Here is a 144,179-nt window from a genome sequence, read left to right as displayed (position 1 = left end):
TTCCACCTATGGACGTGTATGCTGATTGGCCAAATGCATATGAAACACCGGCTACCTGCCATTTTTAAAAAGCCATGTAAAAAAAAATTATCCACGAACATGGGAAACAGCCATAATGGCATTTGCCTGTTGTCTGCAGTGTTGTGTTCTTTTCTCAGCCTTGATGATAACACTGCAAGTTGATTAAGTAAGATTTTCATGCTCTTTCAATCACGTATATTGTTCATTTACATTAAATCACCATTATCACAAAACCCACCACTACACACAACAAAAACAGTTCCGATCACCGCGTCCTCCATTCACCAGTTGTTGAAGTTTGTAAATTATAAGAATAAAGACGTCACTGTAAGCCGCTTCAATGCGACAATGCATTGACAGACAAAACAGAGCAGGTTACTTCTGGTATGAAACAAGGTCTCAGCTTTCAATTTATTTATTTTTTTGTCATTTTTTAAAGAAATTCAAACAATAAATAGTTTTGTGACTCTTCAATGTGTGTCACAGATAACTGTATTGCCTCAGTTCAAAAGGTATGTGAATAGATCATATTTTCATATTTACTTATTAAAGCATTTACATTTTTGAAGTTTAAGTCCACTGAAGTTAATCTTCTCTCCTGTCTGGTTTGTTTGTCGAACAAGATGGAGGATTCTGCATTATGATTGGTCAGATTGCCTGTCAGTCAAGCTCTCTGCGAAGGGTCAATTGCCGCCATTCCAGAGTCTCATCCAGTCATGGCCACCACTCCCGAGCCTCTTGAAAACATGGCTGCCATGCCAAAACTGTCATGGATTTAAGATGGTCCTTAGTTGTTCCTTAGCTGGTAATGTGCTGGTCCTAAGCTGGTTAGCTCGTGATTTATAGCTCTGGATAACTCTGGATGTCTCAGAACCAGCTCAGGACTAACTTAAACCAGCTCATCATGACCAACTAAGGACCAGCTTAAACCAGTTCAAACCAGCTGCCATGCTTCAAAACATACCTAACCAGCATATGCCTTTTTTTTTCAACACCAGTGTTTCCAGCCATCATGAATGTTGCACCTGAAGCTACAAATGCGAACACCATGGCCTCAGAGCTGTCTAGCCCAGTGGTCCAAGGACCCTGCTGAAAAATCCAACATTGCTGGTCACCAGCATAAGGTATGTTTTGGTTGCTGGTTTGCTGGATCCCAGCATAGGATGCTGGTTTATTGAATCCCAGCATGGGATGCTGGTTTCTGGTTTGACTGATCGCACCATGAGATGCTGGTTTCTGGTTTGCTGGTACCCAGCATGGCATGCTGGTTGCTGGTTTGCTTGTCCCCAGCATGGCATGCTGGTTGCTGGTTTGCTGGATCCCAGCATGGGATGCTGGTTTGCTGGGGCATATTACAGAAAGTTTCTTATCTTAAGACTTAAGATATGATACTTTAAATTAGGATTGTATGCAAATTCGTATTACAGAAACAAATCTTAACTTGATTTGGGATTCCTATCTTATCTTACAAAATCACATCTTATCTCTAGTTAGGAAATCTTAAATTTCATCAAGTTTGACAATCCACTCTCAGGTCTGTTACCAAGCAACCAACACTGCGTAGATGAGGTAAACAAAATAATAGAAGCTACTTCACTTTGAAAATTGCCTTTTGCAAAAAACGTAAGGCATTAGTTATAGTGCATTATAACCGGTAATGCTCTGTGACACTTTTGTTGGTCTCTGTAATGTTGGTTGCAGTTCCGGTGCTAACTGTAATATCATGTTGTGCGGCAGTCTGTTATTACTTATAAGTGTTTTGTCATCAAATGTAACACATCTTCAGGGTCCTCCAAGAGTTCTTTCTACCATTAAACATCTCTGTTCTTCATTTTCAATTATTAATAAATGTAAAGCCATTGTTGGACAGCACACATGCAAGCAGTTTTTCCGTTAGCTTTCAAATAATTTTTAAGTTAGGACAACTGTGGGATTGCCCAAAAGTTAAGACAGTTTTTAGGATTTTTTTGTCAAGTTAGGAGGTTTCTGTAATACTTCCTATCTGTAGAAGATAAGATAACGTACTTGGGAAATACTATTATTTAATAGCTTTTGTCTGCTGGGACTAGCTTGGGATGCTGGTGTGCTGGTGAACCAGAATTTATTGTCTTTTGGGTGCTGGTATGATCCCAGAAAGACCGGCTTTAGTTAATTTTCAAAATAAATTTGAATAAATTATTTACACATGTTGCTGGTTATGTTGTAAAATAACCAGTGTTAAACAAACACTGTTCAGATTTCATATGGTCCTGGGCCCGTATTCACAAAACATTTTATCTTACAACTAAGAATTCTCTTAAATAGCAGTTAACGTTTTTAGCTGAGAGTTTTCTCTTAAAATCTATTCACAAAGTTGCTGAGACAAACTTTTGCTAAGGAAGAGAGAGAAGTCTTAAGCTAAGAATAAGGGCGGGGTTGACCGCGTTACTATGGATGATGTCATCATGCTTATTAACTATGCACACAGTGATTGGCTGAGAGGGCAGGGGTCTCTGTTAGAGATTTATTCACAGATTTTTTGTAGAGTGCGATGTTATGTTGCCATATTCAAATAAAGGTTTAAAAATAAAAATGTTGCCACATTTAAATAAAGATTTTAAAATGCAGGCTAAGTGTGTCTAAATAATTATATATTCAGATAATTGTCAGCCTCTTACATGTGTGCTTCTTGTAAACAATTAGCAGATATGCATATAAACAATTTAATTAACAGAGTAAAATAATCATGGATGACAGTAAGACATGCAAACATAAAAGAAAACCAAACTAGATGCAGAACATGTTACTTCTTCTGAACTGGTTAATAAAAACAAGGATATAATAAAAGGAAAATTTGGAGCTGAGAAAAACTCCAAAACCAAAAGTGATGATTCCTTTTCAAAAGCTCATTATCGTCAAATGTTTCTAAAATGTTTACAAAAATCTAGGAGTCCTAAATTAAAGACAGACACACCCATTATTTTTAAGATTTTCTTCTAAACCGGCAAGTTATGAGCTACTTTTAGCCTTAAGATATTTTGTGAACACCGGTCCTGATCTATAGACTGTAAAAGTAACACTGAAGCAGTGTTGTAGTAAGTGAAATAAAGTAGATTCGCTCTACAAGTGATGACTGCGTGTAAGTGATGACACCTGCAGTTAACAAGCAGAATCACTGGAGTTAAGAAGAACAGCAGGAACAGAAAAATTTAAAGAGGTGAGTAGAAACACAACAACTACTTACAGCCACAAAGCCTTAGATGAAATCAGTATCTCACCAGAGGATGATTAAACAACTGCAAAAACAGAGTTATCATATTCACATATTGCAAACTAGTTTGGCCTTATTTCTTTCATATGGTGCATGCACATGTCTGCTACCATTATGGTGATTAGTGTTACCTTTAGTTGGGCACTTGGCCATTGACTTTGGATGAATTAACTCTGTTTCAGCAATTGTTTCAATAATATTTCATGGTTCTGACTGCCCTGACATACCTTTTACTATGTGCACTTTTTGAAATCAGTGACTATACTAGCACCATACCAGCATAAACCAGCCTGGACCAGCACTATACCAGCATCAAGCTGCCTGGACCAGCACTAACCAATATAAACCAGGACTATACTAGAATTAACCAGCATAAACCAGTACTATACTTGCATAAATTAACCTAAACCAGCACTATACCAGCATAAACCAGCCTGGACCTTTTATGTACCAGCACTAACCAGCATCAACCAGCATGGACCAGCTTGGAATCCATGCTGGTTTATGCTGGATTTTCCAGCAGGGGAGGCTGTCTTATCATGGCTAACGAGGCCATCTCTGAATAACCTGCCTTCCCTGTCACAGTCAAGGAGGCCATCCCTGAACTCTCTGCCTACCATGTCAACTGATTGGCCTTGGTGGTGTCCTGCCTCATCTGCTCCACCTTGGTGGAGCACCACTGCTGAAAGGATCTTCAGCCTCGTCTTCTCTTCTCTTATATCAGTGTTCTGAACTCGTATGTGCTCATACCGGTAATCTTCATTCTGCACTTACAATACCGATAATTCACTGGTAATGTTACAACTTCCCTTACTGGTAAATTCCCAGAACTAATTTACTGGTATTTTTTTAAAGATCCTGTACACACATGATCTCTTAAAGGTAATTTACCAGTAAAGACTGTATATGTGAAAGGGGTTATTGTTTCCCTGTAGATGCTCGTCTTGGTTTCTAGTTTGTTTCAGCTTTGTTCCAGTGTTTTCTGTGTTACCGTGTTTGTTTTTCTTTCATTTTGTTAAACTTTGTACTGCACGTGGATCTGCCTCATCTCCCCATTGTGAATCCAGCATTACACAGAGCAAAATTGTATCTTATTTATTTTTACTGATACTGTAATACTTTAGTCAAGTGGTTATGATTTTACACTTTACACTGTCACTGACACATACCGGTCATTCACTTCTTGGGCATTTTTATTGGGTTGAGAACCCACAAGACCTCTGACACATTTCAAACACTGTTCAAAAGACATGGACTGTAGGGAACCACTTTAGTGATTCTTCTGTTCCGGTACAAATGTTTGTGCATAAAGAGTTAAACCACAACCTTTGTACAGCTATTGTGCAGCTTTCTAGGATTTGAAATAAAACACAGATATACCACAAATAGAATGGATTACTTTTTTATTTTGTGTTTTTTTTGTGTTTGAAGTAATTAAAAGGTATAGATGATATAGAATGGATTACTTTTATGATCATTTTATGTTGACCATTGATTAAATATAATACAGTCAAACTTTAAATTCCAAGGATTCACTATTCCGTGAACCTAAACATTTTTGTAAATATTTGTACGTTTAAAGTTATTCATGCTTAAAATGCATGTTTAAGATGTTGTCAAAATGTTTATGTTTCATTAATGATAGGCCTATATAATTATATAGATAACTATTTTTAATGTGAGTAGGTATTTATATGTAAAGTGTATTCTAGGACCACCGTTTAAATACAAATTCCTACTGTTATTACTGATCATGCTGGAAATTAGAATGAGTAAATAATGGCATTATTTTCCCAATAATTTATATATTGAATTTGATTCATTAGAGATACATTGGCAGTTATCCTAAAACATTAAAAGAGAAATCTTAAGTTGATTTCACGTCAGCAAAAAGTCTGCTTAAATATCAGCATGAGAGTAAAAGTTTAGTTTTGTGTCCAAAGAACCCAAGCCATTTTCAATAACTTTCAAACTTGCCTCCGCAGAGCATGTTGGATCAAATTTTCTACCCACAAGCCCAGGTTTGTCTTTTAACCATTCGTTCCATTTTGATTGTGATGTGTCAATGCATTCCATAAATGTTCAATTACCTAGATCCGGTAAGTACAAGGTAGCCTTGTAAACTCTGAAAGACCATTCCCATTGAGGAGAAACTCAGTGAGTGTGGCCTTACCGCTGAGAATGTGGTCTGGAGATGATTGGGTGTATTAAAAGTGTGCTTATCCCTGCTGAGGCTGTGTGATTGATCTCAGCTGACACGTCCTTTTACCCACTGTCACATTAATAACTTGGTGTCTCTCATGAGAATGACAGACTGCTCAGTCCTGGGAGAACACGCTGCAGGATGCTCAAGGTTAGAGAGCTCACTCATCACAAATCAAGAGCCCAAGTGTCGCTAAACACAGCAGAGCATGCAATTTTCCTTCCTCATTCTACAGAAACACTATGGTGGCTGATCTATTGCACACTGAACTTGCACACTGAGCAATAAGTATTCATATTTTACCCATGTTGTTGGCTAAACTGCACCAAATAACTTTAAATGGTTGTCTTCTGACTCCTGTTGATTGGTTTAGGCTCATGTATAATGCTCCCTAAGTGTGATGTATTCTGCTGACTGGTGACTGGTGCTGTAGGACACCCTAAGAATGCATATGTCCAGGTTTCGTCTTTAAAGTCTGTTTTACACTGCATGCATAAGTATATTTATTCTGCACCCATTTAACAGCTTAAAGCATTCACACCATGTGTGATTCCACAAAGCAATAGCGTAGCACACACAAAACACATTTAAAATTGTGCTGTACACTGATTTATCGGCATTTATGCTGAAACATGAAATAAGGAGTGAACTACTCATCCACTGTTTGGAAAAAATGTCAAGTTTATTGTGGGGAGCCAAAAAATTATAATGCAATACAATACAATAATGATTAAGAGATGAATGACAAATAAACGTTCCTGATATTACTATAAAAGTTATTGTTATGTTTACTTTATAAGAATCGTGAAGATTTCACAGTATACAAGACATATCCACTGCAATCTAAAGGGCGACATTTCTACAATTACATTAAGGCCTTTTATCAGCTAAAAAGTATGAATGATCAATTAGAGGGAAGCCCTTCATCTCAAAACTAAATCTATGCTGGGAATGCCATAAAAATTCCTTAGGACCTTTTGGATGCAGCAGCAGTGCATCAAAGGGGGAAAGTAGCCTATCACAGAACTGGCAATCCCCTCCTCATGGGAAAGTAACAAAAGCCTTTCGAGGAATACTCGGAATTCTGAGTCTCTGAAATACTATATACAGAGAAAGGCGGAAGATATACAGTGTGTAACGCGTTACAAAGTAATGCGTTACAGTAACGTAACTACTTTTTCGGGTAAAAAGTAGTGTAACGCGCTACTACTGAAAATTTGGTAACGAAACGTAGTTCATTTCAATTCGGCGCAACGTTACTTTTCCCATGGTTAGATTTGACAGCGACACTGCCATCTGCGCGCTTGCGCAATAGTCACAAGCTCCACACGGTACATGACAGAGGCTGGTTGCAGTCTGCAAAGCAATCATGGCAAGTGAGAAGCAGTCGATGCTAATTTTTGAGGGATGGAGGTATTCCCACTACTTCAAACTCGCACCGGTGTTGGAGAGGAGGGAAGCTTTATTGGCTGCCTTGACGTTGCCGAAATTTAAAGTTCGGTGGATAGGGGGAGAGAAGCGGCGCGTGCGCTGCTCATCGCGGAGTGTCGAACTCTACCCCATGATGCAGAGCCGGCTGAGAATAAAAATAGAGAAGTTGCCGCACACAGCAGCGCCAATGAGAAGGACTTTTTTTCTTTTGGTGAGGAGGAGGAAGACGCAATGGCCTTTAGTGCAGACTCAGAAGTACTTGAGTACATGAGATCAGGCTCAGAGTTAGAAGTTCTCAACCGTTTCCCCCGAGTGAAAGCTGTGTTCATGAAATACAACACTGCCACGCCTGGGAGGTCTTGTGCTTACCCCCAGAAGAAACAGACTTTCAGATAAACGTTTTGAAAGACTGCTCCTGATGAGGTATAATCACCCATTTTGTGCTGATTTGGAATAGGTTGCCTGCCACCCATGCTATAGACAACTCAAGCCTATGCCTAATATCCTCTTTTCAATCTGCCCATCATACTGTGAAGTAGGGCCAGCATATTCAGTTAACATAGCCTTTTTTATTCTGAGGCTAGTCATGCTTTAAGTTGTGCTTGATTTTATTTTGGCTAAAATGACTTTGCCTCTAAGCTGTATTATGCCATTTTATTTTATTTACACAATCCATCGACATCAAGCCATTTTTAAGTTATTCTTTTTTCTGTTGGATTTAGATGAGGCATGCATATTTTATTTTGAGACAAATGACCCATTTTGAGGTTACCATGTTGGAGCTTATTGATACTATTTTTTTATAATAAAGAGCACAAAAGAAATACCTGTTATGTCCTCCATAGTATGAAGGCCTACACGTTTAGGAACAGATATTGGGTTCTGCCCAAAGTCAAGCAACATAAAAGTAACGTAAAAGTAACGAGTAACATAAAAAGTTACTTTCCAAAGGGGGTAACTAAGTAAAGTAACGGATTACTTTTTTTAAAAGTAACGAGTAACGAGCAAACACTACTTTTTAAAAGTAACTTCCCCAACGCTGAACATATGAAACAAAGTTAAGCTCCAGCAAGCAAGCCTTCCCTTCTAAGTACTTTCATCTGCATGTTCCAGATTGTTAAGGACCTTCTGTACTATACTTTAGGGCTTGAAATTTGTTTGCTTCAATCTAGGACCATTTTGTTGCTCCAGGAGATCAACATCTCACAATGCTTGATGTTCAAGGCTGTTGAAATGGATTTTGGCGCTGTTCCCCATTGCATTGTTAACAGATGGACTGCTTACTCAACTACATTGAACATATGAGACCTTTGCACACCTGAGACCTTTGCATCGTTGGATATTATCAGTATGATTTTCCAATTTACATTACATATATAGCTGATGTCAGTTAATAACAATTAATTGATTGAATTGATACATAAAAAGGTTTTTCACCTTATTAGTTTCATAGAAACAACAGTTTAACTTTCCATAAGATATTGTTACTCTAATCCCAACCTAATCATTTGCATTTTATACACTTTATTCGTTTATTATTTATGGTATTCATTTTTACTCTTGTTTTATCTTTTTTAAATAAAAAGTATTTTATTAACCATGTGTCTTCCTCGTGTTGATAACATAGTAAGAGGCTCTATAAGAGGCTCCTCACATTGCATTAAGACAATATAGACACAGAAAATATACTGTAGGCAGATTTGTACCATTTCCCATTGATTGGAACTCCGTAATTATTGTCCTAATGGTGGAAATTGAAATGTTCAATGCTTTAGCTTTCTTTTTGACTTTCTATTTTGTGCTATTTTCTTGACTTCATATTTTTTGAAGCGCAACAATCTGTTGCTGCACATCAGAACTTTTATCTGTTTTTTTTTCTGTTTTTTTTTGTTCTTTTTGTGATGGATGGTAAAGGGAATTTGGCCCTTGTGTTCCTCATATTTATATTCCTATGAAACAGGAAGTCATGGCTGGATAATTTCATGTTCCTAGTCACCCTAGTGTGCTAAAAGTAAAAAAAAAAAATAATTTATTTTAATTAGGTAAAAAAAATAAAAGTAAAAGAGTAAATATGAATGAGAATCTTTAGACATTTTACTCATAAGAATTTCTAGAACTACAAATAATTGTGGCCAATGTGTATTAGAGAAAAAAAAAAAAAAAATATATATATATATATATATATATATTAGGGCTGTCAAATGATTAATCACGATTAATCACATCCAAAATAAAAGTTTTGTTTACATAATATATGTGTGTATACTGTGTATATTTATTATGTATATATAAATACACACACATGCATGTATATATTATATATAATATAAAATATAAGAATATAAATATATAAATGTATATACATGTAAATATTTTCTAAATATATAATTTATGTGTGTGTATTTATATATACATAATAAATATACCCTGTACACATACATATATTATGTAAACAAAACTTTTATTTTGGATGTGATTAATCGTGATTAATCATTTGACAGCCCTAATATATATATATATATATATATATATATATATATATATATATATATATATATATATATATATATATATATATATTGTTAATGGGAATTTGTTGAAAAGTTAGATTTTTGTGATTTTAAAAAATGTGTTTTTATTTACTTATTGTTTTTTTTTTTTTTTTTTTTCAAAAAAAAATACAGGATAAACAATACATATAAACAATACCATATTTTCTTAGGGTGCCAATATAATTCTGACCATGACACTTTTATTCAACACCGGATTAAAAAAAAAAAAAGTTTTCTCTTGTTCAGTAATTTTTTTTATTGGTTTTTTTTTTTGTCTTCATCTTCTTCTTCTTCTTCACTGCTATCGTTTTCCTTGGATTTGCTTCTCAGTTCCATACAATTTTAAGCTTTTCTGGGTTCATTCCATGTTTAATAAGCAACCTCTGTCATGCTAATTCAGATTAGCACAGTTGGTTTTAAATTAAACTGGTTTATTTTAGTTCAGGAATCCATAGTCCAGGAGTTAGTAATCTGCACTTAATCTGTGTTTCAGCAAACCGTTTTTTATACTATGATTAACTATTCCAGATTAAGCCTACTCTTGTCTTAATTTAAACCCTGTCCAGGAAACTGCCCCAATAGAAGGCACTTAGTGTACATTTAGTGTTAATCTACAGATTTGTAGGATTGACTTAATCATTCCTCAATAAGGGAAATATGGATTCTACATTTATAAATAAACTGCCTCTACTGAAAAGTCAAAAACTATATGCTTACTTATTAGAGTGAGCATGGTGAACCGGCTTTGAGCATTTTTAACTTCTGGTATTTCATTCTGCCTTATCAACGATCAGTTTTTGGAAGACTCACTTCAAAAAGGGATCCCAGTATTTCAACACAAATATAAATGCCTGATCAGAAATAAATGAAACTGCTTTTCCTTTTATCATGCCTGGTTGCCACAAAATTCATATCTCTTATCTTGTAATATTGAGACGACCTGATGACCAGGGAGATGACCTGACTGACAGAACTTCATATTTCTAATACAAGATCTGTCCCCAGCATTAACACAGCTTGTCCAAAACAGATACTTGGTTAAATGTTGAGTGAAGATCAGTATTAAAAGATGTTTTCTCATTGTCTCTGTGGAAAGAGACAATCAGGGAACAGGTTTACCGGGTTTTTGCCATCAAATAATATATTTGTCAGACTTGCATTTGCTGTAAATGAATGTGCCTTTAAAGAAAGTTTACTTATGTGGAACACAAACAACAATTAAAGCAAAGAAAGCAATGTCCCACCTGAATTGTTTCAAGCCTGAATGATACAGTTGCATAAAGCACTGGTAATCTGTGCATGATGTTAAGTCAACCCTGTTGAAAAATTAAATCAGCAAAAAAAAAAAAAAAAAAAATTATGATCTGGTTTAAACTGGTCATGTGCTGGTCCAAAGATTGTCCTAATCATATCTCCTGTTCAGGACCAGCTTAAACTAGCTCATGACCAACTAAGGACCAGCTTTAACCAGCTCAAACCAGCTGCCATGCTTCAAAACATACCTAACCAGCATGCAAAATGTTTTTTTGTTGTTTTTGTTTTTTTCAACAGGGAATGCATCCTGTTGTGCACTGACACTGCTGCAATAATTGATTGCACAAGTTTTATTCATAGAAGTTTAATATTGCCGTATTTAATATAACAATCCAAATTTTATTCAGTCAGAACTTTTCTGTCTCAGTGGCTGGTTCTTGGCAAGAATAAACTGCAAACTGGGCTAGACTTTGTGCCGATAATCAAAAGCCAGAGCAGGACATGCACGATAACTCCTAACAGCATTATGATCAGTGCCAAGATGCGGGTCCACTCTTCTGTATCCTTACACTTCTGCTCAGCTGTTACCTTAAAGGTGTTGCATGACACTTCTATATTATTCTGTTAAATCAGCATGATCAGAACTTAATAGGCTACCTGTTGATCAGGCTGAGAAATGCTACTCACAGTATTCTGACTGAGCCCCACTAACTCAAAGTCAGAGCACTCTATCAACTTTTTTTTATTTTTTTTTTATTTTTTGCCAGATCTTTTTAGGTGGCTTGGCCAGGCTGCCTTTACCTTTTCCATTTTGGTGGGATTGTCTGACGCCATTTTCCACCAATGTAGAAGGGGAATGAAGAAGCAGAAATTTATCAGGAAACAAAGAAATATAAATGGGACATCAGATTAGTGAGCTCTGAAAAAAGGGATAAATATCATTAGTAATCAGAACATTCCAAAAGTAATTTGGTTATCAGGTTTGGGCTAGTTTAATTTTGTTTGCTCACCTGTCAGGCTTTACTGTTGGATCTACTTTCATGCTACTGGGGCAATGCTGACTGATGAGTGGAGGGATTGAATTGACAATAATAAGCATTACTATATTCTAATCCATTAGATACAGTTACTGTCTGTTTCAATACACTGGTGTGCAATAAAGGCAACATTTACAAATTATCCAAAGTGTTGGAAGAAGGAAGCTATCTGTCTAACTGAAGAACAGGGCGTCGTACTGAGGGCAGAATACGTGGGTAGTTTTAAATGGAAACTGACATTTGGCATGGCTGGAGGAGTCCATTGTGGCCCTTTTGCTGAGATAATGGTAACTGTCTTCTTTAGTTAAACTTCCTCATTGCTCAGTGCTAACACAAGGTGTAGGAGTCCAACACATCAGTATTCTGGGGCTACACACAGCTCGGCAGCCCTGTGAATTAACACTCAATCTGTCATCTGCAACCAGTGAAATATCCGGGAAGGCTAATGCAGACGGATGGGAAAGAGACATTAGCTGAGGAAGTGATGTATTAACACAACACTATGTCTCTAAACTACTTTATAGCCATAGCATGTTCTTTTCCTAGGTGAAACAAAATACCACTTTTCAAGAGACATAAATGCATTTAGCAATAACATGCTGCTATGTTGTCGCCAAACCCAGATTTAATTATAATGGGGGCAGTAGGCAGCATAGTTTTAAAACTCTGGGCTGGTAAAGCAAGTTTACAGGTCAGACATGAATGACCTTTTAGTTTAAGAGACATGGTGAGAACATCTCTTTTCTTTAGCTTTTCACCCCAGGTTCCATAAATTCTCCAGTTCTCAGGACCCTCGCTTTCTACTATGCATAGATTTTGCTATTCTAACTATTCTAGTTGCTTTTTCATTTCATTTTACATTGCTACATATGTGAAATACAATGGAAAGTAATGTAATGGAAATGGAAAGTAACCACTGCCCTGAAAATAAGCAAATTGTTTAGACTGGATTAATCAATAGTCTTTAAATTGTTTGCCTGAGTAAGTGGATGACCCTGGTCTCCATTAGACTCTTTTTATGAATTTTTAATGACAGTGTCCCCACAATAAGATATCACACCATTGATTAATTTCACAGACAGAAATGAATGACTGACAGGAGGACGAACAAGATGTGACAGATGGGATTGTTGAAGTTGATGGTGTGCACTGATGACAATGTCTGTTCTCTCAGTTTTATGTCATGTCACATAATTTGTGTAAATAGATAACATGGTATTTTTTTATAGGAGAAAATAGTGGTGGTGTGACTTAGTATTTAAATCACTGTGCTGGAAAAAAAGCAGTTGACTGTTATAATGATTAGTGCTTTTCTTAATTTTGTTGTTTCATTTAAATATCAACATTTGTGAGACATTGTTTTAAGGATATTTGATCTAATTTTCTGTCTGTGAAAAAAAAAAAAAAAAATATATATATATATATATATATATATATATATATATATATATATATATATATATATATATATATATATATATATAAATATATATATAATAACATATTGATCGATGCATCATCATCCTACCATCCTGCATGTAAATATGTTTATAAATTCCGTACAATATATGCTGTACTCTTTTAATTTATCCAGTGAATGGGCCTTATCTTCCCCAAACATCGCGAGACGGTATTTCAGTGGCGTGACGTCAGAAGGCACAGAAACAGTCAACATGTCGCTGGCGAGGTAAGTCGAACTGAATTTATTTTTATGGTTTTATGTTTGTGCTTTTGCATTAAAGGTATATATCAAGAAGTTTACGTGTTTTTATTTCTCCATATATGATGTTTGTTGTTAATTTGCGTTCTTCATTAGCCGAGTTGTATTATTTGACGCTCTGAGGCCTAGCGGTCTTGTGTTCTTTGTATTACACTGATGCTAAGAAGCTAATGCTACGTCAACAGCAAAGCAAGAAAATAACATTTTTGATACATAGATAAATATCAAATACGTGAAAAATATCTTTTTCATCCATATCCATTCTCATAAAATTCTTTATAAAAGGCTATAAATATTTGTTACGTTTCCATTCCTAGAGGAAGTATGTTAGGTAACGTACCTCTTGTACGTAAAGGAGACGTTTGTTTTAACTTAGCCTTTGTCTAATTTCTCTCTGGTTGAAATACGCGGTGTTCACAATGTCTACATCATACGCCCATATACTAATGTGTGTGGATTACATACAATATATAGGGATCACCCGATGATTTAATATTTTCTGTTTCCTCACTTGCTTTTTTTTTTCTCTCCATCTTGTAGTTTTCTCCCTGCACCCACCCAACTGTCCCAGGACCAGCTGGAGGCAGAGGAGAGGTCTCGTCTTCAGAGGTCCCAGTCCACTGCTTTGGTCTCCACCCGCAGAGAACCTCCTCCTTACGGCTTCAGAAAATCATGGGTGCCCCGGTCACTAGAGGTACTGCACAGGAGATATGTATATAAATTAGTGCTGGGCAATGATTAATCACACCCAAAATAAAAGGTTTTGTTTATATAATATGTGTGTATATTTATGTATATATATAGAGAGAGACACACATACAGTATATATTTTGGAATGTTATTTACATGTGTATATTTGTATTTGTATGATTTGTGTTTTTTATATATATATATAAACATAACTCATGTTTCTTAAATATATGCATGCATGTCTGTGTATTTATATATAGGCCTAGATTATAAATATACACCGTACACACACACACATATTATGTACACAAAAACTTTTATTTTGGATGCGATTAATTGCGATTAATCATTGCCCAGCACTGATATAAATATATGTTAGACATACATGCTATGCTAGAAGGTGTGCATTCAAACTGTTGAATGCACAGGTAGCTCCAGTCAATCACATTCTGCATTTGTGTTGTCTTCATCTATGTGTATGAGTTAAAGGGGTCATCGGATGCGACATGCACTTCACAAGTTGCTTGAAGTGAAATGTGTGTTGGCAGTGTGTGTACACAACCACCCTATAAATTATCTGCCGCTGTGAAAAAAGCACCTGGATTTAGCTGGTGGCAGGTGTTATGTTTCCTATTCTGCTGAAATCATACTGTAAATTGCTTTGCTAATCTTACGTCTGATATTGTTTAAGGACTTTGGAGATGGAGGAGCTTTTCCAGAGATCCACGTGGCCCAGTTTCCTCTAGAAATGGGTAGAAAGAAAAGGACCTCTAATGCTCTGGCAGTACAGGTGGATGCAGAGGGCAAGATCAAATATGACGCCATTGCTAGGCAAGGTCAAAACAAAGACAAGGTGCCTCATCTTCTTGTGTTGTTAAATTGTTCATATTTTCAGTGGTTCAAAGCTGAAGATGATGTGATGTCATACTTTTTTTTTGGAACAGGTCATATTCAGTAAATACACAGACATGCTTCCTAAGGAAGTGCTGAATGAAGATGATCCTGAGCTGCAGAAACCTGATGAAGAGGCTGTACAAGAGGTGAGGTCACCAAAGAACAAAAAGTAAATTAAAATAGTTTTTTCTCAATATTGTTGTTTGACTAATGACATAGTAAACAGAAGCAGATCTGTTAGGCTTCATTTACATGGCAGTGTCTGACAAATCCTGGTCTGAAATCACTAACGTTAATGCAGTGGGATTTTCTTGACTGGTGTTAAACAGCATAAACATTATTAGTACTATTGTTGTTGCTTTAAATTGGTTTTAATCAAGCAATAATCCTCGTGAGTTTCTCCTATTTATGAAGTCAAGCCAGCATAATACAACTGTCCTTTTTCCCCCTCTTGCTGTAGCTTACAGAAAAGACCAGATCAGCTCTGGAGAAACAGGTCTCACAGAAAATTGCTGCCGCCATGCCGGTACGTGCTGCAGACAAACTGGCCCCAGCTCAATATATCAGGTATGAGGAGTTCCACTGCAAATGACCTTGCATTTGAAGTATAAAGAAATGTGTTGGGATCAATAAACTGTATTAAACTATATTAAAAGTATGTTGTTGATTACCACAGCAAATTATTTAAACTAGTCCCTTTGATTTAAAAAAAGAAAAGTGGAGCTTAAGCGTGAATTATTCAGTGCAAACAAAGTTGTCTAAATCGTTTTTTATAAGGTAGGAATAGATGCAGTTGTCTTTGCATTGCAAGATGTTGTTGACAAGTTCACAAAATGTTAGTAAGTGTTCATATAATGTATATAATTTTTTTAAATAAATATATAAATTTTTTTTTTTTAGATTAATTTAAATAAAGGACTCGCATTTAACTCCGGTGCAAAACAGAGAGTTATCCGTATGGTGGAAATGCAGAAAGATCCAATGGAACCCCCGCGGTTCAAGTATGTCGCCTTAATCTTAGTTTTAAGAGAGTGAGTGTGATCTGTGTAGGAAACTCAATGTTTGTGTTTTCTAACAGAATCAATAAGAAAATTCCTCGTGGACCTCCATCCCCTCCTGCTCCAGTCATGCACTCTCCAAGCAGAAAGGTAGGAGTTTGATCCCAGTAACTATTGATCCCAGCATCGACAGTAATCAGCTTTGTTTACAGTCAGAATCCACAGAAACCTGTCTGGAGGAAATCTTTCTGAGAACATCTTAACTAACCTCAAGGAGTCCCCCCCCCCCCCTTTTTTTTTTCTTTTTTCTTTTCCTCACAGATGACTGTGAAAGAACAGCAGGAGTGGAAGATTCCACCTTGTATATCCAACTGGAAGAACGCAAAGGTATCACTGAGCCTCCATCAATTATTCATCTTTTTATTGTTGGTTAAAAATATTGACAATGAATACAACTGTGTTGTTTTCTCACATCTCTCATTGTTGCTTCTCAGGGTTATACCATTCCGCTGGACAAGCGTTTGGCTGCTGACGGACGAGGACTTCAAACCGTCCACATCAATGAGAACTTTGCCAAGCTGGCTGAGGCTTTGTACATTGCAGACAGAAAGGTATAACACCTTCCCTTAACACTCTGAATCCCGTGTTGCTAAGTTTGCTGACTTTTAGAAAGTTAAGAAATCTTCAGGACTCTGTCAACATTACAGAACAGTTTCTCAGACCAAAATAATGTCTGCAGCACTATATGGGGATAACTCTTATCTCAGGGTGACATCTGTAAAAGAATAGTCATGGCTTTCTCTAAGATAAATTTGGAGACTAATTAATTTACTGTTCTAGCTTCTTCCTGGTGGAAATGCTCACTTTTCACAATGTAAACAGTTCCCAATGAATGAGAAAATAAATTAAAAAGTTCTTCTTTGGGTTGGCCACTATTTGTTTAACTCTGTTTTGTTTTAACTGATGTGTGTGCAAGACTGATACTGATGTTTTTGGTTGTGTGATGTGTACAGGCCAGAGAGGCTGTGGAGATGAGGGCTCAAGTAGAAAAGAAGATGGCCCAGAAGGAGAAAGAGAAGAAAGAGGAGAAGCTGAGAGAATTGGCTAAAATGGCCAGAGACAGGAGAGCTGGTATCAAAGCCCACGGTGACAAAGGTAGAAAAACATACACCATCACGCAATGTCTACAATGAGGATTGGGAATGCTTTTTAAATTTGAATTAAATCCTTAGGCAACTTGGTATCAAACTGGATTCAGAGTTATTTAAATTTGATTTTAAAGTTTAAGTAGCATAAAATGGAATGCATTTAAAATGAATGTATACTATTTCAGTATGAATCATCCTTTTACATCTTATCTAACACAATGTATGGGATACATTAGATATTAATGTATAACAATCATTGACAGTTATTGCTGCCTGCATTTTATCATTTAAAATTCATAACATTTTAAATTGAATATGTTATTAATAGATTTTCTAATGAAAAAGTAAAAGAATTAGGTTTTTACCCTGGTTTTGACTGACCCTCATGTCCAGTCAAGTCACAAGTGTGCTGTCAGATCTGTTGGCGAGATCACCTTCTGTGTCTTTGATTTCCTCTCAGGTGGTGAGGACACAGAAGTCCGGGAGCGTGACGAGATCCGTCATGATAGGAGGAAAGAAAGGCAGCACGACAGGAACATCTCCAGAGCCGCTCCTGATAAGAGGTGCATGCATTTTTTAAAACTTTTGCCCTGAATCATTCATGTTCTGGTAGAACTGGTGCACAAATTCTACTTTAACCTACATGATTTAGCGTTATTTTCTGTCCTCTGATCTCACACGAGTCCCACAGGTGTTCAATTTTACACCAGGCACCTTTTAGAGAAACAAACTGACGCATCCTCTGTTCAGACCAAGCTCGTCATACTTCTTAAAATGCATTTAATCTGTTGTTGTAATCGTTTTAATTATTCATGCTTTTTCCTCAAAAGATGTTTGTGTGACAATTCCCCAAATTGCCAGTTTGAGACTTGTGTAATGTAGTGTGATAAGTGTGTTAATGTGAGTTTAACTGATGTCGGTGTGATTTTGGTCTGTTCAGGTCGAAACTACAAAGAGATCAGGACAGGGACATCAGTGAGCTTATTGCCCTGGGCCAGCCGAACCCCCGTACCTCCAGTGAGGCTCAGTATGACCAGAGACTCTTCAATCAAAACAAGGTAATCAACCCTTGGGCTTTGCTAATCTTAGATTACTGATTTCAGGTCAGTAAGGAGATCATTAAAATGGGAAGGTACTTTTGCCTTTTTGTTTAGATTAGTTAGGTGTGCAATTAAACACATGAAATAAAACTAAACTTTTAATGTTATTAATGTTGATCTTATAGTGCATGATTTATCTGTGTTTAAGACAAAGACCGAATCTATAAACTTTCATCAAAATTTAAGAACTTTATCTGCCCCTAACTTTTCTGTTGATCAGTCTAAGAACTTATGAGCAGGAAGTTTGTTAATATCGAAGTCATTTCATATCATCATCTAATCAAATATTGAATTCCTGGATATTCACCACAAAATATAACAATTTGGTTTCAATCTAAAGTACTTGCCAATGCATGTCTTATGCCAATTATTGGTCTAAATGGGAATTAAAATCAAATCGTGATCAAACGACGATCAAAATTTTTAGACTGAGAAATTAAGTCAGTGAGTTCGAAATGTTAAAAATTCAAGTCCAGTAATCAGAAATGTCTGTTAGATGCATACTTTATAGCTGTACATTTGCCTTATTTTTTATAGGTATGAAACTCATTCTTCGCTTGTTTTTCAGGGGATGGACAGTGGTTTTGCTGGTGGAGAGGATGAGATGTATAATGTGTATGATCAGCCCTTCAGAGGTGGTAGAGACATGGCACAGAATATTTACAGGCCCACTAAGAGTGCAGATAAGGACATGTATGGAGACGACCTGGACACACTCATGCAGAGCAACAGGTATGGAGACACCTGGACTGAATATTTGCATGCATAAAAAAAAAAATAAAAAAATAAACTTTTTAAAGAAATTAATGAAGATTTGAGTAACATTTTAGGTAAGAAGCAAAGGTGATCATTACTTAAAACTAATAAGTTTTCTTAGAAAGGCCCTATTTGTCATGTTTGTTTATTGTTTTACTGTTACTTCTGGTGTAATGTAACCATGTCCCGTCCTGTTCTAGGTTTGTTCCTGATCGGGAGTTCTCAGGTGCTGACCACGGCCCCCGCAGGGATGGGCCTGTGCAGTTTGAGGAGGATCCTTTCGGTTTGGACAAGTTCTTGGAAGAAGCCAAACAGCACGGAGGCTCCAAAAGGGCATCCACTAGTGGGCGCTCCAAGGACTACGACCATGAGAAGAAACGCAGGAAGGAGTGAGACGCTTCCTTTGTCCACAGCTGCAGGGTCAAATCCTCCCCTCCCCCTACTTTTTTTTTTTTGTAGCTGTGAATTGAATTATGAAACATTAGTAATATGGTATATCATCCTTTTTTTTTATCATCCTTTTAAATCTACATGTTTTCTTTAACTCAAAAGTGTGAACTTAAACCTGTCGTACTGCAAAGCCAACCTAATAAATTTCTTGTAGAGGATTAAATTGAATTTTAAAGATTGTTTATGGTGGGTGTAAGATTTGTCTATAGTAATCTCTTAACAGTGCTCCAACTACTTTGGTGCAAGGTGAATTTAAGTATAAATGGCTCTCTCTATTAGTCTTATAAATCCAGTCCACAGTGGTTTCAGCTGCTGAGTCTGCTCTTTATATCCAAGAGCGAATTAAGACTCTCAGAAAACGTGTTGCTTGAGTTTGTTCAAGGGAGGAAAGATTAGTATTGTTTATTAGTTTTAGAGCCTTATAGAGAATACATTGCTAACAGTTTATGCCAAAAATTAATCTTTTATTTGGTCTCAAGAAATGGGTTGACTAATTCTTTAAATAATTTTCTGTCCCCTAAGATTTTTTAAATATAAAAATAAGAAAGGATATCATACATTTTATATGGAACTTATTTAACTGAAACTGAAAAGAAGAACTGAAAATAGATTTGTTGTGAAAACAGCTTAAAATTTAGAAATTGCTAGTTAATTCAGAACAAATTCAGAAATTGCTAGTGAATTTAATAAGTTATTAAAAATTTGAGATTGATTTTTTAATTAGTAATTTATTAATTGTTATTGGTTTTTATAGGTTATTAAAAATGGTTGGTAATATAAGCGTTTTCACAGTAAGTTGTCACGTACAATGCTGTTTACCATCACACAAGCATTTAAGGAAAACAAAAGAGCAGATGGCTGAGTAGTGGCAATGATGAAGAAATGTAATGCTGTAATAATTAGGTGTCATTATCAGAATGTCTTTTTTCATGAGGTTAGTTGACTCATACTTTTCCGGGTTTTTCTTTGAAACATTAAACATGGCCTTGCAATTTATATAACAATCACTTAAAGGTTCATTAATACCCTAATTGCATAGTTTAAAGATGCTTCCTTTAAACTTTTTCAAATAGTAAAAGTGCCCCAATATATCTGAAACTGCAGAATTTCTCTTCATAACACTGAATGATTTCATTATATGCAGTAATAATTTCATCTGCATTATATAGTGCTATATTTGTTATGCCAGAATGCAAAAAAACTTGCTAAGAGTCATGAGGCCACTCTAACTCAAAGGTTATCTTTCATTTTGCAATGGATTGCACATTGGAAATGTTTAATATAGAAGTTGCTAATATGATTTAGGTTTCCTAATTGAAACATTCTATGCTTGAGTAATTTCAACTCATTTTAAATGCCTGGACTTGTATGATATTTGGTTATGGTTTTTTTTTCCTCCTACATTTGAATTATTTCTTGAAAAATGAGCCCAATTGACTTAATGATTAAATGTCCCCACAGAATTTAAAGGGCCAATAAATAACAGCAACTTCTCTGCTCAAAACTGTACTGGGATTTATGTGTTGCTTAAAGGAATGTCAGTCCCATTTATTACCTTTTGATTACTATTAATATATCACTGGAAATTTAGCAATCACAAGGTCCACTGTTAAAATAAGTTGCTGTTTTGTTGCACATATTTCATTGGCTAATTTTACAAGTACATAGCACTTGGGGATGGCGTAGTGATCAGGCCTGAAATTTGTCATTTCTTAAAAGTAATATCACTTAAACTGCTATGTGTAAAGTATTGCCAATATGAAGTTGTTGTTATTATTATTAATTAATTAATTTACTAATCTTTTTAGAAAGATTTTCCTTTTAGAAATATAGTAATTTGTTTCTGCAATGCATTTTGTGGAGGAAATCTGGAGGAAGTGTTATTATATACTGTAATTGTCTCTTTTATGAAGCTCTTTAGAATCCAGTCATGCTTAATACATCAAGGTAGAATCTATACGTCTTGTTACAGCCAAACACTCATTATCAAAATATCCTTTCTCATTTTGTTTCTCATTTCAATTCAGCATTGTCCAGGTTTTCAGGTGTATTTAATTCTTTACGACAGGCAGAAAATGAGTCCTCTTTCTTCTGTTGTTTGTATTTCCAAATGCATAGAGCAAGAAAAATGAGTTCCTCATTGATGACGGCCTAAGGAAATTGGTTCTTCTGCAAGCTTTTGTATGGTTTGAAGACCAAACAACCAGCACATTGTTTTGTGTCATAATGGAAACTTTGGCAAGGAGACAAAAGCTAAGATTGATAGGTTCTTATCTGCTGTCCATGGAGGAACAACCAGCAATATTCCAGGCTGGTTGTTTCAGTCCATTGAGCAAAAAAGCTTTTTGTTCTTTTAGAGCAGAGACTAAAACAGCATTCAGCTGCACGTCTGGGGCTCCAGAATGCTTCAGAAAAGAAAGTAATGGTTGTGTCAGTCAAACAGAGCCCTCTTTAAAATTAACCAGTAAATAGCCAATTATATGTTTACTAAGAAAACTTTACTTACTGGTTATTGGTGATTCTATGGCCTTTAAACATTCCTTTAAACATAAGACGTCACAGGAGAATTGATTTAATTCCTTTTACTGTTCTGAACAAATGTCATTTCCACTACATATATTAGGTCCCTTGAGATGATTATTTATTATTTTATTTCTGTAAAGCTGCTTTGAAATGATGTCTTTTGTAAAAGGTGCTTTATAAATATAGTTAACTTCATTTCACAATCCTCACTCATTTTGTGAAATTTACAATGCATTGGAAATTATTTTTTAGACTTTTTTAAAAAAATATTACAAAGGCTAAAATGGTTGTGGTGGAAGTGATGCCACATCAAAGGGACTTTGATATAAAGATTGATATAAATAATGTTCACTTGAATGTTTCACTGTTTGTTTGGATTATTAGAATGTAACTTTTCAAATTTTTACAATTTAAAAAATACTATTTGTTACGTCTCAGTCTAGAAGAAGGGTAAAACAAATCTATATATACCTTTAAAATAAAAAAATGCATAAATAATTTTTAAAAAGAGGTTTTAATATGACCTCTTTATAAAGTAAGAAAATCAGTTTTTAACCCATGAGACACAATATGGCAATTTATATGCAATTATATGCAATGTATAAATTTTTGTGAGATCCAATACAAATACCAGCATAAAACCCCCAAGTTTGCATTTATTGATGTCTAGCAATATTTTGACAACTTAAGGATTAAGGACTGTGTAACATTAGTCACAACACTGTCATTTTATTTGGTCTACTTACCTCTCTCTCCCTCATATATATATATTAAAAAAAATAGAGAATTTCATGTCTCAGAAAGAATAACTACACTATCTTTTCTTTTAATATCAGCTGTAAATCAGACCCAGTTCTCTTGGTTTGGGTTGTAAAAACACTTTCAAAAGTAAGATGAAACCATTAATCTTTGCATTGATAAAGAAGGGAATTCAGACTGCAAATGGACCAATATGAGCAAGATCAGTTGGCAGACTTGCTTTTATTGTTGGCTTATTGCATCATTTGTCATGGTGTCTGTGTGTGGGGTGTTCAGCCATGATGAATGTAATGCTGTATGAAATGCTGTATGCTTTCACAGAAATTGATGTTCACTAAACTCTTTAATAGAAAAAAGGCTTGTCAAAATATATAACTCTTCCAAAAAGAAGGGAAAAAAATCACATAAACATCTGGTTAAAATGCCTCAAAAAGATTCATTGCGAGGCCCAGCCCAACGCAAACTTGACAGAGGTGTGCAATAAGAGTGCATTGCAGCGTAGGGGATGCATGTGAGCATCCTTAAGGTCAAGACATTTTCACATTTCATTCTACAACATAAAATACATCAGTAACACCCCTTGTGATTTAAATAAATAAATAAATAAATAAATAAATGAAAAGCTTCTACTTGAAAAACGTGGATTCTAACAAATGGCTAAACTGGACTATAGAGGTTGTCAGGACACTGAATGTCACCACGCCGTACAGTTAAACTCATCTACTCACTAGTCCAGTTTTACAGCCTCATTATCACATTCTTGCAGACTATTCCAAATTAAAGTTTTAGGGACTATATATATAAAGAGCATTTTTCCAGAAGCTACAGTAAATGGTGGTGATGTTACAATCATGCAACCAAGGTTTAGTTTGTTTATAGGCTACATCTGCATTTTTATTTTTGGTAATGGAATTTAGACCTCAAAATTCATAAAGGTTGTGTCAATTTCTGAAGGGTTTCATAATGAACAAAACATCTGAGAATCATAAACTGGTGTTAGTCAAATAGTTTATTTTCTGCAATAATCCAAAAGCCAGTGGAAAAATCCTATCTGTTTTATTGCCGAGGGAACCAGGGTGATGCTAACTTCTGAGTTGGCCTACAAAAATACATCACTGCAGCACTGGCACATACTTTGTACAAGGAGAATCATGTAGATTAAAACAGTAGCGGCTAAGAATTGATCCCTGGGGAACACCCCATATTGGTTTGAGGATTTGTTTACATGAAAATAATAAACATTTTTCTGTCATTCAGATCAAATGAACATGAATGTCTAAGAGCAGACGAGAAGACACTACAGGCCCAAGGAAATGCTATACCGGTCAGAACTATTCAAAGGACAAAAAGCAGGCTCATATAGCTACTTGAAAGTACAACTGTGGCTAAGGGGCAATGTCTGTTTATTTACAATCTTAAAAATAAAGGTGCTTCTAAATGTTCTTCAAGTGATGCCATAGAAGAACCATTTTTTGGTTCCTCAAAGAACCATTCAGTCAAAGGCTCTTTAAAGAACCACATTCTTTTTCTTGCCTTTTTTTGTTTTGAGGACCTTCTTTCGCCACAAAGAACTTTTTGTGAAACAGAAAGGTTCTTCAGATGTTAAAAGTTCTTTATGGAACCATTTAGACAAAAAGGTTCTTCTATGGCATCGTGAAGCACCTTTATTTTTTTAGAGTGTAGACAGGAGTTTCTTGAGGATTGAGATGAAGTAGTAGTTCTGTCAGAGCAAAGCAGAGATATCTGTTAATCACGAGGGATATTGGTACTACACAGATAGACAGTTTTTAAAAAGGGGATGGATGTGTAGTCGGGTTGACTAAGATGATTTAATATCATCTTTAATTAATTTAACAGGATGGGCAGGTAGGAGTGAACACACACAAAAAAAGGGAGCAGATCCAAATTATATAATGAAACAAATTCAATATTAAATTAGAATTTGAGTTTGTGAATTTAGGGAATTTGAGGGTTTAAATGTTTAAGTTAGTGGGCTAAGGGTTTATATTAATGAGGGGGAGGGCAATATTCAACATCTAAGAACTGTCTCTTTCAATTTTTGATTTTGGATGTGAAAAAAAGAAAGATTTTAAACTAAACATATAATTACATCAGTTTAGGGTAATTATGGCTGTGTAGATCTTTGATGTATGTAAAATGACAATACATTTTTGCATTTTTACATTTTTATTATTATTTAAATTAAAAATTGTTATTTAAATTTAATGCCATCAAAGAAATTAACAAAAATATCAAAACAGATTTTATAATACACCACATTTTTCTTCAGAATTAAAATGCCATTCTGGGAAGTGTTCTTCTGCAATGATTCATAAATTTGAGGGCTATAAAATTATATTACTTTTTTTTTTCAAATGCATAAATGTGCATACAGTAAATATTATTTATTTATTTATTATTAGTGCTTTTAACAATACTGATTGTGTCAAAGCAGCTTTACAGTATCAAATTGGAAAATAATGACTTGACTTGATTTGACTTGACTTGAGGTCATGAATGCATAAATTAACGTTTCTGCATTTGACATTGAAAAGCATAGGTCGCAATTTAGATATATTTTTGAGATGGAAAAAAGCAGTTATACAAATGCTAGAAACGTGGCTTTCAAAGGAAAGAGTGCTATCAAATAGCACACCTGAATTCCTAAATGATGACGAAGAATTGACAGAGCAGCCATCAAGTGTTAGACAGTGTTCTAGGTTATTACATGCTGAGGTTTTAGGTCCGATAATTAACACCTCTTTTTTTTCTGAATTTAGCAGTAAGAAATTTCTCGTCATCCAGTCTTTTATATCGACTATGCATTCCGTTTTTCAAATTGGTATGTTTCGCCGGGCCACAAAGAAATATAGAGCTGAGTATCATCAGCATAACAATGAAAGCTCACACAGTGTTTCCTGATGATATCTCCCAAGGCTAAAATGTAAAGCATGAAAAGTATTGGCTCTAGTACTGAGCCTTGAGGTACTCCATACTGTACTAGTGATAGATATGATACCCCTTCATTCACTGCTACGAACTGATGGCAGTCAGATAAGTACAATTTGAACCATGCTAATGGGAAATTCGAGATCAGTCTGTAATTAACTAGATATTTGGGGTCAAGTTGTGTTTTTTTAATGGGAGGCTTAATAACAGCTAGGTTTTTGGGGGACATATCCTAATTACAATGACAAATTAAAAATAGCCAGAAGAGGATCTATGATTTCTGGAAACACCTCTTTTGGGAACTTAAATGGAATAGGGTCTAACATACAGTACATGTTGTTGGTTTAGATGATTTAACAAGTTTATAAAATTCTTCCTCTCCTATAGCAGAGAATGAGTGGAATTGTTCCTCAGGGAATCTATAGCACACTATCTGATGTGATACTGTAGCTGACGGCTGCATGGTTACAATTTTATCTCTAATAGTATCGATTAGACTATCGAAGTAGTTCATAAAGTCATTACTGCTGTGCTGTTGGGAAATGTCAACACCTGCTGATACTTATTTTTCATTGCTTTATGTTTGGAATTTTATCTCTAATAGTAGTTATGTTTGTTTTCTTCTAAATTAGACAAAAAGTAATCAGAGCTAGCAGTTTTTAATGCTTTTCTGCAGGATAGGGTACTTTTCCACCTTGCAATACGAAATACCTCTAGTTTTGTTTTTCTCCAGCTGCTCTCCATTTTCTGGGCTGCTGTCTTTAGGGCACGAGTGTGCACCTTATACCACAACTGTTTTCCTTAATCTTCCTTAAACGTAAATGAGCACTGAGGTTCTGAGGTTCAGAGTTCAGTGGTGCATGGGGAAAAAGAGGGGGGGTCAAGGTCAGGAGGGAGTTCAGCTTCCTGACAGCCTGATGAATGAAGCTGTCCTTCAGTCTACTGGTCCTGGCCAGGAGACTCTGCAGTCTCCTCCCTGATGGCAGCAGACTGAAGAAGCTGTGTGACGGGTGGGTGGGGTCACCTGCAATGCAGAGGGGCTTTACGGGTGAGACTGTTTCCATAAATGTCCTGGAGGGAAGTGAGGGAGACACTAACGATCTTCTCAGCTGCTCTCACTATGCATTGAAGTAACTTGCCGCAGGATGCGTTGCTGGCGCCATACCACACAGTGATGCAGCTCGTCAGAATGCTCTCGATGGTGCCTCTGTAGAAAGTGCACATGATGGGGGCCAGGGCTCTGGCTCTTCTCAGTTTGCGGAGGAAGTAGAGACGCTGCTGTGCTTTCTTGGCCAGTGCTGTGGTGTTGTCAGTCCAGGAGAAGTCCTCTGTGATTTGCACACCCAGGAACTTGGTCCTGCTCAATCTCTCCACAGTTGCACTGTTGATGGTCAGAGAAGCATGCTGAGTGTGCACTCTCCCGAAGTCAACAACAATCTCCTTCATCTTCTCCACATTCAGAGAGAGATTGTTGTCACCGCACCAGCCGGCCAGGCAACTCACCTCGCTCCTGTAGTTTGTCTCATCTCTGTTGCTAATGAGACCCACTACAGTCATGTCATCCACAAACTTAATAAAGAGGTTGGAGTTGTGTGATGGTGTGCAGTCGTGGGTCAACAGAGTGAAGAGGAGGGGGCTCAGCACACATCCTTGGGGGGCCCCAGTGTTCAGTGATGGTGCTGGATGTGTTGCTGCCAACCCATACTGCCTGAGGTCTTCCAGTCAGAAAGTCCAACAGCCAGTTGCACAGAAAAGTGTAGAGCCACCGCTGGACCAGTTTGTGAATGAGCTGTTGAGGGATGATTGTGTTGAATGCTGAACTGAAGTTTATGAACAGCATTCTGACATATGAGTCTTTTTTGTCCAGATGTGTGAGTGTTGAGTGGAGGGTAGCGGCGATGGCATCATGCAAACTGGAAGGGGTCCAGGGAGGCGGTGAGGGCAGACTTGATGTGGTGCATGACTAGCCGTTCAAAGCACTTCATGAGAATAGGAGTAAGTGCAACTGGAGGGTAGTCATTGAAGCAGGATGGAGACGGCTTCTTCGAGACTTGAATGATGGTGGTAGCTTTAAACCATGTGGGGACAACAGCCTGACTAAGCGAGATGTTGAAAATGTCTGTGAAGACATCAGTGAGTTCCACTGAACAGTCTCTCAGTACACGCCCAAGAATATTTGTCAGAAACCGGAGCTTTGCATGCATTGATCCTGCTGAGGGATCTCCTCTCGCTGTCTGGGGACAGCGTCATCACCTGGTCGCCGGGAGGAGGTGGAGTCTTCTGTGCAGTGGTGCTGTTTTGTGCCTCAAAGCGAGCGAAGAAGGCGTTCAGCTCGTTCAGCAGGGAGATAGTGCTGTCACAGGTCTGCGGTGGGGGCTTGTATTCCATAATAGTCTGTATCCCCTGCCACAGTCTCCGAGTGTCTCTGCTGTCACTGAAACGATGGGCTATCCTCCTGGAGTACTGTCTCTTAGCCTCTCTGATGCCGCGGGATAGGTTGGCCCTAGCTGTCCTCAGGCCCACCTCATCTCCAGCTCTGAAGGCAGCATTACGCAACTTCAGGAGTCTGTAGACCTCCCCTGTCATCCATGGCTTCTGGTTGGCCCGAACAGTGAATTTACAATTTTAGCTATATGGAGTTTACACAAGACAAGATAATGATCTGAGATATCATCGCTTTGCTGCAGAACTTCAAAACCATTTACATCAATTTCATGTGACAGTATTAAATCTGGAGTCTGAACTAACCCAGTGGTTTTCAAATCAGTCCTGCGGGTATCCCCAGCGCTGCACATTTTCTGTGTCTCCCTCATCTGTCACACCTGATTCAACTCATCAGCTCATTAGTGGATCTCCATGACCTGAAACGTGTCAGTGTGTCATTGTGACATGCAAAATGTGAGGTGCTATGGGTACTTGCAGGACTGGTTTGAAAACCACTGGTCTAACCCCAATAGAGTTCAGAATGTCTATGAATGTTGATCCTGATGCATCTTTTTCATTATTAACATGGATATTAAAATCACCAACAATTAGGACTTTATCTGCAGCCAGCACTAACTCTGATAGAAAATCAGCAAATTTGTTAATAAAATCTGTATTTATTAATAGCATTATGAGTTGTAGCAAAACACCTCCCCTTTACCATTTGGATGCGGCTCATGTTTCTAACAGTAATCTTGGGGGGTAGATTCATTTAAAATAATGTAATCATCTGGTTTTAGCCAGGTTTCTGTCAGAGCACATTAGGTTATAATCAGCGATCATATCATTTACAAAAAGCGCTTTTCTAGTTCAGGGAACAGACACAGTCTCCATAGTGTTATGTCTAGGTGAAATAGTCTCTATGTGCTGAGAATTAACTGATTTCTGTGATGTGAGGTGGCTAGCAGATGGTTGATTTAGCCAGTCTGTTTGCTTCCTGACCTGGGCCCTAGTTAGTCAAGTACAAACTCTAAGACAATGTGCCATATTTCTAGAGAGAAGCTTGTAGCAGATGGTTGATTTATGAAGTCTGTTTGTTTTTTGAAGGTCAGGTCTGCCCCAAAAACTGTTATTTTTTAATTAAAAAAAAAATATTTTGCGGGCACCACTTAGACATCCAGTCATTGAGTGACGACAGTCTGCTATGTATCTCATCACCACAGTCAGCAGGGAGGAGACCAGAGTATATTACAGTGTCTGACATCATACCTGCAAGTTCACACGCCTCTTTAATATTATTTTTTGTGATCTCCAACTGGCAAAGTCGAACATGAATAACAGTCTTACTAAATTAATGTTTAACATTAGCCAGCACTTTTAAATTTCCCAAGATGTCAGGTGCTCTGGCTCCCAGTAAATTCTATATATCCATATTAACATATATATAAACTGTTGGTGAAGAAAATAAAAATATTCTTTTCAGTTTTTTACTTTTTTTATTTGATTTTAATTCTGCTTCAAATTCCAATTTTGACATTTGACTGATAACTCGGGAAGTGAACTGCAATACATAATTTTTTTTCTGAATGGCACACAAAAGGACACAAGACAAGTTTTCTTGTAAAACTGCTTGTTGTGTTTATAGCCTGGTGCTCTGCAGTGTTACAAGGAAAGCAATGAGAGTGTATTGAGAGTGTAGACTTAAAGTGTAAAGATTTGGAAATAGTTCAGTTATATAAGGAAAAAATCTCATCAGGACAATAATTTTAATCTGCAGTGACAATTATAAAGTAATTTAGGCTGATTTCTTTGAAACGTAAACAACCCTGCCAACAAACAAAAAAAAACTACTGTATATAATATGAGAATCCTCAAGTCTTAGAAAAGTTACATAATGAGGTTACACATAATGGGCAACACCATTATGCAAAGATCATCATTCTACAGGTCACTGCTGTACGCTATACACTACACTATACCTACAGGCCATGAGTCTGCATCATAATGATGCCAGATTCTCATCATTTGATCTGAGAATATGAGACAGTGATGAAAAACATAGAGTTTTTTTTTTTTTTTTTTTTTTTTTTTTTTTGGGTCTAGTACATACTAACATAATGGCATGATCTTGTTGACTTTGTGCTGTTGGAATGTGTCCCTTGAAGCATTTCCTTCACTTTATTGCCTATTGCTTTTAAAATATAACCTATTTCTCATCAGTCAAGCTATCTGAGTTAATGTGTGAGTGTTTATGTAACAGGAAACACACCCCACTAAGCGTTCGTTACCTTCTGATGTAGCCACAGAAACCTCACCTTGGAACTTACTGGAAGAAAAAAACTATTGTTTGGGATTGCTATACAACAGTATATTACAGTATTTAAGAATGTTTTGAGGTGTTTTTAGGGTGTCAATAGGATAAAAAATATTTCATTTTTAAAGCATTAAAGCAAAAAATCCCATCGATTTTGAAGTGAGAACTGATGTGTTAGATAAGCTATTATCTAACCTTAAATGAATAAACCATAAAAGCATAAAGTTTTTCTTTAATTATTGAGAAATAAGATTTTCTTAATAATTAAAAACCACCGTTTGGTGCCAAAGCTAGACCAAGGAGGTCTATAATACATGAAGAAAGCTGTTAGCAGTCCATTCATCTCAGTGGCAGTTTCTCTGCCAGTTTCTCTGTGTAAGATTTGTGTGATGTAAAACGTATGTGATCTTGCCCTCAGTTCTGGACACACTTGTTTATGAGCCATACCACCTAAGGTATTAAGGTGAGTATGACTAATCATTGAATAGGAAATTATGTCATAACGATTCTGACTGGCTAATGGCACCATGAGAATACAAAGTCCCAAGCCCTTTAACTGCAACTGTCATGAGTAATGCCATCAAAGGCTGCAGACAAAAAAAAAAAAAAAAAAAAAATTCTTCTCTCAGAATAGACTTTCAGTGAATTATTTTAAATGACACTGGAGAAAATCATCCACAGAAGGTGTAGTTATAGCTTTGGCTTTCATCAGTAGGGGCTAAAAGGACTGTGCTAACTCTCCAATTACTCACGTAACCTCGGTTCCCTAAGATAAAGGAACGACCGTTGCATCATCATTGACAACTGGTTGGGGAAACTCCTGTTTACTCTGTTACTGAAGCCTGATTTGTTAACGTTTGTGTAGTTGCACAAACCAATAGTGGTTCAGTTTGCCAGAGAGAGTGGAGCCGACCGTCAGCCCGGGGCACCATTTCATAAGAATCAATGACTGAAGCAACTATAGCACGGCCAATTACGCAATGCTCATTCCCTTATCTTGGGGAACCAAGGTTACTTGAGTAACCAGAGCGTTCCCTATCTAAAGGTAACTCCCGTTGCGCCATTGCTGACGACTGGTTGGGGAGCGTATCCAGTAGTGCAATGCTATAAGCAGATGCAGAACTTAGACTGCTTTGTGAGCTCGGCCCAGGAACACTCAGCTAGGGCTCCATAAACCTGAGCCACAAAGAGACCCGGGAACATTCTGAGGTCTATTTGAGATAACTCTCCCCAACCAAAGGGGGGGCTAAAGTAAGCATTAAGCAGAGACTACCCACACCTGTAGGGCAGGGATGTCCAAATTGTAGAATCTAATGAATGTAGACGCTGAGGACCAGCCGACGGCCACACAAATCTCCCCAATAAAGATCCCACTGGACCAGGCCCAAGAGGAGGCCATTCCTCTGGTGGAATGAGTCCTCACACCCAAAGGGCATTGCAAGCCAGCAGAGGCATAAGCCAGAGCTATAGTGTCTACTATCCAAGGAGAGAGCCTTTGCTTTGTGACAGGCAGCCCTTTAGAGCAGCCTCCAAAGCATACAAAAAGCTGCTCTGACTGTCTGAATGACTCCGAGTGCTTAATGTAAACTCGCAGTGCCCGGACAGGGCATAGCAAGTTTGGACCCTGTTTGCCATTCCGTTTCAGGGAGGGCTAAAAGGGAAATGACCTGGGCTCTAAACAAAGTTGAGCGCACCTCTGGTACATAGCTTCTGCGCAGCTGGAGAGTGACTTTACAGTCGTTGGGTCCAAACTGAAGACAGGAAGCACTGACAGACAGGGCTTGCAAGTCCCCTACTCACTTGACTGACGCCAGGGCCAAAAGTAGAGCGGTTTTGAGTGTCATGACCCTTAAGCTGGCTGTTTGAAGTGGCTCCAAGGGGGAGCTCTTGAGAGCTCTTAGGACTATAGACAAGTCCCATACTGACACAGTCTTAGGGCAATCGAGGGTTTAACCACCAAGTGCCTCTAAGAAAATTAATGACCAAGTCGTTTCTGCCAATTGTCCGGCCAGCCTCGAGAGAGTGATTTGCTGTGATGGCTGCCACATAGACTTTGAGCATGGAAGGGGTGCTACCCTTATCCAGCAGCTCTTGCAAAAAGGTTAGCACGTAGGACACGTCCCATGATACCGGATCCTGGCTCCATGTTAAACACCAGTCACTGAAAACTGACCACTTGAGGGCATAGAGGTGTTTTGTAGATGGAGCTCTAGCCTTTAAAATGGAATTAGTGACTCTCGCTGGGAGTTGGCTAGACTCCCGTCGAGTGGCCAGATATGAAGGCTCCACAGTTCTGGATGGGGATGGCAAATCTTGCCCTGCGCCTGCAAGAGAAGGTCTCTCCGCAGTGGTATTGACCACGGTGCTGCAGATAACAGCTAGAGCATCTCCAGAAACCTTACTTGGTATCTCCAGAGAGGGGCCTTGAGAAGGAGAGAGCACTTTGTGTCCCTGACTCGCCTGATAACCTGGGGTAGTAGGGCGATCAGAGAGAAGGTGTACTGATGGGTGTTGGGCCAGTCGTGGGCCAGACCATACCACTGTCTCAAAAAATTGATTGGGCAGTGATAGTTGTACTTGGAGGTGAAGAGGTCGACCTCTTCCCTGCCAAAAACTGACCAGATCATCTGAACCGTCTGGGGATGTAGCCTCCATTCCCCTGGAGCTACATTGTACCTTGATAACATATCTGCTCTCTGGTTCAGTCTGCCCAGCACATGAACCGCTCGTAGTGAGAAGAGTGCCATGAGGCAGAGCATCCTCTGAAATGCCCTCAGATGATTTCACGGAACCCTTCCTAAGCAGTGTTTGCACTTCGGCTTAAAGAACATGAGATTTGTTCTCCTGCACCAAAGTCTGCACAACACCTTGTGAATACAGGCAGCCTGCGAACAAACTGAAGCGAGTAGCTTCATTCTATAGATTTTAGAACCCAATCTGACAAGCCAGGAATGGCTTTCCAAGCCAGCATCCGAATGGCCAGAGGCTACATTTTTATTGATGATAGATTGCCGTCCAAAGTGGGAGAGCTGACAAGTGTGAGTGTATGCAGAGGAAATTTGCTCTTTAAGGTATTTGGGTCTGCTATCGCATCGGTGGTGTTTCGTGGCACATGCTGAACTGGCAGGATGTGCCACACTAAAAAACCTCCACCAATGAAAGAGGTGCTCAAAGGGGTGGGGAATGATCATGAGTGTCCTTCGAGGGGGTTCTGGCATTTGCAAGAACTTGCCATCTCTCAATTCCCCTCTGCACACAGATCAGGATGACTTCTTAGGCTAAGGTTCCACCACTACACGAGGGCGGGGACCTTGGCGCTTCGAGAAGTGTTTCCTCCTTACCATCTGGGTAAATCAGGAAATGACGCAGCGCTTGTAACATCTTTTGGGCCTCAGTAAAGTGCTCAGGGCTGAAAAGTCGCTTGGGGGAAACCGAGGAATCAAGGAAGGCCATCTTTTTGGCGTCCCTGATGTCCATCAAGTTTAGCCATAGGTGGCACTCCAGCACACAGGCTAGCCATGGCCTTACCCACTGCCTGCGTCGTTACCTTGGTACCACTCAGGGCCAGATCTGTCGCCGTACGCAGGTCCGTGAAGGCCCCAGGATCCTCGCCAGACTCATCCATGTTCCGGAGAAGTTTAGCCTGAAACACTTGAAGCACAGACAGCGTATGCTGCAGCAGTCGAGGGGTTAACACGCGCTGCGTACGGAGCCTGCCATGTTTTGGTGAGCTCATCATGCGCCACAGGCATGAAAGGAGCTGGACGCTGACAGGAGGAAGGATGATGTTGTCCTTTTAGGAACCATTCATCAAAGAGTCCGGGGGCGGGCTCTTCTGGGGCCGACCACTCGAGGCCAAGTTCCTCCACAGTGCACGTGAGAACACGGATCAGCTCTGATTCTATGCTGGGCCACATAGACTGAGATGGAGGGGGAGTTTCAGGCTCTTCGCCGGAACATGCCCACTCATCAGTGTGAGATGCCATCAATGCATGTATGTATGTTGTGCTGGCTAATATGGCAGTCATCTTAGACTATACTGGATGATGGTTTATGAAATATTTTCCCTTGCAGAAGCCATTGTAGAAACATTGTAGAAATTTTCAATCTGCATACATACATTTATGACGTGACTTGTGGCCAAGTATAGTAAGCCATATTTGGAATTAGTGCTCTGCATTTATCCCATCCTAAGTGCACACACACAGCAGTAAACACACACCCGGAGCAGTGGGCAGCCATTCTTTATTTTTTTTTATTTATTTTTTTGCTGCAGCGCCTTGCTCAAGGGCACCTCGGTTGTAGTATTCAAGGTGGGAGAGAACACTGTACATTCACTCCCTCCACCAACAATCCCCGCCAGTACAAGACTCGAGCCTGCAACCTTTGGGATAACTATCATCACACTACAGTCTCCATGCTCATGGCATCTCAGATACCAGTATTTTAATGATTTATAAAAGTTGACTGTATGATTACTGTCTGAACATCTGAGATTTCAGTATGAATATAAAGGTTATATTTTCTGTAGTATTACAGCAAATCATGAGTGTATATTAGCATTGTTTGTCATTTTCTTGTGCAACTAATAGAGCATTTGAACACAGAAACTGTGATGCATTACATCAGACTAAGCATTTGATATTAGGTGAATCCAGTAATAGTCATGTTATATTAATATGGCAACCCACTCCAAAATAAAATGGGTCTTATTAAATGAATATAAATAATGATAATATGGGTCCAGGGGCATAGTTTTGGTTTGAACATTGTGAACATTGAAGTGTGAACTGTTTTAGTGGAGTCCCAGGTCATGTTCCCTCATAAGCTTTATTTATTGGTTTGTTTGCTTAGGCTATGTGTTTATTTTTGTAAAATCATCCACACAAGCAAAGTTGGTTGATAACATAACTGCAATAAAGTAATAGCCTAGTTAAAAAAAAAACAGTTGTTTAGCCTACATAGGATATATAAAGTATTTTATATTATTTATGCGCTTATTGGCTTGACAGAATGTTCTCATGTTCTCAATTCAGCATGCCATGGGAAAATCTAAATTACAATTTGACTTGTACTTGCTTAAAGAGTGTAGCATTGTTCTTAATCTTAATTTTTATTCGTCATAATAACAGACTGCACATTTAGAAACAATAGCTACAACATGCCACAGTTGTAATATAAATAGGAAAAATCTATTCACAGATTATGATTTCACAGTTGTAATATACATTTAGTCATTTAGCAGACGCTTTTATCCAAAGCGACTTACAAATGAGGACAATGGAAGCAATCAAAAACAACAAAAGAGCAATGATATATAAGTGCTATTAGCAAGTCTCAGTTAGCTTAAACACAGTATACGTAGCAAGGGATTTTAAATAATATAATAAATAAAAAGAAAACAGATAGAATAGAAAAAGAATAGAGCAAGCTAGTGTAAGAGGTCTTTTTTTTATAATTGTATAATAAATGAAAAGAAAATAGATAGAATACAAAAAGATTAGAAAGGTAGTTAGATTTTTTTTTTTTTTAAATAGAATTAGAAAAAGTTAGAGGGTCAAATAAAGATGGAAGAGATGTGTTTTAAGCCGATTCTTGAAGATGGCTAAGGACTCAGCTGCTCGGATTGAGTTGGGCAGGTCATTCCACCAGAGGGAACATTTAATTTAAAAGTCCGTAAAAGTGACTTTGTGCTTCTTTTGTGTTGCACAATCAAGCGATGTTCACTTGCAGAACGCAAGCTTCTAGGGGCCACATAAGTCTGAAGTAATGGATTTAGGTAAAGGGGTGCAGAGCCAGTGGTTGTTTTGTATGCAAACATCAATGCCTTGAATTTTATGCGAGCAGCTATTGGTAGCTAGTGCAAATTGATAAATAGAGGTGTAAACGTGTATTCTTTTCAGCTCATTAAAAATTAATCTTGCTGCCGCGTTCTGAATTAATTGTAAAGGCTTGATAGAACTGGCTGGAAGACCTGCCAAGAGAGCGTTGCAATAGTCTAGCCTGGACAGAACAAGAGCTTGAACAAGGAGTTGTGCAGCATGTTCGGAAAGAAAGGGCCTGATTTTCCTCATGTTGAATAAAGCAAATCTGCAGGAACGGACAGTTTTAGCAATGTGGTCTGAGAAAGTTAGCTGATCATCAATCATAACTCCAAGGTTTCTGGCTGTTTTTGAAGGAGTTATGGTTGATGTGCCTAACTTGATGGTGAAATTGTGATGAAACGATGGGTTTGCTGGAACCACAAGCAGTTCTGTCTTGGCAAGGTTGAGTTGAAGGTGATGGTCCTTCATCCAGCAAGAAATGTCTGTTAGACAAGCTGAGATGCGAGCAGCTACCGATGGATCATCAGGATGGAATGAGAGGTAGAGTTGAGTGTCATCAGCATAGCAATGGTATGAAAAGCCATGTTTCTGAATGACAGAACCTAGTGATGCCATGTAGACAGAGAAGAGAAATGGTCCAAGAACAGAGCCCTGAGGCACACCAGTAGTTAGATGTTGTGACTTGGACACCTCACCTCTCCAATATACCTTGAAGGACCTATCTGATAGGTAAGACTCAAACCACTGGAGTGCGGTTCCTGAGGTGCCCTTTGTCAGTAGGGTTGACAGGAGGATCTGGTGATTAACCGTGTCAAAAGCAGCAGATAGATCAAGCAAGATAAGTATTGAAGATTTGGATTCTGCTCTTGCCAGTCTTAGGGCTTCAACAACTGAGAGCAAGGCAGTCTCAGTTGAATGTCCACTTCTGAAGCCAGATTGGTTGCTGTCAAGGAGGTTGTTCTGTGTGAGAAAGGTAGAGACTTGGTTGAATACAGCTCGTTCAAGTGTTTTTGCAATGAAAGGAAGAGAGGGGAAACTGGTCTGTAGTTCTCTAAAAGAGATGGGTTGAGGGTGGGTTTTTTTAAGGAGTGGAGTTATACGAGCCTGTCTAAATGATGAAGGGACAACACCTGTATGAAGGGATGTGTTAATGATGTGAGTGAGTGCAGGTACAACTGCAGGAGAAATGGCTTGAAGGAGATGGAATAGGATCAAGCGGACAAGTAGTAGGATGATTAGAAAGGATGAGTTTGGAGACTTCTGCCTCAGAGAGTGAAGAGAAGGATGTGAATGAGTGTATGTTTGTTTGTGAGATGTGCTTGATGGATTGTGGTGTGGAAAACTGTGCACTGATGTTTTTAATTTTATTAATGATAAACGTGGCAAAGTCGTCAGCTATTAGAGATGAAGCAGGAGGGGGAGGAGGAGGACAAAGGAGCGAGGAAAATGTTTTAAAAAGCATGCGAGAGTTAGACGAATTGTTAATTTTGTTATGGTAGTATGTCTTTTTAGCAGTGGAGACATTAGCAGAAAAGGAAGAGAGGAGTGACTGATACACATTAAGGTCAGTAGTATTTTTGGATTTGCGCCATAACCTTTCAGCAGCTCTAAGTTTAGAACGGTGTTCGCGTAGAACATCAGATAACCAAGGGGCTGAAGGGGTGGTACGGGCTGGCCTGGAAGACAAGGGGCAAACAGTGTCTAAACAAGATGTAAGAGTGGGAGCAGAAAGTATCAGTAGCACTATTAGCATCAAAAGATGCTAACAGTTTAGGGGAAGGAAGCGAAGATGAAACCATTGCAGATAGCCGGGAGGGTGAGAGTGAGCGTAGGTTACGTCGAAAGATGAGATGTGGAGGGGTAAATGATGTGTCAGGAACCATGTAGAGGTTAAGAGTGAGGAGGAAGTGATCTGAGGTGTGCAGTGGAGTAACCAGTACATGATCAGTGGAGCAGTGTCGTGTGTAAATAAGGTCCAGTTGTTTGCCTGATTTGTGAGTAGCAGTAGTTGACACTCGGTTGAGATCAAAAGAGGTAAGCAGAGTGTGGAAGTCAGCAGATAGAGGTTTATCTAGGTGGATGTTGAAATCTCCAAGCATAACTAGGGGAGTACCATCCTCAGGAAAGGTTGAAAGTAGCACATCTAATTCATCCAAAAATGTTACCTAGTGGTCCTGGGGGTCGATAGACAACTACAAAATGTATTTTAAGAGGGTAGGTAACAGTAACGGAATGAGATTCAAAGGAACTGTTGATACCCAAAGATGGTAAAGGATTAAATTTCCAATCATTAGAGATGAGCAGACCAGTACCTCCACCTCTTCCAGTCAAACGGGGGGGGGGAGTGGGAAAATGAGAAATTATTGGAGAGGGCTGCAGGTGTAGCAGTGTCCTCTGGTTTGATCCAGGTCTCTGTCAGGGCCATGAGATTTAACTTTGAATGACTTATAATAGAAGTAATGAAATCGGCTTTGTTTACAACAGACTGGCGATTCCAGAGACCAATAGAAAAAGATAGTGTATTAGCAGACATAGGCAGAGTGTGCAGGTTGTTAGGATTGCGCTGCCTACATTGTGTGATGCGTGGTTTGCGAGTTGTAGTGATAGTAGGGATCTGGAAACAAATAGTAATAATTAGTTATACAAATGGAAAAAGATTAAATAATATAAATAGGAAAAATCTATTCACGGCTATCTATTATCGGTTTTACAACAAGTTAGACAAAATTTACCACAATAAAAAAGCCTACAATAAAATGTAATAAATTCTAGGCAGTCATGAGTATCTTAAAAGACTTTAATATATGTTAATGCTGGTGCAAGATTATGTTTTCTCTTTTATTCAGTTTTTTAGTTTATTTGCCTTTTTAAGATAATGTTCAACTTTCGCTATAATTAATAAATAGCCTTGTTCTTGGTTTCCACTAACCATGGTATAAATATTGGTTGTACTTGCTAGTTTTGGTTATTGGGGTTGGTTATCTCCCCCACATCCCCCGAAAACTACGCCGCTGGATGCACTCATATTACGATGAGCAGTTATCCATTCTGAGTCTGACGTTTTTACTTTTTTAGCCTTTAACCAATAGGAGTGATGAATACAAATCAAGGTTTTGAACTTTAACTGATGTCCCATATTGTGTTAAGCTTAAAATAAATGCACATACAATGTTTAGTTTTACCTCCTGAGAATCATTTTCCAAATGCTAAGGCCTTTCTTTCAGTGAACGAACAGAAAAGTTTTTAACTTTTAAATTGTGTACATTATTTGTTGCTAAGGCCTTTATTTTATTTGTAGAAAATAAATGTTTTTATATTTTAATTTGTGTAATTTATTTTTAAAAAGTTGTTTGTATAGTTTTTTTGTTGTTATTGTTTTATTTGTTTATATTTGTATTTCTCACAAATGTTTACATAAAGGTAGATATTTAACCTATAGGTCAGAGTTTCCATTACTCTCTAGGGCTTATCTACCATCCAATTATAAAAAGCGTAATTTGTGTGACGTACAGACGGAAGGTTGGGTGGTTTACGCCGGGTTACTATAGGTCAATGACGTCAGTTGGCTACGAATATTTATTTTTAAGCCACGCCCGCACGGCGCTGCTCATTGGCTGTGAGTTCGTGTGGAAGGCGGGACCTTTCCTGTAATCTTGAAGTGGGCGTAGTTTTGTCATTCGACGGTTTTTGAGAATACGGGAAATTCAGATTACACAAGTGAATCCCGAGACCCAGCACACATCGCCGGCCTGCCATGACGCAAAACTCCGCTAGTAAGCTTATAAACGGAGATGCCTTACACCGGACGAAACAAGACAAGAAAGCGGGCGGGAATGGGTTCGTGAAGAACCATTGCTTGTTCCAACAGAAGCGACACCGCCGCCCGGCGGAGAAGGTGAGGCCGCCTCCTGCGCTACAGCTACACACCCGGAAACACGCTCAGTGTACACACCGGAGCCGCTTATGCTGTTACTTTGAATTAAATTAGAATATAAATATTTCTGTTTCATTCTGGGTTTATATATTGTGTTTCCGAGTTTAGGTAAGGAGCGTTCATCTGGCTTGTATTCGTGTGTAGAGTGGAGGTGGTTGGGTGTTTTCTGTGAAGTTTTCATGTTCATATAACGTAACCGTTATATGTAGCATCTTCCACGTATATTTTAAATGTACGAAATGTCAATCAGTTAATTTAAATAATTACATTATTTATTAACAGTGCCCCTTGGCGTTTTTTTAATACAGTTAATCCTCTTTGTTTGTTTATTTATTTATCTCAGCAGCAATCAAATGATCATGGTAAAAATAAGAATTATATGATGATATTGCAATTTTAGTTCATCAGATTATGATTCACAGAATGATGCAAACTGAAGATGCAACATTTAACACCACTGCTGGAGAACATTTGTCTAACTGGACTTTTGACTAAACCTAAACTTATAGTTATTTAATGATATAGTCCTTGTGGCAACAAGTCCGTGGCCCCCTCTTTAAAGTGTCTGATATTCATTAAAAAATTAAGAACAGAATTTTGTTAATTTTCAAGCAAATTCGGTAAGTGTCATCCTTCTGCTAGAAGAAACAGTTCCTGTCCTGCAAACTGAAGTTAGTGTTTGTTCTCTGTGGGTGTTGTGCACATATGGTGAACTGCTGTCTCATGTCATAGCTGATACTGTATTGTGAATTTTACTACAGTTAGAGCTCTATGTTGACCAGTCAGAATCCAGTACTATAAAACAAGTAATAAGTTATGCATTCAAGTAGTTGGATGTGTACTGGATGTGAATAATCTTCCATTATTTTCACATTCAAATGTAAATAATTACTGATCTGTTAAACATTATATAATGTTTGTTCATGACTTTATGAAAGTTGAGGTTATTATATAATGCCCACTTTTAATGCTCAACAATGAAAAGCATCAGCAGCCCATTGCATTGAGATGAATGGTTATGGGATCAAATGAATTGTTTGGGGTTAGTGTTTGGTTGTCTCCATTTGTATTGACACAAGCGTGGAAAATAACAGTGTAGTGTTCTGTCATGTAACTGGAGAGCAACGCTTTGTTCTTTGCAACCTGAGGATGTTTGCCCAGCGCACTTCTGAGCTGCATGGGAGAAACAACTTTTCCAAGAATATGAGCGTGTTGTCAAGCTAGTTTTTCTTGTACAATGTCCTTCTCATCAAAATGGACCTATGGGTCAGGTGTGCAGTATTGTTTTTTTTTTTTGTTTTTTTAAAGCTTACAGTAAACGTAACAGGCGAGGCATGCGAAGTAGGTCTTGCCAGTATGTCGATTATTGAAATAATTTGTTAAAAAAAAGTTAATAAGATTCTTTTCAGAGAATCGTATCAAATGATCTGTGATCAGTGAATCGATTCAAAACTGATTTTGAGTGACTTGTCTAATAGCTCAAAAATTGGATTTTTCATTTATTAAAATTTATATGTAAATATGATTACCATATAATTACCTCGTTTATTTATTTAGGCTTTACACACTTTTGTGGCCAAATGTTAGATTTAAGTGTACATATGGAAGTGGCCCAAGTCAGAATTGAAATGATCAGATTCCTTGTAGTTTGTGGTGTTCCTAACATTATGAAGAAAATGACTAATTTCTCAAGCCATTTCAGAAAAATTATAAAAATATTGGGATGTATAATGAATATCATGAAAATATCTCATCCAGCCCTACTGTAAGTAGTTTCAGTAGTTTGAGTTAACATTTCCAATCCTTATTAAAAGAAGGTTTGTCTGCCTTGTTTCAGGAAGCAACATTTACTGACTGACTTTAGAAACTGAACAAATATAAGACTTTCCTGTATTTAGCAATGCAGGTTTTCCCGCAAAGGCTTTCTCACTGAGCACTGACACAAACTGTTAACCCTGACTTAACTGAGCTTTACATAAGGAGGCTGATTCAGGGATCTGGAACAGAGGGATCAAGCCATTTCTTACAGGAAGGGCAGGTTTTAGAGTGGATGCAGTTAAGAGAAACATGAGTTTGATCACGTACTGCTGTTAAGCAGTGTGAGTGTAAGGACAAACTCTGGTTCATTTTCGTGGCCGGAGTGATAAATGGAGTTTTGCTCTTCTGATCATCTCTGGTATCTGTAACCTCATGTTTGAAGCTGTTAGCAGTTTCAGTCCTAACTATAGTTGTACAGTTTCTATAGAGAATGTGAGTATGGGTGACTACCAGCGAAATTATGATGTAATTACTAAAATGTTCAGGGTGTTATTAGATAGTTGCTTTCTAGCCCAACTTAAAAGAGCCCATCCCTAAATTTCAGCATTATTCTGGTTCTATGTGTATTCTTTCTGTGCTCCACCTATCATGAAATGATTTGTCTTTAATCTAGTGTGGACAAACTGAATCTACTATAATCTGGTTTTTATCAGACTAGCTGTACGTTAATGTTGTTTTATGCTGTTGATGTTTACGTTGGTGCCTTTTGTAGTGTTTAGATATTCATTTTTCAATGTAGATTCACTTCATATTCATCATTTCCCCCACAGAGCCATCATGCTTCATGCACTTCGCTTTATAAAAAGCCATTTGTGGAGTCGTTTGAGGAGACGCCGCTGCTGGTTGCCGTCCTTACCTACATGGGCTATGGCATCCTTACCATTTTTGGCTATCTGCGAGATTTCCTGAGGGACTGGAAGTTTGAGAAGTGTCATCTGGCCAGAGAGAGAGAAGAACAGAAGGTACGGTATAACATATTTGTGGTGTTTACCTGACTTTTATTTATTTCATGCTTCCCTGGGTAATGTTTCGCATAACAGATGTTTACATGTAATCCTCAAGACAAAGTAATAACTGAATGTACACTAAAGACCTTGTTTAAATACAATTTTTAAAACTTTGCATTGTCACCTGAATGGTCAAACCAGGCTTTTAGTTTTTTAGTGTAAATTCAGTTTTTAGTGTAAATTCAGTTATATTTAGTGCTGTTTTGTAATACTTGTTCATAAGTCCCTTATTTGTCCTGAGCAGTTAAACTGACTGCTGATCTTCGGTTTTAAAGCATCTTTACAATAATAAACAGGAAAATAACAGAATCAATGATGAAAACTTGATCAGATAAGAGACAAAATTCAAATTCTGCTGCAAACCATCTCTAAAAAGACAAATGTTATTATTCAGTTCCATTCAGTTAAAGCAGTTCTTCAGAAGCTGATAGTACCATCTATCATCCAGCTTAAGTCAGTTCAAGTTTTGTTCTCAAAGTGTCTTTTTAACCCCAATTAAGCAAGCCAAAGGCGATCAGTGGCAAGAAATGGAGAAGAAACAAACCTGGCTCAGTCATTGGGCCAGTTCTTCTATGGAAAACACATTTGTGATTCACGAATGCATCACTAGTCATGTTATTCACAAAATGTAGTGTTATGTTTTCGCTTTCGATGCTCTGTTCCCAGGATTTTGTTCCACTGTACCAGGACTTTGAGAACTTCTACACCAGGAATCTGTACATGAGGATCAGAGACAACTGGAACAGGCCCATATGCAGCGTCCCTGGAGCCAAGATGGACCTCTTGGAGCGGGTGACACCTGACTACAACTGGACCTTTGAGTGAGTGTCACATTGTGCCAACACACCAGGATGTTGGATCAAGCCTAGCAGATCACACCAAAAGATGTCGGTTTTGACTGATATCCAAACTAATTAATAGAGATATGTTTATTAAAAAATCTTTCTCAGTGCTTAGATCAGCACAAATTTAAAAAGTGTTATCATACCAAAGCATAAGCAATGGAAAATTGCTGTCTCACAACATCGCCTTGTGATGTAAAAAAACTAAACAAAACAAACAAACAAACAAAAAAAAAAACCTTAAAGGGGTCATATGATGTTGCTAAAAAGAACATTATGCACAATTAATCGAATGCGATTGTCATGTGCCTTTTGTTAGTAAAGCCGGTTCTGTAATCAGCAGTAAATCATCATCACATGCTTTCAGGTGGAACAGCATTTACTACACAGAGCCGTAATTCACTGAGAAGTTACCCATAAAAAAAAAATCAGATTTACTACTGATCACAGAATAGTGCTTTACTGAAAGATACGGATGACAGTCGCAGCTTCTGTCCAACCACGATTTCAATTCCATTTTGATTAATCGTGCAGCCCTACAGTAGACGTGGGGGGGGTGTTTAAACGAGGCGTTTTAGGGGGGCGTGGACAAGTCTTAACTTTTATAAAGAATATATGTTTGGATTTAAGTCTTTAGTCTTTGCAACTTTACAGATCTTCTTTATGCACCAAGAGCTTGTAACACTCCAAAGAGAAAGGAAAAATTGAAATCGCATCATATGACCCCTTTAAGATGGATATTTTATTTTTTAAATTATAATATAGCTACTGTAAACAAAAACAGAAAGTGATTTTAGACTGTGAAATCAATATTGTTTAGACAATATTGCTGTTTTTACTCTATATTTGAGTAAATAAATGCAGCATTTGTTCAAATAAGAGACTTCTTACAAAAACCTTCAATTTTTTTTACTTTTGACAAGTAGTGTATATGTGGAAAGTAAAATAACAGAGATAATGACAAGAAGGCAGAAATCAAGATTTATGTTACCACACACATGCACATTTCTGTTTAGAATTTTTAGATCCTTCATAAGTCTAAAGGCTTTACAGAAATGAATATGGTGTGAGTTTTACAGACTGTATATTTCCTTTTAAAAGTAGTGTGTCATTTTTATTTGTTTTATTATTTTATATATGTGTAGTGCCCCCTGCCCTCTCAAGTTCTGTTAGAGTGGAGTACTGGGTTCTAGTGATATGTCTCTCGACTAGTATTATAAACTATTACACACCTCTTGTATCACTATTTACAAGCTAAGCCTGCAGGTAAGTATGGTGAATCCAGGTAAATACACCAGGTAAGTATGGATAAGTAAAAACTATAAGGTTTTATTATCAAAATAAATAAGTGAATGAATAAATAAATACTCAAATCTCAGTAAATATGTACATGTCAATAAATAGAAAAATGTCAGTAAATAAATAGAGGCTTGCTTCCGGCTTTGCTACTGTTCGGACGCTCCTGCTTACTGCTCCATGCTTTGCTCTCTGTTGATGTACTTTTCTCCAATTTTTCTAAGATTCTAACTCCAGCAGATCAGCACAGTGCTTAAACAACACATTTTTGGCAGAAACACTAAAACGAAAAACTTTTTAAGATTGGAATAAAACCACGAAAAAGAAGACTCTTTGCCTCCCACTGCCAGCAGCTTGCATTCCGGAGACGGTAAAACACAGTTGCCTACATTCAAACACACAAGAAGGAAAATACCTCTTGTGGAATCTACTTGCTGCATGAATTGGCATATACTTCTATAAAGGATTGCGGTTCTTGAAACAAAGTTGCTTGCTGGACTTCCAAAACGGGCGAAACACACAGCAGACCATAATCACGAACCTCCTCAGCATACAGCCGGTGAGTCCTGTGAATCTCAACAGTTTATACAAAGTGTAGAGGAACAAGCAGAAATTGATCATCACACTAATCGGTGGCACAAACAGGGAGCGAGACCCAAAGGCACTCAAGACATCAGATTGTCGCTGGTATCTCATATTGCTGCGGTAGCATCATCTTTCCCAGATACGGCTATGACAAGGCTTGCAAACACTGGTATTCTACCACCCGCTATACAGCTCGAGAACAGATTTGAAGCATTAATGAATGTGGGTAAGGAATCCCCAAATGTGACTGAACATGGATCGTATCAGCCAGAAGCTAACTTCGCTACTAACAGGCGCTCAAGGTCGAGCAGACAGCGGCATTCAGCTCAGAGCGCAGCCGAGCCCAGGACTCTTGATAGTGGGTGACTCTATTATCAGAAATATCAATAGCAGAACTACAACTACATGCTGCTTTCTTCAAGCAGTCTTCTCTGATGTGAACAAGGAACTTCGGAACTTTCTAATGAAGCACAAGACTGCAAATTGAATCATCATCCATGTGAGGAAGAATGATATTCGGAAAGAGCAGCCAGAACTCCTTAAGAAGGATTTCAGTGAACTCCTTGAAACACTTCAAAGACTTGAAGTTCAGTCATTCATCAGTGAACCATTCATGTTAGGAACTAACATGTTTTCACGGTTGCTTGGGCTGAATACATGGCTACAAAGAACCTGCAGTATAAAAGGAGTGAACTTCATTGACAACTTCAGTCTTTTCTGGGGCCATGGACAACTATTTAAACTGGATGGCCTCCATCCAAACAAACTTGGTGCAAGAGTGCTAAAGGACAATATCTACTTCTCCCTCCATAACCCTTCAGTAATGTGTGCCAACCTACTCAACCTGAATGGCACACACACACACATCTGGACAGAGTATGAATTACCATAGGACTTTACCATTTGAATTACCATTTTGCATTATTGAAGCACTGTTTTCCTAATTAATGTTGTTCAGTTGCTTTGACACAATCTGTTTTGTATAAAGCGCTTTATAAATAAAGGTGACTTGATTTGACTTGACTTCATGTCATCATGTGGTTGACACATCCCACAAGGACACTAATAACACCACGCAGCCAAAACAACCATTGCTCATGGACATCATGGCTGTGCCCTACCCACAGACCTCATCACAGACAGACTGTGACGTATCAGAACAGCTCCAAGACTCAGCACCCAAGGACGACTTTCTGGAAACAGCCAGGGAAGCCAGGACAACATGTTACAGCCACCGGAAACACCAGAGACACAGCCCCGCTCACCAGACACATTATCCCTCTCTCCAGCATCTCCACCTCTAAGCATCTCACAGAAAATGGAGGAACTGGTGTATGCTGGGACCAAACTCTCCCACTCTTTCGCTGCAAGCCCCCAGATATCAGCTATAAAACGGTGGGCCCCACAACCACCGAAGCCTGTGGGCCCAGCTCGTCCTCCTCCACCTGTGAGAGCTCTCCGGCTGCTACCACAACGCCAGGGCCCAAACCCTCCTCCATCTGCTCTAGATGAACCAAAACCAACTGATAGCAGCTATCAGTGATATGTGTAGGGTCCCTGCTATGATAGCAGCAACATTCACAAATGTTTACAAAACAAGCAGGGAACCCAGTGTGTGTGCCTGTAACTTTCTCTGTTTCTGTTTTATCATGTGATAGAAAGTCTAAGGCCTTCTCAAGCCATATGGCTGCCCCATCTAATCTGCGGCCTATTATGCATCAAACTAATTTATCATGTGATAGAAAGTCTAAGGCCTTCTCAAGCCATATGGCTGCCCCATCTAATCTGCGGCATGAAACAGCCCCTCCTAACTGTTACAGTCCTCCTAACTTTACTTTCATGAGTGTCTGTAGGACTGTTAGGAGAGGTGGAGGTGTAGTTGCTCTTTAAAGAGGTCTATCAATGCAAGCAAGTTTCATTTGGTTAGTATTTGTCTTTTGAATATCTAGGGATTGTGCTGAAATGTGCATCGTTTATCATTATTTACAGGCCTCCAAAATACTCTCCAGCCTTTGTTGAAGAGTTCACACTTCACAGAAATGTTATCAATGATTTCCATAGAGTTTGACTTAGGGATGCACCAAAATGAAAATTCTTGGCCAAGGCCAAATAAATTGAAACACTGGGCCAAAGGCCGAATACTGAACACAGTTTTCGAAAAAGCCCCCCACCCCACCCATTTTGCTAATTTTTTTCACCATTGCATAAATTAAATAGCCAAAATGTGCTTTTTACTGTTTTGTTTTGCTTTACAAAGAAAAAAATATTTACAAAACAACAATTTAAAAATATTTACTTAACACTGAAAATTTTTTAGTTTTAAATGCTTCCACACTGCCAACATGTTTGCTGCATTAGTGCGCGCCTCTATTAAATTGCGTCACGGTACAATTTATTCTGTCTTTTCGCTTATTATTTATTTTGGTTGCCGAACATTCAGTGCATCCCTAGTTTGACTGTTATTCTATTCAGCTGATTTTAATATTCAAAGATAATACAGAAATCAAAACTACAAAAGAAACTGTTTTAAACATTTTTGACCTGATTCAGCATGTGCATGGACCCACACACAGTCGAGGACACACTCTAGACAGCTAGACAGACTAATATAAACCTAACAGACCACTCAGATCATTAGGGATTGGTAGGGTCCATGTAAACGAAGCTACTGTAACAATCGCGGCTCAAATGAAACTTGAGTCTTCTCTCTCTTCTCCTCCTGTCATTCAACGATCCTTCTCTTAAAAAGGATCTCTTTTTTTATGCCTTTTATTTAGATAGGACAGAAGGTCAACAGGAAGCGAAGTGGTTGAGAGAGAGGGGGGTGGGACTCGAACTCGGGACGCCCGAAGCGCAACGGCGCTACATGGATCTTAATCTACCAATCAGAATACACCAACCAGTTAAGGGGGTCCCACCATTACATTTACAAACCAATCAAGACGAATGATTTTGCTTACCCTTATTTGCATACTGAAGGTTATGAAAATAGGTGATCACTCTTAAAAATAAACAGTAACAAACTTAAACGTGAATGTTTACAATTGAAATACACAGGGATTAATCACACTAGAAATAATGTAAAGGCTTAATTTACCCAAGGTTGCATATGTTTAATTTATTCCATGTTTTTTATTTATATTTTCCTGCAGACACACAGGGAATGTTCTGAAGGATGTTATTAATATGGGCTCATATAACTACCTCGGCTTTGCTGAGAATACGGGCACGTGTGCTGATGCTGCCTCTGAGTGCACTGTGAAATACGGCGTGGGGGTTAGCAGCACCAGGCAAGAGATAGGTAATAAATACTCACTCTCTCATGTTTTACAGCCGCTTCTCTGGTATAAAAGGGGCCAAATAATGATAAGACACTTTGGGTAGGTTTTAGTAGATTTTTAAAAGATCATACACTTGGTCCTCTTATAATATTACTCAAAATTTCAACCTTGTCATTATGATTTTCCACCCTCTCACTGACACTTAGAATACTTACTCGTATATTCAGTTCTTGTTAAGTCATTCATCCCACTGGGTGAGGATTTGCTTTTATGGTAAAAAAGAAATGTGTGGCACTATGAAAAACTCTTAGTCCTTATCTAACCTTTATCATTGTGTCCCTTGAGTCTGATGTTTACACAAAAAGAAGGAAAAAGTTCTATTATTATACAAATCTATTGATGCATCGTTAAGATATTTGTTCTCTCTTGCAGGAAATCTTGACAAGCATGAGGAGCTAGAGATTCTGGTGGCCAGGTTTTTAGGGGTTGAGTCATCCATGGCCTTTGGAATGGGCTTTGCTACAAATTCCATGAATATTCCTGCACTCACAGGAAAAGTAAGGGTTTTACTATAAACACAATCTTTAAGTCAAATGAAATGCTAAGAATTTTTAAGTCAAAGTCAGGAAGGGTGGGGAAAAACATTGGGGATCGCTTTCATTCACATATTTGATTACTTTTGGGGAATTCCAGTTCGGCCCTAATTAAATTAAATATTGTTTTCCTACCTGCAAATACTGTTCAAATCAGGGCAAGAGATGCTTTAATGGTCTTCAAAGGTCCACACTGATATTGAATCTGGGAGTGAATTAAGGTAGGATTTTGAAAAATGTAAAGCATAAAAACTTTGTGTATAAAAACAAAAAGAATATTCTGCTCTGTACCTGGATTAATCAAATAACCGGTTTCTAAATGTAAATGTAAGGGAATATAAATAAAAATTTGAAAAGGCTTCCTTTGAAAACAGTTTAAAATTCCTTTGAAATTCCTTGTTAGAAACCCAAATACATTAACACATGGTCATGGTAATGAGAAAGTTCAAACACCATTTTTCCTAAACACCATAATGATATGATTAAATATGTAAAATCTTGTTCTCTCATTGATTGTGTGTAGCACCTACAACTCTGCAAATTCTCCTTACTTTTGAAATGTTGCTTTGTATCTTATGAACTCTTTAGCCAACAGGTTTAGTATTATTTTATATGCTTTTTTTCTTCATATTTTTGTATTTCTCTTAGGGCTGTCTGATCTTAAGTGATGAGCTCAATCATGCATCTCTGGTTCTGGGTGCCCGTCTCTCTGGCTCTACCATCCGTGTATTCAAACACAACAGTAAGTTCATGTTATTTTTTTAGCCCACACTGAAAATAAAAATGCTGTGCAAACAATCACAGCCAGTTAATATTTGATGTTTAATATATAGGATTACGGACCCAAATGAGTTCACGGTGGGTGGCTCAGACATAGAAACTCCATCATTACTGAACGCATTTGTTTGTAGAATAAATTAATATTTGTGTGATTAATGTATCTGAATAGAAATTTGGTTGCAAAAAAAAAAATCTAATATAAGTGAACCTCAGACAAAAAACATGCAATAAATTAAATCTTATGCTATACTTTTTTTTAACCTTCTCGCTAAGAACAGCATCCACACTAATATATTAAGATTTCTATTCATAAATTCTACTTTCCAATCATTACTCTCAGATATGCAAAGTCTGGAGAAGTTGCTCCGGGATGCTATCGTGCATGGCCAACCTAGAACCCACCGGCCATGGAAGAAGATCCTCATCCTCGTTGAAGGAATTTACAGGTATAGCAGAAATCTTTTTCTAGCTTTTTCATTATGTATACAACATGTTTTTTCAAATTTGAGCTGAAACCAGATGTTTTGTGCAAAGCATATGCAAAGGGAAGCTGGTTTGCATACCTTTTTCAGGTTTGGAGCCCATTTCATTCTTTATTACAAGGCATAAAGAGGCAAGCAATAATAGTGATATCATATATATTTATCACATGTACATTCATTGTAATGCAGAGGAGGATAGGAAATGACAGTAGAAATGTGGGCCTTTATAGATATAGATATAGATTAATCATACCCAAAATAAAAGATTTTGTTCCCATAATATATTTGTGTACTGTGTATATTTGTTTATATATAAATACACATGCATGTGTATATATTTAAGAAAAATATGTTGTTTATATATTAAATATATGAATATATAATATAAATTATATGAATATAAATATATAAATGTAAATATAAACTGTACATGTTTGTATTTATATATACATAATAAATATACACAGTGCACACACATATATTATGTAAACAAAAACTTTTATTTTGGATGCGATGAATCACGATTAATCGTTTTACAGCACTAATATTTAATAAAATGTTTTAAATAAAAAATATCAAACTGTTACTAACTGTTTATCAATTAGATGTACTCCTATACTTTCACATTTTTAAATATCTAGGTCTCTATGGAAATGCATTAATAGTATCCCTGCGTTCTTCTTTTTAGTATGGAGGGCTCAATAGTGCGACTTCCTGAGGTCATTGCCCTAAAGAAGAAATACAAAGCTTACCTGTACCTGGATGAGGCCCACAGTATCGGGGCACTAGGACCAAGAGGCAGAGGTGTGGTGGATTACTTTGGCCTGGATCCATCTGATGTTGACATCATGATGGGCACTTTCACCAAGAGCTTTGGTGCTGCTGGAGGATACATTGGAGGAAAGAAGGTGTGTGGACAATTTTGCTGTCAATGGCATATCACATTAGATTACTACACACACACACACACACACAAATCACACATGCTGGTTCGAGTCTGGACTGCAGCCTGTCATTTCCAGCTCTCTCTCCACCAATTCCAATATTTAATAATGAGACAAAGTGACTCCTCCAAAAAATGTGCTTCTCACTTATATATTACATATGCTTGTAATTCAGGATTGCAGTTTACTTTTGGCTTAAGCAGCAATTCTTGTGTAGTAATTAACTTTTTGTTTTCTCTCTGTAGGAGCTGATTGATTACCTCCGCTTACATTCTCACAGTACAGTTTATGCTACTTCAATGTCCCCACCCATCATCCAGCAGATTATCACTTCTATGAAGTGCATTATGGGAGAGGATGGCTCCACATTAGGTGAGTTTAAAATTTTATTCTGGATCAGTTCTAATAAAGATTACTTATGTGGAATAATCTTTGTTTGACCTCTATTACAACTACTGTTTGTACAGTAGTATCTAATATAGTAGTAATATTGTACTTGTAAAAAAACGTGTGATGTAAAAAAGAGCCACAAGATGGCAGCATTAACTAATAGACTACTGTTATGAAATGAAGTGCTGTAGTTATTTGTAATATAACAAACGTTGTTGCATAATGTAACTTGTACTTTGACTTCCATGCTGCTCCCCTGTGTACATTTTTGTGTTTTTGTGTATATTACACAATACTTTGACCTGTGATACTCTTGAGCAAAACACTTGTCATCAGTTGAGCTCTATTGAGCTCTGTTGTGGTCAGAAATATTCTATGTATGCAAATTCAGATAAAAATGCTAGGGAAATGCATTGCAAGTGCACTTCAGTGTCACTGTGATGGGTACAAATTTCTGTAAAAGGAGAAACCTTCCCATTCCTGTGCTATTAAATGTGTTTTTTATTCAGAAAACTATAAATAATCTGCTCTGCCATGAGAGTAGTTAATTTGAAAGAAAAGAAGTAGTTATAGAATACATTGCACAACTCTAATACATTTTGCAACGCAGGGGTATCAGACTTTGGGCTTGTATTGCTATTAGCTGAAAGCATTTGCGTCAATGTACTCATATTCTTAGAAATGCAAGAATAGTTCTACAGCTGAAAAGTGTTCATTATCAGCAGAAACACAATCTTTTTGAGTTTGTTTAGGAAAAGTAAACTCGATGACTCAGCGATTGGTTACACATGCTAACTCCATCTCTGCTGACAGTTTGAGGCAGCACACTCAGTTTCACCCCTGATTGATTTAGCAGGGCGTTCGTTTGGAAAACCACATCTATACCCCAAACACACACACACACACCGCATCTGGAAGCTCTTCAAGCCCTTGTGAGGCTTTAGCGTGAGAGAAAGAAGGCCGAATGTTCCTCTCTGTCGGATAATGGATGCTGACAGGCCTTAAAGACTTAGTGAACGCTTTCACTGTTAGGTTCTCTAATGTATAGGAGACGGCTTATGTTATAATAATGACATAGAACCTTGAAGAAACCTCTCACCTTCAACTGATTTCTGTAGCTTAACTTTTAGAACTCGGCACTAGCAACACTGAAGTCATGGGTTCAATTCCCAGGGAGTTCGCATACAGATAAAATGTGTTAGTTTGGATCAAAGAGCTCATGTCTACCTGTAGACCAAGGTTTGGTGCCATATTGAATTTAACGCAGATGAAAATGAGGCTCTGAGGTAGGGCTGCCCCCAAATAGTCGACTAAACGTTAGTCGATATGAAGAGGGCTTGGTCGAATACATTTTCATTAGGTGGTTAGTCGCAAAAAAAAATCACGTGAAAAAATTACACAATCAGGGGCTGCGCAGTCAGTAGCCGCATTTCCACTGTCGGGCCAGTGCGAGCCAGGGCTTAAAACGGGCCGGGCGGGGCTAATAGCCTCGGGCCAGTAGCACGAAGCCAGAATAGCGCAGCGTTTCCACAGTCGGGCCAGTCGCTCCGCTGCGCGTGACTAAAACCCGCCCTTTACACGCCTCTCAGGAACAACGTCATGCAACCCCATCAACAAAGAGAAGTTATCAGAAAACTAATGAGAAATAAGTCACTGGAACTAGCGCGATCACAAAACGAACACGATAACAGCGGCCTTTTGTTTGCATGCTTTGTTAAATATTTAAATTCAAAAGCATCAATGTTTTACTATAAGTGATACATTGATCATAATGATTCAATTATCAGGACTCAAAATTAATCACACAGAAATAAATGTATTTCTATTTTATTTTTTTTTATTTTTAACGCTTATGAAAATGAGCCTGCTTATTCAGTCGAGTCTGTTTCTGTGTATTTGTAGCCACAGTAGCCTATATGCGTCACATTTAGAATGAATGATAATAACTCTATTTTTATAAAAGCTCCCAAACAAAAAACATTATTATATTTTGATGACATGCTACGCGGAGCTAAACTCTCGAGACGAGACTTATGACAGATAAAATATGTTACTAAATAAATACACAATTGTGATAGAGAATAAGAAGCTGACGTCTGATTTCTCCAAGTGGTTGCATTTACCATTTATTCATGTATGACATGACATCAAAGCAACGAGAGATCAACGAGATCTCGTGCTTCGCGGTATACCAAAGCACACTTCAGAGCGCATCTTTTCAAAGGCCGGCTTCATTGTGAACAAGTCGAGAAGCTCCCTTCTTCCCAACAATGTGGACAAGCTGGTGTTCCTCTCACATAATATATAAAAAAAAAATCGAATTGAAAGCTTAGGTAAGAATGCTTAATTTCCTTTTTGTAGTGTTTCTGTTTGCTATCTGTTCGGCTATATAAAAAAAAAAACCCGGGTATTTTTATAACGGGTAGGCTATACAAATAAATAAATACATATTATTTTTATTTATTCGTTTTTATATAATGCAGAAGTTGTTTTTTCTTCTGTAAGAAAAATTAGTCTGATGTTCGCAATTTGTTGTTTCAGGTCAAGACACATCCGTCGTCTTAATGGCAGTTTGCGGCTTTGCTCTGATATTTTTGATTTGTATTAGTGTTCTTTAAATTATTTGTTCCACATTTTGTCTTAAATATAGTTGTTCTAAACAATTTAATCAAATACTTAGGCTGTTGATTTGTTTGCCGCCTTTTTTATTCTAAGTTTTGGCGTTGTGCGATGTGCCATGTGCATTTATTAAATTGTTCGTTTTTGTTAATTTTCCTTTAGAACAATATAAAAATTATATAAATTTTCCACTGTATTTTACTATTTTTATACCAAACAGCGTTTTTCCTACAGTATTTTTTTGTTTTTTGTTTTTGCCTTGTTTTGTACTAGGCCTAAGTTACTAATAAGTTTATTTAATGTATTTTAAAGAACGAATTTTAGTTTATTTTATTCAAAACTGTTTTTTTTTTTACATGTAACTGTTACAGTTTGTATTTTTGATAATAAATTATTAAAATGCACAGGCAGTCTGATTGCTGTTTTTATGTTATAATTAGCCTATAACGTTCCGGCCACTGATTTTTGTGTCCGTAAGCGCTGTATACTTTAAACGCTTTACTATTCTGTTTTAAGCGCTTCATTTTCATTTTGAACGCGCTAATATCATGCTTTAGCATTTTCTGTTATATAGAAGTGTTAAACTTCAACTTGGACTATACCTTTCCTTGTATATACGCAAGTTTTTATATTAATATCATAAATGAACGATTATTCGACTAATCGCTAAAATGCAGGAGTGTTAGTCGACTAGGAATATCTTTAGTCGGGGGCAGCCCTACTCTGAGGGACAGGCTTATTTCATGCACTATATAAAGGTCCTAGATCACATAGATTTCACCAACTCACAGCTTTCCAAAGTGTTTTGGAGTTTCTGTCTACAAATCTTTTTTTTTTTTCTTAATATGTTTTCTCAGTATGTTGTTAAACAACTGTAAAATTCATTGAATGCGTTGTATTCTTTCCCTCACAAACTTGTTTTCATTCCTGTTAAAAATTAAAAATGGCACTACCCTGACTAAGGTCAATTGGTTCTCTTAGCAGCATAAAAAACTACTTTTATTCAAATTGTGAATTGATTATATGCAGAAAGCAAGCAAATAGCACTCAATAGCTATTAGTCACTGTTCAGCACAAGCTCACTGAGTTTTGCACTCTTGTGAAAAATTGTTATAATCAAAGCAGCTAACTACAGTTCATAATAACTTTATTATTTACATCATGTCTACACTGTGTTGGTTACTTTGTTTCACTTAGTAATGAAAGTGTACTCAGTCAAAGAGCTCACATTGAACAAATGTTTTGAGCAGATTTCTTCTGCACAGAGACTGATTTAAGCGCCTTTGGCAATTAATCTGCAACCCTAGAGGATCTTCCTAGTACATGCACAATATAGTAACATTAGACGTGGCAAACTTGTTCCTCATATCACTGCTGAACCACAGAGAACATTTATTAAAGTCGGCACAAAACTGGCCTATTGTGACGTATGTCTGAGTAAATCTGCATCTTGGTTTTGTCCATCAGGGATTGATTGGATTGTGCACTGCGGCCCAAACTCATACTTTATTAAGCTTTATTTATTTATATAGCACTTTATACAATACAGATTGTTTCAAGGGGAAAAAAATAATGATTCAAACAGAATTCAATTCTGCTGTGAAAGACAATAGTAGACGGTCATTATTCATACAGTCTTTTTATTTAATGGATAAATAATTTCAGGAACAGAACAAACAAAACCCCATTAACTAGCCACTCTGGATTACGTGACATGACATAAACATCTGAGTGACAGGTTTCTGAAGGGCAGCGACTGAAAATGTAAATGTAACTTTTATTACCCATCCCTCATCAAAGAAGAACTGTTGTTGCAAGGGGCCGAGCACATTAATGTTTTTGATGAAAGATACATGAATGTCAGTTTAAATACAATAAACTTGTCTTCATTTCATAAAGAATAAGAACTATCTGTTTTGATTTCATCATGACTTATAGTTTACATCTCAGGGACTGTGGAAGATCACTGAAGTAATATGCTGTTGAACTACATGTTGAATAAAGTTTAGAGCAGTTGTGCCAGTTTTTTTTTTTTTTTTTTTTTTTTTTTTTTTTTTTTTTTTTAACAAGATGAAATATTTGTTTCTGCTACTTAAAGGTAGTTTAATTTCAGTTTAAGTTTAATTTATAAAGCACCAGACTAACTTGCATTTCCTCGTAGCTGTTGTAGGTTTGGTTGGACTGTTTTCTCCTCAAGTCTTTAGCAATATTCTCAATACTGAATATTGTGAGAAGGAGCTTTCCTTTCTCAGGAGCCCCTCACTATGAATGGAATGTCAAACAAGTGAAAGCTAATACTGGAGAGTATATCTCTACCTCTCCCCAAAGGATCATTCTGCACTGTTCAAAGTGGATTTGAATTCCTTTGGCTTCAGATAAAACGGCTTCCCGATTTTCATTTGCCATGTGCTGGCATGGAACTTGCGGAGATGTTTGCAATTTAGCTTTTCGTCATTCCTGTTGTTGAAGAATGCATGAATGACACAACAAAACGACAAGAAAAAAATAACCTGCTTTGGTCCATGTGGGCTTTAACATGCATGTTAACCACTGGGTTGGACCATTGGATCGAGGATAAGACTTGCCTGTGCAAAAGTCATCAGGGCGTAGCTCTATGGTTTCTATAGTGTTCAGAGTGTTTTTTTTAGTGCTGCTGTGCAGGTTCATTATTTCTGAACAGCACACCTCTTTCTTAACAAGCCACACAATTTGAGATATGATTCATGTCTACACCACAAACAGTGTTGGATGAGTTACACACCGAAACCTACTCGAAGCATGAGTAATATAGTTACTCCAAGCAAGCACCACCAATGAATAAAAATCAAGGACACAGTGTCTTAGAAAGGGTCAGAAGCTGGTTTGCAGGGATGACAATGATGATTTGAATATTCTCTTTTATGCAGGTCAGGAAAGACTCTGTCAGCTGTCAGAAAACACAACCTACTTTCGCAGGAGATTACATGAGATGGGTTTTATCATCTATGGGAACAATGACTCTCCTGTTGTACCCTTGATGCTCTACATGCCAGCTAAAATCGGGTCAGTCTCACATTTTGTTTGACTGAATCATGGCTATTGTATTTGGTGATATGCAAGTAGAAAAAAATTCTACTTGACTCTGATTTTACAGACTCGTTAATTTGTTTTGTATGCTGTTGTTTAGAGCATTCGGGCGAGAGATGCTGAAGAGGAACATTGGGACAGTGGTGGTTGGGTTCCCCGCCACACCCATCATTGAGTCCCGAGCACGGTTTTGTGTTTCTGCCGCCCACACGAGAGAGATGCTTGACAAAGTGAGTATCACACGAACATCAGTAAGAGCTTCACCAATAAATCTATTAATGTATTAGATAAAAGGTAAGAAGAAAACCTAAAAGAACAAATAAAAAGTAGTTTACTTGTGGCTTTCCGTTTCAACTTCCAAACTAGTTCCAAATATTACCTATTAGCTCTCATGGGTACTTTTATGTAATATCGGTCCCTGTTTAACATCACAGCTAATGATATCAAAACACATGAAGCAGGGGAGACCAAAAATCAGTGTTCCTACACTTCAGTTATTCATCTATGAATCTCTGACTCACCTCACAGTCAACCAGAGTACATAAATTCTCTCCAAAAATAAACATCCTGTTATCATTTAGCAATTACTCAGCATCATGTTTTACCAAACCCAGTATATTATTACCTCAACCAAACATTTATTCAAGTGTTAATAACCCCAGTGCCTCTTCTTGACTCTCTCAGGCTTTAAATGCCATCAGTGAAGTTGGAGATCTACTCCAGCTGAAATACTCAAGAAAAAACAGACATGGGAATGAAGGAAGTGACTCTTTTTCATTTCTGGAGAGCCACCAGGATTAGCACTTTCTCACGATGGACTGAATGTGTGTTTCTTCCACCCCAGAGGAATTTATGTCTAACTTAAGTGTCATTTTCATGTTGATTCATTTCAGTGGACACTCTGAAGTCCACCAGCTGACCAAATTTTTTTCAAATATTCATTTCATTGTGCAGTATCAACTGTAGTAAAGAATTCACGTCACTGTGTTCTGCATCAGAAATGACACAGGAGAAAAGTTAATGCTTTAGTGTCAGGCCTAATTTATCCAACCTTCTTCACAGTCTGAACCAAATGAGAGGGTTTTTGTCTTGTTTTCCATTTAAAAAAAAAAAATTGCAAACAAGGTTAATTTACTCTGGGTTACTCAGTCTTTTTTACTCCATTTGCAATGAATGTTTTTAATAAATAAAGTAGAATTCTTACAAAATTTAGTATGATTTATGCTTTAAACAAGAAAAAAACAATATACCAATGGAAGACAAACGTAATTCAAGACATATATTGTTGAAGTCTTATTATATTATTCAGTTTAGTAAAACTTTAAGCAAAATTTAAGGAAATTTAGATTTTTACTAGAAAACAAGACCGAAATCCTGATAAAGAAAATGTTTTGAGTGTACAAGAAAACAGTGACTCACACACTAGCAGTATACTTGTACAGCAAGTGTCATCTTTTAATGAGAAATAAGCTTGAAAATATATATAAAAAAGAGAAATCTACTTATGAAGGAGATAATTTATTATAGTTAAACCGTAAATAAGAATGTGAGTTCATATCTTTAAAATATTGACACATATTTATTAATGCACATTGCAGTGTGTCTGCATTTAACTCAATACTGCGTTCACATACTAGCTTTGCGTAGGTCCACAAATCTTCAAATATCTAATTTTATTCTTTTTCACAATACAAATGATTGTATAAGTAAATTAGCGATGTCTCAATTAACTTGTACAAAAGAATGCTGACAACATTTCTCTGTTTTGTTTCATCAGAGCTTTCTGTATTTCAGTTTGAGTTGTGATACTTTCCATGAATAGGGTACACTTTGGTGTCCCTTATCTTTATCCTTTTTTTTAAAGCACTAGAGGAACAAAGTCCATATTGCTTTTAAAGAGAAATCTCCAAACATTATTTGGACTTTTTTTTATTCAAATTGTTACCCAAGTTATATAGAGAGAGATTTTTCCTGTTTTTTGGCTTTTAATTTTTTTTTTCATTAATATTTATTGCTAGAAAATAACAATCATAAAAATTCTGGGCTATTAAACTGTATATAGACATGTTTTTGCAAAAATGAAACATGATAAAAAATATCTACAGTAATATTTAGTTTGACATCCTTGGGTTCATAATAAACATTTTCTGAAGGTTAAAAGCCTTACACTGGCCATCTTCTAAAAATGCAAGACATCATTTGTACTCTATTTGTGGAAGGTGCCTTTATGTCTTACTTGAATATCTGTTACTTGCTGACAGTTTGCATATCTCATGACTAAGTATGATATCTGCACTTACTAAGAGTATAATGTCTTAGCCAGGGCATTTCACAAAGGCTGAGGGCTTTCATTGAGCCAACAGAAATAGACTGACATTGTTCACTCAGTGTTTCATTCTTTATATCAGCTGTTAACGGACAGCAGTGAAAAATGTTTGTGTTGCCTTTTGTATTGTTATATAGTTGCTTTTGATTTGCTATTTTTAAGTTAAATCTTTAAGAACTTGTGTTCTTGTAACAAAAGTGCTAAATACGGGTCACTGATATGAAATGTAGAGCTCTTGTCTGTTTGTATGATGATGATGTGGCTTATGAATGCCTGTCGGATGTACATTTAGTTTTTTTCTTTTTTTTTTCTTCCTGCATTCCCTTTTGTGTTCTTAAGTCTTGTTCTTAATCGGAAAGGCAGCTCTGAATATGTCTCTGATTGCAGATGTATGCAAGTGAGAGCTACTAATGACTGTTAAGAGATGCAGATATGACGTTGGCACATTGGCTTTAAGCAGCCTGTATAAATGCAAGTAATGCCACTGAGCTGCATTTGACTGTGAAACCAAAAGGCATTCCACAATTTCTGTTTGTTTGTTTCTTGTACATTCTGAGTTGCAGTTTTCATTAAATATACATACTGTCACATGCAAGAAACTGAAATTCTTTGAACATGACTGATCATTTGTTTCTGAAAATAATTAAATTACTTTTTCTCCAGAATTGAGGTCATTGTCATCATCAGATATCTCAGAAAAAGCAGAGCAAACATTACTCTTGTTTTTATAAACAAAGACCGATCTTTTACTCCGTAGTCATACTCAGACTGTATGATAGACATTTATGTAAGGTATAATGTATGTTCAGTGAAAAGTTTGAAGTTCAGTTCAATTTAAATGATTTCATTTAAAAAAAAAATCCACCTACTTTAGATGAAAAACTTAAGTTTAGCTACTGCCTTAAATTTAATTGGCGAGTTATAGGTTATTTTTACTTTATTTATATTAAACGGTTTATAAGAAATCTCATATTTAGAAAATAAAGTAATTTTTTTAAATGATTATATTTTTTTTACAGTTTGAGGAATGATAAGCTAGAATATCTAGAAAACTGCCTGAAGAAAAGCTTATATTTTATATTCTCGTGGTGATATATATATATATACACACATACATAAATGTAACATGATTCATATGTCACATTTGTGGCTGATTCAAACCGAACAATGAGATCAATGATTAAAGATGCACTTAGAGCTGTGAAATTTTGTGAATTTCTTTGAATTTCAGTTTATTCAGATTCTGCTTTCTTAAATTCAAAAATTCGTTATGCATCCTTTATCCTCTTTTCAAACCTAATTCAAATTCAGGAAATGAATTGGAAATAAAACTTGAGAAGGCTTTCTGAATTCATTTCTGAATGACTCTCTCCTGACAGGAAACGAGTCCTCGCACACACCTGGCTGTCAGATACATAATCATCACTAGCCCTGGAAAACTGGAAAAAATGATTCTCCTCCCATGCTGACCCCATAGAGATCAGACGCTGCTGCGCGCTAAGCGTATATTATCTTTCATTTCCTTAAGGCATGTATCTGAGATACTCCCATCATCATCATAGCGTGTCACCAATGATTCTGTGCTCCGACATCCTGAAGAAGGAGAGAAGAGAAAGTTTTGTAAAAGTTGAATACGGATGCACTGGTGCGGACTGAAGAGCAGAGCTAGACCTGCAGTTGCTACTTAAACTGAGAGACGATCAGTCCACATGGACAGACACATTCCAGTCACATTTAGTGAAGGCTATTTGTGAATGGATTGAAGGGGTCAGGATTATCTGCCTGAATTTATAAAATGCTCATACATGTGCAAGTTTTAATGAAGTTTGGATGAAGATGAGGAACAGAGCATTGAAGATCTTCTTCATGAGGGAAACGCACAGAGCTTTCTAAACAACTATTGCACATTTAATGTTTTAGCGGTATTTAGAGGACAGATACGCAACGGTGCAAAATGCTAACAGCGCGTAAAGGTGTATGGGTATTTTTAACTGTGCTGCTGGCTGCCTGGATGCAACGCGCGACCAGCTTCCCTGTGAGGCATCACAAGAGATCCAGACACGGCGACTCCATAGAGGTGAGTACGAGTGGATCGAAATCTCGTTTCGTGGTTTTGTTTCTTTCTTTTTTTTCCTTCAGAACATATGCGTCACAGTAATTGACAGTGTTGGGGAGTAACTAGTTATAGGTAACTAAATTGCATAATTTAATTACAAAATAAATGTAACTAATCAGTTAGCCTACTGAGAAAACGTGTAATTAAATTACAGTTATTTATTAAAATGTTAACTATTGCACGGGGAGTTACATCTGAATTCCTTTTCACACATACAGATTTGATTGATTTCTTTAATAAATTGCATTGACTGCACCAATATTTCAGGAGTTTGGGATGCTTATTTCATAAGTGTTTTGTTTAGCCTACTATTTGGGTTGTTTTATTTGTTATTTATTTGTTTCCTATCATAGATATGCAAAGATTTGATTTTTAAAACAGTATCATAGCTACTTAACTATTTCTTGTTATGATTTTAAATCTGTATTTAACCTCGAATGATATCAACGTAAATAGGTGCTAAAGTCTGATTTTGTGGTGGCTGTGCTTTTAAATTAAATTATTATAATCTTAATTCAAGTGATGAAGGATGCTGACTAATCATTGTTGAGTGTTACTGTAAAGTTAAACCTGCCTGCTTTAAATGTTTGAAAATGATTAACAGTTGAAAACATTAGACATTTAGAAAAGTAATCAAAAAGTAATCAAATGTAATCATTTACATTACTGTAATCAGTAATCTACATTTCCAAAGTACCCTTCCAACCCTGCTACAAAATTACACTTCAGATTTCCTAACGTCATGCATCATTTCAGATTAATTCAGAGATCGAGAGAGAGAGAGAGAAAACCATCTGTGAAAATGACACTTGTTAGTTCTGATAGAACTAGTTGAAGAAACTCTTCTGCACCATGGAACATACAAGTTACTCTGGAAGGTCCAAAAGCACAAACAGTCGAAGTTCTATGCATTTCAGTTTTTGAGAAATAATAATGTACATTAATAATGTACTGATGTCTTAACTATACCTTCAGAAAAGTAAGAGTCAGAGGTAACATGTCTGACAGTGTTACAGTTAAAGGGATACTCCACCCTAAATTGAAAATTTTGTCATTAATCACTTTACCCCCATGTCGTTCCAAACCCGTAAAAGCTCTGTTCGTCTTCGGAACACAATTTAAGATATTTTGGATGAAAACCTGGAGGCTTGAGACTGTCCCATAGACTGCCAAGTAAATAACAGTGTCAAGGTCCATAAAAGGTATGAAAGTCGTCATCAGAATATTCCATTTGCCATCAGACATGCAATCTGGGTTATATGAAGCAACAGGAACACTTTTTGTAAGCGAAGAAAACAAAAATAACGACTTTATTCAATAATTCCTTTGTCAACGGTCTTCTCTGTGTCTCTCCATATCACCGTATGCTGTGTATGCTCTTCTGTGTCGTCCGTGCCACAAGGATGCGCTGTTTTATTTCAAATCAAAGCTAAATACACGTAGAAACAGCGCATCCTTGTGGCGCTGATGATACAGAAGAGCATAAGCAGCATACGATGATATGGAGTGACACAGAGGAGACCGTTGACAAGGGAATTATTTTTGTTTTCTTCACTTACAATTTTTTTTCCAGTCGCTTCATATAACCCAGATTGCACATCTGATGTCAGATGGAGTATTCTGACGACGACTTTCATACCTTTTATGGACCTTGACACTGTTGTTTACTTGGCAGTCTATGGGACAGTCTCAAGCCTCCAGGTTTTCATCCAAAATATCTTAAATTGTGTTCCGAAGATGAACAGAGCTTTTACACGTTTGGAACGACATGGGGGTAAGTGATTGATGACAAAATTTTCATTTTGGGGTGGAGTTACCCTTTAATACTGCTATTAATGGTGATCATAGGGGTTTATTATAATTTAATGCTATTTCTACATATCCAAATTTCAATAATCAGTTGTTTACCACAGAATGGTAAATGGGTTGACAGGTTAAATGTGCCTGTGCCTTTTGGAATTAACTGTTTCCATTAATGGATAGAGGCCTCATACAGTAGAGCAGTACAACAGTGAAGCCTTACATAATACTGGTCAAAAAACACTTAGTTTCACTCTCTCTCACAGGGTCATAGTTCAGCTCCTCCTAAATTGTTTTTTTAGCCCCTCTTCTGTGTTAATGTGGAATTTCCTGCATTCTGGTCTCCTTGATCCTGTGTTTGTGCACCAGGGGGCCATGTCTAACCTCTCCAAGAAAGGTCCTGCTACTCAGCTTTGTATTACTAAATGTCTCTTTTGTTTTTACATGTGGGGCAGGGGTCGTCAAAGGGAAATGGAATGGGGGGGTCTTAGATTACTGTTTTTCTTCACTGGTTTGGAATGGCGTGGTCCTGGGACTTTGATATTGGAGGTCAGATAAATCTAGGCTGCACTGCAGACTGCTCTCCCAAATGCCCCAACATAAATTGTGTGAGCTGATTGCGTCCATGTGTCTCACCAGAGAGCTCAATAGGGGCTGTGTGTGTATCCCATGGTCTTCCGCTAGCGCATAAGGCTTTGTTTCGGGTTCTGGAATTCATGCCATATGTTTGTGATGGTGAGAAAGCCCACTGACAGGACAGGCCACATTCCACTGGGAGGAAAGATTTTACAATGAATTAACAATACAGAGAAAGACAAGAGATGGCCTCGGGGAGACAAAGGATGTAAGGAGAGACTGGGTTTCTATTCTGAACATTTAGGAAATTAAACTCGCTCTGTTAGGCCATGTTATGAGTCTTTACTGAGTGACAGCGATTAGTCCTTCAGCCCCTCTTGATGAGACTTCCAGGAAGAAAAGATTAATATTAAGAATAAGTCTTACAGAGAAGCTCACATACCCCTGGATGTCTTATCTGCAGATCAAGTAGTATACAACTTGGGGGGAAAAGACATAAGACACCTCTGAATCACAGCTGAACTCATTCAATATTTAACTATTTGCTCCACTGTTGAAAAAACATGTTGTAAATAGAACATTTTAACACAACAAAAATGGATTGCTTTTTACAATTATTTAACTGTGGTATAAATGTGTTCAAATAACATGAGATGCAGCACAAAGGCCAAAGATCCACTTGCATAATGATCATGAAGAAAGAAGTGTCCAAAACCCCCAGTAATGCACTTTGTCCACGGAGTATGAATCTGCAAAACAAGCATTAGCACTTCCCTAACTCCCAATGACCATGGTACCTACTAAGTATGAGTTTGATAAAACCAACATTGCCACAGCCAATCTTTAGTACATCTTGTTCTGGCTAGACTGATGCAAAACAAAACTAGATTGCTCAAAATCTTAAAAAAAAAAAAATGTATCTTTAAAAATCACTGAGGTAGCCTCAACTGGAAACATGGCACATTGAAGGACACTGGTTCTTGCAATAAAACCATTTTTATTTAATTTTTTTGTGATTAAACTATTTTATTACAATAGTCATTGCTGAATAAAATTGCTTTGCAGGTTAGAATGTGTTCTCAGGCTGTGACAGGTCATGTAGTAACATGGACAGTTACTTCATTGTTCAGCTCTCAAGTCAGTAGAAACTCTGCTTCTGATAAATGTATAAAGTTCCCCAAGTGAGCAAGAACATCAGCAAATTTTCAGTGGAAAATGGAACAAGTTGACTTATTATAAGCTTTTCCTTAAAGGGATACTCCATACCAAAATTAAAATTCTGTCAATAATCACTTACCCCCATGTCGTTCCAAACCCATAAAAGTTTAGTTCGTCTTCGGAACACAATTTAACATATTTTGGATGAAATCCGGGAGGCTTGTGACTGTTCCATTGACTGCCTAGTAAACTGCACTGTCAAGGTCCAGAAAAGTATGAAAGACATTGTCAGAATAGTCCATCTGCCATCAGTGGTTCAACCGTCTCATTATGAAGCAACAAGTATACTTTTTGTATGCAAAGAAAACAAAAATAATGACTTTATTCAACAATTTGTCTCCTCTGTGATTCTTGGCATCACCTTAGTGCCATTTTGGAGAATATCCGCTGAATGTAACCTCCGTACGCTATTCTGTGTCAGCCGTGACACAAGGATGTGTTTCCTGTGTGTATTTATGCTTTGAATTAAACGAATACAGCACATCCGTGCAGCGTGTCAAGTCTCCATGATTTATATAGTGCTTTTAACAATACAGATTGTGTCAAAGCAACTGTACAGCATTAAATAGGAAAATAGTGTGTCAGTAATGCAAAATTAGTGTATCAGTAATGTAAAAAGGCAGTTCTTCATTGAAGTCAGTTATGTCATCTTTCAGCTCAGTTCAGTTTAAACAGTATCTGTGCAATCAAGTTGACGATATCGCTGGAAATTAAGTGTCCCCAACTAAGCAAGCCAGAGGTGACAGCAGCAAGGAACCAAAACTCAGACGAAAAACAGACGAAACTAGCAAATCCATTCCAGGCTGCTGCAAACTCACATTGTGCAGAAGAATCATCTGGTTCCTGTGGGCTTGTCCCGGTGGCCTTCTAGGAGACCAGGTCTTCACTGAGGATCTGTCTCTGGGGCTTATCTAGTTCTCCTGGTTATTCAGGGCTGTAGAGGTCCGCTCTAGGTGCTGATCCAAAATCTGGTCTGGATATGTACTGGATCCAGGTGACTGCAGTGACCACCTGATTTGGATACAGACTGGATCTGGTGACTACGGTTACCTCAGAATAAGAAAGAAACAGACTAATATTAGCGTAGATGCCATTCTTCCAAGCCTAAAAATCCTCTAACGGATTTGAATATTAGAAATGTGTTAGTGTGTTATATGTAAGCCAGGTTAAAGAGATGGGTCTTTAATCTAGATTTAAACTGAGAGAGTGTGTCTGCCTCCCAAACAATGTTAGGTAGGTTATTCCAGAGTTTGGGCGCTAAATAGGAAAAGGATCTGCCACCCACAGTTGATTTTGATATTCTAGGTATTATCAAATTTTCAGGGTTTTGAGAACGCAGCGGACGTGGAGGACTATCATGCAATAAGAGTTTGTTCAAATACTGAGGTGCTAAACCATTCAGGGATTTATAAGTAATAAGCAAGATTTTAAACTGTATACGGTGTTTAATGGGGAGCCAGTGCAGTGCTGACAAAACCGGGTTAATATGGTCATACTTCCTGGTTCTAGTAAGAACTCTAGCTGCTGCATTTTGGACCAGCTGGAGTTTGTTTATTAAGGGTGCAGAACAACCACCCAATAAAGCATTACAATAATCTAACCTTGAGGTCATGAACGCATGAATTACCGTTTTTGCATTTGATATTGAGAGCATAGGTTGTAATTTAGATACATTTTTGAGATGGAAAAATGCAGTTTTACAAATGCTAGAAATGTGGCTTTCAAAGGTAAGATTGCTATCAAATAGCACCCCTAGGTACCTAACTGATGATGAAGAATTGACAGTGCAGCCATCGAGTCTTAGACAGTGTTCTAGGTTATTGCATGCAGAGTTTTTAGGTCCTATAATTAACACCTCTGTTTTTTTTTCTGAATTTAGCAGTAAGAAATTTCTCGTCATCCAGTTTTTTATATCAACTATGCATTCCGTTAGTTTTTCATGCAGAGACATAAAGCTGAGTATCATCAGCATAACAGTGAAAGGTAACACTATGTTTCCTGATGATATCTCCCAAGGGTAATATGTAGAGCGTGAAAAGTAGCGGCCCTAGTACTGAGCCTTGAGGTACTCCATACGCACTTGTGATCGATATGATACCTCTTCATTCACTGCTACAAATTGATGGCAGATAAGTACAATTTGAACCATGCTAATGCACTCCAATTAATGCCAACAAAGTTTTCTAGTCTATTCAAAATAATGTTGTGGTCAATAGTGTCAAACTATAATATCCAATAGCACTAATAGAGAGATACAACCATGGTCAGATGATAAGAGCAGGTCATTTGTAACTCTCATGAGAGCAGTCTCAGTACTGTGATACGGTCTAAATACTGAAAATCCTGAAAATTCTCACAGAGATCGTTTTTCTCTAAGAAGGAATATAATTGTGAGGATATTACCTTTTCTAGTATCTTGGACAGAAAAGGGAGATTCAAGATCGGTGTGTAATTAACTTATTTGGGGTCTAGTTGTGTTTTTTGATGAGAGGCTTAATAACAGCCAGTTTGAAGGTTTTGGGGATATACAGTATCCTAATGAGAATGAGGAATTAATAATAGTCAGAAGAGGATCTATGACTTCTGGAAGCACCTCTTTTAGGAGCTTAGATGGAAGAGAGTCTAACATACATGTTGTTGGTTTAGATGATTTAACAAGTTTATACAATTCTTCCTCTCCTATAGTAGAGAATGAGTGGAACTGTTCCTCAGGGGATCTATAGCATACTATCTGATGCGATAGTGTAGCTGACGGCTGCATGGTTACAATTTTATCTCTAATAGCATCTATCTTGGAAGTAAAGTGGTTCATAAAGTCATTACTGCTGTGCTGTTGGGAAATGTCAACACCTGTTGATGCTTTTTTTTTCGTTAATTTAGCCACTGTATTGAACAGATATCTGGTGTTATGTTTGTTTTTTTCTAAAAGAGATGAAAAGTAATCAGATCTAGCAGTTTTTAATGCCACAGAAGAGCGCACACTGCTTGCGTCCAGCAGATATTCTCCAAAATGGCGCTGCGGTGATGTGGAGAGACACAGAGGAGACAAATTGTTGAATAAAGTCATTATTTTTGTTTTCTTCGTACAAAAAGTATTCTCGTCGCTTCATAATACGGTTGAACCACTGATGGCAGATGGAATATTCTGACGATGCCTTTCATACTTTTCTGGACCTTGACAGTCTAATTTACTAGGCGGTCAATGGGACAGTCACAAGGCTCCCGGTTTTCATCCAAAATATCTTAAATTGTGTTCTGAAGACGAACAAAGCTTTTATGGGTTTGGAACGACAGGGGGGTAAGTGATTAAATACAAAATTTTCATTTTGGGGTGGAGTATCCCTTTAAGGAAAATCCTTTTCAATTGACTTTATACCTCTAATAAATCATTATCAACTGTGTCACCATATGCAAGAAATATCACAATAGCAACTAAAACCTGTGTTTGACAAATGAAGGTCACTGTAGATGTTCCAAAATGTTGCAATAAAGTGATGCATTAATTATGAACAAAATGTCAAAGTATCTTTATGTTATTTTTTCCACAGGCTTTATTGTAAATTGAAAAACCCCATTATAAAATCTTGAGGAACCAGTGGCGAATAGTCTTCCTGATTCTGACTTCATACCTACACAACTCTATGCAAGCTAGCACTTATTGTTGCATGCAATGTTAATTTTTCATCAGACACATCCTTAGACATCTTTGAGAGACACTGACATCATCTCTTGCACCAACAGAACCAAGTCCAGAACGAGCTGGCAGACCCTCGTCCCCACCAACACAGGTGGCTCCAGCATCGCTCAACAGGTGTCCTACCACAGCCTGAGCCTGAGGAAGAATCAAAACCCTTTGTCCTAGACCTCAAAAACTTTCCAGACCTAGCAAATGCTGACACTGACTCCCAAAACCCAAACATTCAGGTGAGCACATGCAAGAGCACACATCTCAAGTTAGTAGTCATCTTTGTGAAATGCTTTGTGATGTGACTTTCAATGATTGAGTGGGACAAGTCATAATATGCCAGCCCGGATATAATAAGAAATAACTGTATTTCTCTAATCTGAGGCTAATGTCTAATCCTGTCTAAGCAAAAGTGGATTCATCAGCATCCATAGTGAGTCATCACTCCTGATAGGATGTAATTAAGTGTAATAAGTAATCTTATTTTGAGATGAGGAGGAAGTAATTCTGCTTGATTAGATATTGAGCCTGAGCTCAAATCAAAAAACTCGAACAGTGACTCATCGCTTAAACTTACTGTCACTGACTTTTCTCCAGACTTATTACAGGATAATTTGTCTTTATTCACTGCCTGTTTTAAGTTCTTAAAATAACACCCAATGTTCCATCCTATTTAATCCCTGTGTATTTTGCATCCTTGGTTGTAGGTGACCATCGAGGTGTTGGATGACCCCCCCATGGAAGTGGACATGGACCTGGTTAAAGAATGGAGCAATGACTGGCCCACGTCTTCTCCCTCCTCTACTGTAGAATGGCTGGGCGGGAAGAAGCTTTTCTGGCCCTTATTTTGGGGCTATACAGATGTAGATTCGGGCGAGGATGGTACTGGCCAAGCAGTGGAGGAAGAGGATGATTATGCACTGGAGTATGACAGTGGGGAGCCCCTTCCTAGTGGACTGGACAAAACAGGTGGCATTTGGGAAAGCCCATGGACTCAACGCCATTATGGTGATTGTTTTCTTTATAGATGTTTCTATACACAAGTCTTGAGAATTTAGAAGTAACAGTATTTGAACCTTCAAGCTGTGCAATTTATAAAAACCTTGGAATGAAGAAAGTTGTCAGAATTGGTAACATCAGAATTTAAGAAAGTGAAATCAATGGGAGAATTCACGAAAGCTAGATTGGCAGGAGTCAGAGGAAGGCGATTTGGAGAGCAGTTTAAGGCAAAGAGAGCGGTAGAGACTGGGGAGGAAGGGTAGAGCAAGGGTAGAGAGTTTCACAGCATTGATTCAGACTAAACTCGCAGCCAGCGGCAGGGTATTTGTGAGTGCCGGACCTTTGATGTAGAGACTGGTTCCACTCGGCAGAGAAGACCGCTGTTTGAAGACGAGCCCGATCCGCTCACTAATGGCAGTATGAGTATGTTCTCTTGGACAAATAAGCCCATGCTTGTGTTCAATTAGAGCACAGATCGGGAACACAGAGTGAGAGGGGTCATCCGTTTACTTTTTATGTCCCGCGGGTTGGGCCCCAGACCCTGCACCCCCCCTCCACCCCCTCCAGCCCAGAGCGGCTAGATCTTTTAAGCCTGTTCAAGAATCCTAGGCTTTTCAAGGCCATGCATAACATTACGCCTCTGTTCCTTTTTTGTTTTTCTCTCCAGGCCATGTCTGTTTTATGGTGGGAAATGTGCATTTTGCGTTTTAGCTGTGCAGTCTTTTATTGGAGACAAGGATGAAATGGGATGGGGGTTTAATTGGAGCTGTCAAGAAAAGACACAATGATTGAGTACTAAATTTAGAGTCCTCAATCTAGACCAGAAGTAGATGCCTATTCTACTATGCAGGATAATTTCTTTTTTTTTTTTTTTTGATTTCTGGGCCCTTAACAGGACAGGAAGATAATGTTTTATTGAAATAATGATTTATTTGTTTATATTGACGATTTCGGTCCTTTTTTAAACAGAGTACCCTTTATGATTCGTTCAGCCAAAGGAATCGCTAAAGAGATTTAACAGCCCGTCCAAAATGTTCTTGACACCAGCATCTTTTGGCATGAGCAACTGCTAATGCTAACCACCCAAATCTCGACCCTGTGGATTTAATGCCCATTCCTGCTTCTGCTAAACGACAAGCCCTGTGGCTGTTGTGGGTTTCACAGCTTGGCAGTTCTACAAAGCCAGCAAGAGTAGCCGCTGAGCCAACGCCTCCTTTTCATCATTCACTAGTCTGTCTGTAATCAGGACACCATCACTCTGTCTGCAATGTCACTGGCACCCCACCCAAATTCAAGTTAAATATTTTAAAATGCTAGTCTGTAATCTATACTCTGTATTACCGAAGAAAGAAGAAGACATCCGTTGTCTTTGTTTAATGCGACAGTTTGTTTTTTGTAAAGCTAATCAGCTAAAAGCTAATCAGCCTTTTTAAAGGGTTTTTTTTTGGAGGAGGAGGATATAAGGTTTGGCAAAAGCTTACTCTTTCAGCTTACCCTTGTTTTTGTCTGCAAAAGTTGCAGTCAAGGTGTTAGAGTGTTTTTGTTGATGGTTTCCAGGGTGCTACCATACTATTGCAAAGCTTTTCCTGGGGTGGTGTCCTTGAGTGATGAGTGGTTGTTATTAAGTTTCTATGCATTTGCTTGGTTTATTGCTGAGATATTGCTGGAGTGTCTGCTAGATGATTTCTAATGGGGGTTGTCAGAAACAACATAAGAGGTTGTGTATTAACAGCACAAGTGTTTGCAGGCATGCATTTGAAGCACATGCTAATACCAAACGGAAATAGTAATTGTAATGCATCCCAGAGGACCACTTCTTATCCAATCACTGAAAAGTAGTTGAGGTTAAGGATTTTCTTCAAACCCTATATGAGAAATGGTGATGGGTACCACCAAAAAAAAAAAAAAAAAAAAACTAAATGAATGTTTTAACTGATTATTCTTGTGCCTTTAGGAGAGAAAGAGGAAGAATGGAGCGCATGGGGTCCCTGTAGTGTTACTTGTGGAAATGGCAACCAGACCCGTTCACGTTCATGTGGAGATTTCTGCATCTCCACCGAATCCCGAAGCTGTGACCTCGTGCCATGCCCAGGTTATTTCAGTTCTCAAAAATGTATCTGTTATTTCAGTTGTCAAAAATGTATCTGTTTGTAATAAAATTCTAAAACATTTTGTGTAATATTATGTGAAACAGAGTTTTTTTTCTCTCTCTCTCCAGATGATTGGAACAGTGTGGCTCACGTCTTTCCATTTGAGATGGAAAATGGTACAGAACCCTTTGGCACTGGTGAGTGCTTTAAAGCTGTTACTATTCAGTTCAATTAATGATGAATTGTAAAAAAGAATTCAGACACTGATTTTCAAATGTTAGTGGAATATGTACACCAGTGGAGTGGCTGAACTGACTCTACATCCAAAAAAAGTCACCTTGACACCAGCAGAGGTTGAAAATTAACATTCAGTTTGTAGGTGATATTTTAAGCATGTTGTTGAGTCCTAATGATAATGAAATTGTGGCATACAAAGATGGCAATTGACATGATTTTTGTTAAATGTCCCATTTGAATTAGATTTATAATTGTATTGAGAAGTCATTGCCACTGAGAAGCTCTTGCTCCATCATAAAAAAGACAGAACTGAATTGAGCAGTTGCGATATAAAATCAGATAAATGTGTCAACTTGTATTAGTTGTATTAGTTAATGCTTTTTGCAACGTATAGTCTATATGAACTTTACACACCTCTGTTGAAAAAAACAGCATATGTTGGTTAGGTATGTTTTGAAGCATGGTTGCTGGTTTGAGCTGGTCCTAAGCAACTAGCTCCTGCACATGACCAGCTTAAACCAGCTCATGACCAGCTAAGGACCAGCTTAAACCAGTTCTAACCAGCAGCCATGCTTCAAAACATACCTAACCAGCATGTGCTGGATTTTTCAACAGGGACAACAATGCTGGAATATGTGAAAAAATATGTGAATTCTTATTTTAAAGTGCATGAAACTGTCACACTACTTTTTAATCCACTATTGGGCAAATTGCACTCTGCTATAAGCTGATGTGTCTAGCATGTAATATGTTTGGGTTTGGTTGTTCTGCAGATGTTGACAGCTGTGAGAAGTGGTTGAATTGTAAGAGTGAGTTCCTCCAACGTTACCTGCAGCAGGTATTGACTGAATTACCCAGCTGTCCATGCACCTATCCTTCAGAAGCCTCCACCAATATAGTCAGTCTGCTGGATGCAGGACGTGACCAGACCTTCCAATGGAGGGATGCTAGCGGCCCAAAAGAGCGGCTGGACATCTACAAGCCCTCGGCACACTCTTGCTTGCGTTCTGGCCTCTCAAGAGATGGCACCACTCTGGCCGCACAGCATTGTTGCTATGATGACAACAAGCTTCTAATTACAAGGGGCAAGGGTGCAGGTACTCCCAACCTAATAAGCACAGAGTTCTCTCCAGAGCTGCACTTTAAGGTGGATGTAATGCCTTGGATTCTGTGCAAAGGAGACTGGAGCAGGTTTCATGCCGTCCGCCCACCCAATAATGGCCTGCATTGCACAGAAAACCCCCAACAGGATATTTTCATGAATGAATTAGAGGAGGCCAGAGAATATTAAGTCACCAAATTACTGTCCCTCCTCTGACACACGTGGTGCTTAACCCAATAATACAAAATACCAGCCAGTCGCATAAGTGTGCAGTATAGAGCCAGTCTTATGTTGTGGGATGCATTGTTGTAACTGTGTTCGCATGGCCTCTTGCGTTTCCTGTGTTTGAAATATTGTGGAAAATGTAAGAAATGTTTAAAAATGGATTATAATCAATCTGTTGATAATCTGTCTTTTGAATCTTGTAACGCTTGTATTTGTGTAAATGACCAATACAGGTCAATACAGGTTGGTGTTGTTGCTGCTGCAGTCACACATAGAGTGGGATGCAAAGGTCTGACACCACAAACTATAAATTATCAGCAAAATTGTGTTAAAACATGTACATGATTTTAGGTGCATGTCTACATTTTGCTTAATAGACAGCAGAACTGGATCTAACAAGAGTTCCACATTTGTTCAAAACCTAATGATCATGTTATCCAGCATGATTTGAGAATATTCCAAAGAGCATCTTAAGTGCTTCAGTCGGACCCCTTATTGCTCACATGGTCAGTGTGATTTTTCCTCATTAATTTTAATTAATTGTTAAAATCTTATTTGTTATTTGTTTTAATGGTAACATTTATTCCTAATAGATCTTGAATCCTATATATTGAGTGTGGTCTCAGACCATTGGATCCCACTGTATTTAGTTCAGTGCCATCCAATGTAAAATGTGGGTCCTGAAGCAAAATGAGTAAAAAAAAAAAAAAACCCTCTGCTGTAGACTTGCGGGGACATAGGAGAGTCAATGGGCACACTTTCACTGCCAACTCAGGGGAAACCATTCCATAACAATGTTCATTTAGTTCTTTAATAGAGTCAAAATTTCAGAAAGGGAACGAACTGACAGACATAAAGAGAATATTGTAATATGTATATTGATATGACATGTATGTGTATGTACAATTTTGCTGTTTAGTTGTTCTGCAAATGTGCATTTGATGTGTTGTTATTGCGGTTGCTTTTCATGTGTTGTTGGAAACTGTTATAGGGTAACTACTTAATATTGCTCCAGACCTCTAATTTGAAATATTGCTCTTAAGAGTATGCAGTCTGTGTATGCACATGCTACGGCTGGCACTTTATTTAACGTTTATTGAAATGTATATTTGCATGATGAAACATTGTTATCCGGGTTTTTGTTGTGAACGGATTGCTTCCTGTGGTCATTGCTACACTAATGGCAAGAACAGTATTTCTGTGTTAGCATGTGTTGAACAGTATTTATTGTATTTTTATCGCACATTTGCTGATGATTTGAACTGATCATCCATTCAGATGGTGCACTACCCATAGTCCTCCAGGTCACACTGGCCTAAAAAGGGAAATCATGTTCTCATCCACCTCTTTAACAACAAAACAAGTCAATATTCGCTCTTTATTATCATGTGTACTTTATAATGATTTTGCAAGTTGCAAGTTCTATTAAAACAAATACAAAGATGTGTTTGAAAAAAATAAAAATCTCTTGCTTGTTTCTTTCAATAAAATACATCAGGTTGTTTAGTTATGTATCGTAACATCTGGACTAACTGATGCTTAGCAAGAACACTCCAAGCAGACTTTTTTGGCACTGCAGTGAAGATACCTGTCATCCCTTTATATGAACAACCATCCATACCCATCAGTGAGAGACTCATCAGGGCTCATGTCTTTGATTACTCTGTTTTTCCATTTGTTCGGTTTTAACTAGAAACATCCAACAACTGGAAACTCATAATAATAATAATAATAATAATGCATTTTATTTCATGGCGCCTTTCAGAACACCCAAGGTCACCTTACAAGCAATATACAGGTCACTGAATAAGACAAAACAAACAACAAACAAACAGCATATACATATAAAGTGCATTTAAGTCTCAATAAAACATGTTATAAAAAAGCCTGTATAAAAAGATATGTCTTAAGACGCTTTTTAAAAGTCAACAAGCACTCGCTATTGCGAACATCGGGGGGGGAAGAGAGTTCCATAGGCGGGGGGCAACATAACTAAAAGATCTGGCACCCATAGTAGTAAGTCGAATCCGAGGTACCGCAAGAGAAATTGAAGATGAAGATCTAAGTGCACGTGAAGGAGTATAAACCTGGAGAAGTTGAGTAAGGTATTGTGGTGCAAGATTATGAAGTGCCTTATAAGTGAGTAGCAAGATTTTGAATTCAACTCTATATTTTACTGGAAGCCAGTGCAATTGCTGGAGAACCGGAGAAATGTGATCAGTATAAGGTGTTCTAGAGAGAATACGAGCTGCAGAATTCTGAACCAATTGAAGCTTATGCAGCAGTTTGGAGGGAATACCTGTGAGAAGAGCATTGCAGTAGTCTATACGTGAGGTGACTAGTGCGTGAATGAGAACTGCAGTATTATTATTTGAAAGAAATGGACGTGGACGATTAATATTGCACAAATGGAAGTATGCAATCCGTGTGATATTATTAATCTGATCTTTAAAAGATAGTGTGCTATCCATGATGACACCCAAACTTTTTAACCTGAGAGGAAGGACAGATTGCAGTATTATCAATGTGTAAAGAGAAACAATTAGATTTAGACACAACAGATCTAGTGCCAACAAGCAGAGCCTCAGTTTTATTGCCATTTAATTTCAAGAAGTTCGCTCATCTCCCCTGGCTATATCTGCTCTTTTGTATTTGTGGAAATCTGCTGTTAGTTATAAGATGTTGTTTCCCGAGTGATGAGTGGTGTGTGCCGTTCAGACTTGAATTGAGAATGCCTTTTAAATTTCTGAATTTTAACTGGATTTAACTTATGGTAGCAAATACAATTTAGAATTGTAATTTGAATTTAGAACAGGGCTGACCACTAGGTTAGTTTTTTGTTTCCTAGCACTCTCGCCTCTGGCTTGCTTACTGGGTGGGTTAAAACTTTATGTTGACTCTTAGCAGCTTCCTGATTAAACTACATTGTTTTCAACGACAGTAAGGAATGACATCACAATATACCAATTCTGCTTGAAATCAGAGACGTTACTAGTTGAAATTAAAGACCCACACTATATATTCTCAGCATCAGCGCTTGAAAGACAGTGTCTGGTCCACATTGGCTTTCATAGTATTTGTTTGTTTTAGTTACCCACATTCATCAATATATCAATATTGCTGATGTTCCAGCAAACAGTTGTGAAGAATGTGTTATATTAAGAAAGTTTCGAAAAATATGCCAAGCGAGTGAGAAAAACTGTAATATATGTGCTATAGACAATGCTACAATATAGCAATATTATAGCAAGAAAAGTATGACTTTCTGAATAGATAGATGGATGGATGGATGGATGGATGGATGGATGGATGGATAGATAGATAGATAGATAGATAGATAGATAGATAGATAGATAGATAGATAGATAGATAGATAGATAGATAGATAGATAGATAGATAGATAGATAGATAGATAGATAGATAGATAGATAGATAGAACAGGCCAGGATTTTTGTGCATATTGTCATGTCTGTCAGTAGTTCTTATATATGGTTGGTTGGTTGGTTGGATAGAGGTCAAAGAGCAAGGTAACAATAATCCATAGGATTAAGACTGCAGTGATATCTCAAGTATTCTGATTGTCCTTCTATATATACATATATATATATATATATATATATATATATATATATATATATACTTTATATATATATATATATATATAGAGCTTAAAAATGCATTTACATTGGCTAATGCAAATGGGTCACCAAAAGATATACAGCAGTTTGTAGCATGTCAAGAGTGAAAATTACAATCTTACAAGAAATTTGGATCAACAGTTTTGTCAAGAAAACAAAATAATACACACGAAGGTAAATTTTTGAAAGGCTACTCTCAAAATGCACCAGTATTTCAGATCCACGTCAGAAGTCTGGGCTCATCAGGCACCCTGCCAGTACTTGGTGACTGCAGTGCTGTTTGCTCTCTCAGAGCTACGGGAATCTAAAATTTCCTCTGTTTGTGTGGCTGTGGAGCGGCTTCAGTACTCCGGTGCTGTCTGCCACCCACTGAGACCACAGATGTAAGTGATACAGGCCACACATGTTATAAACCCTCTGAGTGGAGGCCTGATTATAGCATTCATCAACTTTTTTTCTTTTCAATTAACTGGTTGTTTGAAGACTGAGAACTGTGGTGATCTTTTCAAGCACTGATAGAGGCCGTGTTCTACGTCAGATTTATGTAGGATGAATCTAACCAAAACTTTTAGTTCATACCAATATATCAATAACTGTTTAATTTTCATCTTTGCTGCTGATGACATGTGAAATGTTAATTAAATGCTGAACAAAATGACTAACCATTAGGCTGTGAGTCAAAAGTTGGTGCTGAACTATATCATGTGACAAAACAAGCTGGCATCAGTTTCAAATAAGTGCTTCTATGGGAAAATTTTAAATTGTAATTGAAATTGAGTTTATTTTGAATGAATAGCGTTTTATTCTGATGTGTCAGTTCCATAATTTATAACGAGTAGTACTGGTAGTGACAAGATGACAAATTCGATATTGCTTAATTCATTTTTATTCTATCAGGTATTTTATTTTATATTTTATATTGTGTTATATTACATTATATGTTTAGATTATTTCATTACTTTTTATTCTGCTTTAAAACACTTTTTAAAATCTTGACAATGCACAGACATTATTAAATCATTAGTAATAAACAGTTTGAAGCACAACATATAGGCAATATAGTTAGTAAGGTTATCAAGTGTTATTAGTTATAGTTGCGTGAAATGGAAAATGCACACAAAAAAATATAGTCAGGAGGCTATGGTTGTACTTTCTTTCTTTCTTTTTCTTTTCCTTTTTACTGTGTTTACAAACAGACCTATAAGTCTATTTAGTTTAATAAAAAATAACTGTCTTATTGTATCATTTTGTACATTGCAAACTGCTTTGTGTATTGTAAGACCTAATCTCTAAAGTAAAATATTCAGCTTTACATCCTATACAATGTGAACAACTAATGTGTTTAAATATGCTTCTAGAAAAAAAAAAATAGGCTACATGTAGCCTTCTTAAATTGCTTATCTGACAAGTGGCTCAGTACGCTGATTTTCCTTTGAAATGTAGGAATAGAAGATGATTAACACTGCCCTCTATCGTCCAAAACAAGTCAGAAGACGAGAAGACCCGGAAATAAAGACGTTGTTAAAGCGATATTTTGATAGCAGTACAGCAGACGTGCTTTACTACCTGAGCTATTCTACAGCACCATCATGATCTCAGAATGGGTCTTATATGTGATGTTTTACCTGCTTTCTGCGGTTTTCTCTGCATTTCTTGCATATTGTCTGTATGTTCATCATATTCACCAGAAATATGATCATATACCTGGACCTCCAAGAGACAGGTAATAAACTTTAAGAATTAGTTTTCTTTATAAATGTGAGTGACACAGCTACATAAAAGATATTGCAAAAAGACAAACTTTGTTATGATGATCAAAGTTCAGATAAAATTACATGAAATGTAATATCCTGACAGTTTTCTGCTGGGGCATACACCTACTTTTTCCCGAGCGGCGAAATCGGATAACCTTATACAGGACTTATTTCTTGAGTGGTAAGGACAAAACATGTTTGTATAAACTCATCAGAATATTTGTCATTTATTATTTGTTTCTTTATTTGTACTGTTTTGTTTTCCTTGACTAATGTCTTGATTTGAACTTGCACCTACAAAACAATGTTACTGTTACGTAACAGTGTGTTATCATATAACACTGTAGTGATATTGCATAGGTCTCTCTCTCTCTCTCTCTCTCTCTCTCTCTCTGTCTCTCTCTCTGTCTCTCTCTCTCTTTCCCACACACATACACACACACACACACTTTTGTTTGTGAATTGTGGGGACTTTCCATAGACTAATATTACTTTTATACAGACCAAACTATATTTTCTATCCCCTAACACAACCCTAACCATAAACCTACCCCTTACAGAAAACCTGTTTGCATTGTTACACTTTCAGATAAACATCGTTTACAATTTTTTTCCCCCTCATGTAAAAATGTCAGGTTTCACTTAAACAAGTAGCATAAACAAGTACACACACACACACACACACACACACACACACCCATTTAGTAGTGTTCTCAGCAATGTGAACCTGTTCTTGTTTTTAAGGGCAGATAAATATGGCCCTGTCTACAGGCTGAACAGTTTTCATTATATTGTGATTGAAGTCCATTGCCCCGAGGCTACAAAGGTAAAAATTTTACGTTTCATTAATGTTCATAATTTAGCATGCCACACAATCGAATCAATAAAATTCTCTACCCTGTCATTGTAGACTATGCTGATGTCACCTAAGTATCTCAAAGATCCCTTTGTCTACAAACGCCTCTTTAACTTGTTTGGAAAACGGTAAGCTTTAATTTGTTGTGGATATGCCATAGCATTGCTAGGTGTAGTCTAGTCTCAATATCTCTACTGTCTGATAACAGTGGGCTACACTAAGACACATTTCAACCCTCATCATCATCTAGAAGTTTGTATGGTAGAGACCCCATGTTTAATAGGTTTATATCCATTTATATGCCTTTATACGTGCATTTGACTGGAGGAGACAGTACAGACATGAGGGGAGGAGTGTCTTCTTGACAATAAGAAAATACATCCAACTGTTTCATGGGGTCTTCAGATATAATTTCTGTTGTAATCAAAATTAATAAGAAAAAAGACATAAAAACAGGTATATAACTATACATGTATAAAGTGGTAAACATTTGCCCCACAGAGTGTGATGAATGTGAGGAAATATTACTGTCACTCATTTCCTCACTTTTTGTGAACCCTTATTCAGCCCTCTAAAGTTTGAAAGAAGTCACCCAATTACTTTTGACCAAATGATCAATTGTATTTAAAGGGGTGTCTGCGTATCATGAAATTAAGCAAACAATGATATGTTGTACTATTCATGGGTTCCTGCACATTTTACAAAGCAATATGCCGATTTTTAGGATTTATAAGAATTTTTTTTGTATCCTGTTTCTCCTGGCCGTCGATCAATTAAAATCAGAATTTCACCTCTGGCAAAGTCTGACCTGCAAATGTGTATCACAGCATATAGATCTGACCAAAGCAAGAACAATATATCACAGTGTAATAAACTGAATAAAGTAGCTAAATTAAAAGAACACAAACTTTAAATCTGCAGGTTTGCAGCATTGCTGGAAGGTGGAGTAGACTGTATATTTTTAGACTTTGTATTTATTATTAATTGTTATGTTGAAGTTGATGTTTTAAAAAAGACGTGGCAGAGAATTATATCAAATCTGAATCAATTTTCTCAGGTTTCTTGGAACCGGGTTAGTGACGGCTGCGGACCATGACGTCTGGTACAGGCAACGTCGTATCATGGACCCAGCTTTTAGCAGCACGTGAGTTAAGAACATCTCTGATATACTGAAATGAGATAGAGATGCACCTCAGTTGATGCTGTCTTATCCGTCAGATACTTACGAAGCTTGATGGGCACTTTTAATGAGATGTCTGAGCGCCTGATGGACCATCTGGAGGAAATAGCCGACACTAAAACACCTGTCGTCATGCATGACCTGGTCAACTGTGTCACACTCGACGTCATTTGCAAGGTTTCACCCTTCTTCCCGCTTATTCAAAAGGAAGGTCTAATGCAAGGAAGGTCAAATTAGCTGTTAATCAATACTTAGTAGTCATGTTTTCATCCACAGGCGGCGTTTGGTGTTGATTTAAATTTGTTCAAGCAAACTGACAGCCCCTTCCAGAGGGCAATAGATCAGTGTTTAAAGGGCATGGTATTCTACCTAAGAGACCCATTTTTTACAGTAAGATAATTTATCCATAGATGCTTATGTCATTCTAAATTAGTAGGGTCAGTGCTATATAATCAGTTTCTTTGTGTGTGTTTTTTCATTTGTTGGTCCTCAGCTTTTTCCAAAGAATTGGAAGACTGTACAACAAACTAAAGATGCAGCTGATCTCCTGCGTAAAACGGGAGAGAAATGGATACAAAAAAGGAAGACAGCAATAGAAAATGGAGAAGACGTCCCCAAAGACATACTCACACAAATCCTCAAAACAGCAGGTATGTGACTCTCAAATGGCTGAGGTGTTAAAAGGTTAAGAGTATTTTCCCTTTTCCCTTTGGTAAAATTTGGTGAATAGCAATTAAACTATTAAAGTTCACATACAAGTTAGCAACAGTGCAATTAGAAGGAACAGAAAAAGGTTAATTGTTTGCAGCGAGTATGAAAAATTTGGTAATGAATTTTCTTTGGAGCAATTCAAGTGAAATTACAAGTTTGCGAAAGAATACTGATAGGAACAGATTATAGGAGTCTTAAGACACATTTTAAGTTAAACTGTTTAATTCGATGGCTAAAGGCATCCATCCAACATATTTGCTTTGATCAACAATTATAAAACATCACAAAGGTTTACAAAATGGCTTAAAGGCTTATGTTTAATATGGAAATAAAACAAACTTTGAAAATGTCTGTTCTGTACATTACTCATCTTTTCCAACATTGCAATGTTTTGAATTATCCTAATATGTGGGATTTTTTCAGCAAATATTAATATGTGCCTTTTAGAGTTACTTTTAGAGTTAACACTTTTCATTTTTTGCTACAGAGGAGGAAAACGTTAATAACACAAAAGATCATGAGCAGATGTTGGACAATTTTGTGACTTTCTTCATTGCTGGTGAGTTACAGCATTGCTTGATTTTTGTTCATAAACTCTTGCAGTTGTAAACAGTGCTTGATTCTGTTGCAGGGCAAGAGACAACAGCCAATCAGCTCTCATTTGCAATCATGGAATTAGGGAGACATCCTGAGATATATAAACGGTAAAAACACTTTTTGGAAATGTTGACCTATTCCATCCGTTTTGCATTACAATGCTGTCTAGTGAATTTCCTTTCCTTCCCAGAGCTAAGGCAGAGGTGGATGAAATCCTTGGGACGAAAAGAGACATTTCATATGAAGATCTTGGAAAATTCACCTACTTGTCTCAGGTGGGTCTGCAGAGAAGTTTTTTACATGCCACAAAAACAAATGGTTTTGTATCGATTTTTTTAAATGGTCTTTGTGATATTGACTCAATGCTTCAGGTGTTGAAGGAAACGCTGCGTCTGTACCCAACTGCTCCAGGAACCAGTCGTTGGCTACATGAGGACATGGTTATAAATGGGCTGAAAATCCCAGGGGGCTGTGCTGTTATTGTGAGTATTGCCAGATTCCCAGTAAGGCTAGTCCGTTCATTATGTAGCCATCATGGCATGTGTAAAATTAGTCCAGTGGAGTGGTGAGACGTCACATGCAGGGTGACGTAGGAAGCTTAAAAGCGCATCCAGAAACAAAACAGCGTTAGCTGATGTTAAGACCTGGTTGATGTTAAGATGATGTTAAGACCTGATGTTAAGCTGATGTTAAGACCTGGTTGTTCACCTGGTCTTCACCTTAATGAAGGCAAAATTGAGATTATAGTTTTTGAATCATCAGAAGTTGCTAGCTCCCCTGGCTTAAATCTTGGCCATTTGTCTTCCTGTGTGAAATCAGTAGTGAAGAATTTGGGGGTCTATTTTAACAACCCTGGAAGGTCTCTAAGGTCTTCCAACCAGAGACTATTGAATGTTCCTCAGGCTTAATTGGAATCAAGAGGTGACCAAGCCTTTGCTGTTGCTGCTCCAAAACTCTGAAACAGCCAACCGATTTCTATTAGAACTGCCTCTACAATGAATGAGTTTACAGGCAAACTCAAAACCCATCTTTTTTCTCTAGCTTTTAACTGTAGTTAATTGTGCGGTGTTAGCTCTGTTCTGTGCTGTAATTTATGATGTTCTGAGTGTTAATATTGTTGATTTTTGATTGATTGTACAGCACCTTGGTCAACAATCGTTGTTTTTATTGGTGCTATGTAAATAAAGTTGAGTTGAGTTGAAATTCTGAAAGGGTGAAGCAAGTCAATCACAAGGATGCAGGAAGTATGGCAGGGCGACACAGAGTCTTGTTCCCTCTCAGGGAACCATGTATACAGTTGTAATCCAAGACGTTACCCTTCAAGGGAACTCATGCATGCTGATGAATGCCTGTCTAGTGTGAATCATGGCAAGCACAGATATGACAGAAGAACTTGAGAGCTTGGCGTAGGTCCCTGGTCCAAATTATAGAATCTGATGAATCTGAGCATGGAGGACCAGCCCACTGCGTCACGAACGTCCTGCAGGGACACCCCTGAAAGTAAAGCTTTAGAAGCCTCAATACTTTGAGTTGAGTGCGCTCTGACCCCCAAAGGCAAAAAAGGTCAGAGGACTCATAAGCAAGGGAGACAGCCTTGACTCGCCACCTCCTCAACGTCAGCAGACCAAAGCAGACAAACAACTGATCAGTCTTTCTCTGTAGGGCAGCTCTGTGGACATAATTGTCCAGTGCTCTCAATTGAGCAAGATCCAGATGCCAAGCCGGGACCCTACTGTGGCTTGCAGGCCTTAGCCTCAAGGCACCACAGAGGAAACGAGTCACTAGCAGGTTTCTTCCCAATGACTGACCACCCAAAGTTGCATGCTAAGCAGCTATGGCCATCACATACAACTTTAAGGTGAAGGGAGATCACCCTGCGGAGAATCGCTACTGCAGAAACTCCTGCACTGAACCAAGCGTCATGCAGTCGATTTCCGCACAAAGTGAACAAAAGCCCACTTAAAGGCATACCCTTTTTGTGTAGGGAGATTTGGAGTGGAGTATTGAGAGACTGGAATATATGAGTTGTACCACCTCAGAGGCCACACCCATAGTTTCCATAACTCTGGCCATGAAGGATTGAGACAGAAGGTCCCTCCTTTCATCAGAGGGCCACTAGGGCTGAGAACCACTCTCAGGCTGGCCAAAATGCTGAGGTGTATACCATTTCTCCCCACAGGAGTTTGTCTTCAGAAGTGTGAGGCTCATAGTCTCAGGACTTCACTGATGCCCAGTTAGAGAGAATGACAGTCCTCAGATCCACCTTCCCTTTAGAAGACCTCAGTTGAGAGTGTTATCTTTTTGATTTTGGGCAAGTTCAACCACAGATGCCTCTATGTGTCCACCAGGGCTACCAATGAATAACAGATGGCCCTGGCCGTCTCCTGAGTGGGACAAATCTGAGGGACAAGAGACAAATCTGTGGCCTGGCATAGTTTTTGGTTTGTGTCCAGATCTACCCCCCTCACTCTCATCAAGGTGTTTTAGCTGTTATGCCTGCGACAGAGCCATAGCATGCAGACATGCACCAGCTTGACCTGCCACCATATACGCCTTACCCACCAGAGCCAAAGTTGTTCTACGTGGCTTAGTGGGTAATGTAGGGCCCTTAAGGGATGATGCTGTATAACGCTGTTTGTTCCAGGTGGCTTTTAAGCTTCCTGGTCTTTACATCACCTTGCCCGCGACATCTCGCCACTCCATTGGACTGATTTCACATGTGCTTTAATAAACAGCACAAGTTCCCTTGAAGGGGAATTAATTTTATTTGAATATATGAGTATTTTGAAATCTTTTCATATCTTTCCATACAGTTCAGTTCTTATGTTTCTCAAAGACTGGAAAAGTTTTTTAAAGATCCACTGAAGTTTGATCCAGAGAGATTTAATGTGAATGCCCCAAAGTAAGTCATTATCACAATCTCATTTTACCCTCTGTTTTAGTTTTTTAGAATGCTGCATTCATGCCATAATTATGGTAATTACAAGATTACAAATTTTAACATTTCTCTTTAAGTTCACATCCTGTGAACCAGCAACTGAAGGTGAACTCTAACAACATTTTACTGCTAAAGCCATTGGCATTTTGGCATGACGTTACAGCAGTAAGAATTTACAAATTATAAATATTGCTCAAGTTCAGTGAAGACATTGGATTTTTTACATGTCAGATTCTTGTAATTACAGTATTTACGACATGAACACACCTTTATAGTGTGACATTTTGGCATGAAATCTGCTGATTTCTAATTGTGTTCTTATCTGTAGCCTTATTACTGCTACTATCCATTTGCACTTGGTCCACGAACCTGTCTGGGGCAGGTCTTCTCACAGGTGATGAAGCACACAACACACACACACACACACACACAATTGTACCTCCCTTTCTCCTTCAGAATTTTTGGACATACAGAACATGCAGGCTAATGTTTGTATTCTTTTAGATGTTTGATTGATACTTGTTTTCCAAGTGCCAAATTTGCTGTGATCTTGACTGCTCTGTTGTCTTTCTACATTCAGATGGAGGCAAAAGTGGTGCTTGCCAAACTGCTTCAGAGATTTGAGTTCAGTCTGGTTCCTGGACAGTCTTTTGACATTAAAGACACGGGAACTCTACGGCCCAAGAGCGGAGTGATCTGCTACATTAAACACTGCTCATAGGACATGTTTAAGGCCCTTGTTTTGTGGCAACTCTTGTGTACTTATGCCTTTATTCATCACCTTGTATAATTCAAACATTAACCAATACAAGAGTCTCATCAACTCTCATGAGTTTTATAGCTGCCCTAATTCTAAATAAGTCTAAACTTATATGCTGTGACTGATAACTACTACTTCTATTTTTTAACCATTTGCAATCAACTGTATTGACACTAAACCCATTTTAATAGGAATTTTAAAGGTCTTACACAGTGACATGTAAGCTTTTGTTTCATGACTTTCACCTGTGTATTTTGAAGGTTGCATCCTTCACATCCTTAAATCACCTACAATCCTATGGAAGAAAATTAATGATAAAAGTTTTTGAAACAAAATTGCATTTGGAATCCACTTTCCAAATTCACTTCCAAAAATTGAGCAGAAAATTCCAAGTAGGTATAAATGTAGACTGGAGATCTCCAAAATGGGGCGTGAATTTCAAAAGTGGACAGAACATCCAAAATGGGACGGGTCTTTTCCCACAAAGACTTTCACCATTGGTTCTGGCTTCGGCCAGTTGTTACTGACTTACATTTCAAAATAGAACTTTATAAATTAAACATTGTTTCTAACTGATCTAAAATAAAATATGCTATATAAATTAATATTCTTCGTGAGAGCAGAGCCCAAAGCTCGTGGTCAGTGTTGTTCAGACCGGAGTTTGAACCTCTGCTTAATAAACGGGAATCACCCACGAGCTCTCCCGTGAGCAGTCTCAGCGCAGTGCAGGGGAAAGATTTTACTCTATCGTTTTTAGCCAACGGGGGCATCCCGGGCTCGAAATTCGCAGGGTGGGAGGGGGTAGTGACGCTGGGTGTAACTAAAAAGGTGCCATTGTCTGGTGAGGTCTGGCTGGGGAGTTACAGAATGGCCCGGCTCGGAGATCTCATATCACATGATCTTATTAACTGCTAATCTCCTGAACTTTCTTTACCACGCTATTCAGCCACAATCCCACCTTGCAGTCCATTTCACTGGTTAAAGGGATACTCCATCCCAAAATGAAAATTTTGTCATTATTCACTTACCCCCATGTCGTTCCAAACCTGTAAAAGCTTTGTTCGTCTTCGGAACACAATTTTAAGATATTTTGGGTGAAAACAGGGAGGCTTGGGACTGTCCCATAGACTGCCGAATAAATAACAGTGTCAAGGTTCAGGAAAGTATGAAAAGCATCGTTAGAATAGTCCATCTGCCATCAGTGGTTCAACCATAACGTTATGAAGCGGCAACAACAATTCCTCTCCTCTGTGTCTCTCCAAATCAGTGTAGCGGCATTTTGGCACTTCTGAGCAGTACGCAGATGGTGTACGCTCATCTGTGTCAGCAGCAGTGCACCAATGGACTGTTTGCTTTTAAACCAAAGCATAAATACACGGAAAAAAACATATCACAAAGATCCAATAGCACTAATAGAGAGATACAACCACGATCAGATGATAAGAGCAGGTCATTTGTAACTCTAAGGAGAGCAGTCTCAGTACTATGATACGGTCTAAATCCTGACTGGAAATCCTCACAGATATCATTTTTCTCTATAGGAATATAATATAAGGAATATAATTGTGAGGATACTACCTTTTCTAGTATCTTGGACAGAAAAGGGAGATTTGAGATCGGTCTATAATTAACAAGTTCTTTGGGGTCAAGTTGTGGTTTTTTGATGAGAGGCTTAATAACAGCCAGTTTGAAGGTTTTGGGGGCATACCCTAATAACAATGAGGAATTAATAATAGTCAGAAGAGGATCTATGACTTCTGGAAGCACCTCTTTTAGGAGCTTAGATGGAAGAGAGTCTAACATACATGTTGTTGGTTTAGATGATTTAACAAATTTATACAATTCTTCCTCTCCTATAGTAGAGAATGAGTGGAACTGTTCCTCAGGGGATCTATAGTGCACTGTCTGATGTGATAGTGTAGCTGACGGCTGCATGGTTACAATTTTATCTCTAATAGTATTGATCTTAGAAGTAAAGTAGTTCATAAAGTCATTACTGCTGTGATGTTGGGAAATCTCAACACTTGTTAATTAAACACTAATTAAACAAGTATATGTTCAGCTAATTGTTAGCCTCTTTCATGTATGCTTCTCATAATTAGTGAATATGCATATAAACAGCCTTTTAATCAACAGAGTAGATTAATCATATCTGATAGTAAGACATGCAAATGTAAAAGAAAACCAAACTGGGTACAAGCACAGCTGTTACTTCTTGCCCAGCTGGTTAATGAAAACAAGGATATAGGGAAATTTGGAGTTGGGATTACATTTACATTTAGATATTTAGCAGACGCTTTTATCCAAAGTGATTTGCAAATGATGTCAAAGGAAGCAAAAAGAGAATGATATGCAAGTGCCATAAGTTTTAATTAGCTTAAAACATTTTATTATTATTAAATAATAGGCTAAATAAAACGAAAACAAATAGAATAGGAAAAGAATAGAGCAAGCTAGTGTTAGAGGCCTTTTTTGCTTTTGTTAATTGTATAATAAATAAAAAGAAAACAGATAGAATACAAAAAGATTAAAGAAGCTGGTGTTATTTATTTTTTAAGAAAACAAGCAGTTAGTAAAGGGCAAGTTTTTTTAAAGAATAAAATTAAAATAGAGAGTGCTGGAGTTAGAGGGTCAAATAAAGATAATTTAAGGATAACCTCAAAAAAAAAAAAAAAAAAAAAAAAGGCGATACCTTTATAAAAGCTCATTATCTCATTCAAGAAGACTGCCCTCTATCGTTCACAAACAATGTCCAGACACCCGGAAATACATCGTGTGATATTTGATAGCAGACAGACAGACGTATTCTACACTGAGCTATTCTACAGCACCATCATGAGCTTAGAATGGCTCTCGTATCTTGTGTTTTACCTGCTTTCTGCGGTTTTCTTTGCATTTCTTGCATATTGTCTGTATGTTCATCATGTTCACCGGAAATATGATCATATACCTGGACCTCCAAGAGACAGGTAATAAACTTTAAGAATTTGTTCTCTTTATACTTGTGTTTGATGCAACTACATAACATTTATATTGCAATAAAACACAATGTCAGAAAACTTAACATGAAAAGTAATATCTTGACAGTTTTCTGCTGGGACATGCATCAACTTTTACGAGAGCAATGAAGTCGGATAACGTTATACATGACTTGTTTGTTCAATGGTAAGAGCAAAACACTTATGTATGAATCCATCAGATTCTTTTCACTTTTTTATGTATTCATTCATTCATTTATTTATTTATTTTTTACTTATCTAATGTCTTGTTGATTTGACTTTGGACCTACAAAACTCGTCACTATTACATAACAGTGGGTTATCATATCACGTGTAGTAATTTTGCATTAAATAGAAATATTAAACAATTTTCTGGCATGTAAGCTTATGAGGAGATGCTGGAAAATTTTACTTCTGATTTTCTTTTTTTTTTCTTTATTTAGAAACCGTATAGATGTATGGATACTTTATTAATCCCATTAAGGAAATCTGATAAAGTGTTCTACCCATGTTCTTGTTTTAAGGGAGAAAAATATGGCCCTGTCTACAGAATAAACATTTTTCACCAAGCCACAATCGCGGTTCATTGCCCTGAGGCTACAAAGGTAAATGTTTAACCTCATTTAATTTTGTTTATATTCAGAATCAGAAGCCAATACATAAATAAATAAATAATTTACAAAAAAAAACTGTTGTGTTATTGTAGACAATCCTGATGTCACCTAAGTATCTCAAAGATCCCTTTGTCTACAAACGCCTCTTTAACTTGTTTGGAAAAAGGTAAGCTTTAATTTGTTTTGGACATGTCATAGCATTGCTACAGTAGGTGTAGTCTACATTAATACATTAAGTAAATTAAAGGGGTGGTATGTGGTGCATTTTTATTACACTGACTTCCATTCATATGCATACAAATCCAGGAGAACACAAACATAAGCTAATGTGAATTTTGCATAAAATATATTAGCGGCCCCATGTTTGATAGCTTTAAATCCATCTATATGCCTTCATGTGGGAGGGAGACAGTACAGACAATAGAAAGAAAATGAATCTAACCTTTTCATAGGGTCCTCAAAGCTAACCCGTTGTGATCAAAATTAATTAAAAACCAAAGATAAAAAACAGGTTTATTAACAAATAATGTAAACTTATACATGTGTAATGGTAAACCATGTTGAACATTTGTCTGTTTGTTTTACAGAGTGTGATGAATTTAAAGAAATACTATTGTCCCACTGAAGCAAACGATGATGTTATTATGGGTTTCTAGGTTGCACCCAAAATTGCATAATCTCTGAATGTGCCTCTTTTGATTAAGTAATTACTTTGTGACTGCTAAAACGCGCTGTATGTTCTATATGATATGTACTGTTTACTAGTATATAGTCGGGATGTGTGTGATTTCAGATGCAGTCATACTGTTTACATAATACTGCTATGCTTTAATTACAGATTGATTAACTACATGTCAAATTAATTACATGATATACTGATTAATTCATTAAAATAAAACAATTGCAAGGTAGGTCATGGTGTAACCTTAGCTGAATTAAAAGAAACTCAATCTTCTCAGATTCTTGGGAAATGGGCTAATAACGGCTGTGGACCATGACGTCTGGTACAGGCAACGTCGTATCATGGACCCAGCTTTTAGCAGCACGTGAGTTAAGAACATCTCTGATATACTGAAATGAGATAGAGATGCACCTCAGTTGATGCTGTCTTATCCGTCAGATACTTACGAAGCTTGATGGGCACTTTTAATGAGATGTCTGAGCGCCTAATGGACCATCTGGAGGAAATAGCAGACACTAAAACACCTGCCGTCATGCATGACCTGGTCAACTGTGTCACACTCGACGTCATTTGCAAGGTTTCACTCTTCTTCCCGCTTATTCAAAAGGAAGGTCAAATTAGCTGTTAATTAATACTTAGTATGTTTTCACATCTGCAGGTGGCTTTCGGTGTTGATTTAAATTTTTTGAAGCAAACTGACAGCCCCTTCCAGAATGCAGTCGAGCTGTGTTTAAGGGGCATGGTGTTAGATCTCAGAGACCCATTCTTTGCGGTAAGAAAATTTATCTGAAGATACTCCAGAGTAGTAGGGTTAATGCTATATAATCTTTTTTCTCCTCAGCTTTTCCCCAAGAATTGGAAGACCGTGCAACAAATTAAGGATGCAGCGGAACTCCTGCGTAAAACGGGAGAGAAATGGATACAAAAAAGGAAGACAGCAATAGAAAATGGAGAAGATGTCCCCAAAGACATTCTCACACAAATCCTCAAAACAGCAGGTATGTGGGTCTCAAACACCTGAGATATTAAAGGTTACATTTTTGCAGATAATAATTAAATTGGCTGCAAAACTGTGCACATTTAAACATTTTAATTAATCATTTAATTAAAATGATTTATTTTAAAAATAAAAGAATCCATTTAATCGTGCCATACTACTACATTTAAACCTAACGATTGTGAAAAAATTGGTTAAAATACTTAAAGGGTTACTCCACCCCAAAATGAAAATTTTGTCATTAATCACTTACCCCCATGTCGTTCCAAACCCGTAAAAGCTTTGTTTGTCTTCGGAACACAATTTAAGATATTCTGGATGAAACCCGGGAGGCTTGAGACTGTCCCATAGACTAAATGACAGTGTCAATGTCTATAAAAGGTATGAAAGTCGTCATGTTTCTACGTGTATTTAGCTTTGATTTGAAAGAAAACAGCGCATCCTTGTGGCGCGGATGATACAGAAGAGCATACACAGCATACGGTGATATGGAGAGATACAGAGGAGACTGTTGACAAAGGAATTATTGAATAAAGTCATTATTTTTGTTTTCTTGGCTTACAAAAATTCTTCCCGTTGCTTCATATAACCCAAATTGCATGTCTGATGTCAGATGGAGTATTCTGACAACGACTTTCATACATTTTATGGACCTTGACACTGTTATTTATTTGGCAGTCTATGGGAGAGTCTCAAGCCTCCTGGTTTTTATCCAAAATATCTTAAATTGTGTTCCGAAGACGAACAGAGCTTTTACGGGTTTGGAACGACATGAGGGTGAGTGATTAATGACTAAATTTTCATTTTGGGGTGGAGTATCCCTTCAAAGCAGTTAAACAGTTATAGTTCAAATATAAGTTAACCAAAGTGCAATTGAAAGAAACAGATTACCGGAGTCTTAGAACACATTTTAAAATTTTGAACAGTTTGGAGCTGTGGACAAAATGTGACACATTGTCTTTATGCAGCTCATATGGTACAAGATGCAACTTGACAGCTTAAGATGTCTGTCTAACACAGGTTTACGTAGATCAGCAATTATGATACAGCACAAACTTGATTACAAAATGGCTTAAGTACAATGACTTCTGAAGTCACTTTTAAAGGGGTCATGACATGGATTTTTTACCATTTTATTATGTTCCTTGAGGTTTAATTATAAAGTTAATAAAGTTTTTTTTTTGCACAAAAAACAAACAAACATATACATTCATGTGAAAAAGTTACGACACCCTATTAAATTCCATGGTGTTCTATATCAGGAGTCCAGGACATAATGGAAGCAATTTGCAGTGTATATGCAAATGTTTGTGCCCCTGTGATGTCACATGCCATCTCAGATCCAAATGAGCCATTTATGGAGCTTGGCTAAAGGTGCTGTATGTAAGAAACATGCTAAGTTAACATACTTGTTTATCTGAAAAACAATGCTACAGTCAGTTATTCTCCTTTGAAAATGTGCGTTCTGGGCCGGTATTTTGGCACCCCGGGTTGCCAGTGGGCGGTAAACACAGCGTATTTCATTTTATTCATCGTAAAGTGCGCTCGTTCCTGTTTTCTGTTGTCAATCTGACAACCTAGGTGTGTCAGATCTGAGGAGGAGGGGCTGGGTGAAAAAAACCCTCTCCAATATTTTGAATTTGGACTGCAATACCTAGTTCAACCACTCGGTGTCAATTCTACATACAGCACCTTTAAATAAATGCTTCGTTTATTATGTGGAGGATGTTGTAGGCTGTGAAACTTGCAGGATGTTTAAAAGGTACAGAGCCCTCTTATATGTCAGAAGATCAAGGCAAATTTGATTTCTCATGACATGAAGAAAAATGACATTGTAATTTAAAAATGTAATTGAGTCTTTGAATTATCAGGTTAATCAGCATGTCATATAGTTCATTTGATTCCAAATTTCTATTTTTTGCTTCAGAGGAGGAAAAAGTTAATAGTGCAAAAGATCATGAGCAGATGTTGGACAATTTTGTGACTTTCTTCATTGCTGGTGAGTTACGGCTACATCTGATTTTTGTTCATAAACTCTTGCAGTTGTAAACAGTGCTTGATTCTGTTGCAGGGCAAGAGACAACAGCCAATCAGCTCTCATTTGCAATCATGGAATTAGGGAGACATCCTGAGATATATAAACGGTAAAAAAAAAAAAATATTGGGAATGTGGACCTATCCCATCTGTCTTGCATTGCAATGCTTTCTCGTTTGAATTTCCTTTCCTTCCCAGGGCTAAGGCAGAGGTGGATGAAATCCTTGGGACAAAAAGAGACATTTCATATGAAGACCTTGGAAAATTCACCTACTTGTCTCAGGTGGGTCTGCAAAGATGTTCTTTTACATGCTCCAAACACAAAGCATTTTGTGTCCATTTTTTAAATGGTCTTGTTTTTTACTCGATGCTTCAGGTGTTGAAGGAAACGCTGCGTCTGTACCCAACTGCTCCAGGAACCAATCGCTGGCTACATGAGGACATGGTTATAAATGGGCTGAAAATCCCAGGGGGCTGCTCTGTTGCTGTGAGTATATCGGCTCATTCAGTTAAAATGCTCTTCACTATTTGGACAGATCTTGTCTATTAGAATGGAGAAGAAAATTTTATTGTTTACGAAAATTACATTTTCAAAATTAATTTAATAACATTTCTAATCAGCAATAAATTCCGTCAGCGAACTTTTACTTATTTCATTGTATATGATTAAATGAGTATTCTGAATAATTTCTGGCTCTTTCCATACAGTTCAGTTCTTATGTCTCCCAAAGAATGGATATGTATTTTAAAGATCCATTAAAGTTTGATCCAGAGAGATTTGATGTGAATGCCCCAAAGTAAGTCTCATTTTACCCTGTTTCAGCATTTATGTCACATTCACAACACAATGACCGTAATTCTGAGATGCCAACCTCAGCCTTTCTTTTCAAATTATTCATTTCTGTGTTAATGAAATGAATCTGTTATTTGTATAATCCTTAGAAATAGCTATAATACAACAACCCTGTGCACTTTATACATCTGTGCTAGCTACACTAAACTGTATTGTCCAGTATATCTGTTTGTATTGTATGAGGTTTTTATGTGGTATTTCAGGGGTCAGAGTCTACAAGTTGTAATTACAAGTTCAACTGGGACATAAGCTCTTTTTACAGTCGTGATTACGATATGTTACATGAACACACCTTTATATTGTGACATTTTGGCATGAAATCTGCTGATTTCTAATTGTGTTCTTATCTGTAGCCTTATTACTGCTACTATCCATTTGCACTTGGCCCACGAACCTGTCTGGGGCAGGTCTTCTCACAGGTGATGAAGCACACACCACACAAACACAATTGTACCTCCCTTTCTCCTTCAGAATTTTTGGACATACAGAACATGCAGGCTAATGTTTGTATCCTTTTAGATGTTTGATTGATACTTGTTTTCCAAGTGCCAAATTTGCTGTGATCTTGACTGCTCTGTTGTCTTTCTACATTCAGATGGAGGCAAAAGTTGTGCTTGCCAAACTGCTTCAGAGATTTGAGTTCAGTCTGGTTCCTGGACAGTCTTTTGACATTAAAGACACGGGAACTCTACGGCCCAAGAGCGGAGTGATCTGCTACATTAAACACTGCTCATAGGACATGTTTAAGGCCCTTGTTTTGTGACAACTGTAAACATTAACCTGAGCACACGTTTTAACATGCTAATCATTTATATTACATCTGCACTTTTAATTTAATAAAAGTTTCAATAAAATATAAATGCTGGTTTGGTCTTATATAGTTAGTATTAGGTGAAACTATAACATTTTTCTTTACTTAAGTACAAAGATAATATATTGCTAACTTGTCGGAAGAAAAACTTCCTCCGTGCAGGCCCCAGCGAGGATCGAACTCGCGACCCCTGGTTTACAAGACCAGTGCTCTAACCACTGAGCTATGGAGCCGGCTATGATATACACGGCGTAGAAAAGGCTATTTAATCGTATCATATCACATATGTTATATCTAGTAGCTTACGTAAAACACTTTCTTTGAAGTTATGTGTTATGTGTCAAAAAGCATGAATGTCAATTTACAAATATGACAATTTACAACTTTTTTTTTTTAAATAAACTATAAGAATTAATTGAGATCGAGATTAAGTATTAAGGTATTCAAAAATGTATTAAAAAATAGGAAATATTTTATGCACCAGCTAATCAGAAATGGGTTTTTTTATGGATTGTTAGTCGATGTTTTCGTCGCCTGTAAGTAATACCCGGATGGAATATGTGTGTCCACTAGAGGGCGAAGTTCACCAACAAAACGCTCCACAATCACAATCTGCGTTCTGTTTATGTCTGTGGTTCTGAAGTAGTACGATGAAGTGTTACTTTGTTGCAGGACAGTAGCCCTCAGGAGCTGAGGTTGACGTCCCTGGTCTACATCGATATTCTAAACTTTTTTTTTTTAATCATTAATTCAAGGCATTAATGCTTGTCTACAAAACCACCACTGGCTCTGCACCCCTTATTATTTCAGACTTGTGCCTCTGCAAGTGAACGTCGCTTTATGGTGCCATCCCAAAATCGCTTTCACGGACTTTTAAATTAAGTTTTCCCGTGAAATGACCTGCCCAACTCAATCCGAGGAGCTGAGTCCTTAGCCATCTTCAAGGATCGGCTAAACACATCTCTTCCATCTTTATTTGCCCCTCTAACTTTAGCACTCATTATTCTAATTCTATTTAAAAAAAAAAAAAAAACTTTTCCTTTTTAGACTTGCACTCTATTCATTTACTGCTTATCTTTCTTAAAAAAAAAGCTAACACTAGCTTTTCTAAACTTTTTGTATTCTATCTGTTTCCTTTTTATTTATTATACAATTAACACAAGCAAAAAAGGCCTCTAACACGAGCTTGCTCTATTCTTTTTCTATTCTATCTGTTTTCTTTTTTATATAGCCTAATTAAAAAAAAAAACTTGTTGACTGCGTTAAGCTAACTGAGACTTGTTATAGCACTTGCATATCCATTGTCCTCATTTGTAAGTCTCTTTGGTTAAAAGCGTATGCTAAATGATTAAATGTAAATGTAATCCTGGTTTTCAATGCATTTTAACAATTACTCAAAATGCCATGTAAAAGTCTCACTGAAATGTAAACGTGGGAGTGCAGTGGCTAACGCGGTCCTGCAGAGTTCACTCCAACCCCAATCAAACACACCTGACCGAGCTGACCAAGGTGTAAGGTTAGGTGTAAGGTAAGTTTACTAGAAAACTACAGGTGAGTTTTTATCAAGGTTGGAGAAAAACTCTTTGGCTCTCTGGGACTGACGTAGGACAACGCTGGACTGTTGATTTGAAACCATACTATATTCTCGTTCATAGAAGTAAATTTGCCAACATTTAATAATAAATATTTAATACATTATTGTTGTATAATTTTTCACAAAGCACATTTTGTGAGAAAATAGAAGCATGAGATTGAGCTCAGACATGTCTCTTAACATGTTAATACTAAATAATTAATTGATAATTGAATTGATTCATTTAATAATTTAAATTAATTTGTATTTTTTGTTAAAAAAAAAAAAAAAATTCTCCCCCTAGGTTATGTCCTGAAATAAATATCTGGTCTGACCAAGTGGATCTGATGCGGTGATGAGTATATATATATATATATATATATATATATACATATATATATATATATATATATATATATATATATATATATATATATATATATATATACATATATATATACATATATATATATATACATATATATACATATACATATATATACATATATACATATATATATATACACATATATATGTGTGTGTGTGTGTGTGTTATTTTATGTTTATTTATTTATTTTGTAGGTATGTTGCTAATGCCATATTTCTACTCTTGACAGACACTTTTATCCAAATTAACTTGCATTTTATTTAAGTATAGCCTACATTTTTTATTTATTTATTTATTTATTTATTTATTTATTTTATGTTTAATGTTTCCTGTGAAAAAAATAATGCCATTTTTCACTTATAAGCGAAAGGCCTAGGATTTTTCTTTCAATGTAAAATATCTCCGGTACCCATCTACTCCTCTCTCCCTTTACATTATAACATAGCGCTGTGCTCCAATCCCACCAAAAAAAATTCTTTAAATTGTGTGATGTAATAACAAAGTAGCCTACTGCATTGAAGACTTAACAGGGTTTATACTTTGCCTTCGCTTAAAAATACATACATACCGCATAAATAAATAAATAAATAAATAAATAACCTTTCAACAGTAACATTTAAAAAAATGTGAAAAGTAATTATAATTAAATTAAATTTAAATGAATAATTTAATCATAATTAAATTATTATATAGTCTATTATAATCCATATTTTAAAACTAGAATTAAAATCAGTTTGTGGAATGTGCCGCTGTGTCTTTAAGAGGGCAGATCCTGCCTTTTGCCTCTCATCTCTGAACCTGCTCAGATCCGCTCGGATCATTTCACACCAGTCTAAAGGAAGAGCCGAAGCCGAGAGCCTGAGCGTTGACACGCGTGAGGAGCTCCTTCTGATCTGATCTCTGGAGCTTCCGATGTATTCGAACGTGAATGCAGGCATTTCTTTAATGAAGGCGCTGGTTATGGTTGTTATTTTTTGAAATACAGCTCTTGAAACCTGTAAGATCACGCGTGTCTGAAGAAATTATTTTCTTGAGAAAAACATTTACAACGATCCTCGTGGATTTGTATGTCACGCATATTTTTAAATACACGCATGATTGTGAAGTTATCGGTAAGTGAGGCGTTAATAAAAGTGAAGGTTTGAAAATAAATTTGTGTGGAAGACAAATCAGTTCATGCACAGTCTTCCATTGTAAAAGGATTCCCGTAATTATTTACATAATCTATGAATCTGGTTTTTAATGCGTTTTTACATAGCATTTTTTGGTGGGATTGGAGCACAGCGCTATGTTAGATCTTTGTTGAATATTTAACCCTGAGACTGTTCCTCTGTAAGCATCATGATGGCAAAACATTGTCCTAATGATGACCTAAGTAAGATCTCTGATGATGAACTGGTCAGATGGAGCAAAGAGGACTTGATCAAGAGACTGAGAAGGGCTGACAGTGAGAAAATGAACCTAATGCTAGAACATGGGAACATGATGAAGGACATCAACCGCAGACTGCAGGTGCACCTCCATGAGATCCGTAATCTAAAGGAGATCAACCAGAAACTGCAAGACGATAACCAGGAGCTCAGGGAACTCTGCTGCTTTCTCGATGATGATCGGCAGAAAGGTAAGAAGCTGTCTCGGGAATGGCAGAGGTTTGGGAGGTATTCGGCCAGCTCCATGTGGAAGGAGGTGAGCACCTATCAGCAGAAACTCAAGGAGCTGGAAGTCAACCAGGAAAACGTCCTCCGGGAGAATGCAGAACTAAAGGAGATCATTCTCATGTTGGATGAAGATAGGAATGGTGCAGGATCTAGGAGCTCTATAGACAGCCAGTCTAGTTTGAGCAACCTGAATGGAGGTTCGAGCATTGTCAGAGATGTTGGCGATGGGAGCAGTACCTCCAGCGGTGGAAGTGCTGGCAGCCCAGACCATCATCATAATCACAAGACTGTAGAAACCAAGATTGGCACCGTACGACGATCAATGGATGATCTCTCCGCTCCGCATCATCACAGGAGCATTCCCAATGGACTCAATGGTGAGTATATGACTGTTTTTGCCACCATTGTTGTTTTAAAAAAAAAAACTGAAATCAAAATTGGAGTTGTGGCTTTTAAGGCCATTCATATATTAGTTCACTCTTAAAAATCTGATATACAGCTGAAGTCAAAATTTTACATACATCCTGGAAGAATCTGTAAAATTTTAATTATTTTACCAAAATAAGAGGGATCATGCAAAATACACGCTGTTGTTTATTTAGTACTGATCTGAATAAGATATTTCAGATAAAAGAAGGAAAGGAAAAACGCATTAAATGCATTAGGAGCTGGGGGGTGAAAACTTTTGAACAGAATGAATTTCTCATTTTGCCTTAATTTCATATGTTTTCATTTAGTACTGCCCTTCAGAAGCTACAGAAGATACTTACATGTTTCCCAGAAGACAAAATAAGTTAAATTAATCTCCCCTCCCCCCTCTCCCCATCATTGAGTATTTGAACCTTCTGAAATAGCTGCATATGAGACCCTCAGTTATCCTCATTGTGAGAAGATAGATCTCAAAATCATACAGTCGTTGTTGGAAAGGGTACACAAATACACAAAATGCTGGAAAACCAAAGAATTTGTGGGACCTGAAGGATTTTTCTGAAGAACAGCAGGCAGTTTAACTGTTCAAGAACAAACAAGGGACTCATGAAAAACTATCACAAAAGAAACAAAGATTTGTGGGACCTGTGTGGTTATTTTGGAGACACAGTATAGAGAAACAAGGGGATGTAAACTTTTGAACGGATTCATTTTGATAAATTTTACTATTACAGTGTTTTCTCTTGTGGACAGTATGTTAACATATTTTATGTGAAATATCGTATTCAGGTCAGTACCAAATTAACAATAACATGCATTTTGTATAATTTTGGTCAAATAATTAACATTTTGCAGATTCTGCAAGGTGCATGTAAACTTTTGACTTCAACTGTAATTAATTTGTATCAGGTATACATATTTAAAGAGATAGTTCACCTAAATCTTTTGCTAAATTAATTTACACACCCTCAAGATGTAGGTGACTTTTTTTCAGTAAATGGTCCTTAATGATACATAAAATAATCATTCAATGACTGCCATCACTTTGAGAGTCGAAAAAGCCATAGTGGGCAACATAAAATTACTGGTTCAAATAACTGATTGACCAGTTTGAAACGTAGTTGGTTTATATTTCTAAAGCCTATAAAATGAATAGTCGTAATCAAATCTTCTTTTTAGATATAACATGAGAAACCATAAAAACTTTAATTTCATCATTCATTTAAGTGAATCGTTTCAGATGCTTCAGTCAGATTTGGTAAACTGGTTCATCCAATTTCTTAAAAAGAACCAGTTCAAAAGAATTGTGGACTGTGTACTGGAGGCTACTACAGCCAGTAATGTTGTAAATAATGTTCATTTTCTTGCACAGACTGATCATTTCGCTTCATAAGACCTCAATATATCATCAGGAGCTGCAAGTATTAATTATATATTGCCTAATACGCTTTTGTGACTTTTAAAGTGATGGTTGCCATCGACGCTGACTTTTTTATGGTATTTTATTAATCACCAAGGATCATGGTTTCAGCTAAAAAATTTTTTTTATTGTTCTAATGAAAAGAAAAGTCATCTACATCTTGGATGATCTGAAGGTGAGTAAATTAACAATAAATTTTCTTTTTTGGGTGAAACCAAAAATACTGAATACTGATCTTTCACTAACGGGCATGTATTTTTATTTTTATTCATTCAAATTCTACTTAGAATGAGAATGTCCCACATATTAAACACCTGGAGTTCTCACGATCCGGTAAATGAAGTTACTCTTTCACCACATTAGGATTCCCACACATTCTAGTCTTAAGTAGAGATCATTTGAGTTAAATGTCTGTGAGGTGAAACATTATTTATTGTTTTCATTAGAAATATGTAAACAGAGAAAACTGAACTTGTCATGCTACTAATCATTAATATGTTTGAGATTGGAGGTTTAAGCAGTTTTAAAATGCTCCTGTGAAAAGAACACTTGCAACAGCGAAATGGAAGAATTATTTTCAAACAGCTGTTTAACTAATACTAAAATTATAAGGGTAATTATAATTTTCTGATGCTTTCGTTTTAAGGTCTGTACATGATATGAAACTAGAAGAGCATACTTGCAAAGCAGCTTGGGTAAACTGTGAACAAATATAAATGATTATACTAATTGTATATACTTAACAGGGAACAGTAAACGTAAGAGTTTAGGTCTTACAATATTACTGAAGATGTAGCTAATTACCCCAGTGCTAATTACCTAAATCTCATCAGATCAATAAAACAACAATATCGCATGTGAGTGAGGCCTTGAGAGAAGGTCCCGTGTTAATTGCTCTTACAAGTAAATAGTGTGTATGGATTTTGGATTTGCTGATGGTCTTTGTTTTCTCGTGCCGTAAGAGTGCTCACAAAAAGAAATCAATGCAATCATGCTATTCAAGCCCTAAAAACCCAGATGAGCTGACTGTTTGATAACTGTAATGAAATGGCATGTTAAGCCTGGCTTTAGCTGCACTTTAGCAGCACTAGGATTTCAGATGAAAGGACAGTAGTATTGTGCTGAATACAGGCTGTCCTGTCTCCTGACTCTCAGTTCTGAAGCGACAAGTGAAGATGCTTCATGATGGGTTTACTAGCTTTTGTCTGCGCAGTTGCTTTTAATATTTATGGCAATTGGCAATGGTTTGTAAGTACAGAGTGACCTAACAGTGTTTAAAGTGATTGTTTGACAGTGTATAATTTTTAGGTCTCACGCCTGCTGTCTTAGACTTATGAAGACTAAGTCACATTTCACCCCAAAATTATATTATTATATTATATGTTTATAAAATTTATATTTTGCCTTATTATATTTGTATTCATTTATTTATTGATTGATATTGTTGGGACTATTTTGATTTTTTTGCATTTTGAAAATTAAGCAGATTCCTCAAAAAAAAAAAAAAAAAAAAACACACAATGACAACTATTATTAATATAATTGTTATTATTGATAATAATAATAATAAATGCCTTGTTTAAATTGAAAGGTATTTATACTTTCTATTATTTATTCTGTTGCTCTTAAGACAGCACACATCTATTAGGTTATAAGCTGTCCACAATGTCTAGTTGTATAATATGACTTTTAGTTTCAACGATCCAATTACAGCCTTCATATTAGTGAGTAGAAGTTGTGAATTTAAATTTATCCTATTAAAGGGGTCATATGATGTTGCTAAAAAGAACATTATTTGGTGTATTTGGTGTAATGCAATGTGTTTATGCGGTTTAAGTTTAAAAAAACACATTATTTTCCACATAATGTAATTACTGTTGCTCCTCTATGCCCCGCCTTTCTGATTTTTACAAAGCTTATCGTTCTGGAAAGAGAGGTGTGTTCTGATTGGGCAGCTATCTAGTGCGTTGTGGCCTGCTGAATGCCTCAAGCATGTGACGGAAATGTTACGCCCCTTAACATACTGTGATGCGTGTCCCAGCACAACAAGAGAAAACCAATAAAACCCCATTACAAACGAGGCATTTGTTGCATCCAGTGGGGACATAATTACTGATTATAATGACTTATATATGTCTTTTTACGCATTGCGTATTGCACTGCATAAACATAAAACCATGTCTGCATTTGTGATCAGAAGAACGACAACAAGTGCTACTCTACACTGCTCAAAACTTGCTGCTCTCACAGGAAACAGTCCTCATCTTCCGTGAAATGTGCTGCACACATCTAAATATTTGGGTTGAACTGTTCTGGAACAGTGTTGTAAATACAACTTAACCACTGATTTCTAGTTGTGTCCTCTTTTGAAAGGCCAAACAAAGTAGTTTCACTTTCACAATGAATCACACAGCGTCTCCACAACGTGGTGGTGGCAACAGGGAGAATAAAAGTTTTTGCGTGATCATTTGGGTGGCATTATGCAAATCTTCCCACATCGTGACGTAGACAAGTGGGGACGTGTTAGAATGAGCCGGTTGATTCTAAGATATTTTGCCTCGCATATAAAACATGAGCTTATTAATGCAGTTCATTCAGTCTACTGTTTTATCAGTCAAGTTTAATGGTGCAACACAAAACTGTTTAGTATATATAGTTATATGTGCATAAACTGTAATGTTACTCCTTTACGTTGCAGCTAGGCTAATTTGTAACTTATGCTCATATTAATACAAAATTTGATGTAGAAACAGTTTTCATTCAACTAACACTAGCACACTGAATTAAATGTGCAATTATATTTTCTTGTAAAACATGATCCAATAATCTTAACCCAACCCAAAAAATGACAGAGTGCTAAATAAATAAGTAATAATTAATAATTCATTAATGCAATAATTAAATCAAGGTACAGCATTTTGCAGGTTTGATCAGATTTCAACTCTGAAAAACTCTTGTGCACAGCATGGTGGTCTACTTTGAGCTTGTCCGATCAATGAAATGAATTTTATCATGGTTAAATCCCCTGGGGTCAATGTGTGTGGCCTGGATTCAATATGTGGTGCAGTGTCATTTGACATAAGATGGTTCAAGTTGAGCACATAGATGTTCGGAGTGTGTATCTTGATTCCTCAGACCTGCTAACAGCCGTATAGGAAGGTGATAAGTGAGTGAAGTGGGACCTGTGGAGGTTTTTGCTGGAGACATAGGCTAGTTGTAAGGCAAACAGAGAGTAGATGGGTTGGGGAGAGTGTGTGTGTGTGTATGAGGTCCCCTGCTCTCTTTCCTCCTTAAGGGATCTCATCAATCAGTCGAGCCGTTGGCCGTCCCAATGCACAGATGGTGCTGCGGTAATCATCAGAGACAGGTTCATATTTCATGGCAATGTTCGATCCCAAGCTGTGTTGCACAACTGCTCACAACTCTATGGAGTTGAAGCCTTTACACAGACAGGAAGTAGTGCTACATTTAAAATTCTCCTCTTCATTTATAAATCCCTTCATAACAAAGCTCCTGTCTATTTATCCGAACTTCTTCATCCGTATACTCCATCTAGAAGCCTACGATCCTGTGACCAGGCTCTGTTGGTGGTCCCTCGCGTTAGGCTAAAGCGTAGAGGGGAGCGTGCATTTGCGGTGGCTGGGCCACGACTCTGGAATACCTTTAGAGATCAGACTGGCCCCTTCTTTGTCTATTTTTAAGTCCTTGCTAAAAACTTTTTTATTTTCCTCAGTGTACTGTCTACGGTGATATGCTAAATTTTGAAATGGGTGGTTTTAAATTTTTGTCTGGTCTATTTTTCATGTATGTGTAATATTCTTGCTCTTCTGTAAAGCACTTTGGTCAGCCTGGAGGCTGTTGTAAATGCGCTATATAAATAAAATTGAGATTGAGATTACATTGTGCCCCCAATTGTAAGTTGCTTTAGATAAAAGCGTCTGCAAAATGACTAAATGTAAATCTAATTTAGCATATTCTAACACTGGTTTCTGTGAGCTACATATTGGAAATGATCTTCATTTTGACTGTAATTCAGATTTTGAAAGTAAACAAGATCCTGTGAAGCACTTTCCAACAAGTGTCCTGTTGATCATCATGCACTTTTGTCTTTTTCCAAATAATAGAGCGCTCTGTTTTTAATTCCAAAATGCAGATGAGAATTGGCATTTTGAAACCACAGGTTCCCTTTGGAATTTTGAAATAGTTTTTACAATTGCAGTTTGCGGTGTGCAGGGACAAATAAAATAGAACAAATATGAATTTTTGAAAACATTGTTTGGTTAAAAAAAACATACTTTGCTAATAAGAACTACAAATACCAAAGCAGTTTATGTACTTGACAAATCAGTTGTAGGAGTTATATTTTATTATATTCTATATAATATATATAGGAATTATTCAGTTTGGACCACAAGGGAACATGTTTTAAGAAAGGAATTGTGACAATGTTGAGTTATTTATGTTTGTGTTCAACAGTTGTGAATTCCATATGACTAAACTCACCTAAAATGCCTAAAATTTTACCATGTTAGCTAGTGTTTACATCAAAATGTCACAGTTATTAGAATTTCTGTTGCTCTTTCCCTAATTTCTGTTCATTAACTTAATTTAATTGAATTATTAATTTAATAGTAGTAGTTATTAGGGGTTCAAGCACATAGTGCTGATCGGCCCATGGGGCACTACAGCGCTAAAAACAAAAATTTCAGACATTTTTGGCAATAGCTCATAAACCATTTGTCATAGACGCAATTGTATTATATCTTTGGAATCCATTCTGGATTTTCCGAAAAATCTACTTTTTTAAACTCCGATTACCTCGAAATTTGACATGCATCATCTAGAGACCCTCATGACAAAAATTTATCAAAAGTATTTTGATTAGTGATTCATGCTTGCAACTGGATGCCAAAACGTTTGAAGTAGGCGGGGCCACTTTTACTAAAATGTCTGTAATTCTTGAATGGAATGAGATATTTTCGCCAAACTCAGAATACATATGATTGAGCTCAATCTTTGGCCAAATTACAAACATTGGGGAGTTTGACCTCTTGGTGGCGCTATAACAGAAAAAAGCATGAAAATGGTTGTAACTACAGTAATCACTATTATTTCAAAAGTGATAAATCTTAAAAATTTTATTTATGATTTTTCAGCCTTTTTTGATAATATCATCTCAAAATATCTAGAATTGCTCAAGGTACTTAAGCCCCATTTACACTAGTGTGTGTTTATTTTAAAATGGCATTTTAGAATGAAAACGATTCTCGTCTACACTGGCGTTTCCGCTGCATTTCAGAAACAATCTCCGTTTACACTACACAAACTAAAACGCATGTCACGTGACCATTCATGCAAGTACAGCCACAGATTTGAATAGGTAGATTCCCTATTATTTAGATCGTGGACGTGTCTACATGCTTGGAGAGATCGAATGGGGAATCTACCTATACATCTATGGGTACAACAATGCGCATGATGTTATTGTTTAAAGGGTCATCAAGGATACGCAGAGCGAATGTGGGCAGCCACGCCATCATTTTCAACAGTCTCCATTTTGGTCCATTTACACCGAAACGCAACCCCTGAGTTTTCAAACTAAGACGGGGTCTATAGCATTTTCAAAAGCCTCTTCGAGGGTTGAAAACACCGGAGTAGTTTAAACAATAGGCGTAACCGTAGCAAAAGTTATGTGTTTTAAAACGAAAACACACTAGTGTAAACAGGGCCTTAAAATGCTTGAACCCCGGGAATTGCTGCTTGCAGCTAAATTTATTATTAATGTTTTATTGTTCCTAATTTTATACACATACTTGGTTATTTTGGGTTGTTGTCTTATTAATTCACTGTTATTGTCAATTATCTGTTTTAGGTCATATTAATTCAATGAAAACACAGCACCTACTGTTATTAGCAGTAAAGGGGAAACTATGGGTGCTTTATACCCATATATTTTAATTTGAGCATGAAACAAAGACAGATCAAAGGTAGAAAATGTCAATGGGATGGGTGCACAGAGGGGGTATTATCTGACCAGTGGGAGTCCATCTGTTCTGAGACTGTTTGAAGCATATGCCAGTAATGGCTGATCTTAAGGATGCAGATTATAAAGATGCAGTTTTTAAAAAGTGCAAAAGAGTAATTGAAATTTTAAAGTCTGCATAGTTATTTTCATGAAAGAATCTCTTTTTGTCTGTCTGTTTTTTACTGTCTGTGGTCGTTTGTTCCTGAGATACCTCATGAGGGATGTTTCATCTTATGTCAAGTGGTTGAGAATGAGGGCAGTGACCCAATGAGGGTCAAAGTGAACCTGTTAAACTTGCTCAGCCAGCCTTTACAACTCAATCATTTGCCAAGCCCACAGAATGCATCTGAGTGTGATGACGCTGTAAAACATTCATGGAATTTCCGATTCTAAACTTTGATTCGTTGACCAGATGATTTTCATCTTTTTATTCTTTTCTATTATTTTTAAAGCAGGGGTATCCAATCCTGTTCCTGGAAGGCCATGTTACTGCAGATTTTAGATTTAACTGTAATTAAATAAACACACTTGATCGAGCTAATCAAGGTCTTCAGGATCACTAGAAACTTCCAGCCAGGTGTGTTGGACCTAAATTTTGCAAGAATGTGGCCCACCAGGAACAAGATTGAACACCCCTTAAATATTTCATGAGTTCAAATATTGCATTACCATATAAATTGACAGAGTTCCTTAGTCAGGCTTGTTTCTTTTCTTTAATATATTCAACAAGTTTAAAGGGTGTGCCACTCTGCTGACCAGCGTAGGAAGTGTTGCTCTTTTAAAACTTGTTTTTCTGGTATGCACAAGACGAATGAATCACAACATGGGTATTCTTAAGCAAAACTTCCTATGTGTGCTGTCAGAGCACGTAGGACATTAATGAATCCATGGCTGATTTAAAGGGCAAAGAAAATGCAACAAGAGACCATATTCTACACTTTATGTGTGGCTTGGCAACAGTGTCAGGTCTTGTCTGTCTTGGTTGTTTGGCCCAGGAGAGCAGGCATGAGATGGCGCACAGAAACTCTCTCAGCTGGCTTTAGTCAGACAGAAAGGCCGTCTGTCACGAAATCCCACATTCCTTATTAAACAATAGTGAGTCCTTTCTCAACATCCTGAATAAAGGGACATGAGTAAGACTCATACACTGAACTCTACGTGAGATAATACAAATTGAGATGAGATAAGCGCATAGTTTGAATAACCATTGGTCTGCTCTCTTAGTCAATAGTAAAGTAGTATGTCTGTAAATGTTCTTCGTGAAACTCGTTAGCTTGAGTTGAGACCAGTCCTTGAGTTGGCAACACTGAGCGCTGAGTTTTCGGATTTTATTTGTAGGTTTATAAAAAAAATTAACAGAAGTGGTTTTATTAAGCTTTTTTATTAGCTGTTGCACTGACGGCATGCTGTGCTTCAGCTATTAAACCGTTGACATAGTACATGGAAAAAAAAATTGTCATTTGCTCACCCTGTTTCCCAAATGTATTTTCTTTCCTCAGATGAACACAAACAAAGATTTGAAAAATAATCTCTGTTATCATCTCTGTGAGTTCATATAATGCAGTAAGTGAATGTAATAAAGTGTATGGTCCCCCAAAGTTGATGCTTCAAAAACCTGGGTCTGACAGTTGAAAGTGATGATTTATAGTTTAAAAAGTTTAAAATATCTGTGCTGTTCTCACACATATTTCTCTTCACAAGACATTGATTTATCAGCTGGAGTAGGGATGTCATGATGAGAAAATTTTCACATCGGTATAAACTTGCAACAAAAATGGGTATTACTGGTAACTGTTAATGTCACAATCCCAAAAATCTAGTAGTCGGTAACGATACCACTAAAGGTACACAATACTCGATACCAAGTCAATACCATGAGAAAAAATAACAATAGGCCTTAAACATTAACTCCTTTACAGTATTTAACATTACAAAAACACAACATTAGTGCCACTAGGCCTTCAAAATAATACACATACTCACACACTCGCGCACGCACACACACCTATAATCTGAATGCAAGCATTAGTTTAAATTCATTGACATACTGGCAGGCTGAAAATATTTTTTAAAACCATCAACATAAACAATTATTTCAACCAGTAATATTAGCCAACAATGCAAATAATGATAATCTGTGGACAGAATGAACATGCTATAAGCTGAAAGTAACTTTGTGTGTGCATGATCATGCACAGAGCTCGTGCTTTCAGAGCTGCGCGCTCTCATTTAAATCTCAGACAATCATATTCATATTTGCCATCTTCCATGTGTAGTTCTTTTGTGTGCTTGTAGCCATTTTTTCTTCTTCTTTACTCTTTGAGGACTGACTGAAACACTTCCAGGCATATGCTCTGCCTGCCCCCGTCGGTTCCAGAAGAATTGCAGCCTCACTAGTCGCTACCATCGGTACTTGCATTACTGAAGAAAAACAAATACCGGCAGGATTTAATAATTTTTATACCAACTTGGTACCGTAGTATTGGATCTCGTGACATCCCTACTGGTAACACTGTGTATGGGTCTTTGGAAACTTTCAACTTTCAATTTGTGATCTTGGTTTCACGTTTTACAAGAAATCTGATGCACTTTACACCTTTCAGTTTCTAAGACTAAAACAAAAACCTTAAACCTTCTCTGGTTTTAAAGGTTCTTGCACACTGAGTTTTTCATATGCATTTTTTCATATTCGTCATCCTTTCCTATCCAAATGCTTGCTACGGATGCAAAAACGCAGAAAATCGAAACCGATCCAATTTTTTTTTTTTAGTGACGAACTTTAGTTTGAGTTGTGTTGTGGTGATTGACACAACGTGAGGTTGTATTTATTTTTGTCAACGTGTGAAAAATTTTGGACAAAAATTTCGGATTCAGTGTTCAATGTCCTTAACAATGACTAACTCAACAAAAATGAGCTGGAGTTGTATGGATTTCATTGTGTTTGTTTTGCATGGTTTTTGAAGCATCAACTTTGAGGGACCCATCCACCTGCATTATATGGACTCACATAGATGGAGCATTTTTCTAAAAGTCTTTGTGGAAAAGTGTGAAAGAATAAGTCACACATGTCTGGGACAGCATGAGAGTGAGTAAATTATGAGACTATTTTAATTTGTGGATAGAGCAACCCCTGAAATGTTTAAAATAGTTAAGCTTTAAAAAATCTCAGGATTTCAGGACCCCTGAGTTCTGTTCCATTCAAGTTGTTTTTGAACACAAGAACAAGTCTTCTTCTTCAGTAACTGTCCCTAAAGAAACGTGTCTAATTGGAGGTCAGGTAAACCCAAAACCAGTCTTATAATTCAGGCTACTCACCGCTTATGGATTGTGAAAATAGTTTTGCATATTATCCATATTTTTTGCCACCTCCACAAGCAGTGTTTGTGACTGGAGCTTGTAGAGCCATTTTCAGCATTAATCTAGGCTTTGTCCAGGTGGGAATGCATTGATTATCTGTATATTTATTGCCGTCTAATGAAATACTGTGTAATAAAGTTGTTAATGAAGCCACCAGGTGGCACATTGGCAGGGTACTAGCTGCTCCAAAGAACACAATCAGCAATCCTGTTCTGTTGATGCAAACTTTGACCTTCATATTGTGTCAGACAAAACTTAACTAAAGTGTCCCCAATGTCATCACAGGCCAATTTGGAGGGAGATTTTCCTGTGAGCGTCAGCCGTTTCTGCAATCTGCCAGGAGAGGGTATTCTCTAAACAAATTCACACAATGTGTCTCAATCTTTCACCTTTGACATTTCGTCCCAGTGTCCCATATGTTATTCTGATGACTTTGTCCAAATTGTGGTGTGTAATTGCTTGGTCCTTTTTTCCTAACATCTGTATTATTTCCTCAATGAAAAACTTTGTCTTCATTAACTCACCCTCTTTAAGTTCTTTTCGGGATTCATGAAATCGGTCACAAGTATCCTGCTTTTGAATTCATTCATTAGTCCCACGTACATAATGTAATCCCTACACAATGTTTATCATGTAAATATGGAGATAATAAAAATGAGATTGGAAGAATAACTTGAATGCTTTTGTATTCTCTTGCAAAACGTTTGCATTCTCCTGAGAAAGTTTGTGTTTGCTTGTAAAACATTTGTGATGGAAATAAGATGAGGTAGGAGGGGAAAACTATATTTCATTGCTTTTGCAAGTGGACACACACAAATGCAGTGTTTTTGCGAGAGAATGTGAAAGTGTTATCTTATATCTTTTATTTTTCCATCACCATTTTCATGCAGTACATGTCCCCTTAGGGCAGGGGTGTCCAAACTCGGTCCTGGAGGATGGGTGTCCAGCAGAGTTTAGCTCCAACTTGCTTCAGCACGCCTGCCTGGAAGTTTCTAGAATGCCTAGTTAGACCTTGATTAGCTGGTTCAGGTGTGTTTAATTGGGGTTGGAGCTGAACTCTGCAGGACACCAGCCCTCCAGGTGCAGGACTGGACACCCCTGCATTGGGGCCTCCATACCTTAAGTCCCCAAAACAGATCTTAATATTTCCTCTTGTTTTTTAAATAATTGGGGACTGCCTTTTCATTGCTTTAAAGAAGTGGACCATCTCGAAGCATGAATGCACTTGACATTTCTGCATTCAAAAGGAAAACCTTCCGAGCTGGGTTAAAATGCCTGCCCTGTAGACTTTTACTCCTGATGGAGGTTATAGCTTTTCTTTCACACCATAAGGATGGGACTCTAACCCTGTTGGCGTCTCAGTCCTCATGTGAAGACAGGATTGGAGGAGTGTGTCATCACCATTTCAACAGTGGTCTTATTTTAGCAAATCATGGGATCTGGAAATCTGCAGCGCTTCCTGCAGAGTTGTGGAACTTCTGAATTGTAGAAAATTAATGCCCACCTTGCAATTCGGCCATGACGCAAATGGTTTTTTAGGGTTTCTTCCATAAAATATTATCTTACCTTAATGCTTAAGCATCCTGCTTAGAAACAGGCCAAGCCACTGTTTGTAGTTTGGAAAATATATAAATTGCTTGTCATCACATTTTCTTGACCACTGTCTTGCTGTGGTTTATCCTGAATTCAGTCTCCAGCAGTCTGAAGAGCTTATCTAAAAGCCAAGTGGTTTTACAAAGTGTATTCATGAAAGAACAGCATCTCTGAATGATAATGTTCTTAAGCTATCTTAAGCCCTAAACACACTGCACGATTTCCAGCTGTCCCCGATGAAAGATTGGCATCGTGAAACGACCGTGACAATTTCTGTGATCGCGGCTCCTGTCGTAAATTGAGAGAGGTTCAAAGACGGCCGATTTCACATTCTTCAACCAAAGATAGCCTACGAGACAGCATGATCATCGCACAGTGTGTTCGCTGGTACGGTTCACTTTTACTGACCAAAAAAATAAAAATGTGACATGAAATCAACGTGATGTGGCACTAAAACATAAAACTGCTTACTCCAAGCTCTTATCCCTTCCTCTTTCGCACTTTCCACTTTTTCCAGCACACATAAAAAATACAACTGATAAAGTGTGATTTATCCTGCGCTATTTGTTGCTTGCTGATGACGTTGTATTCTTTTATAGTAACGTGCGTCATAGCATACGAGTCAATAGGTGTCATCATCATACACACATCGTACCCAAGTTTCTTAGATCCATTTCACACAATATGACATGCAGTGTACTTCTAGGATTACTAAAATCATGCAGTGTGTTTTGGGCTTTACACTGTTTGCTTCTGGTCTTGTGTGGTCTTAGGTTTTTAGCCATGCAGCAACATTCCAGGAGCATTCCACACTTAAGGAGTTGTGAGACAGACCTTTATAAATTAAAGAGAAGATATATAAATCTAGCCTTTTTTGTCTTGCAAGGAACATCCATATCAGATTAGATGAAGCTGTTTATTATCAGCTATTAACTCATGAAGTTGATTCTGTACTTTCTGAAGTAAGGTTCAGTTAAATCTCTGAAAAAATGGTACTATGATACTATTTTCAGTTCACATGAGGTGAATCCTCATCTTTATTTTCTAGGGTTTGTTTGTTCTGTTTTTGATTAACTTGGACAATTTATATGTAATACTTGTATCAAATATTTTAACCCTCTACTATTGCAGGATTTTTTGTTTTATTTTAGTTTATTATTTTTTTGTGTAAACCTTTTTACCTAAACTTAACTGTGACACAACACAAAATATTTTGTGCTAGTAAAATCACTTTGCATAAGCATTTAAAATTAACTAGTGAAGACAAAAAGGTGAAGAAAAAAATTTTAACTTATAAGAAATGGCGAACGACCAGTCAGAGGACCAAAGATATAGGCCTATGCTTTCTCTTATATTTTGAGATTTTAACTTAAGATATTGCTGTTAATTTTAAATAAGACAATTGAAATATTGTACCAACTGTACATTTAATTAATGCTTTGAATAAAATGTAAAGTAAAAACAACAAAAAAGTTTACTTTTATTATATATCTAATATATATGTGTGCAAAATAGGGTAAAGTACAAAAAAAATTGCAATCAAGTAATCAGAAGTCTGTTTTTTCAAACAGCTTTAGTCAAGTAGCTTACAAACCAGAGAAAGATCTGAGCAGATTAAGCTCTAGATGCATTACTGGAATAAAGCGAAACCCTCCAGCATCAGTCTCCTGTTGCTAGGATACCATTTTTTTGTGTTTTTGGAATGTGCACTATCCTCTCCTGTGGTATTGTCACTTTGCTATTTTTTAACTTCAAAAGAGGTTAAGGCTCGTTTTAAAAAAACGCCATCAATCCCTCATTCACCAATGAATAGAACAACAGTTGTCTTTCAAACGAAAGTACATTTCTTGCTAGAAACAAGCCTGAAAACAACACTGCAGCACATGTCAGATGTCTTTTCCCAGAAACTGTCCTTACACCAGGGACACTGTCCCTGCTGTTCTGAATACTAGGGATGAGGGTGTTACGTAACCCACACTAATTGGGAAAATCGTGAATCCGGTGGAAGATATCACCACTGGTTAAGCTTTGAGTTTTGAGGGGGGGTTTTTTCACCACAGATGTGTAGTCAGGGCTCTGCAAAAACTGCACTGAAGCCATTTCCATCAGATGAAGTCAGAGCTTGCCTGAGGTCTCTGCATTGCGGTTTCATCTCTGGCTCCATCAGCGCCCAGTGGGATCAGTGAACTCTCGGTGGTCAGAGATTATACAGGACACTGGTTCAGTGGTAGGTACTGAGATGGGCGAGAATGCATTTGAATATGACCTTAGGTTTCTGCGGGAACTCACAGACAGGTCTTGAAATGTCACATGAATCTGGTGTAGGGAAGAGTCATGCAAAATTCGCACTTCTGCTGTCCCACAAGGAGACCACAGTAGCAAAAGTCATAATACTGCATGCACATGCACTTTTATGTTCCGATAGACCTTCAGCCCTTATGGAAAGACATGGCTTCATTAGCATGTTGAAGTAATGTTTTTCCACAGTCAGTTGCATAATGTGGGTAGATAATAACAAGGATGCCTTACCATAGAAGCATAAACATAGGCACCTTTAAATATGCCCAAGCCAAGGCCATAGGTTTATGATTGTTTTGTAATGTAGACTTTAATACTTCATTGCAGAAAATGTTTATGACTTCGAATTCTTTGAAAAGATAAATAAAATTCCCTCTTAATAAGATTGAATCGACAGGCCAGCATGAAATCAGCACTTCCTCAGAACAGACCTGTAGTTTCTGCTTCCAGTAAAACAAATGTAGTGGAAAGGCAGGTGATTTCTTCAGTTTTCATAATTGAGATTTCATATTAACATGTTCAACAAAAGGCAATGTCTAGTTCTTCAGATCTCAGTAGCTGTTCCCCTGCAAAATATGAATTGTTTACTTTTCTACTTTTTCCATTGTGAAAGTTATTTCTTTCTTTCTTTCTCTAAATATCTTTCATAGACCACACTGCCAAGTGATATGAGAACAGCGATAGAACTTGAATATTCCCCAGTTGCCTTGTTAACTTACTTGTGAAACATATTCAGTCCACTGCAAGCACCATACATTGTAAATAGCACTTATAACTGTTATATAAAACCACTAGACACCAAAATGCACTGAATTGTTTTGACTAAGAACTAAAAAAGACATATTTGTACAGGTTCACACATGTTGTTCTGACACCTTCATGTCAAATTTCCAGTGAGCTGTTGAGAAGACAGTTCAATTTTTTTTATTTTTTTTGTCTTCTGTTTATGTCTCGTGTTTCTCTTTTTACCCCTGAGACTATTGGCATCTGCTTAGGCTGAGAAAGGGAAAAGTCTCATTCTTAATTAAAGCAGAGATTTAGAAATATAGTCTAAACCTGAATGATGTTGAGAATATAGGATTAGTCAGTGTCAATTAATTATATTCTTATAAAGTGTATTAATCTATTTTTATGTATAGAAAAAGCAGTTTTTCAGCAGTTGAATACTGAATATTTATATAGTGTATGACATGATTATGTTTATTCACACTTGAATGAGGTGGAGATCATCACGATGCTTCACATGATCATTTTTGAGGACTCAACAGAAAATGCCTTCTGACCTAATATGATTTCAAAGCTTAGTTAATAATTAATTTAATTTGAAACCATACAATAATTTTGTGAGGGAAAGACAAACATGTATTTTCATATTGCATAACTGGTAATGGAAGAGATTTTCACATATTTAATAGTAGACAAATCCCACATTGTCAGTCATCTCTTTGTACATAAGGAAAATGCTCAATCGATTTTGATGGAGACAACAGTTGTGCTAATCTACCAAAAAATTGCATGATTTTCAGTAAATATCCCATGAGCAAACTCCCTGTCACCTCAAACTCTAAGATCATGGTTCATGGCTCATATGGATTCTGTGGGTCTTTTTGACTTGCTGCATTGCATCCACATTGTAAAATACTTAGCTTTTTCTCCAGCAACCTCTGTAATGTTAGTGGTCCATGGTGGAGGACTAGAAATTTGTTCTTGCCCAGAAACAACACAGATAATTGAAGTTCATGTCTTTCTAGATAAACACATTGGCGTCTTGGGTTACATAAGGGTTCCTCTTGCCAGTGGTGAGATCACACTTGAGGATGCACTGAAATTCTGAGGCTTGTGGTGTCAGCGTTACTTAAAACTGTGTGGAATCTGCTAGAATTGTACCACAGGCGCTCTGCCTGCCACCTACCAGCTTAAATACTCCAGCCTGCCCTGTGTGTGTTTGTCTGCTCTCAAGAGATTTAAAAGTGGAAGGCAAGGCAAGTCTACACATGATCTACATGTGAGCATAATGGATAAGCAGGTGATTTTTTTTTTCATAATTACCATGTTCAGCGAATGACAGTGTCTGGTTGGTCAGACCTTATGAGATACGTTAGAACTAGTGATATACTGATATGTCATCCAGACTGATTCATCATTCAATATTTAGCTATTTTGAGGTTATTAATCCCATCACATTCTGAAATTCATGTGAATTCTCCAATTAAATGTCTAATTAATCTGAACATATTATGCTGATAATCATTTTTAATAAAAATGTTGCATTAAATTTGATAATTCCACTATAAAAGCATGCCAAAATGATCCTGGTTACTATTACAGTTATTGTTACTACTACTACCAAAACCAAATGACTGATTGACCACATAGATCCCATATTAGTTTATACAGTGATAACAATAATTGTGTCAGATTATATATCTAAGGTAGTTTGGCTGCTGATATCAAAATTCATACACTTGTTTCATGTAATCTGAATGGAGAGGAATCTCTTCGCGTTTGTTGATCTTGGCATCTAGTAGTAAATTAAATATTTATTGGACATTTGTAGTTGCTGTGATGTGCTCAGCTGTGCCTCTGAAGGCCCTCTGATAATGTGATATGTCTTCTGTCCCAGAGGATATGTTGTTGTACCTCTTGCTGTGGACTGATGTGATTAACATTTACATGGTCATGGAGCTAGAAGGCCTGAGGGATAATGCGATAAAGGTTGGATCTTATGCTGCGTTCCAGGCAGGTTTTTGAGCCCATAAGTCATGACTTCAAACCACGACTCACGACTTTGTAGCGTTCCAGGCAAGTCACGCCAAACTTCCTGAGCGCAAGGAATTGATTATTAATTTTATTGCAATGTTATATTATCCTAAAGTCTATTTCTCACCGTGTACCACTTGCATAAACACCACATCCGTAGGCAATATTATCCGTAGGGGCTGCCATTGTTGTTTCGCGGGCTATGTGACGTCAGAGCTCGGAACTGGGAGTACATTGATCTAGTACGAGTTCACGAGTGGGAAGTCACGGGTTTGACTGCCGTTCCAGTGCAGTTTCACGGGTAGAAGGTTGGAAAAACACGGGTTACGGGTTGTCTGGAACGCTGCATTATTTTATGTTTATAACCACTGTGTTGTTTGAAGACAGTTTGATTATGGACTATGAGAAACGTCTAATGGCAAAGTCTTCAAGTTCCACGAGGTCAACCATTCAAAAGATGCTGAAGCATCATGGAAATCATGAACGTGTGAGGAATGCACAGTGCAACAGTAAATGTTTTCAACTCCCTGATCAAACACACTTGATTCAGCTCATTATCAGTAGATGCTCCTGTGATCTACAGTGGTTATGTGAGATATAGAGACACTCTAAATGGGATCAGGTTTGGGAAGCACTATTAATTTTAAATAGTGCCAAAAAAAAAAACTTCACACCAGCTAAACTAAACCAAACTCTGACATCAAACTGACTCTGGTCTTTGTAAAATGATAGAGCCCTATCATACACCCGGTCAGTCGCAACGCAAGTGTTTTCTGCTAGTTTTAGCCCATCGCAGTTATCATTTTCACATCCTGCACCACATTATTTAAATAGCAAATGCATTTGTGCGCTCATGGCCTTGCTGGTCTAAAAACAAGGTGTGTTCAGGCGCATTGATGGCACGTTGCTATTTTGAGGCAACTGAAATAGACTGCACCATTGACTAACTAAAACCCGGTCTAAAGCCTACGGCGCAGTATTTTTCGTTATTTAAAAAGCGCATTAGTAATATGCCCCTATATTACACACACAGGGACACGCAGCAGCTAACAAACATGCCAAATATTAAAAATTACAGTAGGGCTGCATGATTATGACAAAAATCATAATTGTCGATTATTCCCTTGAAATTGTAACTGCGATTATTAATTACGATTATAACAATTTACATTGAATGATGTTTATACCATTGTTTGATTCAACTGCATGCCGTATTTTCATATGAAAATAAACAAGCTGAAAACACTATAACTGAAAAAGTGCTTTTCTATAGTATTAAGCCTCAAATGTCAAATATCGGATTGGTTTCTTCTTTAAATTAAAAAAAAGTAAAAATATGAATGGTATGTTATACTAAAACTAAAACAATGGAAAAACCCTTAAGATAACACGTAGAAAGAAAAAAACTTATCTTTAGCGTGCAGAAAAACATAAGTGGACTTTGAACAATTAATTGCCGCTTTGAACGATTACTTAATTGTAGCATCCATAATTGTAATCGCGATTAGAAATTCAATTAATTGTACAGCCCTAAATTACAGTATTACAATGTAAAGTATTATTATTGTGTTAATGCCTACATGTCATAATGGAAAGTCATAGCATTTATCAGAATTAGGCTACCTATTTGCTCACACACGAGCAGATCCGCTTCCTCTCTGGAGACACGTTCAGTCTTTGCGCTTGCAAATTCCACCGTGTAAATAGTGAAGTCGCAAGCGCAACTGGCTCTTAAAGGGAATGGGTGATGAGGCTCTGATAGGTTTATTGTACGTTATGCCCAAAACACACCCATTATTCATTAAGAGAATAGAGACAACATTTTTACACCATGCACCTTGCACACTACCATTTTTCCTGTCGTTAAACTAGCAAAAGTGGATTTGGACACGCCCTGAGTGCACCTGTGCCTTGCGCTTTAGACCATGTGCTTAGATCATTAAAATAGGGCCCCTAGTGTGAAAACAGTTTCTGCAAGTTCCAAAAAGTACACACTTCTTTTGAATTTTTGTCCAATTGCAGTTGGTACGGGATGGCTTGATCTTAATAGTTTCTTCTTGGATGCATTGTGTTTTTTCACAGTTGAATTCACATTGCTTCTAGGACAGATCAGAGCTTTACCAGTGTTTGGATAATCTTTATAATCTTTGGTACTCCTAACAACTTGATCGTCAAGACAACAGGACTGATCTGATCTGTTATGTCAGTGGCCCCACATAGTAAATGAGTTCTTAGTGAGTCAGCTATATTTCAAGCCATCCAACACAGACGGATTAAAAATAAACATGTCATGTTACGTTTAAAAAGTACATTTGGTTTGACTTCAACACAAGGCAATGAGATCAAGAGGGTGTATTTTCTGAAAGCACCATATAATTAAAAATGTCTGGGAGCTCAAGCTTGTAAAACAGATTAGTGTAACAGTTTGAAGACTTGGCCACACACATCTTAAAGGGGAAGTGTTGAGTGTATTATTTCTGCATCAATTAGTGGCAGTAAAGAGAATGACAAAAATAATGGCTCTTCAAACTCCACCCATCTGGCATTTGCTGAAAAAAAAAAAAAAAAACTGATGCTGGTCTGGAAAACAGCAGTTTTAAAAGAAAATTAAAAATTCCGAAATATTATCGATTTGACCGTAAGAACAAAATATCAAATGAACTGAGCTGGATCATGACACTGAGCTGCCTTTTAAGTAGTTTTAAAATTGATGAACTTTGCATCATTAACATTGTTTTTGATATAAACTGAATCAACATTTAACTAAATTGAGCTGCTTTACAGCTGAAATTGAGGTAACTGAATTTGCAACTGTGATTTTCCTGTCTATTGCTGTGAAGCTGCTTTGTAAAGTGCTATACAAATAAATGTCACAAAACCACATTGTTTAGATTTTCTTGAAAATCAACCTACAAATGACAGTTGTCTTTAAATATTAGAATGGGATAAGAAAACGTATTTTAACCTCAAAACGTTTTCCAACATTTTACCAACTTCACCTGTAAACTAAAGACATAAATAGCCTTAAAAAACCTCTTTAGTTTATTAGAGTAAATAAACAACACTTTTGTCTCCCTGAGGAGGCGACTCGGCTGAAGTAAATGACTTCATTTGTAGTTGTGTGCTAAAGTGAGGATCAAGGTCGCTGCTGTAGTCAATGATTAAACTAAAGACCACTCTCCAAGCTGAGGTAATGATTGAAGGTGTACGGTAATGACTTACTTTCTTCTGTTTTTGTCCATACAATGAATCCAGTGTTGTTTTGAACCCCACTGACTACCATTGTATTACTTTGATAGGAGTTCAGCTGTTTTCAATGAAGTTAAACAGATTTATGTTAAATGTCATGCTGCTTGTGGTTTTAACTTGATGCTTTGTTTGAATGCCAAGCACAACATGGCAACCAAAGGTGTGAGGTTATTGAGAAGTGGGATGTGTTAACCTGTTGAGGCCTGATGAATAGCAGGCAAGGGAGTGTTCCGGAAAAAATATGTTGAAATGATATAGTATTTTTGTTTAGTCATGCAGAAAAAAAAATGTTGTATTTTTGTTTAGTCATGCAGAAAAAAAAACAAATTATCAGTTTGCAATCCAAAAAAACATCTGAGAAGCCTTCCCATGAGCCAGATCACTGTTCAAAACAAGTATACAAGAAGAAAAGAGAAGAAAAACAGAAATGATGCAAGCGATTTTTACCTAAGCATTACTTTGTATAGGGTTTGTATAGTATATGTAATCCTAGCTCCTCCAGTTTCCCTTTATGAACAATGCATACAGACTACTGCCATCTTCTGGTGTGGAGAAACATTTACGCTCACAAAGGTGCAAAATGCACACACTAGTTTGTTGTTGGCTTTGTGGTGTTTTCAAGTGCAACTTTTGTAACCAGCCGATGTGAGGTGACACCACAGTCGGCTGCTAGTTCATCTGAGGTTTGGTGTGTCTGGAACTTATGGGATTTTCATCCGTTTTATCATTTGTCAGGTGAAAATAGTTAAACAGAAAAGTGAAATTAAAACTCTCCTTAACAAAAACCACAATTTATATATATTGTACATGTTCTAGTATAAATAATAGTTTGTTCAAATCCCTAATAGAGCAGTAGTGACAGCAAACTCCACCAATAGGATTCCAATCTAGAGCCTGAACTTGAACTCACTATCCAAACTTCTCGCTGTCTATCTATTCCTGTCTTTCTCTAACATTCTTTTCACTTCTCATCTTTTACTTCCCCTATCCTCCGGTGAGACAAGAAAGGTTGTTCAGACTTTTAAACAAGTTTTTTTTCTGACTTTCTTTTTAGCCAAGTTTGAATTCTAAACTCAGACAGAGTGAATAGGTTTTTTCCCTATCTCTGGTCTGTAGCTTTCCCGCCTCTCTTTAATTTAAGTTTCATTGTCTGCCATGCTGTAGTTTTCTAACAGAATGAGGTCAGGCTGTATGGAATGAATTATCGTAGGGACTGTTGTTTCTGCTTGGACTGCCACATCTTGCAGCAATTGATCCAGCAACTTCATGCACACACCCATTTAAAGCTTTCGCTTGGAGTTTTTTCCTGCTAGTTTTTCTTTTCCGTTTCTCTCCTTCACGAGTCATTCACACACATACATGCACACACAGATTTTGATTTGTATTTAAAACACATGCTCACACGCAGTAGGCAGCGCCCAGTGTGTTGCAACAGATGTTCAAAGGAAACTGAATGACAGCATTTCTGTAGGCTTATCAGCGTGTTTCCAAGAAGTCGGAATTCATCTCAGTTCTCTCTGAACAAACCCTGCTGCGTTTGTGGGTTTGGGGTGTGACTGCTGTTGGAAGGGGCTGCTTGTGATGTCATGAAGACTGCTTAACAGTCGCTGCCCATGTGGCCTATCCTGAAGATTCCCGCGTGAGCCTTGTGCCGCAGTGGCGGCTATAGAAGTGGGTCATGGCATTGCTGATGCGATTGGAAGCGACAAAGCGAGAGGGACAGACTCGCTACCCCACCCCCACACGCTCATCCGCGTCGTGCCGCCACACATAAAAACATCCATGTCAGTTCACTGAGCTAACGTGCACAAATAGCTGATCAGCACATCGGATTTATTTGATTACTGTGCAGTGTTGTGCCTGAATACAATCAGAACGGACTCCTAACTGAAGAATTGGAGTCTAGGAGACAGTAAACCAAACTACAATATGCTATAGGTCTACATTGTGTGCTAGAAAGAAGAACGGCACACTACTCCGACACACTATTTCCCTTTTTTAATACTGTAAAGCTGCGTTGACACAACCTGCATTGTAAAAAGCGCAATATAAATAACGGTGATTTGACATCACATCACTAGAAAGGAATTTAATATAATTTCTTACTATGTAAATTGCAATAATAAACACAGGAGAGACATACACACCAAACCATACAAACACAACCATAAAACAACTATTTAGATGTCTTACAAGTGCAGAAGAGTTTAAATAATGCCCCAAAAAAATTATTACAGTTTTTGAATTTTACACATTGTTTATAATGTATTTAAAAAATACTCACATCACAATTTGGAACACATCCACCTTCATTTATAATGATATTCCATGAAGTAAGCTAGTTTTAGTGAATGTGCTAAATTTCTGATTCATTTGCCACTATAGATAAATAACTTGAAGAATAACAAAGTGCACTAAACTCTAAACCTTAATCTACAAACCTGTACGTTTATAATTATGATGAATTAAAATAACATGATTACAAATGCCAATGTGCAATATAAAGCAACATAAATGACTGTTTTTGTACAGGTAAAATAACTGGAAGCAAATGACACCAAAACTTTACGAATCTTACGTAAAAAATGAGGTGGATATAACAGTTAATTTTATTCATGCATGTGAACTATTATTTATGGCATTGAATCCTGAAATGTTTTCATTTTAGAATGTACTGTATTACTTAAACTCGGTTATGAAATAATTAAGTATTTTTTTTATTACCAGTTTTGAACAATTTGTTGGATCTGCTTGCTATGTCATCGAGTAATGTCATTTAAAAAAATAAAGTTTACCTTGTAGCAATTCACTCAGCGACGCACTGTATGTATAAGCAAAACTACACTGTATTAGTTTTAAGTATTTTAAGTATGGAATACTGAATAAGACACTACAAGCACTGGATGTTATGTAGGATAAGGCCCATTGAGAATTGAGAAGTCATAACATAGAGGTGTTTCTGTGGACGTTGTCCTTTGAGCTGTGTCTTACAGCTAAAGGTCAGCTATGTTGTCCTCAGACCACCAGATCTGATGACTATAGTTGAGTGGAGTTCTCTTGTGTGGCGAGTTATGCTGACAGAAACATTTAGCTGCCTGGAATGATGGAAACTGAATTGCTTTGGGGTAGTGGAGTCATATTTCTAATAGCTGGTTCTGGCTGGATTGATTTCTGGTAGTGGGTGGATCTGAGCTGGTCCAGGGGTTTTGTGTATCGAAGTTTAATCTTAATCGGCTTGGCCCGTGCCCATCATCATTCAGTCAGCCAGATGAAGTTAGATTAGAGTGTCACTAGGGATTTACAGGCGCCCTGCACTGCCTCACTGTCCACTGCTAAGGGCTTTACTCAGACATTAACTATTAGGCTAATAACTAATGCCGCCCATTGTCTACACTATGCCAACACAGTCATGTCTTACTTAAGCAAATAAAGTTACTCTTTTATACCAGAGGAAATATGAACCACATTTTTGCATGGCTTTAATTTTTGCAGTTTTCATGGAAATTGAACATAAATTCTTGGATTAAATGATTAAAATCAGCAAAAAGGGATTTCAGTGCACATAAACATTTCTTGCTTCATAAGGAACTTTTAACTGTAACAGTTTCCCAGCTAACTCAGCAAATGTTTTTGCTCTGTGGATAACCAAATTAATCAAATGCCTTAAAAAAGTTTCAAAAGGATAAGTCAAAGTATGTGCTTTATTTCGTGGTCTCCATTGAATTTGGTAGGTCACTCAAGAAGGTCGGAAAGCCAGGTGTCTCAGTTGGTCAAATGTAAAATTGCAGTGTAATATATTTTACAAACAGGAAATATTTTATGTCAGTGTAAAGTAATATTTAGTGCGGCCCCCCTCATCTAAGGGCCGGTTGCAATGCTCCAATGTGTTTCCATGAACCAGTTCAAATGGTCATTTTCAATGAATCTATTCAAAACTATAATTTAACAATTTTCTTTCCTTCATTACTCAAAAATGTTCCCCTCCATTTTTGAATAGTATTCATTCACTTAATTTGTGACCTTATAATTCGATAATGTATTTAGATTTTTGTTTTAGTCTTGCATGTTACGAAGTCTGTGATGAGATGAGTTTTCCATGCATTCTTGGCCTGAACCTTGATGCCAGCCCAGAATTAAATGAGCAGCATTACACATTGATTGCTAGTGTCCAAAGTTACTGGCTCGGTACAGACCACATCAAACCATAAATGATGCTTTTAGTCATTTGAATTCTTTGACAGTGAGGAAACAGAAATGATCTAAACTGTGTTATTAGAAAGGAAGCTAATTTTAAGCTTAAAGCACTGTGGGATTAAATTAAAATCACATATGTATGAGAAATCAAGTAAACTGAATCAACTGAATCAAAACAAACCCCAAAATAGATCACAGGCTGTATTCTCAAGACTTTAATTAAGCTGAAATTTCACCTTGTGATAAGTGGTCCAAAATATCAAAGTTATGTGCATTGGGCCATTTGGGCCAAAGTGACTTCAAAATGCGTCACCTGATGTGCCAATTAATGTTGATGATCATGATAAACAAGATGTCTTGTTTAGAGCTAAAAATAAGTTGGTATGGAATTTAACAACAAAAGCCAATTCATTCATTAACAACAGAAAATCACTAGTTCTAACACTGTAGTTTTTTGGTTCACTTTAGAATTTTAATTGATCTCATTTCTGTCTTTGTCTTGCAGATGCATCCTCAAACTACATTCGCCAGCTAGAAACCAAGGTCCGGATTCTAGAAGACAATAACAACAAACTGCTCTCACAAGTAAGGAGTTAACAACATGCTTTCTTTCTAAAGCTCTTGAAAATATGAGTAATCTACACTTACTATTGCCATTGGGTGCCAATATAAGTGGCGGCAGTTTACGAAAGAGGCAGCCAATCTTTAATTCATGGTGGGTCAGACTGTGTTAAATTGGCACACAGCATCCCCTCCGGCAGGAAGAAGGAGCAGCTTACCGTCACGCCAGGATTGTGTGGGCATCTCTGAGCGTCTGTGGCCTCAATTTAACCTCCCTTCTGGAGAATGAGTGGGTTTTACCAACCGAAAGAGCATTTCAAGCTCACCTATTTATCCTGGAGGCACCACAATCAATCTGCCTATCACCGAATGTCACAAATGTATTCACCCGCCACCGTAGTACAGACATCTACAACAAAACACTTACCATAAAACCCATCCAGCAGAACAGCATTACAGCCCACTCTCCTCAGCACTTGAATAGGATTTCACTAGTTCTTTCACCCTCTCCAGCTTGTGTAGATGTGTAGGTAGGAATAAAACGTTCATGTTTGGAAAAGTGAGGGGCAATTACATCTTCATAGCTTCACAGAGGTTCTTATTTTAAAGCTCACTGTACCTGCAGGTAAAAGGATAGTTTACCCAGAAATCTAAAACTTAACTGTACTCTGGTGAATAAGGCTGCGACTACTGTAATAATTGTTGTGAGAATCAGGTCATCTGTTGATTATTTCTTCAATCAATCAATTACTGGTCAGCTTACCAAGGCTGCATTTATTTGATGATTTCTTAATTATTATTAGAATTATTTTCAACATTGAAAACAGCTGCATAATACTTGTGAAAACTGTGATACGGTAGATAAAAAAAAAAGAATAATACTTTCATTCAGCAAGAATATACTGTGAAAGTAAATAATTATAAAGTGAAAGTAAAGATATTTATAATGTTACAGAAGAGATCAGTGAATCCTGGAAAAAAAAAAAAATAATTGTTTTCAACATTTATAAGTTTGTTTTCAAGAACCATTACTGATAATTGAGCATCAAATGAGCATTTCTGAAGGATCATGTGACCCTGAAGCCTGGAGTAATGAGCTGAAAAGTCAGTTTTGCCATCATAGGAATAAAATAGAAAAAATTAAAATATATTAATGGTAACAATGTTACTGTATTTTTGAACCAATAAAAGCAGCCTTGGTGACCATGAGACACTTCTTTCAAAAACATTAAAAAAAATCCAAAATTTAAACGGAAGTGTTCATACTGTCATTTATTTTTGGTTTGAATATAAGGAGCGTCATTATTATAATTATGTAATTATATATTACAGTAATTATAACATTGTGGAATTTCAGTGAAATAATTAGCATTTTAAGACATTTTAAGAATAATTTTTTAAAATGAATCTATATCATGTTCTCTGATGTGCTTTGTGTGCCACATCCATTCAGACATGTTGCTATTAGATCTCAGGTTTGACCTCCGTGACACAGGAACATAAATGTGTCCTGCACGGCTGTTTTGTGGATTCATTAAGCTTGCAATATACTGCACAAGCCGTATTGACAATTTTTAACATTCCAGATCCCTTTTCACTTACATCATATGTAAAAGAGCAGCTAAATCATTTTTAGCATTTAACCTTTTATGTTTCTTGGAATAAAGAAGGTCGCATTGGTTCAGAATGACATGGTGATGCATAAGTGATTGAATTTTCAGTCTCCAGTGAAAACGAAAACACTGTGTGGGCATTGGAAATACTGACTACAAAGCAGTTCTTATGAAGGCCTTTGCTGGTAACATTCATCACACAGTATTCATAGAAACAAAGCCAAGAGTGTTGGCATGGCCACTGACTTGAAAGAGTCCTTGGATCTGCAATAATTCTCTCTTTTAATGATATATCCTCATTACATTTTCATTTCCAGTCCCCCTCTGTCTTGCAGTGGATGTGGGTGTACCAGACGGCGGTACGCTTAAATTGTTGTGCCTTTTCGAGGCATATCTATTTGAGACTCTTTCTCTGAACATGTGGAACATAGTGCATGGAACGTCTGAAAGCATTTTATCCCCAGGATGGAAAGCACTTTGTAAAGCTATGATTAAAATGCAAGAGAGTTACTTTCTCCCTCTGGTCAAATAAGAGAAAGCGGTTTGCGTCTCATCGCTGCAGTCCTCTGAGAATGAGTGAATTCACTTGAAGCATGATTAATTCAGAGGAGAGCTCAATCCTTCGGAGAACGCTGTCCTGAGCGCACACGAACTGGGCTGAACTCTTGATTTCCCAGGATACCTACACTAAGCTTTTCCTAAAAGCCATTTCAACTGTTGTGATAGATGACGCTTTGGTTTGGAACTTACTTTAAACCCACATGACCCTGATAATGACAGGTCTGTTTTCATGGAAAGGTCCAGAAAGTCTTTATTTTGCTGATGAACTGGTAATAACTGGTCACACACCTGATCATGTACTGTGATTTTTCCCAGATTGTGATCTAGTTTTGGGAAATGCTTCAGCTAATTCAGTGTGCAGTGCAGGTGCAGCAATGCGTTTGAAATGGAAGTGTTGTTCTGCAATAGTTGGAAGTTTTTCAGCATTTCAGCACTGACTTTCATTTTGATTGGCAGAAACTGAAATAGAAGGCTAGCTGCAAAATCAAAAACAGAGAACATTGTACTTGTGTGCACAATTTGGTTTTAACTTGGAGCCCAATAGTAGGCAAATACTTTGCATTAGAAGCTAAATTTGGTGAAAGACACCATGAAATCAACAAAATCAGTTTTTGGGATAGTTCACCCAAAAATGAAAATTACCCCATGATTTCCTTCAGACAAAATACAATCAGAGTTATATAAAAAAAAATGTCCTTGCTTTTCCAAGCTTTGTAATGGCAGTGAATTTGGGGTTGAGATTTTAAAACCCCAAAAAAGTGCATTCATCCATCATTAAACGTGCCCCACATGGCACTGGGCAGTTAATAAGTGAAGTGATGACAGTCAGCAGAATCTAGATTATGGTTTATAAAGTATTGAATATATATATTTTTCTAACACAAACACATCACTTCAGAAGACATGTATCAACCCCCCAGAGCAATGTGGGGCACTTTTTATGATGGATGGACGCACTTTTTTGGCCTTCAAATTCTCTACCCCCATTCACTGACATTATAAATCTTGAAGGAGCCAGGACATTTTTTAATATAACTCCAACTGTATTCATCTGAAAGATGAAAGTCATATACACTTAGGATGCCTTGAGGGTGAGTAAATCATGGGGTAATTTTCATTTTTGGGTGAACTATCCCTTTAATGTCCGAATGGCATTTTAAAAAATATTATTTTATTTTATTTTATTATTTTATATTACAGATGCTTTGGTCAGTTTTAAGCAAGTACACTACAAGTCAGAATCAAAGATTTCAAAGCCGGAACCTCCATGAATAAAAGGGTTTTCTTTTTTTTTCTTCTTTTTTTTCCCTCCTACATTACCTTAGCTTGTAGTAAAAATCCACTGGCTTTGTTTACATTAAAACAAAAATTCAACAGGTGACTGTAATAATAATTAGGCCTTATTTTAGGTCTCCAACAAAATGTTTGATTTTACACTGAAAAATCACAAATCTATGATGAAAAATATCTATGATGGCATTTCACAAAATTAAGACGAAAGGATTTGCGTTTCATTCAAGCGTCTAATTTTGAATCTGGTGATATCAGATGACAATCTAATGTTGAATGTCCTGCAAAACCACACATAAGAAGTCCAAACGTTATTATCTGACTAGTTAACCAGGGCTGCATTTCCCAAAACCTGGTTATGATAGCCCTAGTGAAGAAACTGTATGAACATGTACTTGTATTTGTTTAATTAGTTTGTGAAATGTGTTTTGTGTTCTCCAGCCCTGTAGCCGTTATAGCTTATCAAAGCTGTCCATGAAGGTAATTTTACCACACATTTGCTCAGTAATGGTGGAGCTCTATGTCCTCCTATAGCTCTCTTCTTGCTTGTTTCTTATCTTTACATTCATATTCTTTGTGACTTTCAAAGCGTGTGTGTACAATGGCATGCTAGGCTAAGCGCTTGTGCTAACATGCTGGGCTGTGCTCGGGGGCTTCTGGCGCATGAGCTCATATGCTTGTCCCTCTGTGTTGAAACGTCTTTCCGATCTTATCATTTATTCAAGTAGCACAGGTAGTGCAGCGTCAATTTTTCATGTCTGACAAACTGATGGATGTAAAGATGAATGCGAACATGTTTCAATTTTTAATAAACACCCACTTATCTGTCTTGGGCATCGTCCCATAACTTCTCAAAAAAAAGGCACCACTCTGTGTTTTAGCGCTGTCTGTTGTGTATAAATCCAGTCAAACTGCTTAAAATCATATTCGACTGTCCAGCAAAATAAGCTTGTGCATTTGTTCAAAACTGACTAGATTTTGGGTTTTTTTTTTTTTTTTTTTTAACTCAGTAACTGACTAGTCTGTTGTTGAGTGACAGGATTGATCATATCAATTCTGGTAATTACATGTGCGACACGTTTACTTAGTCATGTTTCACTAATTTATTTTTCTGATGTTGTCAGAGCAACAATACGGTCAGGTGAGGAATTTTGGCCCTTTAAACAGGCTACATTCCAGCAGTTCCTGTTGCCTCAGTGATGGAAAAATAACGTCAGTCCACAGGAATTCTGACACTCCCTCAGTGCTTTCAGGTTCATTTCAAAAATAAAGATAACATAACAACATAGAATCACTTTCGACTTCTGGAACCCATTGTTTATAACTCCATTATATAAATCAAATTGAACCATTCATTTTATAACATTATATAATAATTTTTTTTTAATTAAAGTACTTTTTAAGTCATCCTGTGGCCCCCTGAAAATTTGCCAAGGCCCTCTGGTGGGCTCTGGGCCCTTGATCGAGAGTCATTGCCCTAGGAGGTCAGGTAAAATAATCAAAATATGTGTTAAAATACAATAATAATTAAAGAGTTAGTTCACCCAAAAATGAAAATTAGGCTGCATTTTACTGACCCCCGAGGCATCCTAGGTGTATATGACTTTCTTCTTTCAGACTAATCCAGTCAGAGTTATATTAAAAATTGTGATCTTTCAAGCTCTATCATTGCAGTCATTGTTGTATTCCTTCAGTCCAAAAGAAGTAAAATAAAAAGCACCCTTCCATAAAAAAAAAGTGTCTCACGGCGCCGTGTGAGACACTTTTTTTTAATGGAAGGGCGCAGTTTTTTGGGACTGATGCACTGTAACTCCCGCTGACTGCAATGATAGAGCTTGAAAGATCAAAGACAATTTTTAATATAACTCCGACTGGATTCCTCTGAAAGAAGAAAGTCATATACACCTAGGATGCTTCAGTGGTGAGTAAAACTCAGCCTAATTTTCATTTTTGGGTGAACTAACCCTTTAACACCAACTACAGCATAGAATGCAACCGAATTATTTATTGTCCCTCCCACATTGAAATATGTCAAGTAAAAATCAAATAAAATTTGTGTTTGTGTACCTGGTATTCCCTATATTATAGGGACAAAATGTCCCCAAAAGTATAGTAATACCAGTATATTTTGACCTTGTAGGGACTTTTTTGGTCCCCATGAGGAAACAAGCTTCCTCATACAAAATAATTTTTTTATTTGAAAATTTGAAAATGCAGAGAGTTTATGTGAGGGGTAGGTTTAGGTATGGGGTTAGAGTAAGGAGATAAAATACAGTTAGTACAGTATAAAAACCATTACGCCTATGGAATGTCTCCATTCTTCATCAAATTCTACAGAAAATGCATACAAACAAAATTGTACTTGTCTTCACAAGTACATCAGTCCTTGAACAAGGTGTCCTAAATACCATAGATGGTTAGTGGGTAATACAGTATGTTTAGGTTGCAGGCGGATGTGAAGTTCACATCTTCCTCACAGCCCCCTTAAACACAGTTTCTCTTCTAAAAGAGAGTGACAGAGTTATTTATAGGTCTTTCTTACAGTGATCACATGCATTCAGGAAACATGAAAGCAAGACATTGAAATGTCATAAGGATCACTGGAGCTTAGAGATGATGCCAGCTGGAGCCTGTGGGTGTCTTTATTATAGCAGCATGAAGAGATTCCAGCTCACTTTCTGTGGACAAGAATACTTAAAGGAGGTGCTGTGTGGGGGTTTGTTTTGGTCCTGAGCTCCATTCATCTAAGAAACTCTGAATTTCAAACTTTACTCTTGGGAAAGTGCAACAGAATGCGACTTTGAAGTCAGACTTCCTATTTAGTAAGTTGATCTGATTTTATCGATATGCAGGTATGTGCCATTACACAAACAAAAGAAGATATTTTGAAGAATGTTGGTAACCACACAGTTTACGGTAGCTGCCGACTTCTATAAAATACTATGAAAGTCAATGGCTACCGTCAACTGAATGATACTCACACAGCTCTGGAAGAACTTAAGTGACAACTTAAATGGCAGATTTATCTTTTTTTAGGGTGAACTGTCCCTTTAAAGCAGCTTTTCTCCTTTTTTCTCATACCAGCTGTGATCTCCAGACTTCTTGCACACACTGTTTTCACAACTTTTTCTTGCCACTTTTATTTTCTGTAAGAACAGTAAAGTATGTTTAGTTGAATGGGATGTTTAATATGCACCGAGTCATAATGCCTCTCCCTCTCGTGTCATTCGGCAGTGTAATCCGGGAGACCTGCGAGTCCTGCGGAAGGGCATGACCCTCTACCACTCAGAATCACAGCTGTCTTCCCTCCCCCAGAGGCAGGAGGCCCTACTGAATGTGAGTGACCCTCAGAAACTGTACATACAAATCAATCCAAGCAAATTATAGCATGTTAATTTGCCGTATTTTCCATTTTTTAATCATCTGAAATTTGCTGCGACTAATATTACAAAGCAACGTAGTCCTGTAACACAAATTGAGAAAAAAGTGTGTGAAGCACACATATTTGAAATGATAGAGATTTCTAGTTTTGCTTTAAATAAATTTGTTTAGGCTGTTTATTGTTTATTTGTTTAGTTGTTATGGGGAAGTCGTGGCCTAATGGTTAGTGAGTTTGACTCTTAATATCTAATATTCTATATCTAATATCTAAATTTAACAACTAATTTACTAACTGTTATTATTGTTAGTATTGGACCTTAAAATAAAGTGTGACCATTCAGTGTTTTACCTAATTTCTGAATGCAGTAGTAAAATTTGACCTTCACCGATGCAACTTATCTTTTTATCCAAGAAAATAAGGTAATGCGATCTCTGACCCTGGACCACAAAACCAGTCTTAAGTGTCAATTTTTGAAATTGAGATTCATACATCATCTGAAAGCTGAATAAGCTTTCCATTGATGTGTGGTTTGTTAGGATAGGACAGTATTTGGCTGAGATGCAACTATTTGAAAATCTGGAATCTGAGGGTGCAAAAAAATCTAAATATTGAGAAAATCACCTTTAAAGTTGTCCAAATGAAGTCCTTAGCCATGCATATTACTAATCAGAATGAAGTTTTGATATATTTACGGTAGGGAAATTTACAAAATATCTTCATGGAACAAGATCTTTACTGAATACCCTAATGATTTTTGGCATAAAATAAAAATATATAATTTTGACCCATACAATGTATTTTTGGCTATTGCTACAAATATACCCCAGTGACTTTAGACTGGTTTTGTGGTCCAGGGTCACATATAACAAATGTACATAATTAGTCAAGTCAGTCTTCATATGTGTATATGCTTGATATATACAAGAATAAAAGTCCTGTTGGACAGTGATGGGATTCTGTTTAATGACCATTTGTTTGGTGATGTATTTGTCTCATCACTAATGTCTTCAGATACTTTTGTCAGTAAATATTTATATTGTTTAATTTGGTTAATTAATCAGCATGTATAATCATTAAGTTAATTGGATAAAATTTGTAATCAGTTGACAGCCCTATAAAAAAAAAAAAAAAAAAAAAAAGACGCTCAAACTAGATACCGTGGGATATTATTCCAAAATGAAAGCTCAGCCTAATCAGTTTGGCTCTGTTCAGCAACAATGTGGGGAAAAAAGGAGATCCTTGGTGCGTCAAATCTTTCATCTGGTATAGACTGCTATAGGCTTTTCCTGTACAGAACTGGAGGCACTTTTCCTACCTTTGAAAACTTTTTCCTTTCATTTTCCCTTGAAAAATTAGCAAACCTACTGAAAATACGATGAATGAATAAATGGAAAAGCAAATGCGCCTTTGAACATGTAGCCTTCAGCCAATGCAGAGGAAGTCTCACCACCGTGTGTTTCATGTTGCATGCTTGCTTGAGAATCTTGCCATTGTCAGCCGAAAGTCTTTACAGCATTAATGCAGAGCTGAAATTGAATTTCTTTCAATTGTTTTGACTCAGCATCTCCTTTGAGAAAACAGGTCAAGTGCCTGTTTATTTTAGTTGACCTTTCATGTTTTATAGATTTTTTTGTGTCACTTCTAAGCAGTGAACAAAGGCATCAGACATTACCATTACACATTGTTTTGTGTGTAAAATTAGCCAATGATTAATAGTTAAAGACAGCTAGTTTCAGCTGATTTAGTTCACTAATGCTTTAATTACTTTTAATTGCATAAGCAGTTAATTTGTTCACATTTTATTTGATGAAAATAACATTGGTCACACTTTATTTTAAGGCCCGATTCTCACCACTAACAAATCATTACTTATGACTTAAACTCCTAATTTGCTGCTTATTAATAGTCAGATAGTAAGATAGTTAAGTTTAGGTATTGGGTATGATTAGGGATGTTGAATATGGTCATGCAGAATTTGTGCTTTATAAGTACTAATAAACAGCCAATATGTTTGTAATTGGCATGTTAATAAACTAGTTACTAGTGAGAATTTGTCTCTATACTCAAGTGTTACGATAACATGACTACATAAAAAAATTAAAACACCAGTACAACAGAACAAACTTGAATTAAATTTTTTAACATGTCGAGATGTATTAATTTACATGTTAAACATATGGAAAATTTATGAATATAATTATCATACAATGTTTGCTGTTGAAATAACTGCATGTGGCAAGTATACAGAAGTATTGGCTTTTTAGAAATGTTTTGCATTAGAGACTTTGTTTTTCATTATTTAGAGACTTTTAGTAATATTGCATAATGTACATTGTAAAGTGTTGATGTTGTGAATATATAGCTGATAAATCTCACACAAATAGGATGTGGTTGAGTGAACTAGTTAACCTGTTACCAAAAATTTTAATGCTTAGTTCTTGCAGTGTTACTTTTTATTTTTTACTTTTTACTTGAAATAATTGAATTGTCTTTTCCCCATTACATTCCGTCTTCATTATCAGAATCAAAAACTCACATTCATTTAATTTTCACAGACATTCATTTTCAAATTACTTGATGACATTTACATTGAAAAGTACATAATTTTCCATGTATTAGAACCATGCAAATTGTATTGAATCCCAGTTTTGCTGTCTAAGAATTGACACTACAGTTTGTCCTCTTTAGTCAGCACTTTTTAGTCTAAACAGAGTGAGAATGACTTTCATTAACCATTTAAAAATAGATTTCTGCATGGTGTTTCTATGGGAACCATCTCAAATTATGGAGAGTTCTTCCTTCCAGAAGCTTTGATTGAAAGGCTCTCTTATGAAAGACATAGAGAGGTGTATTAGATGCTTATTAGATCATCATGAACACGGCACACAAAGTGTTTTTTAAAGGGGGTGTTTTGCATTCATCATCAGCATGAATGTATGCGGATCATGTCCGGCTCTCTTCATGCGGTATGAATGATTAAACACAACTAGGGGTTTTTGTCCTCCATAGCTGTCCGGGCTGCTGTGTGCGATGTTGAGCAAAGATGAATGTTTTAGAAGGAAGGTAGTTTTCATTATGAATGATCCTCATATCTCTGAGTTAAGACAGATCATTAACAATGATGAATTAGTTAATATATCACCAATGAGAACAGGACTGCATGATGATAATGCATGTAAGTTGGTTTGTTTTTTTGGTGCACAATGATCTACCAGCTCAGCTAGTTATCTAAAAAGATAATCTAGCTAGCTGCTAATCTAAAAAAAAAAAAAAAGCTGCTAAGATGGTGATGGGAAAATATTCTTTAGGAGAGGCAGTTCACTCTGCAGTCATCTTGGCTTCTATGTACATGAATGGGCAACCATCAAATTTCTACAAAACTCTTGGTAACATTTACCTCTCTGTCCTTCCGTTGGTTGACCATTTAAACCAAACTGGACCCACTAATGACCAGCTATAAACCAGCTGCTATGTTTCAGTGGTTTTAGGTGATGTTTTCCAGCAGGATGTTTGTATGTTTTTAACTTTGTGCCCTTAGTTTTTACAACAAGGCGTAAGTTTGGTTTGAAAAGTGGTTACAGGGAGGCGGGAGACAGCCCTGAAATTATAATTTTTCAGCAAACCAGCAATTAAATCAGTGAGTCACAGGACCTGGATCATATTAAGAAAACATTTTTTTCTTTTTTTAATATTAAATCTTTACTGTCATTTTTTATCAATTTAATTCATCCTTGCTTGCTGAGAAAAAAATCTTCAGACTCCAGACTTTTGAACAGTAGTGTATACTTTCATAATATCATATCATATTTAATCAGTATGTTGGCCAGGAGCTAACTAACATGTGTTTTCTTCTCCAGGGGACTGGAAGGCTACAGACCAGTGAGTCTTCTCCTTCCACCGGGTTTGTCTCATCTGTACAGAAACCTGAAGCTGTGGTTCATGCCATGAAGGTACACACGTTTTCACACACGTTATCAAGCATAATTGAATGTATTTAAATATAGAAACCCCACTATATAGAACTGTATATAAAGCTTTTTAATCAAAATGTTGAACAAAACAGGTTACAATTGATAAAACAGTAGATATGCTGTTCAAAACTAAGCGTTTAAACTAGTCCTTTCAAACGATTAATCGCATCCAAAATAAATGTTTTTGTTTACATAATATGTGTATATGTACTGTTTATTTATTATGTGTGTGTGTGTATATATTCATTATATATTTTGAAAATATTTACATGTATATACATTTATATATTTATATTATTATATTTTATATATATAATTATATATTTTTTTTCTTAAAATATTTTTATTTGATTTTTTTTTTATTTTTTTTTTATTTATATATATACACAGTACACACTCATATATTATGTAAACAAAAACTTTTATGTTGGATGCGATTAATCGCGATTAGAGGAATATGTTCATAGTCATTGTGATGAACTACATCTGTGGTTACTCTGCTAGGACACCTGTGTTAACTGTTGAACTGTCAATTATGAAATCAGTTTAATCCAAGTCTTCTGAAGAGACACAATTGCTTCATATAATGAGTAGATTTAAGTTACTAGAACATTAGAACACAAGTGAAAATATGCTCTTAACCATATACTTCATTAACAGGTTCTGGAGGTCCATGATAATCTGGACAAGCAGCTTCCAGAAGAAAGTGAAGAAGACCTGAGTGAGAAAGAGAAAGCCATAGTGCGAGAGATGTGCAATGTGAGTATTTATTTTGATTTTTGCGATAAGTCTGTCATGCTTGCTAAAACACATTGTGCACGATCCAAAAATGTGATGTTCCATTCATTCAGTTGACCCTTTGCTAGTTCAGCCATAGAACAATAGCAGATAAAATGCTTTACAATATCACACTTCATTTCCAAAAATGTCACACTGTTCACAGAAATGTCTAGTTCATTTATGGAACATTCGATAAAGCTTCACGAGGAAGTGCCACCAAGTGGTTGTAGTTTATGGAGGGGTCAGTGAATGGACAGGTTGGTACACAGACCTCATGATAGTTTGATCTGTTTGTTGGGCCCCTCAGTTGAATGTGGGAATGAAGAAATCCAGCTCTGAGCACAATAACACCTCTGTCCTTCTCACCTGGAAACTCCTGGCCTGTTCAACACCATTGTGGACTTTTCTCATAAGAGTTCTTGATGGATGTTTTGGCTTGTTTGCACTTACTTTCTGTGGGTCATTAAAACATAATGTTAAATACGCCAATCGAATAAGTGTGACTTTATGTGAAATGGGGACAATGTAAATAAATTATAATTGGGATGCACAATATATCATAGCCAATATTATAACTGTTTTAATTTTTTAAATGGCTAATGTTAGTCATTTAATCATACATGCTCATTCCACCTTAGATTCCATTACATTTTTGCTTACATTTGATGACATTTTCCATCATCTAATGTTAATTAGGGACACTAAGGATTTACTCACAGCTTGTGCCAATGCAAACCCTTTTCTGGCGTTAAAGAAACTACTGTGAGGGGTCACAGTAAGGTCCAATTCTCACTGTTAACAAACTCCTAATGCCTCAATAAACTCCTAATTTGGTGCTTATTAGTAAAGTTGGTGTTAAATTCAGGTATTAGGCAGGATTAAGGATGTAGAATATGGTCGTGCAGATTGTGCACTATATAAGTATTAATAAACAGCCAATATGTTAATAATAGGCATGCTAATAAGCAACTAGTTAATAGTTAGAATTGGTCCCTATACTAAAGTGTTACCCTGTGAGGACTTATTAAAGACACACAGTGTAAAATTAGCATTGAAATTGCATGAACAGTTATTTCTGTAGCTGACCCTATTGCTTATGCATTTGTGGCATATGGAAATTCCCTTTTAGATGCAAAATGTATAGGAGGACTATATACCCTTGTGTACTCCTCATTTGGGAGTCACACTCATAGTCTTTGTGGTCAAAAGTTACTGGACACCTGAAATGTAACTTTTTACATTTAATGTAAAATAAATGTAACGTGGCGCCAGGCACAACGCAAGTGTTTCAGCCTGACGCAGTTATCATTTTCATGTCCTGCGCCAATTGTTTAAATAGTTTTAAATAGTAAATGCATTTGCACCCATTTGTGCACCTATGGGCATGCTGGCCTGAAAACAAGGTGTGTTCAGGTGCATTGTTGGCGCGTTGCGTAGCAGATCCGTTTCCTCTCTGGAGACACATTCAGTCTTTGCGCTTGAAAATTCAGCCGTATAAATAGCAATCCGCCATGGCATGAGCGCAACTGGCTCTGAAAGGGAATGGGAGCTGAGACTCTGATTGGTTTATTGGGAATTGTTAGCTGAGACACACCCATTACTCATTAAGAGGATAGGGACAACCCTTTTAGACCATGCACCAGGTGCACTACCGTTTTTCCTGTCGTTAAACTAGCAAAAGTGGATTTGGGCATGCCCTAAGTGCACCTGCGCCTTGCGCTTTAGACCATGTGCTTCGATCATTAAAACAGGGCCCAAAGCCTTTAAAATCCAATTTTGAAAATCCAAAAAACCTTGTAATTTCACGGTGTAACCACTAGATTCCTGTATAGGACCCTATAGAGAGGCTTGTGAATTCCATAGTTGTTTTTAACCATTATTGTTTACTTTTATTAGGTTGTGGATTTAAATGAATATTAAGGCATTCTCAAAGACTATTTTTTGTCATGTTTTTTTTTTTTTTTTTTTTTTTTTTTTTTTTGTTGTTTTAAATGTTGATTTGAAGTGTAGGTTTTTTGCATTATTATTACTGCATTGCAAAACTGAACACAGAAAGCATTTTGTTACACAAAACATTAAAATTCTATAAAATTGTAACAAAAAAAAAAAACTAACAGAAATCCTTTTTAAGAGCTTATTCTTTCTGGGTCTGATCTGATTTTAAGCTCTTATTTCAGTCTTCTGACTCATTTTTGCTATATGGTTATAGCCATACCAATTAATTTGAGTGTGTATAATTCTGTATGTGTGTGTCTGTGAGTGTGTGTAAGTAAGTGTGTGTGAGTGGATGTATCTGTTTTACACTCTTGACATTTTATAATGTAATCCCTTCCTTGCTGTCCAATTTTTTTTACTGCATTGTAGTTTAATTATTGATTTTATTTAATATAGTTGCAGTGTTAAAGTCACACCAGTTCATAGTGTGTGTGTGTGTGTGTGTGTGTGTGTGTGTGTGTGTGTGTGTGTGTGTGTGTGTGTGTGTGTGTGTGTGTGTGTGTGTGTGTGTGTACAAGTGTGTGAACGCACATGTGAGTTGGTGTGTTGATTTTGCCATTTAGATTTTTTAGTTTCACCCCTTTATTGCTGTGCAATTTTTTTCTGCATTGTGGGGGATTTGTAGATTGTACACACAAAAAAAATCAGTATTTTAGTTTTTTTTTCTACATTTCACCTTTCCTATGGTCTGTAATTTTTGACCAAAGATCATGAGTGTGACTATTTTTATTTTTATTTTTTATGACCACTTAGCTTTTTCGATTCATGCCCTCACTTTTTTTGTGTGTGTTCACATACCAAGTACCATAAAAGTCACCAAGTTTCATACCATTCTGGTCAAGCTACGAATTGTAAAAATTCAAAATGTAAAAATCTCCGGTCAGAAGAGACCGAAGACTGCACAAGGGTTTAAATGTATCATGCAACTAAGGTTTGCAGCAGTCAGTTTACTGGTATTTGCGTCCAGAAAATGCCTGGGATAGTTGCTAATTTGCAGTGCTCTTGGTAGATTGCATTGGTCTTTCATTTGCATAATGTTAGTAGACCAACAGCAGAACTTCCCACTCCCATCAACGCTTTTTTGGGGATTGTGGTCTCACACTAATTTGTAAATCTGGCCCTAAGATTTAAACACTTGCAAAATGTAATCTCTAAATTCAAATCTGAAAAATGGTAATCCATTTTCTGACTGTACCATTGTGATGTCTAAATTTACTTGTTAAATGATTTATTTTACATTTTATTGTTTTTGTTATTTAGACAACATATTAAATGAATTTGTTCATTCTTAACTATAGATTCTAAATTCTAAGTATAGGTTTTAAATAAGAAAGGAGAGTACTGAAAATGCCAACAGCTTTTAAGATGCAGGTTTTGCACTGACAAAAGTGGCACAGCTGTTTTTTGACTTCGTCCCTTTGTGATCAGGTGGTGTGGCGAAAGCTCGGTGACGCAGCAGGATCAAAGCCGTCTATCCGACAGAAGCTCTCTGGGAATCAGTTCAAAGGTCAGCTCTAACACATGAGGAACATCTCTCCTTCTGTTCAGCCACCATGAAACTCCAGCAGCACCAAACTGAGAAACTGCTCACGGCATCAACAGCACACACAAACATTTCTGTCCACTACCATCATCCATGTCAAATAATTTGGTGTCCAACTATTGCCATTAACATTGGACCACTACACTCCAATTTTCAGTCAATCAGTGAACATGTAAAGCAATAATCTGCATTGAAATGACATTTTTTGACTGTTAATTATATTCCTTTCTTTATTGATGAAATGGATCTGGTTTGAGTTTACCAACTCTGGACTGTTCAGTTGACAATTACCCAACGGTCAATTTGACCGAATGTAGATTTAGAGAAGGAACACTAAAAGGACAGTGTCACTTTGGACTGGACTCATGAAGTGTTTATGACTGGCAGCTAGTCATGTTCAGTCAGCTTGCCTCTTTTTTCTTTTTTTTTTTTTACCTCACAATATTGTTTTTACATAACAGTGATGTCAGAAAACTCATTGTTTCCTTACACCCTTTTAGACAAAGTTGGGTCCATCAAACTGTAGTTTACTCCTTTCAGAGTGATACCAGATAATGCTCACTCACTCCACTGAGTTCCGGTACCCTTCCTGTGCAAGTAATGTACAGTAATGACTCTGAAAGACAATGTAAGATATGTACAAAAATCACTTTATTATGTTGTCTTTTTAAGTGTTTTTACTTTTTCTAGTAGCTGTTTTTAATAAGTTCCAACTTAACGGCGCATGGGGTTTCTTAACAGCGCAACACTTTTTGATCAATGCAACTCAGACACAAAAGCAGCACAAAACATGCTGAATTAGATTTTTCCCTTTTCCTGTATGAAAAAAAAATGGTGGTCACAACTGAAATTCATTGTTTTTGTATATTTAAGATGTCAGATTTTAAAACGGTGTGCTGTGCATGCTAGACAATCACGTCTCAGGTCTAGGGAAATGGCAAGTGTACATCATGTCTGAAAGATAGTAGTTTTTTTCTTTTCCAGCCTTTTTAAGTCCTTGATTGACCCATTAACAAATTGATGCATTGGCAGAAATAATTGTGCTAACCTAATGTTTTAAAGGTCTAGGCTATCTGTTTCACCCCTAGGAGTTTACCTACAAATCTAAAACTCCCGAATGTCCTTTCTCATGATTCAAGTAAAAAAAAAAAAATTGCAATGCTTCACTCTGACCTCCACCTCCTAGTTTAAATCAAAGCAACTTTGTGACAAGTAGACAAGTCCATCAATATGTCCTGCCCCAACTTAATTTTTCAGTCCATAAAGGAAAACTGCGCCCATCTAGCATCGAGTTTCATGGGCGTTTAAGTAGTTGTTGCAGGGGGATTCTCTGTCACTGTCAGTTAGTATTATTGTTGTTTGTTTTGGATGAAAAATTATCACAAGCCCTCATGGAATCCATTAGAAATTATGCATATTTCCCATCCCCTGTTTGTTCATTTATTATATATTTTGGCTAGTTTAATAATGCTTTCTCTTATCAAAAAGCACTTTCAGCACCATTTAACACATTTTAAGGTTTAAATTCCTCACATTTTCCCTCAAAAGTCTGCAGGGCCTGCTATTCAGCAGAGAACTATTGTTACCATTAATCTTAAATAGTGATCAAGGTCTGGATATAGTAAGTGACGTTCAGCTCATTTAAATGCATGTCAGCAATAGTTTAATGTATGCAAGTCTCTTTTTCCTGATATTCTTTTCAATGTCAAATAAACCACTCAGTTCAAAAACAGGCATGCCTATAAATGAAATACTACGGCTGTGTCCAGATTCCAAAAGGAATAGTATATAAAACAGTACACATTTTACAACCGTAAACAGTAGCATTGACATTAAAAAGTCTAGAAATATTTCATATTTGAATAAATAGCAACTAATTCAGTTCGATCTTCATACTGGCAATGGAAGGTCGAGCACACTGCATTGTGGGATATATATGTTGTATGCTGCATTTTGTTGTATTCCGAACATGGCCAAAAGATGTAATTGTAAATGGGTAAAAGCTAAAGACAGAGTTTTAACATGAATTAACCAGAGGTGTTTTCTTTATTAGTAAGAGTGCATTTGATTGGCTGGCAATGAGTTATGACCCACCTGTTACAAACATGAGAAGTTGCTATTGTTGTTAATGAAAGGAGTTGCAAGCAGATCCTAAGCGGTCTTAACACAAAGCCATGATTTTTTTGGGATGAGATTATTTGGCATGTGCTGCCTCTTTTGTGCATGGGGTTTTATTTGGAACCTATGCACCTACTCCCTGTGTTGTTTTATTGTGTAAAACCTCTGAGGTTTATCCTGTCTTCAGTGTTAATAGCTGCGAGCATGACTGCAGGATACATTTTATGGTAAAGACGTAAAGAAAAAAGGTGTACAAAGTGAACCAGACAATTTTGTCAATAAACAAACTATTGCTTTACGTCGTCACATTTATTTATGTAGCACTTTATACAAATTGTTTTAAAGCAGCTTTACAGCAGTGAACAAGAGAATAACTTGTAACAAATGTTACAAAATTAATCAGTTATAAAACAACTAATTTCAATTGTAATGCAGACCTGTTACTATTTAGCTCAGTTTAGTTCAGTGTTGATTTAATTCAGTTTTGAAACATGCATCCTTCATATAAATAAAACATATCATAAACTATCAAAAAAATATTGGCATTTCTATGATAGAGGACCTTGTACACTTTATTGTATAGTAACAAATGTATAAAACCTAGTGCAATAATTGGACGTTCAACTATGCTAAACCTGTACTTTGGGATATATTTTGTTCAGTTGTTCTCAAATGGTGGGTTGTGACCCTGAAAGTAGGTCACAAGGCTGATCTGATAGGGTTGCCAACAGCAGGGGGAAGAACGGTGCTAAATGCAACTAACCTTATGTTTCGTTTATGCTATTTAGTGATTTAGGTGCAAATTCAAGTCACTTACTAAATTAGGAAATGTTAACTCCTCAAAACACACGAACAAAACGTGTTACATACCGGTTTAATGGCAATAGGAAAAAATGGTTTGTGTTTAACACGACTATGTGGTGAATTATTGGCTACAGAGAGCCATTTTGAAGCTATATTAGTGTGGGTCCCAACTTGATGGCCTACGTAAAGCCCAATTCCAATAAACATGCAAGTCACCAATATGGTTATAGGTTTTTTGTGTTTTTTTGTACACAGTGCAGATTTTGTCAAAGCAGCTGCTCAAAATGCAAAATAATAAAATAAATGTTGGAGAATTGTGCCCCCTAATGGTAATAAAGGGATTTACTCCTGTTTACACATTTCATCTCATCGACAACCTCAAAATAAAAACCTAATCAAAGTATTGGAATCTATGTATAGTGACCTCAATTTTATTTATAATATACATCGAATGCTTGTTTTACATGCAAAACGCTTATGTAGGTTAATGTCACACAATACATACTGTATGCACAAAGAGGCATACAAAATTTGGTATGGAAAAGACATAACATGTTTTCTGAAAAACTAGGTTAACATTTTAAGCTAACCAGATAGAAAGTTTGGTAATTTACTGATAATGCAAATATAAGACTAAAACTTAAACACTAATACATTTTAACTAATGACCCGTTTACCATTACACAATATAATGTTGTTTGTTTATCAATGTATTTCAAGTTTTAATAAAGTATTCATTTTAGAAATGTATACTGGGATATATCTTGTGAAACTTTATTTAACCTTTTAGCCAGGAGCTTGTTTGTATCATTGTGAAACTGCACAGGCAAGGTTTATAAGCAACTTGCCCACAATATTCTCATGTTAAAACCACATTTATAA

General features: G+C 37.0%; 6 protein-coding genes and 1 non-coding gene across 10 annotated transcripts; 6 read left to right on the top strand and 1 right to left on the bottom strand.

The window, feature by feature from the left end:
* Window positions 1–13,322: 13,322 nt before the first annotated feature.
* LOC109086740 (SNW domain-containing protein 1) lies at window positions 13,323–19,683 on the top strand. The gene is made up of 15 exons (XM_042746396.1): window positions 13,323–13,435; window positions 14,009–14,162; window positions 14,850–15,011; window positions 15,103–15,198; window positions 15,513–15,628; window positions 15,878–15,887; window positions 15,953–16,053; window positions 16,131–16,200; window positions 16,372–16,437; window positions 16,545–16,661; window positions 17,064–17,205; window positions 17,659–17,761; window positions 18,139–18,256; window positions 18,867–19,030; window positions 19,255–19,683. The coding sequence occupies exons 1-15, from the start codon at window positions 13,422–13,424 to the stop codon at window positions 19,445–19,447; spliced, it is 1,626 nt and encodes a 541-aa protein (XP_042602330.1). The 5' UTR covers window positions 13,323–13,421; the 3' UTR covers window positions 19,448–19,683.
* A 20,275-nt stretch (window positions 19,684–39,958) lies between these two features.
* LOC109086718 (serine palmitoyltransferase 2-like) lies at window positions 39,959–60,923 on the top strand. The gene is made up of 12 exons (XM_042746160.1): window positions 39,959–40,193; window positions 42,821–43,012; window positions 43,724–43,878; window positions 48,933–49,081; window positions 49,494–49,618; window positions 50,303–50,396; window positions 50,775–50,880; window positions 51,605–51,824; window positions 52,106–52,232; window positions 57,776–57,911; window positions 58,036–58,165; window positions 58,620–60,923. The coding sequence occupies exons 1-12, from the start codon at window positions 40,053–40,055 to the stop codon at window positions 58,734–58,736; spliced, it is 1,692 nt and encodes a 563-aa protein (XP_042602094.1). The 5' UTR covers window positions 39,959–40,052; the 3' UTR covers window positions 58,737–60,923.
* A 792-nt stretch (window positions 60,924–61,715) lies between these two features.
* On the top strand, window positions 61,716–75,043 carry ism2b (isthmin 2b). Its single transcript, XM_042746937.1, has 6 exons — window positions 61,716–62,338; window positions 69,713–69,895; window positions 70,364–70,664; window positions 72,610–72,747; window positions 72,874–72,942; window positions 73,756–75,043. Exons 1-6 carry the CDS (start codon window positions 62,216–62,218, stop codon window positions 74,271–74,273), a joined length of 1,332 nt encoding a protein of 443 aa, XP_042602871.1. The 5' UTR covers window positions 61,716–62,215; the 3' UTR covers window positions 74,274–75,043.
* A 4,414-nt stretch (window positions 75,044–79,457) lies between these two features.
* On the top strand, window positions 79,458–95,784 carry LOC109113290 (cholesterol 24-hydroxylase-like). 3 transcript variants are annotated; one of them, XM_042746849.1, is made up of 16 exons: window positions 79,458–79,671; window positions 79,806–79,883; window positions 80,447–80,528; window positions 80,613–80,686; window positions 81,616–81,702; window positions 81,777–81,915; window positions 82,015–82,128; window positions 82,232–82,388; window positions 82,937–83,008; window positions 83,081–83,153; window positions 83,237–83,321; window positions 83,418–83,528; window positions 85,860–85,947; window positions 86,311–86,378; window positions 86,565–86,717; window positions 95,673–95,784. In XM_042746849.1, exons 1-15 carry the CDS (start codon window positions 79,538–79,540, stop codon window positions 86,703–86,705), a joined length of 1,503 nt encoding a protein of 500 aa, XP_042602783.1. In that variant the 5' UTR covers window positions 79,458–79,537; the 3' UTR covers window positions 86,706–86,717; window positions 95,673–95,784. The 3 variants fall into 3 exon arrangements, with proteins under 3 accessions (XP_042602783.1, XP_042602784.1, XP_042602785.1); XM_042746850.1 differs by lacking the exon at window positions 95,673–95,784 and having other exon boundaries at window positions 85,860–85,949; window positions 86,313–86,378; window positions 86,565–87,084; XM_042746851.1 differs by lacking the exon at window positions 95,673–95,784 and having other exon boundaries at window positions 79,575–79,671; window positions 80,452–80,528; window positions 86,565–87,741.
* On the top strand, window positions 89,456–95,784 carry LOC109113289 (cholesterol 24-hydroxylase-like). The gene is made up of 15 exons (XM_042746848.1): window positions 89,456–89,713; window positions 89,832–89,909; window positions 90,267–90,348; window positions 90,450–90,523; window positions 91,317–91,403; window positions 91,478–91,616; window positions 91,698–91,811; window positions 91,881–92,037; window positions 93,964–94,035; window positions 94,108–94,180; window positions 94,270–94,354; window positions 94,448–94,558; window positions 94,780–94,869; window positions 95,278–95,343; window positions 95,520–95,784. The coding sequence occupies exons 1-15, from the start codon at window positions 89,493–89,495 to the stop codon at window positions 95,658–95,660; spliced, it is 1,590 nt and encodes a 529-aa protein (XP_042602782.1). The 5' UTR covers window positions 89,456–89,492; the 3' UTR covers window positions 95,661–95,784.
* A 111-nt stretch (window positions 95,785–95,895) lies between these two features.
* Window positions 95,896–95,968, bottom strand: trnat-ugu. Its single transcript has one exon. It is a non-coding gene; the product is annotated as a tRNA-Thr (tRNA).
* Window positions 95,969–98,481: 2,513 nt separating this feature from the next.
* LOC109113288 (coiled-coil domain-containing protein 85C-B) lies at window positions 98,482–142,791 on the top strand. 2 transcript variants are annotated; one of them, XM_042746852.1, is made up of 7 exons: window positions 98,482–99,731; window positions 125,185–125,264; window positions 129,146–129,184; window positions 131,939–132,040; window positions 135,944–136,036; window positions 136,718–136,816; window positions 140,261–142,791. In XM_042746852.1, the coding sequence occupies exons 1-7, from the start codon at window positions 99,038–99,040 to the stop codon at window positions 140,348–140,350; spliced, it is 1,197 nt and encodes a 398-aa protein (XP_042602786.1). In that variant the 5' UTR covers window positions 98,482–99,037; the 3' UTR covers window positions 140,351–142,791. The 2 variants fall into 2 exon arrangements, with proteins under 2 accessions (XP_042602786.1, XP_042602787.1); XM_042746853.1 differs by lacking the exon at window positions 129,146–129,184 and having other exon boundaries at window positions 98,483–99,731.
* The last annotated feature ends 1,388 nt before the right edge of the window (window positions 142,792–144,179 follow it).

Source organism: Cyprinus carpio, chromosome B20 (genome assembly GCF_018340385.1).
Source record: "Cyprinus carpio isolate SPL01 chromosome B20, ASM1834038v1, whole genome shotgun sequence".
Lineage (NCBI taxonomy): Eukaryota > Metazoa > Chordata > Actinopteri > Cypriniformes > Cyprinidae > Cyprinus > Cyprinus carpio.
Note: the sequence above shows the minus strand (reverse complement) of the source record. Positions and strands in the feature narration are given on the sequence as shown.

What these genes read in the sequence shown, in the direction of transcription:
- LOC109086718 (XM_042746160.1), top strand. Translation starts at nt 40,053, where the DNA reads ATGACGCAAAACTCCGCTAGTAAGCTTATAAACGGAGATGCCTTACAC. An exon ending in GACTACAACTGGACCTTTGA is followed by an intron (nt 43,879 to 48,932) that starts GTGAGTGTCACA and finishes ATTTTCCTGCAG; the next exon opens with ACACACAGGGAATGTTCTGA. An exon ending in CTCGTTGAAGGAATTTACAG is followed by an intron (nt 50,881 to 51,604) that starts GTATAGCAGAAA and finishes TCTTCTTTTTAG; the next exon opens with TATGGAGGGCTCAATAGTGC.
- ism2b (XM_042746937.1), top strand. Translation starts at nt 62,216, where the DNA reads ATGCTAACAGCGCGTAAAGGTGTATGGGTATTTTTAACTGTGCTGCTG. An exon ending in TGACCTCGTGCCATGCCCAG is followed by an intron (nt 72,748 to 72,873) that starts GTTATTTCAGTT and finishes CTCTCTCTCCAG; the next exon opens with ATGATTGGAACAGTGTGGCT. An exon ending in TACAGAACCCTTTGGCACTG is followed by an intron (nt 72,943 to 73,755) that starts GTGAGTGCTTTA and finishes GTTGTTCTGCAG; the next exon opens with ATGTTGACAGCTGTGAGAAG.
- LOC109113288 (XM_042746852.1), top strand. Translation starts at nt 99,038, where the DNA reads ATGATGGCAAAACATTGTCCTAATGATGACCTAAGTAAGATCTCTGAT. An exon ending in ACAACAAACTGCTCTCACAA is followed by an intron (nt 125,265 to 129,145) that starts GTAAGGAGTTAA and finishes TGTGTTCTCCAG; the next exon opens with CCCTGTAGCCGTTATAGCTT. An exon ending in TATCAAAGCTGTCCATGAAG is followed by an intron (nt 129,185 to 131,938) that starts GTAATTTTACCA and finishes GTCATTCGGCAG; the next exon opens with TGTAATCCGGGAGACCTGCG.
- LOC109113290 (XM_042746849.1), top strand. Translation starts at nt 79,538, where the DNA reads ATGATCTCAGAATGGGTCTTATATGTGATGTTTTACCTGCTTTCTGCG. An exon ending in CCTGGACCTCCAAGAGACAG is followed by an intron (nt 79,672 to 79,805) that starts GTAATAAACTTT and finishes ATATCCTGACAG; the next exon opens with TTTTCTGCTGGGGCATACAC. An exon ending in ACAAATCCTCAAAACAGCAG is followed by an intron (nt 82,389 to 82,936) that starts GTATGTGACTCT and finishes TTTTTGCTACAG; the next exon opens with AGGAGGAAAACGTTAATAAC.
- LOC109113289 (XM_042746848.1), top strand. Translation starts at nt 89,493, where the DNA reads ATGTCCAGACACCCGGAAATACATCGTGTGATATTTGATAGCAGACAG. An exon ending in CATGACTTGTTTGTTCAATG is followed by an intron (nt 89,910 to 90,266) that starts GTAAGAGCAAAA and finishes TTCTTGTTTTAA; the next exon opens with GGGAGAAAAATATGGCCCTG. An exon ending in AATTCACCTACTTGTCTCAG is followed by an intron (nt 94,355 to 94,447) that starts GTGGGTCTGCAA and finishes TCGATGCTTCAG; the next exon opens with GTGTTGAAGGAAACGCTGCG.
- LOC109086740 (XM_042746396.1), top strand. An exon ending in CCAACTGGAAGAACGCAAAG is followed by an intron (nt 16,438 to 16,544) that starts GTATCACTGAGC and finishes GTTGCTTCTCAG; the next exon opens with GGTTATACCATTCCGCTGGA. An exon ending in ACACTCATGCAGAGCAACAG is followed by an intron (nt 19,031 to 19,254) that starts GTATGGAGACAC and finishes GTCCTGTTCTAG; the next exon opens with GTTTGTTCCTGATCGGGAGT.